Source organism: Phyllobates terribilis, unplaced genomic scaffold, assembly GCF_046119375.1.
Source record: "Phyllobates terribilis strain yellow unplaced genomic scaffold, ASM4611937v1 Scaffold_4__5_contigs__length_816908805, whole genome shotgun sequence".
Taxonomy (NCBI): domain Eukaryota; kingdom Metazoa; phylum Chordata; class Amphibia; order Anura; family Dendrobatidae; genus Phyllobates; species Phyllobates terribilis.
In genome coordinates, this window is record NW_027362764.1 from 683,024,941 (window position 1) to 683,147,082 (window position 122,142).

The window sequence follows — 122,142 nt, forward strand, 5'->3', positions numbered from 1 at the left end:
AGGAAAGACAGGAAGCAGAGGTACTAACAAGGAACAGAATCACACAGGAAAAGAATCAGACGAACTGAAGACAGGACGTGCTGATAAAGAGAAGCCAATGAATCTTAAGGTAAGCAAAATATGGATATAATTTCTTCTTTTGCTAAACAAAGTAATATTAATTTCAAAGTTAATGTAGGAGATGACATAGAAGTTTTGTGGCTCAGTTTATACAAAGAATGTGAATTGCAGAATTTACAGTTAATTTCTAAATTGGTAAATAGAGACAAACAGAAATTGAGAAATATTCTACATTTGGTAGATTTTTTTCATAGTCTTGTGTTAGAGATTTCTAAGCAGGAAAATAGTGTAGAAGTGTCAGACGGTGATACTGATTCTGACTGTAATGTGGAAAATGAACCAGAAGTAAGACACGTGTCTGTAACTGAAGGTGACCTTGGGTCTGACCAAGAGACGGACATACAGAAACCTGACATGGGAGGAGACATGACTGACATACGAGAAACCGACATACTAGGTGATGTGGGAGGAGACGTGAGTGATGTAGGAGGAACGGACGTACAAGAGCCACTAAAAATATCAGAGAATTCTGGAATTACCCAGGCTCAACTCCAAATTAAAATGAGGAAAAATTTGCTGAAATTATACAAAATCATGCCAAAATATGATGTCAAAATCCATGCCTGTAGAAATTCAGAGACATTTGAGAGCTTCTCTGATAAGTTTGATTTATCCAATGAGGAGAGGAATCAATTATTTAAAATATGGATTCCTGTGACATTGTCCAGACGTTTACATTTAATGCCCTGTGAAAATGACTCTCCTAATGGATGGGAAAATGATTCGGACAGATTAAGATATTTGATTTATTGTGTCACAAAGGATTTTCCCAACATAGAAGATCTGCAGAAACTAAGGATTGGTAGGAAGGAATGTACATATACATTCATGTCCATATTTGAACGGTTGTACAAAGCTCTCATCAAAAATGGAAAAGTACAACATATGATAACAACTTTTGTACAAAAATTAAAATTCCTAAATTCAGTTTCCCAAGTTATGGCATCACAAAAAAATTCATTATTTGAATGTGCGCAGATGCTGGATTTTTTTAGAAAACATGAGAATCGTGAAAAGAAAATAAATCAAGCTAAATTTATAAAACCAGGAAAGGTAAAATCTTACCAAAAGCCAATATCAAACTCTCCTAGACTGAGTCATCCCCATAGTGAACTCTATCAAATACGCAGAAGATTTCATATATGTTATAAGCCATATCAGCCTGTGCAAAGATCCATCTCTCCACAGAATGAGTTAATTCTCAGTCAGAACTGTGATTCTCTAAAAAGGAAAATGGCTGAAACTGATGGGCAGAGACAGGTGAGACGACCAACTCACAGTGACGTCATGGAATGTGGACAGAAGAACAGGCATTTCTCTGAGGTTTTGAAGGATAGAAAAATGTCTTTCCTAAATAGGGCGCTCCTGGAGATATTTGAGAGAGACAGAAGATTTGGTTTAGGGAGTGGCTAATGAAAAACTGTAATTACAATGTTGTATCAAAATGTAATACAATGTCTCAATATTTATTTATAATCTTATACAGTAAAATTGTAGTTACATAGTTTCTAATAGTTCATATATATATATATATATATATATATATATACACTTGTCTAAGTAGAGATTGCGTATAATTGTATTTATATATACGTTTATAAAATATATATATATATTAATTAATAAATTAGAACTTCATATATATAAATTTAAGTAGCAATATTTTGAATTACATTAGAACCAACCAATATATGTATAAGATATTTAAATAATTCTGTTTCTGTATGAATTTGATATTTAATTTTATTTTCTTATATTTCCTTAGAGTTTTCATTCCAAAGCAGGATTTGATCAAAGAACTCTAAAATGGATTTATTTCTTTATTCACACAGGAAGTGAAAAAATTGCATGATTTTATGTGTATAACATTTTAAAATAAAAACAATATATCTAGTTGAACTATAATATATATGTAATACTTATTAATTCTTTTGTGTTGCTAATATTTTCTGTGCATGAAGTGTTCGTGCAAATTAAAGTAGCTTTACAGCATGACGTGTGACAGCTGCGGCCTTTGAACTTTGAGCTAATAGTATAGGATCCCATTCATTCTATTTTCAACTGATGTAACTTAAGACCGGGCAGCCAGTGAAAAAAGAATCTAAGACAAGAGTTTTTTCAAGTGTCTGAAATTCCAGTGACTTACTCTCATATTACATAATATGTACTTGGGGAATATTCAAAGAAATATAAAGATATTCAATTGATATGGCAATGCGCATTAATAAATTGGGATACAACAATTTTGGTTTAAATATATATATATATAAAACTTCATATGTGGAATGTTTGAGTTGAACAGATCTGTGAATGTCAGAGTGAAGGTGACAGATGAGTAAATCAGCAGCTGCTAAGTGTGATTGATGTGACAGAGGCCTCGTATGTTTGTATGTTTGAAAAAAAAATGTTTCTTTATGTGAAGGTACAAAAATATATTTAATTCTGAGGAAATTATAATACATAATTAGGTATTACTGTATCTACTTATATATATTTCTATATTTCTTTAATAATTATTATTTCTTGATTTAACTAATAGTGGATAAGGGCAACCACACATCAAAATGGTTTACAAAGCAAATTTATATTTAGAATAATTTTCCACATGATAATATTCTTGAATAACTATAATATTATTTTTAATGGTTACCTAAATAGGTACACACCTCTCTTTAGTCAAATCTATGCTACTCATCGATATGAAATTTATGCACAATATTTCTAGAAGAATAATTATTTTTAATTTGGTTCTGATATATACATAAATTTTATAAAATAATATTTTTGGTATTAAGGGTTAAAATGTGTTTTTGATCCTGATTACATAATCACTTTTGATCAATACTTATTTTCCACACATTTTAATAAAGAAGAAATAATAATAAGGTACTATGGTATAATTAAGAAGGGTATTACATGCAAAGTTGCATAATTTAATATTTTTTGGTGGTACAAGGTTATGACAAATATGAAATCATCCAGATAATGGAGATATAAGGGTATTTTTTATGGAGAATATAATTACTCTGCATTTGTCATTAAAATTTAAAGGCCTTATTTTTATTTTTATTCTTATTTTTACTCTTAATTTTATTTTTCATTTTTAAAATTTTATTCTTACTTTATACTTCTTATTTTTCTATTTTTTCATTTTTTAATTCTCATTTGATTTTATTTGAGTTCAATATCTCAATTGAGAAAACACATTAATATTTAATAAAGTAATGTCTAATACAAGAGTATTGCTTCATTAAATATATATTGCTAAGGAAAAAAATGTTTACATTTTCTGAGTAAACACAACAATTCATTCATTCATTTATTCATTCATTCATTCATTCATACATTCATATATTTATTCATTTTGGTTCAGGAGTATACATTCTTTGATATTATTGGTTTAATAAAGATATAAAAACTTGTTTTTTAAAAATACACTGACACCTATGGGTTGGAAAAGGTAATTACACCTATGACATAAAAATGTTCTATCATATGGAGAACTTGATTGATAATGAATTATTATCTATTATTGTTTATTATTCCAAACATAATTTATTTTAATATTTTGATAATAATTAGATGGATATTACTGATTGCTATGGTACGCTGTGATATTATAGGTTAGGAAAAACTGCCAGATTTGGTATCAGATTAGGGAATGAAGACTTCAATCAAGACATCGCAATTATGAATTCTATCTTAATAAAGACTTTTAATTTTTATAAATCAAAGAGATTCTCAAAAGTTACAAGAAGAAGCAACTGATATCCGGACGTCTCAGAAGGTAACAGGTGTGAATGCTGAGTGTTATAATAGACTGTGTCCATTACATACAATACAATTCACACCACTGATCGCTAGGACGGCAGAGGACGATGATCCTATATGTACTGTGTTGTGTTTAAGTTTCATCACGTTCCAGTGGTTTCTTATCACCTGCAACGCTTCAATGAAAGCTGGTGCACAGGTAATACCTGGCATATGTGTCCTGTATATAAAGGACTGAGTACTGGTTATGGTGCTATATAAAGCAGGAAAGTGGCAAGTTAACCCTTGCTTTACTGACCAAAGACGTCACATCTGTTCCAAAAGTGACACGAGACCAGTGCGGACACACGGAAGTTTCCAAAGACGATCCAACGTAAGCCAGGTGACACTGCACAGATATTAAAGCTACATTTCATCCATGGACTTTGTTTTCTTATCAACTGACACACATGATCTTTCTAATAAAGAGTACAGTTTATGGACTGAACAATAATGAACACAATTATGGACTGTACAATATCTACATGCTGTAATTTATTTCAAAGGAGTTTTCATCTAAAGACTGTTATAAAAGAACCAAGAAGAAGACGAGACGACGACCCGATGACATCAGATGATGACGATTGAACCCGCGATTGCTTCAATTTAGATATAGGGAAGTATAATTATACATATTAAATGAATATTAGTCACGGCTTACCATAACATGAATTCACATCATTATATAGCAATAATCCGATATTGATACTATTATTACTATTATTATTATTATGGAAATTTAATGATATTGCCAAGGAAGAAGGAAAGAAAAAATGATTGATGAATGTATCTTCTTTTGAGATTTTTCAGTTAAAGTCCTTTTATTCTCAAAAAAGGGGGAAATGTTAAATGGTTAATTATGGAAATTCATTTGGAATGTTAATCGATAATCATTTTTCTGAGTTCTATGCCTCAGCCATCGTGTCTAGTTGACATGCGCTTTTTGTGTGTGTATTTTTGGTTCACTACCATATGTAGAACAGGTGTCCATACGACTGGCTATAAAAGCCCATGGTACAGAAAGGGGGGGCTCTCTTGCTCTGCCCACCCCACAAGACACAGAATCTTCATGCTGAGAAGCAGATGACATGTAGGCCTGGACACATGCTGGACAAAAACATGATTTACCAGCCAGGATCCAAGGAAAGATGGGTGAATCTCAACAATTAAGCAAATTATGGACAAATGGACAATTACTTTATAACTAATTATTGTATGTACCTGCTGCAATCTGAATCTTTTTAATGGACAATCCAAGAATAAACAGATACATTTTTTTATAAGAATATCGTGATATTGATACTTTGAGAAGTCCTCAGTAGAAAAAAATAATACAGGAAGAGTATTATTTTACAATGGTGAGCCAGCCAGTCCTGTTTTTTTGTTTTTTAAATTAAGTAAGTGAATTTCTTCCGTGAACAAGGGGGGAGTCCTGACGAGCTGAACAGCTGTTGTTCACGTGTCAGTAAATTCACTAGTTTGTCACGAGAAGCAGAAAGGACCTACAGACTGAGGAAAGACAGGAAGCAGAGGTACTAACAAGGAACAGAATCACACAGGAAAAGAATCAGACAAACTGAAGACAGGACGTGCTGATAAAGAGAAGCCAAGGAATGTTAAGGTAAGCAAAATATGGATATAAGAAAAAAATAATACAGGAAGAGTATTATTTTACAGTCTACCATCCAAGTACTAACCAGGCCCAACCCTGCTTAGCTTCCGAGATCAGATGAGATCAGGCGTGTTCAGGGTGGTGTGTCTGTAGACAGAGACACGCCTCTCACTTGCTGCTGAAGGCTAAACCCTTCATCGCGGTAATGTGACAGAAAGAGCAAGCTGGACCGTAACTTGGGGGCGGAGCGAGACGTCCAGGGGTGAATGAAGGAAGAGGGTGAGATGGTTGCCAGTGACTTTGAGCTGCTCTTCAGGGGGGAGGGTCATGTTGCCTGCAAAGGTCTTCTGCTTAGGGTTACCGGTGGTTGCCTCCAGCCACGCGGGAGACGCTGGACCTGGTGAAAAGGAGCCTAGTATTAAAAGTAAAGAAGCAACAATGCTGGAGGCCCACGGTGATCAGAAGGATGCTGGTATCTTGCAGAGGCGAGACTCACCGGTAGACCTGGGTAGGGTGAGTAGAGCGCGGTTAGTTGCTTTCTAATAGCCTGGAGCCGGGGATTAACTTTTAATGAAAGGGAACAATCACTTTGACTATCTGCAGCACGCCACACCTAGGAAGCGCACTCTCACACACAAGCCAGCATGCACACGTGCTCGCACGTGACAACACCCCCTATCTGCCCCTACAACCTCTCCGTCACCATGCGTCAGACTCTCCTGCCTGTTTTATGATTTCAGGGCCCTAGCAGGAATCACCCCCCCCTCCCCAATTCCTTCCGCACCTTCCTTGCCTTCCTTGCACTGAGGTTAGCTCTTTGTCAGCCGTCTGGCTTGGTTACACAATCTTCTTTGCAGAGAAACATGTTACTCTGCTGGCCCTCGCTAGGCGGCCGGCATCCAAAACCTTCCCTGGGCACCTGCTGAAAGCCTGGCCACTTCACGTCCCCGGGTGCTTTTAACGCCATCATTTCCACACGGCGAGCTGCGGAGTCAATAAGCACTCCTAGCCGTGGCAAGGAGCTCGGTGTCAGGCCTGCGTGAAGGCGGCGGGGTAGCGTACTTTGCTGCCAACTGGCTCAGAGGCCTTGGGGCTTCCATCATCTAAGTTACTTAAGGTCGGTGTCCGGCAAGGCGCCGTTCCATGCTAGCCGAGCTGGGCAGTAGGGCAAAACGTCATCAAAATGGTCTACAGCACCCGGTGTTCCCAGGAGGTATCCCATCAAAGTACTGTTCGAGCACAGCCCTGCTTTGCTTCCGAGATCAGACAAGATCAGGCATATCCAAGGTGGCATGGCCAGTAGACGCTGCTCGATCCATCGCCCGGCCAGCCTTTCTCAGGATCGCTTGGTGGTGAGCACTCTGGCCGTGACGGGGCGGGCTCCGAAGGGTCCATACAAAGGCTGTGCCGTCCCTACAGGTGTGGTTTGTTTAGCAGTGATTCACCCGCCGCATCAGATGTCTTCAAAAATTGCTCGGCGCAGGGTCTCCTGCAGGCTAAACCCTTCATCGCGGTAATGTGACAGAAAGAGCAAGTTGGACCTGAAACTTGGGGGCGGAGCGATACGTCCAGGGGTGAATGAAGGAAGAGGGTGAAATGGTTGCCAGTGACTTTGAGCTGCTCTTCAGGGGGGAGGGTCATGTTGCCTGCAAAGGTCTTCTGCTTGGGGTTACCGGTGGTTGCCTCCAGCCACACGGGAGACGCTGGTCCTGGTGAAAAGGAGCCTAGTATTAAAATTAAATAAGCAACAATGCTGGAGGCCCACGGTGATCAGAAGGATGCTGGTATTTTGCAGAGATGAAATAGCGCAATAGAGAAAGCAAATGAAAAAAAGAAAAGAGAATGAATGTGTGCACTTGTGAAAGGGAATGGAAAATAGGCATAGAAGAGAGTGCCCCCTGCTGGTGGAAGGAAGGAAAAAGCAAAAGCCTACAGCACCTGGTATTCCCAGGTGGTCTCCCATCCAAGTACTAACCAGGCCCAAACCTGCTTAGCTTCCAAGATGAGACAAGATCAGGCGTGTTTAGGGTGGTGTGGCCGTAGGCAGAGGTAAGCTTCTCACTTGCTGCTTTTCAACTTTGAAGTCTGGTTGCCGGATGCCCTTTCCAGTGTTCAGCAAGACCAGGTCCTTTTGTGCTTTCCCTTCTCTTCAATTTTTTTGCTGGCTTCCTTAAAAGGTCTTGTAGACACAATGCCCCACTCAGAGCCGCTGAGCTCACTGATCGGCTGCAGCGCTGTCGACGGAACGTCAGCTTCACGGCCAATGCCACAGGCAGGGAGCAGAGGCGAGACTCACCGGTAGACCCGGGTAGGGTGAGTAGAGCACGGCTAGTTGCTTTCTAATAGCCTGCAGCCGGGGATTAACTTTTAATGAAAGGGAACAATCCCTTTGACTGTCTGCAGCGCGCCACACCCAGGAAGCGCAATCTCACACACAAGCCAGCATGCACACGTGCTCGCACGTGACAACACCCCCTATCTGACCCTACAACCTCTCCGTCACCATGCGTCAGACTCTCCTGCCTGTTTTATGATTTCAGGGCCCTAGCAGGAATCACTCCCCCCCTCCCCAATTCCTTCCTTGCCTTCCTTGCACTGAGGTTAGCTCTTTGTCAAACGTCTGGCTTGGTTACACAAGCTTCTTTGTAGAGAAACATGTTACTTCTGCTGGCCCTCGCTAGGTGGCCGGCATCCAAAACCTTCCCTGGGCACCTGCTGAAAGCCTGGCCCCTTCACGGCCCCGGGTGCTTTTAACGCCATAATTTCCACACGGCGAGCTGCGGAGTCAATAAGCACTCCTAGCCGTGGCAAGGAGCTCGGTGTCAGGCCTGCGTGAAGGCGGCGGGGTAGCGTACTTAACTGCCAACTGGCTCAGAGGCCTTGGGGATTCCATCATCTAAGTTACTTAAGGTCGGTGTCCGGCAAGGCGGCGTTCCATGCTAGCCGAGCTGGGCAGTAGGGCAAAACTTCATCAAAATGGTCTACAGCACCCGGTGTTCCCAGGAGGTCTGCCATCCAAGTACTGTCTGAGCCCAGCCCTGCTTTGTTTTCGAAATCAGACGAGATCGGGCGTATCCAAGGTGGTACGGCCAGTAGACACTGCTCGATCCATCGCCCGGCCTGCCTTTCTCAGGATCGCTTGGTGGCGAGCAATCTGGCCGTGACGGGGCGGGCTCCGAAGGGTCCATGCAAAGGCTGTGCAATCCCTACAGGTGTGGTTTGTTTAGCAGTGATTCACCGGCCGCATCAGGTGTCTTCAAAAATGTCTCGGCGCAGGGTCTCCTGCAGGCTAAACCCTTCATCGCGGTAATGTGACAGAAAGAGCAAGCTGGACCCGTAACTTGGGGGCGGAGCGAGACGTCCAGGGGTGAATGAAGGAAGAGGGTGAGATGGTTGCCAGTGACTTTGAGCTGCTCTTCAGGGGGGAGGGTCGTGTTGCCTGCAAAAGTCTTCTGCTTGGGGTTACCGGTAGTGTTGAGCCACCCCCGTAGTGTTCGAGTTCGGTTCGGTTCGTCGAACACCCGTGTGTTCGCCGAACTGTTCGTCGAACTGTTCGTCGAACACCTTCAAACACCGTTAAAACCAATGGCAGGCAAACAAAAACACATAGAAACACATAGAAAACACCTTCAAAGGTGTCCAAAAGCTGACAAACTGCTCAAAAGACATAACTAACACATGGAAAAGTGACAAGTACATATAGTCATGCGAAAATAAAAGAGGTGGAGGAGTAAAAGGAGGGGGAGACACAGATATAGGCATGTCATGCCCTTCTAAAATCCAAAAAGTGAGAAGTAGACACGGCCAGTCCGCTCCTGCCCGTGCCACCTCCGTGTCGCCGGGTTTGTGCCAGAGCCGCGGTGAACCCTGACGGCCAGCCCCCCTCTCCCAATACTGGTGCCTGTCCGCTGGTGGGTCGAGCGAGCGCCCCTGTGGTGGAGGCAGCTCTAAGCTTTTTAATTTAAATTGTCTCTCTAATTTGAATGAATACACTTTAAATCCATTTACAAGGATCTATTGGAGGGCAAGTCTCATGCCAGCAGCCGCGGTAATTCCAGCTCCAGTAGCGTCCACTAAAGCTGCTGCAGTTAAAAAGCTTTTATAAGGATCGAGCTCGGCTGTCCACCGCAAGGCATCCTACTGCCAGTCCCAGCCCCTATGCCTTGGGGTGCCTCCTGATGCTCTTCACTAAGTATCCCATGGTCCCGAAGCATTTCCTTTGAAAAAATTAAGTGTCTAAACTACAGGTGGTGCAGCTTGCTTAACAGCCGGGATAATCCGCTGACTAGCAGACACTGCTACTAGGCACAAAGTATTTCCTGGGCTAGATGCAGTTAAAAATTTGTAATTAGATACTCTCGTTGGATGCTGAGAAAGCATTCCATAGAGTCTCCTGGCACGCCATATATGATTCTCTTAAAAAGCTTTGGGTAGGGGTCTAGGGGACCCTTTTATAGCCAAAATCACGGCCCTGTATCGCAATACGTCACCTAGGCTGAAGATAAATGGAACTGTAGCACCCTGAGGGCTCGGTTACTACAGATGTATTGCACCTCACCCAGAGGTGTGATATCTCACTCTCAGGTAAGGATGGAGTGTGGATCAGGACCCGACACCTGCATGCATTACACCACATTGCCGTGGGGCAGGGCGACCAATATGCCCCTGAGATGGGCACGACAGTCCCTGTCCCTGGCTGGAGTGGGGGGAGGGAACACTGAGGAAGGGGAACCCTGTAGTGCAGGAGCAGGGAGGAAGCAGTTCCTGGGTGCATTGAGAAGGGAGTATAAAAGGTGGGCACCATCTTAGTTCAGTGCAGAGAAGTCTGAGCAGAAGTGGCAGGGAGCAGGGGCTCTGCATGAGCTCTGCTCCGGAGGCGGGCCTAGTAACAGAGGCCCAGGCCTGGAAGAGGGAGAAGGAAGGAAGAGGAGCGGAGAAGGCTCCAGGAACGAGGAATGAAGGGATCCCAGGGGTGCGGACGGGCGAGTCGCCACCGCACGCCCGAATCCACCTGCGTGGAGGGGTCAGGCCAAAGGGGGAGACCGGTCCCCGAACTAGTGGAGGCAGGAAACGACCCTCAGCTAGAAACCGGAGGCTCTGACATTTTATGTGGCGCAGCCCCTCGCTACACCCGCTAGGAAGGCACCACATAGGGTCAGGGAAACTGGCGCCAAGTTTACCAAGAGGAGGCCCGAGGCAGCCGGACAGAAGTGTTGGTAAGAAAGGCCAGACAAAGGACACACAAAGGGGGTCCTGTGAAGTGCTCCAAAGTTATCTGGGAGTTGTCTGAGCCCCTCACCTGGTGAGCACAGTACGACATGGGCAGCCGTTACCTGCAGACGTGGTCTGGATAATAAGAAATGTGAGTAAAGGCCCTGAACTGCATCACTGACTCCGTGTCGTTACTGCTGCTGCCCTGCACCATCACCCCCATCCTCCGCATACACTGCCCTGAGGCTATACTCCTCCCGTGGGGAGTTATGCTACGCTCTGCTGCACCCACAACACCAGCCTCAGCGGTCTGCCCTGTAGCGGCGGTTCACTCTGACCGCAATCCACGGGTGGCGTAGTCGGATATTTAAACATCAAAACCACATAAATAGTTCCGCCACTGGTTTGACCGCCCTGAGCCACGGAACCGGGTCGCCGCCACGAAGACTACAACCACCAGCATCCACCAAAAAGGGTCCGGCTCCGGGTGTCCCAAGGCCCAGGGGGTGCGTCAGAACATTTTCATCACCTTTCACAATCACCAATGGGACAAGGCAGTGATGTCCTCTGTCCCCTCTCTTATACATCCTAGTGACGGAGCACCTGCTCTCATCAATTCGCCATAACCCCAATATTAGGTGGATTGAGGTGGGAGGCACCGAGTACAAGTGCTCTCTATTTGCTGATGATGTCCTAGTATATATCACTCAATCACATATATCCATCCATGCTGTTATGGCTGAAATAGATCACTTTGTTACATGGTAAAATTTTAAAATCAATGCAGCGAAGTCTGAGGCCCTCGATGTCTCCCTCCCCAAATCCATATAGGATTCCATCCAGTCCAACTTTCCCTTTGCCTGGCCCTCACAGGGTATCAAATACTTAGGAATTCCTATTCATAGAGACCTCTCCCATCTATGTTATCTTAATTTTGGGCCCTTTATTGAACAACTCCATACAGACCACGGTTGGCAAGTTAGAACTGTAAGATTCACTACGTGAACCACTGGTGTTTTGTGGAAAAGCACATGTACACTGCGTTCCAAATTATTATGCAAAAAGTGTTTAGGAGTGATAAGGGAAGAATTTGTTTGCTTGTCAGTTAAACTCATTGATGGTGATGTGTGTCAGGGCTCTTTATATCACTGTAAGCAATTGCAGACACCTGTGCTAATTAGTTTGGCAGGTGTGTCCAATGAAAGGCAAGACTACTTAAGAAGGCTCTCTCACATTATTAAGCAGCCTACATTTTCTGCCAAAATGGGAAAGAAAAAGGATGTGTCGGCTGCTGAGAAGCAACAAATTGTGGAGTGTTTAGGTCAAGGCATGACTGCAATCAACATTGTGCGATGATCAGGATGAAGTGTCTTGGCAATCAAGAAGTATGTAGCTGATTCACAGTACACACGTGTGCGTGCTGATAAGGGCAAATTGAGGACTCTTTCCTACAGGCAATTACGTCAGGTTGAAAGAGCAGCGGCAAAAAAGCCTTGTCATAGCAGCAGACAAGTTTTTGAAGCTGCTTGTGCCTCCAACGTCCCCCGAACAACAAGATGCAGGGTCCTTCAGAGGTTTGCAGCTGTGCATGCGCCATCCTGTCGACCTCCTCTATCCACTTCACACAAGCAGAAACGGCTCCAGTGGGCCAAACATTACATGAAGACTGATTTCAAAACTGTTTTGTTCACAGATGAGTGCCGTGCAGCGCTCGATGGTCCAGATGGATGGAGTGGAGGATGGCTGGTTGATGGACACCACACGCAAACACGGCTACAGCGCCAACAAGGAGGAGGTGGAGTAATGTTTTGGGCTGGAATCATGGGGAGAGAGATTGTCGGCCCCTTTAGGATCCCTGAAGGCGCTAAAGATGAACTCCATAATGTATGTGGATTTTCTCAAACAGCACTTCCTGCCATGGTTCAAGAAGAAGAACCGTGTATTTCACAGCAAGATCATTTTTCTGCATGATAATGCACCATCTCATGCTGCACATAAAACATCTGCATCTCTGGCTGATATGGGCATAAAAGGGGACAAACTTATGGTGTGACCCCCATGCTCCCCTGACCTCTACCCCATTCAGAACCTTTGGAGCATCATTAAAAGGAGTGTCTATGATGGCGGGAGGCAGTTCACATCTAAGCAACAGCTCTGGGAGGGTATTCTGTCCTCATGCAAAACAATTGAAGCAGAAACCATCCAAAACCTGACAAATTCAATGGACGAGAGAGTTCAGAAGCTCCTTTCGAACAAGGGGTCCTATGTGAAAATGTAACATCACCTAGAATAAAGTTTTGAGTTGAAAACTGTTTGATTTCAGTTTCTAACAACCTGCTAATGCTTATAATTTCAAAAATGACCATTTTTTTGGTCTTTATTAAAATGAAAAGGTTGATCGAAAAGTTTGGGGGATCTAAGAGTGTGGCAACCCAGTAGTCATGATTACTTCGAATTCTGACAATATGAGGGTCATGCTGCAGGTAGTGCAGCAAGAAGGCACTTATGTGCCTTGCGCATCTCGGAGCCCCAAAATTATTTTCCGGGCTAGATGCAGCTAAAAATTATTTTTAATTTTAAATCTGGTAAAGCTTTAGTATAGATGGCCTAATAGGATCAGTGCTGCACACTGCTACAAAGCCCAAATTATTTTCCAGTCAAGATACAGATAAACATGATTAGTAATTTGAAAGCTTAAAACGGTTAGTAGGGTGATTTTAACCAATCATCAAGCTTTTACTCTCCCCAGGATGACACAGGGGTAGAAAAGTCATTTCGGATCCATGATTTGTTCATCTTTATGAACGTGAGTCTGTCTACATTATCAGTGGAGAGCCGCGTGCGCTTATCTGTCAGCACACCACCAGCAGCGCTGAACACACGTTCAGACAGAACGCTGGCTGCGGGGCATGACAAGATCTCCAAGGCGTAAGTGGCTAGCTCCGGCCATTTATCCAGATTGGAAGCCCAAAAACAGCAAGGGTCCAGTGACACAGTCGTGGCTTCAATGTTTACTTGGAGATACTCCTGTACCATCGTCTCTAGGCGTTGACTATGTGTCAGACTTCTTGTCTCCTGTGGCCTTGCAAAGGATGGGCTAAAAAAGTGGTGAAATGATTCCGCAAAATTGATGTTACCAGCAGATACTGTGGTTCTGTTACGGTTTGAGTGCTGAACACTTGACGGTCCCACGGTTGGCAAGTTGGAACTGTGAGATTCACTACGTGCACCACTGGTATTTTGTGGAAAAGCACATGTAAGATTCTGCAACAGTCTCTGCTGATACTCCTGCATGCGTGCATCCCTTTCTATGGCAGGAATAATTTCTGCAAATTTACTTTTGTACCGGGGATCTAACAGTGTGGCAACCCAGTAGTCAGGATTATTTCTAATTCTCACAATTCGAGGGTCATGTTGCAGGTAGTGCAGCAAGAAGGCACTCATGTGTGTTGCGCATCCAGGAGCACCAAGTCCCTGTTGTGTTGGTTGCGAGGTAACAATCATGCTTCCTTCCTCTGTCCTCTCCCCCCAACCTCGCACAACAGAAATGTGATCAAGGTCTCCCTCATCTGATGAGTCTTCCATCAGTTCGTCCTCCACTTCTTCCTGGGCTCCTGCACCTTCCTCACTAGTTTGGCTGCTACCATGCGCCCTGGTAAAACCATCTCCCCCACCCTCACATGCCTGCCGCCTTGGTGCTGCCGACCGTCTGGACCTTGCAGATGTTAGCCCTTCCGCATACAACTCCTCCTCCTCTACTTCCTCCACCTCCTCTTGTGCCACCACCTGACTCCGAATTCTGTTTAACATGTGCTCCAGCATGTAAATCACCAGAATAGTCATGCTGATAATGGCATCGTCAGCACTAAAGATCTTCGTCGCCATTTCAAAACTGTGCAGAAGGGTGCATAGGTCCCTGATCTGAGACCACTCCTCCAGCGTGATTTGCCCCACCTCTGAATCTCGTTGGCCCAGGCTATACGTCAGAACGTATTGCACCAGGGCTTGTCGGTGCTGCCACACTCGCTGCAACATGTGCAGAGTTGAATTCCACCGGGTAGGCACATCGCATTTTAGCCGGTGAAGTGGCAGGCCCAACGACTTCTGTAGAGATGTAAGTCGCTGAGCTGAGGGATGCGAACGGCGGAAGTGAGCACACAGCGACCGTGCCCTCTGCAGAAGGCCATCTAGTCTGGGATAGTGGGCTAAAAATTGCTGGACAACCAGGTTCAACACGTGAGCCATACAAGGCACGTGTGTGACATTGCCCCGGCGAAGGGCCGCACCCAGGTTTGCAGCATTGTCGCACGCGGCCTTCCCTGGTTTCAGGTCCAGTGGAGACAACCATTCATGAAATTGGTTCTCCAGAGCTGACCACAACTCCTCAGCTGTGTGACTCACATTTCCCAGACATTTCAATGTAAAAACCTCCTGATGACGTTGAGCCCTACTGCCAGCATAGTAAGGAGGTGTGCAGGATCCCTTCTGCGCAGTTAGAAAGCTTGTGGCATGACCAGACAGGCTTTGGGTGCAGGTGGAAGACCGAGAGGAGGTTGAGGAGGCAGAAGCAGTGGAGGAACTTTGACATAAAGAGGATTGACGCACAACTCGTGGGGACGGCAAGACTTGGACAGCAGCCCCTTGTCCTGCTGTCACCATAGTTACCCAGTGCCCAGTCATGTAACGCCCCTGTCCATGCCTACTCGTCCAAGTGTCTGTGGTGAAATGCACCCTGTCACACACAGAGTTTCTCAAAGAAGCGGTGATGTTATGTGCGACATGCTGGTGGAGCGCAGGCACACCTTTCTTTGAGAAGTAGTGCCGACTGGGCATCTGGTACTCGGGCACTGCGACGGACATAAGGTCTCGAAAATCCTCTGTGTCCACCAGGCGGAAAGGCAGCATTTCTGTAGCCAAGAGCTTGCAGATGGTGAAATTCAACCTCTTAGCTTTCTCATGGCTAGGAGGAAATGGTCTTTTACTTGTCCACATCTGAGGGACCGAGGGCTGGCTATTGTGCTTAGACGGGGTTGATAAGGGTGTCCCCGGCAAACTGCCGGTCTGTGAGGAAAATGCAGGCGGACATGTTAGGTTGCCTTGATCCAAAGGTGGTGCTATCGATGTCGGACAGCGCTCAACACCAGCTGGTGTTACCACCTCCAAAGAAAATGATGACCTGCCAATCACGCTGGCTGTTGCGGGTAAAGAGGTGGCAGGTCTGCGCCCCAAAACAGGTGTGACTGCTGTCCCCCCAGTCACAGAGGATGAAGAGGCCGCGGATGCACAAGATATGGCAGACGGTGGTTGGCCCGGCCGCATTGTAGCACACTGAGCTTCCCACTGCAACTTATGCTTCATGTCCATGTGCCGGTTCATGCATGAAGTACTCAAACTATGTATTTTTTGGCCTCTACTTAGCTTTTGCTGACAAATGTTACAGATAACACGAGTTGGGTCATCTTTATCGATCTGAAAAAATGCCCAGGCTATGCAAGGCTTAGCACCCATGCGACCTCAAGAGCCACCACGACTTGTGGTGAGAGGCAGAGTTGTGTTTGAGGATGCAGTTGTTGACGTGCTTCCAGTACTACGTCTTTGTCCAGGAAGGCGCAACCTGACCTCGTCGTCACTAGCATCTTCCTCCACCTCCTCTGCTGACCTCATCTCTTGGCTGACTGTGGGTTGACAGTAAGTGGGATCTCCGACCTCATCATCATCACCCTGTGCGTTATCACACCCGTCGTCCTCAGAGCCAACCTGTTCCTGCCCTGACAAAAAACTAAAGTTGTCGCTCCAGTCATGTATTTGAGTCTTATCATCGTCTTCCTCATTGTCTCCACCAACAGGAGTTACAGTTTGGGAATGAGGGTCTACATTATGGTCAGAACCTTCTGCGTCTGGTCCTGGATCCGACTCATAAAGATTCTGGGCATCAGTGCAGATCATTTCCTCGTCTGGATTCACAGAAGCGCTGGAGTCGACCTCTGATTCCCAGGCTATAGTATGAGTAAACAGCTCTGCAGACTCAACCATCTGTTCTACCTCATACTCAGACGGGCAGCTGGAGATTTGGGAGCTGTGAGGAAGCAAGTGCGATTTGGGTGACACCTTTGAGGACTGGAGTATTTGTGATGTTGAAGTTGATGTGGAGGAGAGCCCACTTAAAGGAGCACTTGATATCCGTTGAAGCACCTGCTGTTTTTGTGCCTCATCTGGAATTTGTAGCGATTGGTGTGGCCGTAAGAAAGGGATCTTATCACATTGTCCGCTAAAAGAAGTAGACATTTTAGTTTGGCTGGAAGATGGTCTTTCTTCTGCAGATGTTACTGTTGCTTTAACACCTACCCCACGGACACAACCTTTTTTCCCCTTCCCAACACGCCTATTCCCCTTTCCACCAGCAGCAGGCCTTTTTCCACTCATTTTGGTGGTTAACTAATTCACAACTCTGGAGTTGTTTGCACAAAAAAACAATGGATGGTAACCGAGCAGAGCTGAGTGGCCAAACTGTGGTATTAGGCCAAAACTATTGGCTGGGTTAGATGCAGAAAAAAATTATTTTGAATTTGCAACCTGATGGAGATCAGTATAGATGGATTAATAGAACAAGACCCACACACAGCTAGAAGCCCAATATTTTTTCAGAGGTAGATGCAGAAAAAAATATATTCAGTTTGCAACCTGATGGAGGTCAGTATAGATGGACTAATACAACAAGTCCCACTCACAGCTAGAAGCCCAATATTTTTTCAGAGGTAGATGCAGAAAAAAATATATTCAGTTTGCAACCTGATGGAGGTCAGTATAGATGGACTAATACAACAAGTCCCACACACAGCTAGAAGCCCAAATATTTTTTCAGAGGTACTGTAGATGCAGATAAAAATTAGTTTTAATTTGCAACCTGATGGAGGTCAGTATAGATGGACTAATAGAGAAAGTCCGACAAACTACTAGAAAGCCAAATATTTTTTCAGAGCTAGATGCAGAAAAAAATTATATTCAGTTTGCAACCTGATGGAGGTCAGTATAGATGGACTAATAGAGAAAGTCCGACACACTACTAGAAGGCCAAATATTTTTTCAGAACTAGATGCAGAAAAAAATTATATTCAGTTTGCAACCTGATGGAGGTCAGTATAGATGGATTAATAGAACAAGACCCACACACAGCTAGAAGCCCAATATTTTTTCAGAGGTAGATGCAGGAAAAAAATATATTCAGTTTGCAACCTGATGGAGGTCAGTATAGATGGACTAATACAACAAGTCCCACACACAGGTAGAAGCCCAAATATTTTTTCAGAGGTACTGTAGATGCAGATAAAAATTAGTTTTAATTTGCAACCTGATGGAGGTCAGTATAGATGGACTAATAGAATGATGCTATGCCCAAAAGATTTTACTTCACTAGGTGCAGTAAAAAAATTGGTATTCTATACACAGGTGGTATATCTTGCAACACAGATAGGCTACTCCACTGACTAACACACTCTGCAATAGGCCAAAAAGGATTAGCTTTGCTAGAATCAGCCAAATGCTGTGAAAAAAACTTGCACAGCACTGGCACAGACCTGCCTGGCAAAAACTGATAGGAACTGATGTAACCTAGTCCTGAAAAGGACTCCAATTACAATTAGTCTTTACTCCCACAACCTATCTATTTAAGAGCACAGACCTCCCTGATAAAAGTCGTAGGAAATGCTGTAACCTAGTCCTTAAAAGGACTGCAATCACAACTATTCCCTACTCCCAAGCTATCTGTATATTTGTGCGAAAATTGGCTTGAAATTAACAAGGTATAGCGCACACAGCAACAGCGGTGCCGTCTAACACGCAGCTGCAGCAGTGAGAAAATGGTGGCGACGGGGAAAATGGCTTGGTCTTATAGGGCAAGGACATGTGACATACACTGCCAATGACACATGCCCTTGCTTGTGTGAAAAAAAGCACTTCGCTCCGTGTGTGCGCTGCTGATAGGCTGACAGATTGCACCTCCCCACTGCAAATGCGGGAAAGAGAAAAAAAAATGGAGATCTTCATTGTTCCTGCAGAGATCCATCCCTTGCCCCTCCCACCACCCCGCTGTACACTCAAACTGCGTATTTACATTAATTTTCATCATTACTGAGAAAAAATCCAGTTATGATTTTGGTGCATGAACAGTTATCGAACATAACCTCGAACAGCCGAATTTTTCTCAAATTGTTCGAGTTCGCCGAACGGCTCGAACACCGCCCAAAACAGCTAGAATTTGAGATTGGCGAACAGTTCGAGTAGAACAACGCTCATCTCTAATTTTGACATCATATTTTGGCATGATTTTGTATAATTTCAGCAAATTTTTCCTCATTTTAATTTGGAGTTGAGCCTGGGTAATTCCAGAATTCTCTGATATTTTTAGTGGCTCTTGTACGTCCGTTCCTCCTACGTCACTCAAGTCTCCTCCCACATCACCTAGTATGTCGGTTTCTCGTATGTCAGTCATGTCTCCTCCCATGTCAGGTTTCTGTATGTCTGTCTCTTGGTCAGACCCAAGGTCACCTTCAGTTACAGACACGTGTCTTACTTCTTGTTCATTTTCCACATTACAGTCAGAATCAGTATCACCGTCTGACACTTCTACACTATTTTCCTGCTTAGAAATCTCTAACACAAGACTATGAAAAAAATCTACCAAATGTAGAATATTTCTTAATTTCTGTTTGTCTCTATTTACCAATTTAGAAGTTAACTGTAAATTCTGCAATTCACATTCTTTGTATAAACTGAGCCACAAAACTTCTATGTCATCTCATACATTAACTTTGAAATTAATATTACTTTGTTTAGCAAAAGAAGAAATTATATCCATATTTTGCTTACCTTAACATTCCTTGGCTTCTCTTTATCAGCACGTCCTGTCTTCAGTTTGTCTGATTCTTTTCCTGTGTGATTCTGTTCCTTGTTAGTACCTCTGCTTCCTGTCTTTCCTCAGTCTGTAGGTCCTTTCTGCTTCTCGTGACAAACTAGTGAATTTACTGACACGTGAACAACAGCTGTTCAGCTCGTCAGGACTCCCCCCTTGTTCACGGAAGAAATTCACTTACTTAATTTAAAAAACAAAAAAACAGGACTGGCTGGCTCACCATTGTAAAATAATACTCTTCCTGTATTATTTTTTTCTACTGAGGACTTCTCAAAGTATCAATATCACGATATTCTTATAAAAAAATGTATCTATTTATTCTTGGATTGTCCATTAAAAAGAATCAGATTGCAGCAGGTACATACAATAATTAGTTATAAAGTAATTGTCCATTTGTCCATAATTAGCCTAATTGTTGAGATTCACCCATCTTTCCTTGGATCCTGGCTGGTAAATCATGTCTTTGTCCAGCATGTGTCCAGGCCTACATGTCATCTGCTTTTCAGCATGAAGATTCTGTGTCTTGTGGGGTGGGCAGAGCAAGAGAGCCCCCCCTTTCTGTACCATGGGCTTTTATAGCCAGTCGTATGGACACCTGTTCTACATATGGTAGTGAACCAAAAATACACACACAAATAGCGCATGTCAACTAGACACGATGGCTGAGGCATAGAACTCAGAAAAATGATTATCGATTAACATTCCAAATGAATTTCCATAATTAACCATTTAACAGAGACCGCCTGGAAATACCAGGTGCTGTAGGCTTTTGCTTTTTCCTTCCTTCCACCAGCAGGGGGCATTCTATTCTATGCCTTTTTTCCATTCCCTTTCGCAAGTGCACACATTCATTCTCTTTCTTTTTTTCATTTGCTTTCTCTCTTGCGCTATTTCATCTCTGCAAAATACCAGCATCCTTCTGATCACCGTGGGCCTCCAGCATTGTTGCTTCTTTACTTTTAATACTAGGACCAGCGTCTCCCGCGTGGCTCGAGGCAACCACTGGTAACCCCAAGCAGAAGACCTTTGCAGGCAACACGACCCTCCCCCCTGAAGAGCAGCTCAAAGTCACTGGCAACCATCTCACCCTCTTCCTTCATTCACCCCTGGACGTCTCGCTCCGCCCCCAAGTTACGGGTCCAGCTTGTTCTTTCTGTCACATTACCGCGATGAAGGGTTTAGCCTGCAGGAGACCCTGCGCCGAGCCATTTTTGAAGACACCTGATGCGGCGGGTGAATCACTGCTAAACAAACCACACCTGTAGGGACGGCACAGCCTTTGCATGGACCCTTCGTAGCCCGCCCCGTCACGGCCAGATTGCTCGCCACCAAGCGATCCTGAGAAAGGCTGGCCGGGCGATGGATCGAGCAGCGTCTACTGGCCATACCACCTTGGATACGCTCAATCTCGTCTGATCTTGGAAGCAAAGCAGGGCTAGGCTCGGACAGTACTTGGATGGGAGACCTCCTGGGAACACCGGGTGCTGTAGATCATTTTGATGACGTTTTGCCCTACTGCCCAGCTCGGCTAGCATGTAACGGCGCCTTGCCGGACACCGACCTTATGTAACTTAGATGATGGAAGCCCCAAGGCCTCTGAGCCAGTTGGCAGCTAAGTACGCTACCCCACCGCCTTCACGCAGGCCTGACACCGAGCTCCTTGCCACGGCTAGGAGTGCTTATTGACTCCGCAGCTCGCCGTGTGGAAATGATGGCGTTAAAAGCACCCGGGGCCGTGAAGGGGCCAGGCTTTCAGCAGGTGCCCAGGGAAGGATTTGGATGCCGGCCGCCAAGCGAGGGCCAGCAGAAGTAACATGTTTCTCTGCAAAGAAGCTTGTGAAACCAAGCCAGACGGCTGACAAAGAGCTAACCTCAGGGCAAGGAAGGAATTGGGGAGGGGGGGGTGATTCCTGATAGGGCCCTGAAATCATAAAACAGGCAGGAGAGTCTGACGCATGGTGTCGGAGAGGTTGTAGGGGCAGATAGGGGGTGTTGTCACGTGCTAGCACGTGTGCATGCTGGCTTGTGTGTGAGAGTGCGCTTCCTAGGTGTGGCGCGCTGCAGACAGTCAAAGGGATTGTTCCCTTTCATTAAAAGTTAATCCCCGGCTGCAGGCTATTAGAAAGCAACTAACCGCGCTCTACTCACCCTACCCGTGTCTACCAGTGAGTCTCGCCTCTGCTCCCGGCCTGTGGCATTGGCTGTGAAGCTGACGTTCCGTCGACAGCGCTGCAGCCGATCAGTGAGCTCAGCGGCTCTGAGTGGGGCATTGTGTCTACAAGACCTTTTAAGGAAGCCAGCAAAAAAATTGAAGAGAAGGGAAAGCACAAAAGGACCTGCTCTTGCTGAACACTGGAAAGGGCATCCGGCAGCCAGACTTCAAAGTAGAAAACAGCAAGTGAGAGGCTTGTCTCTGCCCAAGGCCACACCACCATAAACACGCCCAATCTCGTCTGATCTTGAAAGCTAAGCAGCGTCGGGCCTGGTGGGTACTTGGATGGGAGACCGCCTGGGAATACCAGGTGCTGTAGGCTTTTGCTTTTTCCTTCCTTCCACCAGCAGGGGGCACTCTCTTCTATGCCTTTTTTCCATTCCCTTTCACAAGTGCACACATTCTTTCTCTTTTCTTTAATTCATTTTCTTTCTCTCTTGTGCTATTTCATCTCTGCAAAATACCAGCATCCTTCTTATCACCGTAGTCCTCCAGCATTGTTGCTTCTTTACTTTTAATACTAGGCTCCTTTTCACCAGGACCAGCGTCTCCCGGGTGGCTGGAGGCAACAACTGGTAACCCCAAGCAGAAGACTTTTGCAAGCAACATGACTCTCCCCCCTGAAGAGCAGCTCAAAGTCACTGGCAACCATCTCACCCTCTTCCTTCATTCACCCCTGGATGTCTCGCTCCGCCCCCAAGTTACGGGTCCAGCTTGCTCTTTCTGTCACATTACCACGATGAAGTGTTTAGCCTGAAGGAGAACCTGCGCCGAGCCATTTTTGAAGACACCTGATGCGGCGGGTGAATCACTGCTAAACAAACCACACCTGTAGGGACGGCACAGACTTTGCATGGACCCTTCGGAGCCCGCCCCGTCACGGCCAGATGGCTCGCCACCAAGCGATCCTGAGAAAGGCTGGCCGGGCGATGGATTGATCAGCTTCTACTGGCCATACCACCTTGGATACGCCCGATCTCATCTGATCTCGGAAGCAAAGCAGGGCTGGGCACGGACACTACTTGGATGGGAGACCTCGTGGGAACTCCGGGTGCTGTAGACCATTTTGATGATGTTTTTACCTACTGCCCAGCTCGGCTAGCATGGAACGGCGCCTTGCCGGACACCGACCTTAAGTAACTTAGATGATAGAAGCCCCAAGGCCTCTGAGCCAGTTGGCAGCTAAGTACGCTACCCCGCCGCCTTCACGCAGGCCTGACACCGAGCTCCTTACCACTGCTAGGAGTGCTTATTGTCTCCGCAGCTCGTCGTGTGGAAATGATGGCGTTAAAAGCACTCGGGGCCGTGAAGGGGCCAGGCTTTCAGCAGGTGCCCAGGGAAGGTGTTGGATGCCGGCCGCCTAGCGAGGGCCAGCAGAAGTAACATGTTTCTCTGCAAAGAAGCTTGTGTAACCAAGCCAGACGGCTGACAAAGAGCTAACCTCAGTGCAAGGAAGGCAAGGAAGGTGCGGAAGGTGCGGAAGGAATTGGGGAGGGGGGGGTGATTCCTGCTAGGGCCCTGAAATCATAAAACAGGCAGGAGAGTCTGATGCATGGTGACGGAGAGGTTGTAGGGGCAGATAGGGGGTGTTGTCACGTGCGAGCACGTGTGCATGCTGGCTTGTGTGTGAGAGTGCGCTTCCTAGGTGTGGCGCGCTGCAGACAGTCAAAGGGATTGTTCCCTTTCATTAAAAGTTAATCCCCGGCTGCAGGCGATTAGAAAGCAACTAACCGCGCTCTACTCACCCTACCCGGGTCTACCGGTGAGTCTCGCCTCTGCTCCCGGCCTGTGGCATTGGCCGTGAAGCTGACGTTCCGTCGACAGCGCTGCAGCCGATCAGTGAGCTCAGCGGCTCTGAGTGGGGCGTTGTGTCTACAAGACCTTTTAAGGAAGCCAGCAAAAAAATTGAAGAGAAGGGAAAGCACATAAGGACCTGGTCTTGCTGAGCACTGGAAAGGGCAGCCGGCAGCCAGACGTCAAAGTAGAAAAGCAGCAAGTGAGAGGCTTGTCTTCGCCTATGGCCACACCACCCTGAACACGCCCGATCACAAATGATCTCAGAAGCTAAGCATGGTCAGGCCTGGTTAGTACTTGGATGGGAGACTGTGAAATAATACTCTTCCTGTATTATTTTTTTCTACTGAGGACTTCTCAAAGTATCAATATCACGATATTCTTATAAAAAAATGTATCTATTTATTCTTGGATTGTCCATTAAAAAGAATCAGATTGCAGCAGGTACATACAATAATTAGTTATAAAGTAATTGTCCATTTGTCCATAATTAGCTTAATTGTTGAGATTCACCCATCTTTCCTTGGATCCTGGCTGGTAAATCATGTCTTTGTCCAGCATGTGTCCAGGCCTACATGTCATCTGCTTCTCAGCATGAAGATTCTGTGTCTTGTGGGGTGGGCAGAGCAAGAGAGCCCCCCCTTTCTGTGGCTTTTATAGCCAGTCGTATGGACACCTGTTCTACATATGGTAGTGAACCAAAAATACACACACAAATAGCGCATGGCAACTAGACACGATGGCTGAGGCATAGAACTCAGAAAAATGATTATCGATTAACATTCCAAATGAATTTCCATAATTAACCATTTAACATTTCCCCCTTTTTTGAGAATAAAAGGACTTTAACTGAAATTTCTCAAAAGAAGATACATTCATCAATCATTTTTTCTTTCCTTCTTCCTTGGCAATATCATTAAATTTCCATAATAATAATAATAGTAATAATAGTATCAATATCGGATTATTGTTATATAATGATGTGAATTCATGTTATGGTAAGCCGCGACTAATATTCATTTAATATGTATAATTATACTTCCCTATATCTAAATTGAAGCAATCGCGGGTTCAATCGTCATCATCTGATGTCATCGGGTCGTCGTCTCGTCTTCTTCTTGGTTCTTTTATAACATAGTCTTTAGATGAAAACTCCTTTGAAATAAATTACAGCATGTAGATATTGTACAGTCCATAATTGTGCTCATTATTGTTCAGTTCATAAACTGTACTCTTTATTAGAAAGATCATGTGTGTCAGTTGATAAGAAAACAAAGTCCATGGATGAAATGTAGCTTTAATATCTGTGCAGTGTCACCTGGACTTACGTTGGATCGTCTTTGGAATCTTCCGTGTGTCCGCACTGGTCTCGTGTCACTTTTGGAACAGATGTGACGTCTTTGGTCAGTAAAGCAAGGGTTAACTTGACACTTTCCTGCTTTATATAGCACCATAAACAGTACTCAGTCCTTTATATACAGGACACATATGCCAGGTATTACCTGTTCACCAGCTTTCATTGAAGCGTTGCAGGTGATAAGAAACCACTGGAACGTGATGAAATTTGAACACAACACAGTACATATAGGATCATCGTCCTCTGCCGTCCTGGTGATCAGTGGTGTGAATTGTATTGTATGTAATGGACACAGTCTATTATAACACTCAGCATTCACACCTGTTACCTTCTGAGACGTCCGGATATCAGTTGCTTCTTCTTGTAACTTTTGAGAATCTCTTTGATTTATAAAAATTAAAAGTCTTTATTAAGATAGAATTCATAATTGCGATGTCTTGATTGAAGTCTTCATTCCCTAATCTGATACCAAATCTGGCAGTTTTTCCTAGCCTATAATATCACAGCGTACCATAGCAATCAGTAATATCCATCTAATTATTATCAAAATATTAAAATAAATTATGTTTGGAATAATAAACAATAATGGCTAATAATTCATTACCAATCAAGTTCTCCATATGATAGAACATTTTTATGTCATACATGTAATTACCTTTTCCAACCCATAGGTGTCAGTGTATTTTGAAAAAACAAGTTTTTATATCTTTATTAAACCAATAATATCAAAGAATGTATACTCCTGAACCAAAATGAAAAAATATATGAATGTATGAATGAATGCATAAATGAATGAATGAATTGTTGTGTTTACTCAGAAAATGTAAACATTTTTTTCCTTAGCAATATATATTTAATGAAGCAATACTCTTGTATTAGACATTACTTTATTAAATATTAATGTGTTTTCTCAATTGAGATATTGAACTGAAATAAAATCAAATGAGAATTAAAAAATGAAAAAATAGAAAAATAAGAAGTATAAAGTAAGAATAAAATTTTAAAAATGAAAAATAAAATTAAGAGTAAAAATAAGAATAAAAATAAAAATAAGGCCTTTAAATTTTAATGACAAATGCAGAGTAATTATATTCTCCATAAAAAATACCCTTATAGCTCCATTATCTGGATGATTTCATATTTGTCATAACCTTGTACCACCAAAAAATATTAAATTATGCAACTTTGCATGTAATACCCTTCTTAATTATACCATAGTACCTTATTATTATTTCTTCTTTATTAAAATGTGTGGAAAATAAGTATTGATCAAAAGTGATTATGTAATCAGGATCAAAAACACATTTTCCCCCTTAATACCAAAAATATTATTTTATAAAATTTATGTATATATCAGAACCCAATTACAAATAATTATTCTTCTAGAAATATTGTGCATAAATTTCATATCGATGAGTAGCATAGATTTGACTAAAGAGAGGAGTGTACCTATTTAGGTAACCATTAAAAATAATATTATAGTTATTCAAGAATATTATCATGTGGAAAATTATTCTAAATATAAATTTGCTTTGTAAACCATTTTGATGTGTGGTTGCCCTTATCCACTATTAGTTAAATCAAGAAATAATAATTATTAAAGAAATATAGAAATATATATATGTAGATAATACCTAATTATGTATTATAATTTCCTCAGAATTAAATATATTTTTGTACCTTCACATAAAGAAACATTTTTTTTTCAAACATACAAACATACGAGGCCTCTGTCACATCAATCACACTTAGCAGCTGCTGATTTACTCATCTGTCACCTTCACTCTGACATTCACAGATCTGTTCAACTCAAACATTCCACATATGAAGTTTTAGATATATATATATATTTAACCCAAAATTGTTGTATCCCAATTTATGAATGCGCATTGCCATATCAATTGAATATCTTTATATTTCTTTGAATATTCCCCAAGTACATATTATATAATATGAGAGTAAGTCACTGGAATTTCAGACACTTGAAAAAACTCTTGTCTTAGATTCTTTTTTTCACTGGCTGCCCGGTCTTAAGTTACATCAGTTGAAAATAGAATGAATGGGATCCTATACTATTAGCTCAAAGTTCAAAGGCCGCAGCTGTCACACGTCATGCTGTAAAGCTACTTTAATTTGCACGAACACTTCATGCACAGAAAATATTAGCAGCACAAAAGAATTAATAAGTATTACATATATATTATAGTTCAACTAGATATATTGTTATTATTTTAAAATGTTATACACATAAAATCATGCAATTTTTTCACTTTCTGTGTGAATAAAGAAATAAATCCATTTTAGAGTTCTTTGATCAAATCCTGCTTTGGAATGAAAACTCTAAGGAAATATAACAAAATAAAATTAAATATCAAATTCATACAGAAACAGAATTATTTAAATATCTTATACATATATTGGTTGGTTCTAATTTAATTCAAAATATTGCTACTTAAATTTATATATATGAAGTTCTAATTTATTAATTAATATATATATATATATGTTTTATAAACGTATATATAAATACAATTATACGCAATCTCTACTTAGACAAGTGTATATATATATATATATATATATATATGAACTATTAGAAACTATGTAACTACAATTTTACTGTATGAGATTATAAATAATTATTGAGACATTGTATTACATTTTGATACAACATTACAATTACAGTTTTTCCTTAGCCACTCCCTAAACCAAATCTTCTGTCTCTCTCAAATATCTCCAGGAACGCCCTATTTAGGAAAGACATTTTTCTATCCTTCAAAACCTCAGAGAACTGCCTGTTCTTCTGTCCACATTCCATGACGTCACAGTGAGTTGGTCGTCTCACCTGTCTCTGTCCATCAGTTTCAGCCATTTTTCTTTTTAGAGAATCACAGTTCTGACTGAGAATTAACTCATTCTGTGGAGAGATGGATCTTTGCACTGGCTGATATGGCTTATAACATATATGAAATCTTCTGCGTATTTGATAGAGTTCACTATGGGGATGACTCAGTCTAGGAGAGTTTGATATTGGCTTTTGGTAAGATTTTACCTTTCCTGGTTTTATAAATTTAGCTTGATTTATTTTCTTTTCACGATTCTCATGTTTTCTAACAAAATCCAGCATCTGCGCACATTCAAATAATGAATTTTTTGTGATGCCATAACTTGGGAAACTGAATTTAGGAATTTGAATTTTTGTACAAAAGTTGTTATCATATGTTGTACTTTTCCATTTTTGATGAGAGCTTTGTACAACCGTTCAAATATGGACATGAATGTATATGTACATTCCTTCCTACCAATCCTTAGTTTCTGCAGATCTTCTATGTTGGGAAAATCCTTTGTGACACAATAAATTAAATATCTTAATCTGTCCGAATCATTTTCCCATCCATTAGGAGAGTCATTTTCACAGGGCATTAAATGTAAACGTCTGGACAATGTCACAGGAATCCATATTTTAAATAGTTGATTCCTCTCCTCATTGGATAAATCAAACTTATCAGAGAAGCTCTCAAATGTCTCTGAATTTCTACAGGCATGGATTTTGACATCATATTTTGGCATGATTTTGTATAATTTCAGCAAATTTTTCCTCATTTTAATTTGGAGTTGAGCCTGGGTAATTCCAGAATTCTCTGATATTTTTAGTGGCTCTTGTACGTCCGTTCCTCCTACGTCACTCACGTCTCCTCCCACATCACCTAGTATGTCGGTTTCTCGTATGTCAGTCATGTCTCCTCCCATGTCAGGTTTCTGTATGTCCGTCTCTTGGTCAGACCCAAGGTCACCTTCAGTTACAGACACGTGTCTTACTTCTTGTTCATTTTCCACATTACAGTCAGAATCAGTATCACCGTCTGACACTTCTACACTATTTTCCTGCTTAGAAATCTCTAACACAAGACTATGAAAAAAATCTAACAAATGTAGAATATTTCTCAATTTCTGTTTGTCTCTATTTACCAATTTAGAAGTTAACTGTAAATTCTGCAATTCACATTCTTTGTATAAACTGAGCCACAAAACTTCTATGTCATCTCCTACATTACCTTTGAAATTAATATTACTTTGTTTAGCAAAAGAAGAAATTATATCCATATTTTGCTTACCTTAAGATTCCTTGGCTTCTCTTTATCAGCACGTCCTGTCTTCAGTTCGTCTGATTCTTTTCCTGTGTGATTCTGTTCCTTGTTAGTACCTCTGCTTCCTGTCTTTCCTCAGTCTGTAGGTCCTTTCTGCTTCTCGTGACAAACTAGTGAATTTACTGACACGTGAACAACAGCTGTTCAGATCGTAAGGACTCCCCCCTAGTTCACGGAAGAAATTCACTTACTTAATTTAAAAAACAAAAAAACAGGACTGGCTGGCTCACCATTGGAAAATAATACTCTTCCTGTATTATTTTTTTCTACTGAGGACTTCTCAAAGTATCAATATCACGATATTCTTATAAAAAAATGTATCTATTTATTCTTGGATTGTCCATTAAAAAGAATCAGATTTCAGCAGGTACATACAATAATTAGTTATAAAGTAATTGTCCATTTGTCCATAATTAGCTTAATTGTTGAGATTCACCCATCTTTCCTTGGATCCTGGCTGGTAAATCATGTCTTTGTCCAGCATGTGTCCAGGCCTACTTGTCATCTGCTTCTCAGCATGAAGATTCTGTGTCTTGTGGGGTGGGCAGAGCAAGAGAGCCCCCCCTTTCTGTACCATGGGCTTTTATAGCCAGTCGTATGGACACCTGTTCTACATATGGTAGTGAACCAAAAATACACACACAAATAGCGCATGTCAACTAGACACGATGGCTGAGGCATAGAACTCAGGAAAATGATTATCGATTAACATTCCAAATGAATTTCCATAACAAACAATTTAACAGAGACCGCCTGGGAATGCCAGGTGCTGTAGGCTTTTGCTTTTTCCTTCCTTTCACCAGCAGGGGGCACTCTCTTCTATGCCTTTTTTCCATTCCCTTTCACAAGTGCACACATTCATTCTCTTTTCTTTTTTTCATTTGCTTTCACTCTTGCGCTATTTCATCTCTGCAAATACCAGCATCCTTCTGATCACCGTGGGCCTCCAGCATTGTTGCTTCTTTACTTTTAATACTAGGCTCCTTTTCACCAGGACCAGCGTCTTCCGCGTGGCTGGAGACAAACACCGGTAACCCCAAGCAGAAGACCTTCGCAGGCAACACGACCCTCAACCCTGAAGATCAGCTCAAAGTCACTGGCAACCATCTCACCCTCTTCCTTCATTCACCCCTGGATGTCTCGCTCCGCCCCCAAGTTACGGGTCCAGCTTGATCTTTCTGTCACATTACCGCGATGAAGGGTTTAGATTGCAGGAGACCCTGCGCCGAGACATTTTTGAAGACACCTGATTCGGCGGGTGAATCACTGCTAAACAAACCACACCTGTAGGGACGGCACAGCCTTTGCATGGACCCTTCGGAGCCCGCCCCGTCACGGCCAGATTGCTCGCCACCAAGCGATCCTGAGAAAGGCTGGCCGGGCGATGAATCGAGCAGTGTCTACTGGCCATACCACCTTGGATACGCCTGATCTCGTCTGATCTCGGAAGCAAAGCAGGGCAGGGCTCCGACAGTACTTGGATGGGATACCTCCTGGGAACACCGGGTGCTGTAGACCATTTTGATGACGTTTTGCCCTACTGCCCAGCTCGGCTAGCATAGAAGGGCGCCTTGCCGGACACCGACCTTAAGTAACTTAGATGATGGAAGCCCCAAAGCCTCTGAGCCAGTTGGAAGCTAAGTACGCTACCCTGCCGCCTTCACGCAGGCCTGACACCGAGCTCCTTGACACGGCTAGGAGTGCTTATTGACTCCGCAGCTCGCCGTGTGGAAATGAAGGTGTTAAAAGCACCCGGGGCCGTGAAGGGGCCAGGCTTTCAGCAGGTGCCCAGGGAAGGTTTTGGATGCCGGCCGCCTAGCGAGGGCGAGCAGAAGTAACATGTTTCTCTGCAAAGAAGCTTGTGTAACCAAGCCAGACGGCTGACAAAGAGCTAACCTCAGTGCAAGGAAGGTGCGGAAGAAATTGGGGAGGGGGGGGGAGTGATTTCTGCTAGGGCCCTGAAATCATAAAACAGGCAGGAGAGTCTGACGCATGGTGACGGAGAGGTTGTAGGGGCAGATAGGGGGTGTTGTCACGTGCGAGCACGTGTGCATGCTGGCTTGTGTGTGAGAGTGCGCTTCCTAGGTGTGGCGCGCTGCAGACAGTCAAAGGGATTGTTCCCTTCATTAAAAGTTAATCCCTGGCTGCAGGCTATTAGAAAGCAACTAACTGCGCTCTACTCACCCTACCCGGGTCTACCGGTGAGTCTCGCCTCTGCTCCCAGCCTGTGGCATTGGCCGTGAAGCTGACGTTCCGTCGACAGCGCTGCAGCCGATCAGTGAGCTCAGCGGCTCTGAGTGGGGCGTTGTGTCTACAAGACCTTTTAAGGAAGCCAGCAAAAAAATTGAAGAGAAGGGAAAGCACAAAAGGACCTGGTCTTGCTGAGCACTGGAAAGGGCAGCCGGCAGCCAGACTTCAAAGTAGAAAAGCAGCAAGTGAGAGGCATGTCTCTGCCTACTGCCACACCACCCTGAACATGCCCGATCTCATCTGATCTTGGAAGCTAAGCAGAGTTGGGCCTGGTTAGTACTTAGATGGGAGACTGCCTGGGAATACCAGGAGCTGTAGGCTTTTGCTTTTTCCTTCCTTCCACCAGCAGGGGGCACTCTCTTCTATGCCTTTATTCCATTCCCTTTCACAAGTGCACACATTCATTCTCTTTTCTTTTTTTCATGTGCTTTCTCTCTTGCGCTATTTCATCTCTGCAAATACCAGCATCCTTCTGATCACCGTGGGCCTCCAGCATTGTTGCTTCTTTACTTTTAATACTAGGCTCCTTTTCACAAGGACCAGCGTCTCCCGCGTGGCTGGAGGCAACCACCGGTAACCCCAAGCAGAAGACCTTTGCAGGCAACACGACCCTCCCCCCTGAAGAGCAGCTCAAAGTCACTGGCAACCTTCTCACCCTCTTCCTTCATTCACCCCTGGACGTCTCGCTTAGCCCCCAAGTTACGGGTCCAGCTTGCTCTTTCTGTCACATTACCGCGATCAAGGGTTTAGCCTGCAGGAGACCCTGCGCCGAGCCATTTTTGAAGACACCTGATGCGGCGGGTGAATCACTGCTAAACAAACCACACCTGTAGGGACGGCACAGCCTTTGCATGGACCCTTCGGAGCCCGCCCCATCACGGCCAGATTGCTCGCCACCAAGCGATCCTGAGAAAGGCTGGCCGGGCGATGGATCGAGCAGCGTCTACTGGCCATACCACCTTGGATACGCCTGATCTCGTCTGATCTCGGAAGCAAAGCAGGGCTGGGCTCGGACAGTACTTGGATGGGATTCCTACTGGCAACACCGGGTGCTGTAGACCATTTTGATGACGTTTTGCCCTAGTGCCCAGCTCGGCTAGCATGGAACGGCGCCTTGCCGGACACCGACCTTAAGTAACTTAGATGATGGAAGCCCCAAGGCCTCTGAGCCAGTTGGCAGCTAAGTACTAGTGTTGAGCCACCCCCGTAGTGTTCGAGTTCGGTTCGGTTCGTCGAACACCCATGTGTTCGCCGAACTGTTCGTCGAACACCGTTAAAACCAATGGCAGGCAAACAAAAACACATAGAAACACATAGAAAACACCTTCAAAGGTGTCCAAAAGCTGACAAACTGCTCAGAAGACATAACTAACACATGGAAAAGTGACAAGTACATATAGTCATGCGAAAATAAAAGTGGTGGAGGAGTAAAAGGAGGGGGAGACACAGATATAGGCATGTCATGCCCTTCTAAAATCCAAAAAGTGAGAAGCCGACACGGCCAGTCCGCTCCTGCCCGTGCCACCTCCGTGTCGCCGGGTTTGTGCCAGAGCCGCGGTGAACCCTGACGGCCAGCCCCCCTCTCCCAATACTGGTGCCTGTCCGCTGGTGGGTCGAGCGAGCCCCCCTGTGGTGGAGGCAGCTCTAAGCTTTTTAATTTAAATTGTCTCTCTAATTTGAATGAATACACTTTAAATCCATTTACAAGGATCTATTGGAGGGCAAGTCTCATGCCAGCAGCCGCGGTAATTCCAGCTCCAGTAGCGTCCACTAAAGCTGCTGCAGTTAAAAAGCTTTTATAAGGATCGAGCTCGGCTGTCCACCGCAAGGCATCCTACTGCCAGTCCCAGCCCCTATGCCTTGGGGTGCCTCCTGATGCTCTTCACTAAGTATCCCATGGTCCCGAAGCATTTCCTTTGAAAAAATTAAGTGTCTAAACTACAGGTGGTGCAGCTTGCTTAACAGCCGGGATAATCCGCTCACTAGCAGACACTGCTACTAGGCACAAAGTATTTCCTGGGCTAGATGCAGTTAAAAATTTGTAATTAGATACTCTCGTTGGATGCTGAGAAAGCATTCCATAGAGTCTCCTGGCACGCCATATATGATTCTCTTAAAAAGCTTGGGGTAGGGGTCTAGGGGACCCTTTTATAGCCAAAATCACGGCCCTGTATCGCAATACGTCACCTAGGCTGAAGATAAATGGAACTGTAGCACCCTGAGGGCTCGGTTGCTACAGACGTATTGCACCTCACCCAGAGGTGTGATATCTCACTCTCAGGTAAGGATGGAGTGTGGATTAGGACCCGACACCTGCATGCATTACACCACATTGCCGTGGGGCAGGGCGACCAATATGCCCCTGAGATGGGCACGACAGTCCCTGTCCCTGGCTGGAGTGGGGGGAGGGAACACTGAGGAAGGGGAACCCTGTAGTGCAGGAGCAGGGAGGAAGCAGTTCCTGGGTGCATTGAGAATATAGGAGTATAAAAGGTGGGCACCATCTTAGTTCAGTGCAGAGAAGTCTGAGCAGAAGTGGCAGGGAGCAGGGGCTCTGCATGAGCTCTGCTCCGGAGGCGGGCCTAGTAACAGAGGCCCAGGCCTGGAAGAGGGAGAAGGAAGGAAGAGGAGCGGAGAAGGCTCCAGGAACGAGGAATGAAGGGATCCCAGGGGTGCGGACGGGCGAGTCGCCACCGCACGCCCGAATCCACCTGCGTGGAGGGGTCAGGCCAAAGGGGGAGACCGGTCCCCGAACTAGTGGAGGCAGGAAATGACCCTCAGCTAGAAACCGGAGGCTCTGACATTTTATGTGGCGCAGCCCCTCGCTACACCCGCTAGGAAGGCACCACATAGGGTCAGGGAAACTGGCGCCAAGTTTACCAAGAGGAGGCCCGAGGCAGCCGGACAGAAGTGTTGGTAAGAAAGGCCAGACAAAGGACACACAAAGGGGGTCCTGTGAAGTGCTCCAAAGTTATCTGGGAGTTGTCTGAGCCCCTCACCTGGTGAGCACAGTACGGCGTGGGCAGCCGTTACCTGCAGACGTGGTCTGGATAATAAGAACTGTGAGTAAAGGCCCTGAACTGCATCACTGACTCCGTGTCGTTACTGCTGCTGCCCTGCACCATCACCCCCATCCTCCGCATACACTGCCCTGAGGCTATACTCCTCCCGTGGGGAGTTATGCTACGCTCTGCTGCACCCACAACACCAGCCTCAGTGGTCTGCCCTGTAGCGGCGGTTCACTCTGACCGCAATCCACGGGTGGCGTAGTCGGACATTTAAACATGAAAACCACATAAATAGTTCTGCCACTGGTTTGACCGCCCTGAGCCACGGAACTGGGTCGCCGCCACGAAGACTACAACCACCAGCATCCACCAAAAAGGGTCCGGCTCCGGGGGTCCCAAGGCCCAGGGGGTGCGTCAGAACATTTTCATCACCTTTCACAATCACCAATGGGACAAGGCAGTGATGTCCTCTGTCCCCTCTCTTATACATCCTAGTGACGGAGCACCTGCTCTCATCAATTCGCCATAACCCCAATATTAGGTGGATTGAGGTGGGAGGCACCGAGTACAAGTGCTCTCTATTTGCTGTTGATGTCCTAGTATATATCACTCAATCACATATATCCATCCATGCTGTTATGGCTGAAATAGATCACTTTGTTACATGGTAAAATTTTAAAATCAATGCAGCGAAGTCTGAGGCCCTCGATGTCTCCCTCCCCAAATCCATATAGGATTCCATCCAGTCCAACTTTCCCTTTGCCTGGCCCTCACAGGGTATCAAATACTTAGGAATTCCTATTCATAGAGACCTCTCCCATCTATGTTATCTTAATTTTGGGCCCTTTATTGAACAACTCCATACAGACCACGGTTGGCAAGTTAGAACTGTAAGATTCACTACGTGAACCACTGGTGTTTTGTGGAAAAGCACATGTGCACTGCGTTCCAAATTATTATACAAAAAGTGTTTAGGAGTGATAAGGGAAGAATTTGTTTGTTTGTCAGTTAAACTCATTGATGGTGATGTGTGTCAGGGCTCTTTATATCACTGTAAGCAATTGCAGACACCTGTGCTAATTAGTTTGGCAGGTGTGTCCAATGAAAGGCAAGACTACTTAAGAAGGCTCTCTCACATTATTAAGCAGCCTACATTTTCTGCCAAAATGGGAAAGAAAAAGGATGTGTCGGCTGCTGAGAAGCAACAAATTGTGGAGTGTTTAGGTCAAGGCATGACTACAATCAACATTGTGCGATGATCAGGATGAAGTGTCTTGGCAATCAAGAAGTATGTAGCTGATTCACAGTACACACGTGTGCGTGCTGATAAGGGCAAATTGAGGACTCTTTCCTACAGGCAATTACGTCAGGTTGAAAGAGCAGCGTCAAAAAAGCCTTGTCATAGCAGCAGACAAGTTTTTGAAGCTGCTTGTGCCTCCAACGTCCCCCGAACAACAAGATGCAGGGTCCTTCAGAGGTTTGCAGCTGTGCATGCGCCATCCTGTCGACCTCCTCTATCCACTTCACACAAGCAGAAACGGCTCCAGTGGGCCAAACATTACATGAAGACTGATTTCAAAACTGTTTTGTTCACGGATGAGTGCCGTGCAGCGCTCGATGGTCCAGATGGATGGAGTGGAGGATGGCTGGTTGATGGACACCCCACGCAAACACGGCTACAGCGCCAACAAGGAGGAGGTGGAGTAATGTTTTGGGCTGGAATCATGGGGAGAGAGATTGTCGGCCCCTTTAGGATCCCTGAAGGCGCTAAAGATGAACTCCATAATGTATGTGGATATTCTCAAACAGCACTTCCTGCCATGGTTCAAGAAGAAGAACCGTGTATTTCACAGCAAGATCATTTTTCTGCATGATAATGCACCATCTCATGCTGCACATAAAACATCTGCATCTCTGGCTGATATGGGCATAAAAGGGGACAAACTTATGGTGTGACCCCCATGCTCCCCTGACCTCTACCCCATTCAGAACCTTTGGAGCATCATTAAAAGGAGTGTCAATGATGGCGGGAGGCAGTTCACATCTAATCAACAGCTCTGGGAGGGTATTCTGTCCTCATGCAAAACAATTGAAGCAGAAACCATCCAAAACCTGACAAATTCAATGGACGAGAGAGTTCAGAAGCTCCTTTCGAACAAGGGGTCCTATGTGAAAATGTAACATCACCTAGAATAAAGTTTTGAGTTGAAAACTGTTTGATTTCAGTTTCTAACAACCTGCTAATGCTTATAATTTCAAAAATGACCATTTTTTTGGTCTTTATTAAAATGAAAAGGTTGATCGAAAAGTTTGGGGGATCTAAGAGTGTGGCAACCCAGTAGTCATGATTACTTCGAATTCTGACAATATGAGGGTCATGCTGCAGGTAGTGCAGCAAGAAGGCACTTATGTGCCTTGCGCATCTCGGAGCCCCAAAATTATTTTCCGGGCTAGATGCAGCTAAAAATTATTTTTAATTTTAAATCTGGTGAAGCTTTAGTATAGATGGCCTAATAGGATCAGTGCTGCACACTGCTACAAAGCCCAAAATATTTTCCAGTCAAGATACAGATAAACATGATTAGTAATTTGAAAGCTTAAAACGGTTGGTAGGGTGATTTTAACCAATCATCAAGCTTTTACTCTCCCCAGGATGACACAGGGGTAGAAAAGTCGTTTCGGATCCATGATTTGTTCATCTTTATGAACGTGAGTCTGTCTACATTATCAGTGGAGAGCCGCGTGCGCTTATCTGTCAGCACACCACCAGCAGCGCTGAACACACGTTCAGACAGAACGCTGGCTGCGGGGCATGACAAGATCTGCAAGGCGTAATTGGCTAGCTCCGGCCATTTATCCAGATTGGAAGCCCAAAAAGAGCAAGGGTCCAGTGACACAGTCGTGGCTTCAATGTTTACTTGGAGATACTCCTGTACCATCGTCTCTAGGCGTTGACTATGTGTCAGACTTCTTGTCTCCTGTGGCCTTGCAAAGGATGGGCTAAAAAAGTGGTGAAATGATTCCGCAAAATTGATGTTACCAGCAGATACTGTGGTTCTGTTACGGTTTGAGTGCTGAACACTTGACGGTCCCACGGTTGGCAAGTTGGAACTGTGAGATTCACTACGTGCACCACTGGTATTTTGTGGAAAAGCACATGTAAGATTCTGCAACAGTCTCTGCTGATACTCCTGCATGCGTGCATCCCTTTCTATGGCAGGAATAATTTCTGCAAATTTACTTTTGTACCAGGGATCTAACAGTGTGGCAACCCAGTAGTCAGGATTATTTCTAATTCTCACAATTCGAGGGTCATGTTGCAGGTAGTGCAGCAAGAAGGCACTCATGTGTGTTGCGCATCCAGGAGCACCAAGTCCCTGTTGTGTTGGTGGCGAGGTAACAATCATGCTTCCTTCCTCTGTCCTCTCCCCCCAACCTCGCACAACAGAAATGTGATCAAGGTCTCCCTCATTTGATGAGTCTTCCATCAGTTCGTCCTCCACTTCTTCCTGGGCTCCTGCACCTTCCTCACTAGTTTGGCTGCTACCATGGGCCCTGGTAAAACCATCTCCCCCACCCTCACATGCCTGCCGCCTTGGTGCTGCCGACCGTCTGGACCTTGCAGATGTTAGCCCTTCCGCATACAACTCCTCCTCCTCTACTTCCTCCACCTCCTCTTGTGCCACCACCTGACTCCGAATTCTGTTTAACATGTGCTCCAGCATGTAAATCACCGGAATAGTCATGCTGATAATGGCATCGTCAGCACTAAACATCTTCGTCGCCATTTCAAAACTGTGCAGAAGGGTGCATAGGTCCCTGATCTGAGACCACTCCTCCAGCGTGATTTGCCCCACCTCTGAATCTCGTTGGCCCAGGCTATACGTCAGAACGTATTGCACCAGGGCTTGTCGGTGCTGCCACAGTCGCTGCAACATGTGCAGAGTTGAATTCCACCGGGTAGGCACATCGCATTTTAGCCGGTGAAGTGGCAGGCCCAACGACTTCTGTAGAGATGTAAGTCGCTGAGCTGCGGGATGCGAACGGCGGAAGTGAGCACACAGCGACCGTGCCCTCTGCAGAAGGCCATCTAGTCTGGGATAGTGGGCTAAAAATTGCTGGACAACCAGGTTCAACACGTGAGCCATACAAGGCACGTGTGTGACATTGCCCCGGCGAAGGGCCGCACCCAGGTTTGCAGCATTGTCGCACACGGCCTTCCCTGGTTTCAGGTCCAGTGGAGACAACCATTCATGAAATTGGTTCTCCAGAGCTGACCACAACTCCTCAGCTGTGTGACTCACATTTCCCAGACATTTCAATGTAAAAACCGCCTGATGACGTTGAGCCCTACTGCCAGCATAGTAAGGAGGTGTGCAGGATCCCTTCTGCGCAGTTAGAAAGCTTGTGGCATGACCAGACAGGCTTTGGGTGCAGGTGGAAGACCGAGAGGAGGTTGAGGAGGCAGAAGCAGTGGAGGAACTTTGACATAAAGAGGATTGACGCACAACTCGTGGGGACGGCAAGACTTGGACAGCAGCCCCTTGTCCTGCTGTCACCATAGTTACCCAGTGCCCAGTCATGTAACGCCCCTGTCCATGCCTACTCGTCCAAGTGTCTGTGGTGAAATGCACCCTGTCACACACAGAGTTTCTCAAAGAAGCGGTGAGGTTGTGTGCGACATGCTGGTGGAGCGCAGGCACACCTTTCTTTGAGAAGTAGTGCCGACTGGGCATCTGGTACTGGGGCACTGCGACGGACATAAGGTCTCGAAAATCCTCTGTGTCCACCAGGCGGAAAGGCAGCATTTCTGTAGCCAAGAGCTTGCAGATGGTGAAATTCAACCTCTTAGCTTTCTCATGGCTAGGAGGAAATGGTCTTTTACTTGTCCACATCTGAGGGACCGAGGGCTGGCTATTGTGCTTAGACGGGGTTGATAAGGGTGTCCCCGGCAAACTGCCGGTCTGTGAGGAAGATGCAGGCGGACATGTTAGGTTGCCTTGATCCAAAGGTGGTGCTATCGATGTCGGACAGCGCTCAACACCAGCTGGTGTTACCACCTCCAAAGAAAATGATGACCTGCCAATCACGCTGGCTGTTGCGGGTAAAGAGGTGGCAGGTCTGCGCCCCAAAACAGGTGTGACTGCTGTCCCCCCAGTCACAGAGGATGAAGAGGCCGCGGATGCACAAGATATGGCAGACGGTGATTGGCCCGGCCGGCTAGGCCGCATTGTAGCACACTGAGCTTCCCACTGCAACTTATGCTTCATGTCCATGTGCTGGTTCATGCATGAAGTACTCAAACTATGTACTTTTTGGCCTCTACTTAGCTTTTGCTGACAAATGTTACAGATAACACGAGTTGGGTCATCTTTATCGATCTGAAAAAATGCCCAGGCTATGCAAGGCTTAGCACCCATGCGACCTGAAGAGCCACCACGACTTGTGGTGAGAGGCAGAGTTGTGTTTGAGGATGCAGTTGTTGACGTGCTTCCAGTACTACGTCTCTGTCCAGGAAGGCGCAACCTGACCTCGTCGTCACTAGCATCTTCCTCCACCTCCTCTGCTGACCTCATCTCTTGGCTGACTGTGGGTTGACAGTAAGTGGGATCTCCGACCTCATCATCATCACCCTGTGCGTTATCACACCCGTCGTCCTCAGAGCCAACCTGTTCCTGCCCTCACAAAAAACTAAAGTTGTCGCTCCAATCAGGTATTTGAGTCTTATCATCGTCTTCCTCATTGTCTCCACCAACAGGAGTTACAGTTTGGGAATGAGGGTCTACATTATGGTCAGAACCTTCTGCGTCTGGTCCTGGATCCGACTCATAAAGATTCTGGGCATCAGTGCAGATCATTTCCTCGTCTGGATTCACAGAAGCGCTGGAGTCGACCTCTGATTCACAGGCTATAGTATGAGTAAACAGCTCTGCAGACTCAACCATCTGTTCTACCTCATACTCAGACGGGCAGCTGGAGATTTGGGAGCTGTGAGGAAGCAAGTGCGATTTGGGTGACACCTTTGAGGACTGGAGTATTTGTGATGTTGAAGTTGATGTGGAGGAGAGCCCACTTAAAGGAGCACTTGATATCCGCTGAAGCACCTGCTGTTTTTGTGCCTCATCTGGAATTTGTAGCGATTGGCGTGGCCGTAAGAAAGGGATCTTATCACATTGTCCGCTAAAAGAACTAGACATTTTAGTTTGGCTGGAAGATGGTCTTTCTTCTGCAGATGTTACTGTTGCTTTAACACCTACCCCACGGACACAACCTTTTTTCCCCTTCCCAACACGCCTATTCCCCTTTCCACCAGCAGCAGGCCTTTTTCCACTCATTTTGGTGGTTAACTAATTCACAACTCTGGAGTTGTTTGCACAAAAAAACAATGGATGGTAACCGAGCAGAGCTGAGTGGCCAAACTGTGGTATTAGGCCAAAACTATTGGCTGGGTTAGATGCAGAAAAAAATTATTTTGAATTTGCAACCTGATGGAGGTCAGTATAGATGGACTAATACAAATAGTCCCACACACTGCTAGAAGCCCAAATATTTTTTCAGAGGTACTGTAGATGCAGATAAAAATTATTTTTAATTTGCAACCTGATGGAGGTCAGTATAGATGGACTATTAGACCAAGTCCCACACACTGCTAGAAGCCCAAATATTTTTTCAGAGCTAGATGCAGAAAAAAATTATTTTTAATTTGCAACCTGATGGAGGTCAGTATAGATGGACTAATAGACCAAGTCCCACACACCGCTAGAAGCCCAACTATTTTTTCAGAGCTAGATGCAGAAAAAAATTATATTCAATTTGCAACCTGCTGGAGGTCAGTATAGAAGGAGTAATAGAACAAGTCCCACACACTGCTAGAAGCCCAAATATTTTTTCAGAGCTAAATGAAGAAAAAAATTATTTTTAATTTGCAACCTGATGGAGGTCAGTATAGATGGACTAATAGACCAAGTCCCACACACTGCTAGAAGCTCAAATATTTTTTCAGAGCTAGATGCAGAAAAAAATTATTTTTAATTTGCAACCTGATGGAGGTCAGTATAGATGGACTAATAGACCAAGTCCCACACACCACTAGAAGCCCAAATATTTTTTCAGAGCTAGATGCAGAAAAAAATTATATTCAGTTTGCAACCTGATGGAGGTCAGTATAGATGGACTAATAGAATGATGCTATGCCCAAAAGATTTTACTTCACTAGGTGCAGTAAAAAAATTGGTATTCTATACACAGGTGTTATATCTTGCAACACAGATAGGCTACTCCACTGACTAACACACTCTGCAATAGGCCAAAAAGGATTAGCTTTGCTAGATTCAGCCAAATGCTGTGAAAAAAACTTGCACAGCACTGGCACAGACCTGCCTGGCAAAAACTGATAGGAACTGATGTAACCTAGTCCTGAAAAGGACTCCAATTACAATTAGTCTTTACTCCCACAACCTATCTATTTAAGAGCACAGACCTCCCTGATAAAAGTCGTAGGAAATGCTGTAACCTAGTCCTTAAAAGGACTGCAATCACAACTATTCCCTACTCCCAAGCTATCTGTATATTTGTGCGAAAATTGGCTTGAAATTAACAAGGTATAGCGCACACAGCAACAGCGGTGCCGTCTAACACGCAGCTGCAGCAGTGAGAAAATGGTGGCGACGGGGAAAATGGCTTGGTCTTATAGGGCAAGGACATGTGACATACACTGCCAATGACACATGCTCTTGCTTGTGTGAAAAAAAGCACTTCGCTCCGTGTGTGCGCTGCTGATAGGCTGACAGATTGCACCTCCCCATTGCAAATGCGGGAAAGAGAAAAAAAAATGGAGATCTTCATTGTTCCTGCAGAGATCCATCCACTGCCCCTCCCCCCACCCCGCTGTACACTCAAACTGCGTATTAACATTAATTTTCATCATTACTGAGAAAAAATCCAGTTATGATTTTGGTGCACGAACAGTTATCGAACATAACCTCGAACAGCCAAATTTTTATCAAATTGTTCGTGTTCGCCGAACGGCTCGAACACCGCCCAAAACAGCTCGAATTTGAGATTGGCGAACAGTTCGAGTAGAACAACGCTCATCTCTACTAAGTACGCTACCACGCAGGCCTGACACCTAGCTCCTTGCCACGGCTAGGAGTGCCTATTGACTCCGCAGCTCGCCGTGTGGAAATTATGGCGTTAAAAGCACCCGGACCCGTGAAGGGGCCAGGTTTACAGCAGGTGCCCAGGGAAGGTTTTGGATGCCGGCCGCCTAGCGAGGGCCATCAGAAGTAACATGTTTCTCTGCAAAGAAGCTTGTGTAACCAAGCCAGACGGCTGACAAAGAGCTAACCTCAGTGCAAGGAAGGCAAGGAAGGAATTGGGGAGGGGGGGTGATTCCTGCTAGGGCCCTGAAATCCTAAAACAGGCAGGAGAGTCTGACGCATGGTGACGGAGAGGTTGTAGGGGCAGATAGGGGGTGTTGTCACGTGCGAGCACGTGTGCATGCTGGCTTGTGTGTGAGAGTGCGCTTCCTAGGTGTGGCGCGCTGCAGACAGTCAAAGGGATTGTTCCCTTTCATTAAAAGTTAATCCCCGGCTGCAGGCTATTAGAAAGCAACTAACCGCGCTCTACTCACCCTACCCGGGTCTACCGGTGAGTCTCGCCTCTGCTCCCGGACTGTGGCATTGGCCGTGAAGCCGACGTTCCGTCGACAGCGCTGCAGCTGATCAGTGAGCTCAGCGGCTCTGAGTGGGGCCTTCTGTCTTCAAGACCTTTTAAGGAAGCCAGCAAAAAAATTGAAGAGAAGGGAAAGCACAAAAGGACCTGGTCTTGCTGAGCACTGGAAAGGGCAGCCGGCAGCCAAACTTCAAAGTAGAAAAGCAGCAAGTGAGAGGCTCATCTCTGCCTACAGCCATACCACCCTAAACACGCCCAATCTCATCTGATCTCAGAAGCTAAGCAGGCTTGGGCCTGTTTAGTACTTGTATGAGAGACCACCTGGGAATACCAGGGGCTGTGGGCTTTTGCTTTTTCCTTCCTTCCACCAGCAGGGGGCACTCTCTTCTATGACTTTTTTCCATTCCCTTTCACAAGTGCACACATTCATTCTCTTTTCTTTTTTTCATTTGCTTTCTCTCTTGCGCTATTTCATTTCTGTAAAATACCAGCATCCTTCTGATCACCGTGGGCCTCCAGCATTGTTGCTCCTTTACTTTTAATACTAGGCTCCTTTTCACCAGGACCAGCGTCTCCCGCGTGACTGGAGGCAACCACCGGTAACTCCAAGCAGAAGCCCTTGCAGGCAACATGACCCTCCCCCCTGAAGAGCAGCTCAAAGTCACTGGCAACCATCTCACCCTCTTCCTTCATTCACCCCTGGACGTCTCGCTCCGCCCCCAAGTTACGGGTCCAGCTTGCTCTTTCTGTCACATTACCGCGATGAAGGGTTTAGCCTGCAGGAGACCCTGCGCCGAGACATTTTTGAAGACACCTGATGCGGCGGGTGAATCACTGCTAAACAAACCACACCTGTTGGGATGGCACAGCCTTTGCATGGACCCTTCGGAGCCCGCCCCGTCACGGCCAGATTGCTCGCCACCAAGCGATCCTGAGAAAGGCTGGCCGGGCGATGGATCGAGCAGCATCTTCTGGCCATACCACCTTGGATACGCCCGATCTCATCTGATCTCGGAAGCAAATCAGGGTTGGGCTCAGACAGTACTTGGATGGGAGACCTCCTGGGAACACCGGGTGCTGTAGACCATTTTGATGACGTTTTGCCCTACAGCCCAGCTCGGCTAGCATGGAATAGCGCCTTGCCGGACACCAACTTTAAGTAAATTAGATGTTGGAAGCCCCATGATCTCTGAGCCAGTTGGCAGCTAATTACGCTACCTCGCCGCCTTCACGCAGGCTTGACACCGAGCTCCTTGCCACGGCTAGGAGTGCTTATTGACTCCGCAGCTCGACGTGTGGAAATGATGGCGTTAAAAGCACCCGGGGCCGTGAAGGGGCCAGGCTTTCAGCAGGTGCCCAGGGAAGGTTTTGGATGCCGGCCGCCTTGCGAGGGCCAGCAGAAGTAACATGTTTCTCTGCAAAGAAGCTTGTGTAACCAAGCCAGACGGCTGACAAAGAGCTAACCTCAGTGCAAGGAAGGCAAGGAAGGTGCGGAAGGAATTGGGGAGGGGGGGGGTGATTCCTGCTAGGGCCCTGAAATCATAAAACATTCAGGAGAGTCTGACGCATGGTGACGGAGAGGATGTTGGAGCAGATAGGGAGTGTTGTCACGTGCGAGCACGTGTGCATGCTGGCTTGTGTGTGAGAGTGCGCTTCCTAGGTGTGGCGCGCTGCAGACAGTCAAAGGGATTGTTCCCTTTCATTAAAAGTTAATCCCCGGCTGCAGGCTATTAGAAAGCAACTAACCACGCTCTACTCACCCTACCCGGGTCTACCGGTGAGTCTCGCCTCTGCTCCCGGCCTGTGGCATTGGCCGTGAAGCTGACGTTCCGTCGACAGCGCTGCAGCCAATCAGTGAACTCAGCGGCTCTGAGTGGGGCGTTGTGTCTATAAGACCTTTTAAGGAAGCCAGCAAAAAAATTGAAGAGAAGGGAAAGCACAAAAGGACCTGGTCTTGCTGAGCACTGGAAAGGGCAGCCGGCAGCCAGACGTCAAAGTAGAAAAGCAGCAAGTGAGAGGCTTGTCTCTGCCTACGGCCGCACCACCCTGAACACGCCTGATCTCGGAAGCTAAGCAGGGTCGGGCCTGGTTAGTTCTTGGATAGGAGACCGCCTGGGAATACCAGGTGCTGTAGGCTTTTGCTTTTTCCTTCCTTCCACAAGCAGGGGGCACTCTCTTCTATGCCTTTTTTCCATTCCCTTTCACAAGTGCACACATTCATTCTCTTTTCTTTTTTTCATTTGCTTTCTCTCTTGCGCTATTTCATCTCTGCAAAATACCAGCATCCTTCTGATCACCGTGGGCCTCCAGCATTGTTGCTTCTTTAATTTTAATACTAGGACCAGCGTCTCCCGCGTGGCTGGAGGCAACCACCGGTAACCCCAAGCAGAAGACCTTTACAGGCAACACGACCCTGAAGAGCAGCTCAAAGTCACTGGCAACCATCTCACCCTCTTCCTTCATTCACCCCTGGACGTCTCGCTCCGCCCCCAAGTTACGGGTCCAGCTTGCTCTTTCTGTCACATTACCGCGATGAAGGGTTTAGCCTGCAGGAGACCCTGCGCCGAGCCATTTTTGAAGACACCTGATGCGGCGGGTGAATCACTGCTAAACAAACCACACCTGTAGGGACGGCACAGCCTTTGCATGGACCCTTCGGAGCCCGCCCCGTCACGGCCAGATTGCTCGCCACCAAGCGATCCTGAGAAAGGCTGGCCGGGCGATGGATCGAGCAACGTCTACTGGCCATACCACTTTGGATACGGCCGATCTCGTCTGATCTCGGAAGCAAAGCAGGGCTGGGCTCAGACAGTACTTGGATGGGAGACCTCCTGGGAACACCGGGTGCTGTAGACCATTTTGATGACGTTTTGCCCTACTGCCCAGCTCGGCTAGCATGGAACGGCGCCTTGCCGGACACCGACCTTAAATAACTTATATGATGGAAGCCCCAAGGCCTCTGAGCCAGTTGGCAGCTAAGTACGCTACCCCGCCGCCTTCACGCAGGCCTGACACCGAGCTCCTTGCCACGGCTAGGAGTGCTTATTGACTCCGCAGCTCGACGTATGGAAATGATGGCGTTAAAAGCACCCGGGGCCGTGAAGGGGCCAGGCTTTCAGCAGGTGCCCAGGGAAGGTTTTGGATGCCGGCCGACTAGTGAGGGCCAGCAGAAGTAACATGTTTCTCTGCAAAGAAGCTTGTGTAAGCAAGCCAGACGGCTGACAAAGAGCTAACCTCAGTGCAAGGAAGGTTATCCTTATCCTCTCTTGCTGACAACTTTATCTTCCAAAAGGTAGTGGAGAAAACAAGGGGATCTGCTACTTTGGATCTAATCCTTATAAACAGGGAGGAAATGGTTGAGGAGGTAAAGGTGGCTGGAACCCTAGGAGGCAGCGATCATGCTATTATAGAATTTTGGATAACTAGAGGAGGAAGACATGTGAATACTCAAACTTCAAGGTTAGATTTTAGAAAGGCAGATTTTAAGAGACTCAGAAAGAGAATAGGAAGGATCCAATGGCTGGATGTCCTTAAGGACAAAAATGTCCAGGAAGGATGGGAAATTTTTAAAAATGAGATTCTCAAAGCACAATCGTTAACAATCCCGAAAAGGAGGAAGAATGGGAAGCATTTAAGGAAACCAGGATGGATGAACACAGAACTTAAACACATGCTAAAAAGAAAGAAAGAAATGTTTATTAAATGGAAAGAGGGAGGCATATCTAAAGAAGATTATAATGCAGTCTGCAGATCCTGTAGGGCACGTATCAGGTTAGCTAAAGCTGACAATGAATTAAGGCTTGCAAGAGATGTCAAAAGCAATAAAAAAGGATTTTGGGGGTATGTCAAAAGTAAAAGAAAAGTCAAAGATGCTATAGGATTTTTACAGGATGAAAATGGAGAAATGGGAAGAGAGGATGTTGAGAAGGCCGAACTTTTTTATTCCTATTTTGCATCTGTTTTCTCTCAGAAAGAAAATGTAACATCAACTGATATTCACTGTCCTTTTAAAGGAATAGAGGAATCCAAGTTATCTGTAAACAGAAAGATTGTGAGGGAATATTTAGCTAACATAAATGAGTTCAAGTCTCCAGGTCCAGATGAATTACACCCCAGAGTACTAAAGGAGATCGTAGAAGAAATTTTAGAACCACTCTCCATAATCTTTGAAAATTCTTGGAGAACAGGAGAAGTCCCAGAAGACTGGAGAAGAGCAAATGTTGTTCCTATCTTCAAAAAGGGGAAGAAGGTGGACCCAGTGAACTATAGGCCGGTGAGTCTGACTTCTATACCAGGAAAGATCTTTGAACAAATTATTAAACAACATGTATGTAAGTACATGGATAAGAATGAAGTGATTAACCAGAGTCAGCATGGGTTTGTAACTAACAAGTCATGTCAGACTAACTTAATTTCCTTCTAGGACAGAATCACTGACTGGGTGGATCAGGGAAATGCTGTAGATATAGTATATCTTGACTTCAGCAAAGCATTTGACAAAGTATCTCACACCATCCTTATTGAAAAAATGACCAAGTATGCAATGGACCAGGCAACTGTTAGGTGGATTCATAACTGGCTTAGTGATCGGACTCAAAGGGTGGTTGTAAATGGCTTCACATCCAGCTGGATGAATGTCTCAAGTGGGGTACCACAGGGCTCCGTCCTGGGACCTGTATTGTTCAACATCTTTATCAATGATTTAGATGAAGGAATTGAGGGTAAACTGATTAAATTTGCTGATGACACAAAGCTAGGAGGGATAGCTAATACTAGAGAAGAGAGAGAGAGGATTCAAAAAGACCTAAATAAACTGGAGCAGTGGGCAGCAACCAACAGAATGGTTTTTAACAGGGAAAAATGCAAAGTACTACATCTGGGCAATAAAAATGAAAAAAGCATATACAGAATGGGAGGAATAGAGCTAAGCAACAGTACATGTGAAAAAGACTTAGGTATACTAATAGATCATAGACTGAACATGAGTCAACAGTGTGATGCAGCAGCAAAAAAGGCAAATACAATTCTGGGATGTATTAACAGAAGCATACAGTCTAGATCACGTGAAGTCATTATCGGTCTTTACTCCTCTTTGGTCAGACCTCATCTGGAATACTGTGTACAGTTTTGGGCACCACATTTTAAAAAAGACATAGACAAACTGGAGCAAGTTCAGAGAAGAGCGACCAGAATGGTGACTGGTCTGCAAACCATGTCCTATGAGGAACAGTTGCAGAATTTGGGAATGTTTAGCTTGCAAAAAAGAAGACTGAGAGGAGACTTAAAAGCTGTCTACAAATATGTCAAGGGCTGTCACATTGTAGAAGGATCATCTTTATTCTCATTTGCACAAGGAAAGACTAGAAGCAATGGGATGAAACTAAATGGGAGGAGACACAGATTAGATATTAGAAAAAACTTTTTGACAGTTAGGGTGATTAATGAGTGGAACAGGCTGCCACGAGAGGTGGTGAGTTCCCCTTCAATGGACGTCTTCAAACAGAGGCTGGACAGACATCTGTCTGAGATGATCTAGTGAATCCTGCTTTGAGCAGGGGGATGGAACAGATGACCAAGGAGGTCAATTCCAACTCTACCATTCTATGATTCTATGATTCTATGAAGGCAAGGAAGGAATTGGGGAGGGGGGGGGTGATTCCTGCTAGGGCCCTGAAATCATAAAACAGGCAGGAGAGTCTGACGCATGGTGACGGAGAGGTTGTAGGGGCAGATAGGGGGTGTTGTCACGTGCGAGCACGTGTGCATGCTGGCTTGTGTGTGAGAGTGCGCTTCCTAGGTGTGGCGCGCTGCAGACAGTCAAAGGGATTGTTCCCTTTCATTAAAAGTTAATCCCCGGCTGCAGGCGATTAGAAAGCAACTAACCGCGCTCTACTCACCCTACCCGGGTCTACCGGTGAGTCTCGCCTCTGCTTCCGGCCTGTGGCATTGGCCGTGAAGCTGACGTTCCGTCGACAGCGCTGCAGCCGATCAGTGAGCTCAGCGGCTCTGAGTGGGGCATTGTGTCTACAAGACCTTTTAAGGAAGCCAGCAAAAAAATTGAAGAGAAGGGAAAGCACAAAAGGACCTGGTCTTGCTGAGCCGTGGAAAGGGCAGCCGGCAGCCAGACTTCAAAGTAGAAAAGCAGCAAGTGAGAGGCTTGTTTGTGCCTAAGGCCACACCACCCTTAACACGCCTGATCTCATCTGATCTTCAAAGCTAAGCAGGGTTGGGCCTGGTTAGTACTTGGATGGGAGACTGCCTGGGAATACCAGGTGCTGTAGGCTTTTGCTTTTTCTTTCCTTCCACCAGCAGGGGGTACTGTCTTCTATCCCTTTTTTCCATTCCCTTTCACAAGTACACACATTCATTCTCTTTTCTTTTTTTCATTTGCTTTCTCTCTTGCGCTAATTCATCTCTGCAAAATACCAGCATCCTTCTGATCACCGTGGGCCTCCAGCATTGTTGCTTCTTTACTTTTAATACTAGGCTCCTTTTCACCAGGACTAGCGTCTCCCGCGTGGCTGGAGGCAAACACAGGTAACCCCAAGAAGTCCTTTGCAGGCAACACGACCCTCCCCCCTGAAGAGCAGCTCAAAGTCACTGGCAACCATCTCACCCTCTTCCTTCATTCACCCCTGGACGTCTTGCTCCGCCCCCAAGCTACGGGTCCAGCTTGCTCTTTCTGTCCCATTACCGCAATGAAGGGTTTAGCCTGCAGGAGACCCTGCGCTGAGACATTTTTGAAGTCACCTGATGCGGCGGGTGAATCACTGCTAAACAAACCACACCTGTAGGGATGGCACAGCCTTTGCATGGACCCTTCGTAGCTGCCCCGTCACGGCCAGATTGCTCGCCACCAAGCGATCCTGAGAAAGGCTGGCCGGGTGATGGATCGAGCAGCGTCTACTGGCCATGCCACCTTGGTTACGCCCGATCTCATCTGATCTCGGATGCAAAGCAGGGCTGGGCTCAGACAGTACTTGGATGGGAGAACTCCTGGGAGCACCGGGTGCTGTAGACCATTTTGATGACGTTTTGCCCTACTGCCCAGCTCGGCTAGCATGGAACGGCGCCTTGCCGGACACCGACATTAAGTAACTTAGATGATGGAAGCCCCAAGGCCTCTGAGCCAGTTGGCAGCTAAGTACGCTGCCCTGCCGCCTTCACGCAGGCCTGACACCGAGCTCCTTGCCACGGCTAGGAGTGCTTATTGACTCCGCAGCTCGCCGTGTGGAAATGATGGCGTTAAAAGCACCTGGGGCCGTGAATGGGCCAGGCTTTCAGCAGGTGCCCAGGGAAGGTTTTGGATGCTGGCCGCCTAGCGAGGGCCAGCAGAAGTAACATGTTTCTCTGCAAAGAAGCCTGTGTAACCAAGCCAGACGGCTGACAAAGAGCTAACCTCAGTGCAAGGAAGGTGTGGAAGGAATTGGGGAGGGGGGGGTGATTCCTGCTAGGGCCCTGAAATCATAAAACAGGCAGGAGAGTCTGACGCATGGTGACGGAGAGGATGTAGGGGCAGATAGGGGGTGTTGTCACGTGCGAGCACGTGTGCATGCTGGATTGTGTGTGAGATAGCGCTTCCTAGGTGTGGCGCGCTGCAGACAGTCAAAGGGATTGTTCCCTTTCATTAAAAGTTAATCCCCGGCTGCAGGCTATTAGAAAGCAACTAACCGCGCTCTACTCACCCTACCCGGGTCTACCGGTGAGTCTCGCCTCTGCTCCCGGCCTGTGGCATTGGCCGTGAAGCTGACGTTCCGTCGACAGCGCTGCAGCCGATCAGTGAGCTCAGCGGCTCTGAGTGGGGCGTTGTGTCTACAAGACCTTTTAAGGAAGATAGCAAAAAAATTGAAGAGAAGAGAAAGCACAAAAGGACCTGGTCTTGCTGAGCACTGGAAAGGGCAGCCGGCAACCAGACTTCAAAGTAGAAAAACAGCAAGTGAGAGGCTTGTCTCTGCCTACGGCCACACCACCCTGAACATGCCTGATCTCGTCTGATCTCGGAAGCTAAGCAGTGTTGGAGACTGGTTAGTACTTGGAAGGAAGACCACCTGGGACTACCAGGTGCTGTAGGCTTTTGCTTTTTCTTTCCTTCCACCAGCAGGGGGCACTCTTTCTGTGCCTTTTTTCTATTCCCTTTCACAAGTGCACACATTCATTCTCTTTTCTTTTTTTCATTTGCTTTCTCTCTTGCGCTATTTCATCTCTGCAAAATACCAGCATCCTTCTGATCACCGTGGGCCTCCAGCATTGTTGCTTCTTTACTTTTAATACTAGGCTCCTTTTCACCAGGATCAGCGTCTCCCGGGAGGCTAGAGGCAACCACCGGTAACCTCAAGCAGAAGACCTTTGCAGGCAACACGACCCTCCCCCCTGAAGAGCAGCTCAAAGTCCCTGGCAACCATCTCACCCTCTTCCTTCATTCACCCCTGGACGTCTCGCTCCGCCCCCAAGTTACGGGTCCAGCATGCTCTTTCTGTCACATTACCGCGATGAAGGGTTTAGCCTGCAGGAGACCCTGCGCCGAGACATTTTTGAAGACACCTGATGCGGCGGGTGAATCACTGCTAAACAAACCACACCTGTAGGGACGGCACAGCCTTTGCATGGACCCTTCGGAGCCCGCCCCGTCACAGCCAGATTGCTCGCCACCAAGCGATCCTGAGAAAGGCTGGCCGGGCGATGGATCGAGCAGCGTCTACTGGCCATACCACCTTGGATACGCCCGATCTCGTCTGATCTCGAAATCAAAGCAGTGCAGGATTCGGACAGTACTTGGATGGGAGACCTCCTGGGAACACCGGGTGCTGTAGACCATTTTGATGACGTTTTGCCCTACTGCCCAGCTCTGCTAGCATGGAACGGCGCCTTGCCGGACACCGACCTTAAGTAACTTAGATGATGGAAGCCCCAAGGCCTCTGAGCCAGTTGGCAGCTAAGTACGCTACCCTGCCGCCTTCACGCAGGCCTGACACCGAGCTCCTTGCCACGGCTAGGAGTGCTTATTGACTCCGCAGCTCGACGTGTGGAAATGATGGCGTTAAAAGCACCTGGGGCCGTGAAGGGGCCAGGCTTTCAGCAGGTGCCCAGGGAAGGTTTTGGATGCCGGCCGCCTAGCGAGGGCCAGCAGAAGTAACATGTTTCTCTGCAAAGAAGCTTGTGTAACCAAGCCAGACGGCTGACAAAGAGCTAACCTCAGTGCAAGGAAGGCAAGGAAGGTGTGGAAGGAATTGGGGAGGGGGGGGGGTGATTCCTGCTAGGGCCCTGAAATCATAAAACAGGCAGGAGAGTCTGACGCATGGTGACGGGGAGGATGTTGGGGCAGATAGGGGGTGTTGTCACGTGCGAGCACGTGTGCATGCTGGCTTGTGTGTGAGAGTGCGCTTCCTAGGTGTGGCGCGCTGCAGACAGTCAAAGGGATTGTTCCCTTTCATTAAAAGTTAATCCCCTGCTGCAGGCTATTAGAAAGCAACTAACCGCGCTCTACTCACCCTACCCGGGTCTACCGGTGAGTCTCGCCTCTGCTCCCGGCCTGAGGCATTGGCCGTGAAGCTGACGTTCCGTCGACAGCGCTGCAGCCAATCAGTGAACTCAGCGGCTCTGAGTGGGGCGTTGTGTCTACAAGACCTTTTAAGGAAGCCAGCAAAAAAATTGAAGAGAAGGGAAAGCACAAAAGGACCTGGTCTTGCTGAGCACTGGAAAGGGCAGCCGGCAGCCAGACGTCAAAGTAGAAAAGCAGCAAGTGAGAAGCATGTCTGTGCCTACGGCCACAGCACCCTGAATGTGCCTGATCTTGCCTGAACTTGGAAGCTAAGCAGGGTTGGGCCTGGTTAGTACTTGGATGGGAGACTGCCTGGGAATACCAGGTGCTGTAGGCTTTTGCTTTTTCCTTCCTTCCACCAGCAGGGGGCACTCTCTTCTATGCCTTTTTTCCATTCCCTTTCACAAGTGCACACATTCATTCTCTTTTCTTTTTTTCATTTGCTTTCTCTCTTGCGCTATTTCATCTCTGCAAAATACCAGCATCCTTCTGATCAACGTGGGCCTCCAGCATTGTTGCTTCTTTACTTTTAATACTAGGCTCCTTTTCACCAGGACCAGCGTCTCCCGCGTGGCTGGAGGCAATCACAGGTAACCCCAAGCAGAAGACCTTTGCAGGCAACATGACCCTCAACCCTGAAGAGCAGCTCAAAGTCACTGGCAACCATCTCACCCTCTTCCTTCATTCACCCCTTGACGTATCGCTCCACCCCCACGTTACGGGTCCAGCATGCTCTTTCTGTCACATTCCCGCGATGAAGGGTTTAGCCTGCAGGAGACCCTGCGCCGAGACATTTTTCAAGACACCTGATGCGGCGGGTGAATCACTGCTAAACAAACCACCCCTGTAGGGACGGCACAGCCTTTGCATGGACCCTTCGGAGCCCACCCCGTCACGGCCAGATTGCTCGCCACCAAGCGATCCTGAGAAAGGCTGGCCGGGCGATGGATCGAGCAGCGTCTACTGGCCATATCACCTTGGATACGCCCGATCTCGTCTGATCTTGGAAGCAAAGCAGGGCTGGGCTTGGACAGTACTTCATTGGGAGACCTCCTGGGAACACCGGGTGCTGTAGACCATTTTGATGATGTTTTGCCCTACTGCCCAGCTTGGCTAGCATGGAACGGCGCCTTGCCGGACACCGACCTTAAGTAACTTAGATGATGGAAGCCCCAAGGCCTCTGAGCCAGTTGGCAGCTAAGTATGCTACCCTGCCGCCTTCACGCAGGGCTGACACTGAGCTCGTTGCCACGGCTAGGAGTGCTTATTGACTCCGCAGCTCGCAGTGTGGAAATGATGGCATTAAAAGCGCCCGGGGCTGTGAAGGGGCCAGGCTTTCAGCAGGTGCCAAGGTTAGGTTTTCGATGCCGGCCGCCTAGCGAGGGCCTGCAGAAGTAACATGTTTCTCTGCAAGGAAGCTTGTGTAACCAAGTCAGACGGCTGACAAAGAGCTAACCTCAGTGCAAGGAAGGAAAGGAAGGTGCAGAAGGAATTGGGGAGGGGGGGTGATTCCTGCTAGGGCCCTGAAATCATAAAACAGGCAGGAGAGTCTGACGCATTGGTGACGGAGAGGTTGTAGGGGCAGATTGGGGGTGTTGTCACGTGCGAGCACGTGTGCATGCTGGCTTGTGTGTGAGAGTGCGCTTCCTAGGTGTGGCGCGCTGCAGACAGTCAAAGGGATTGTTCCCTTTCATTAAAAGTTAATCCCCGGCTGCAGGCTATTAGAAAGCAACTAACCGCGCTCTACTCAACCTACCCGGGTCTACCGGTGAGTCTCGCCTCTGCTACCGGCCTGTGGCATTGGCCGTGAAGCTGACGTTCCGTCGAGAGCGCTGCAGCCGATCAGTGAGCTCAGCGGCTCTGAGTGGGGCGTTCTATCTACAAGACCTTTTAAGGAAGCCAGCAAAAAAATTGGTTAGTACTTGGATGGGAGACCGCCTGGGAATACCAGGTGCTGTAGGCTTTTGCTTTTTCTTTCCTTCCACCAGCAGGGGGCACTCTCTTCTATGCCTTTTTTCCATTCCCTTTCACAAGTGCACACATTCATTCTCTTTTCTTTTTTTCATTTGCTTTCTCTCTTACGCTATTTCATCTCTGCAAAATACCAGCATCCTTCTGATCACCGTGGGCCTCCAGCATTGTTGCTTCTTTACTTTTAATACTAGGCTCCTTTTCACCAGGACCAGCATCTCCCGCGTGGCTGGAGGCAACCACCGGTAACCCCAAGCAGAAGGCCTTTGCAGGCAACACGACCCTCCCCCCTGAAGAGCAGCTCAAAGTCACTGGCAACCATTCACTCTCTTCCATCATTCACCCCTGGACGTCTCGCTCCGCCCCCACGTTACGGGTCCAGCTTGCTCTTTCTGTCACATTACCGCGATGAAGGGTTTAGCCTGCAGGAGACCCTGCGCCGAGACATTTTTGAAGACACCTGATGCAGCGGGTGAATCACTGCTAAACAAACCACACCTGTAGGGACGGCACAGCCTTTGCATGGACCCTTCGGAGCCCGCCCCGTCACGGCCAGATTGCTCGCCACCAAGCGATCCTGAGAAAGGCTGGCCGGGCGATGGATCGAGCAGCGTCTACTGGCCATACCACCATGGATACGCCCGATCTCATCTGATCTCGAAAGCAAAGCAGGGCTGGCTTGGACAGTACTTGGATTGGAGACTTCCTGGGAACACCGGGTGCTGTAGACCATTTTGATGACGTTTTGCCCTACAGCCCAGCTCGGCTAGCATGGAACGGCGCCTTGCCGGACACCAACCTTAAGTAACTTAGATGATGGAAGCCCCAAGGTCTCTGAGCCAGTTGGCAGCTAAGTACGCTACCCCGCCGCCTTCACGCAGGCTTGACACCGAGCTCCTTGCCACGGCTAGGAGTGCTTATTGACTCCGGTGCTCGCCGTGTGGAAATGATGGCGTTAAAAGCACCCGAGGCCGTGAAGGGGCCAGGCTTTCAGCAGGTGCCCAGGGAAGGTTTTGGATGCCGGCCGCCTAGCGAGGGCCAGCAGAAGTAACATGTTTCTCTGCAAAGAAGCTTGTGTAACCAAGCCAGACGGCTGACAAAGAGCTAACGTCAGTGCAAGGAAGGCAAGGAAGGTGCGGAAGGAATTGGGGAGGGGGGGGGTGATTATTGCTAGGGCCCTGAAATCATAAAACAGGCAGGAGAGTCTGACGCATGGTGATGGAGAGGATGTAGGGGCAGATAGGGGGTGTTGTCACGTGCGAGCACGTGTGCATGCTGGCTTGTGTGTGAGAGTGCGCTTCCTAGGTGTGGCGCACTGCAGACAGTCAAAGAAATTGTTCGCTTTCATTAAAAGTTAATCCCCGGCTGCAGGCTATTAGAAAGCAACTAACCGCGCTCTACTCACCCTACCCGGGTCTACTGGTGAGTCTCGCCTCTGCTCTCGGCCTGTGGCATTGGCCGTGAAGCAGAAGTTCCGTCGACAGCGCTGCAGCCGATCAGTGAGCTCAGCGGCTCTGAGTGGCGCGTTGTGTCTACAAGACCTTTTAAGGAAGCCAGCAAAAAAATTGGTTAGTACTTGGATGGGAGACCGCCTGGGAATACCAGGTGCTGTAGGCTTTTGCTTTTTCTTTCCTTCCACCAGCAGGGGGCACTCTCTTCTATGCCTTTTTTCCATTCCCTTTCACAAGTGCACACATTCATTCTCTTTATTTTATTTGCTTTCTCTCTTGCGCTATTTCATCTCTGCAAAATACCAGCATCCTTCTGATCACCGTGGGCCTCCAGCATTGTTGCTTCTTTACTTTTAATACTAGGCTCCTTTTCACCAGGACCAGTGTGTCCCGCGTGGCTGGAGGCAACCACCGGTAACCCGAAGCAGAAGACCTTTGCAGGCAACACGACCCTCCCCCCTGAAGAGCAGCTCAAAGTCACTGGCAACAATCTCACCCTCTTCCTTCATTCACCCCTGGACGTCTCGCTCCGCCCCCAAGTTACGGGTCCAGCTTGCTCTTTCTGTCACATTACCGCGATGAAGGGTTTAGCCTGCAGGAGACCCTGCGCCGAGACATTTTTGAAGACACCTGATGCGGCGGGTGAATCACTGCTAAACAAACCACACCTGTAGGGACGGCACAGCCTTTGCATGGACCCTTCGGAGCCCGCCCCGTCACGGCCAGATTGCTCGCCACCAAGCGATCCTGAGAAAGGCTGGCCGGGCGATGGATCAAGCAGCGTCTACTGGCCATACCACCTTGGATACGCCCGATCTCGTCTGATCTCGAAAGCAAAGCAGGGCTGGGCTCGGACAGTACTTGGATGGGAGACGTCCTGGGAACACCAGGTGCTGTAGACCATTTTGATGACGTTTTGCCCTACTGCACAGCTCGGCTAGCATGGAACGGCGCCTTGCCAGACACCGACCTTAAGTAACTTAGATGATGGAAGCCCCAAGGCCTCTGAGCCAGTTGGCAGCTAAGTACGTTACCCCGCCACCTTCACGCAGGACTGACACCGAGCTCCTTGCCACGGCTAGGAGTGCTTATTAACTCCGCAGTTCGCCGTGTGGAAATGATGGCGTTAAAAGCACCCGGGGCCGTGAAGGGGCCAGGCTTTCAGCACGTGCCCAGGGAAGGATTTGGATGCCGGCCGCCTAGCAAGGGCCAGCAGAAGTAACATGTTTCTCTGCAAAGAAGCTTGTGTAACCAAGCCAGACGGCTGACAAAGAGCTAACCTCAGTGCAAGGAAGGCAAGGAAGGAATTGGGGAGGGGGGGGTGATTCCTGCTAGGGCCCTGAAATCATAAAACAGGCAGGAGATTCTGACGCATGGTGACGAAGAGGTTGTAGGGGCAGATAGGGGGTGTTGTCACGTGCGAGCACGTGTGCATGCTGGCTTGTGTGTGAGAGTGCACTTCCTAGGTGTGGCGCGCTGCAGACAGTCAAAGGGAATGTTCCCTTTCATTAAAAGTTAATCCCCGGCTGGAGGCTATTAGAAAGCAACTAACCACGCTCTGCTCACCCTACCCGGGTCTACCGGTGAGTCTCGCCTCTGCTCCCGGCCTGTGGTATTGGCCGTGAAGCTGACGTTCCGTCGAGAGCGCTGCACCCGATCAGTGAGCTCAGCGGCTCTGAGTGGGGCGTTGTGTCTAGAGATGAGCGTTGTTCTACTCAAACTGTTCGCCAATCTCAAATTAGAGCTGTTTTGGGCGGTGTTCGAGCCGTTCGGCGAACACGAACAATTTGAGAAAAATTCGGCTGTTCGAGGTTATGTTCGATAACTGTTCGTGCACCAAAATCATAACTGGATTTTTTCTCAGTAATGATGAAAATTAATGTTAATACGCAGTTTGAGTGTAAAGCGGGGTGGGGGGAGGGGCAGGGGATGGATCTCTGCAGGAACAATGAAGATCTCCATTTTTTTTTCTCTTTCCCGCATTTGCAGTGGGGAGGTGCAATCTGTCAGCCTATCAGCAGCGCACACACGGAGCGAAGTGCTTTTTTTCACACAAGCAAGAGCATGTGTCATTGGCAGTGTATGTCACATGTCCTTGCCCTATAAGACCAAGCCATTTTCCCCGTCGCCACCATTTTCTCACTGCTGCAGCTGCGTGTTAGACGGCACCGCTGTTGCTGTGTGCGCTATACCTTGTTAATTTCAAGCCAATTTTCGCACAAATCTACAGATAGCTTGGGAGTAGGGAATAGTTGTGATTGCAGTCCTTTTAAGGACTAGGTTACAGCATTTCCTACGACTTTTATCAGGCAGGTCTGTGCTCTTAAATAGATAGATTGTGGGAGTAAAGACTAATTGTAATTGGAGTCCTTTTCAGGACTAGGTTACATCAGTTCCTATCAGTTTTTGCCAGGCAGGTCTGTGCCAGTGCTGTGCAAGTTTTTTTCACAGCATTTGGCTGAATCTAGCAAAGCTAATCCTTTTTGGACTATTGCAGAGTGTGTTAGTCAGTGGAGTAGCCTATCTGTGATGCAGATATACCACCTGTGTATAGAATACCAATTTTTTTACTGCACCTAGTGAAGTAAAATCTTTTGGGCATAGCATCATTCTATTAGTCCATCTATACTGACCTCCATCAGGTTGCAAATTGAATATAATTTTTTTCTGCATCTAGCTCTGAAAAAATATTGGGGTTCTAGCTGTGTGTGGGACTTGTTCTATTAATCCATCTATACAGACCTCCATCAGGTTGCAAACTGAATATATTTTTTTCTGCATCTACCTCTGAAAAAATATTGGGCTTCTAGCTGTGTGTGGGACTTGTTCTATTAATCCATCTATACAGACCTCCATCAGGTTGCAAACTGAATATATTTTTTTCTGCATTTACCTCTGAAAAAATATTGGGCTTCTAGCTGTGTGTGGGACTTGTTGTATTAGTCCATCTATACTGACCTCCAACGGGTTGCAAACTGAATATATTTTTTTCTGCATCTACCTCTGAAAAAATATTGGGCTTCTAGCTGTGTGTGGGACTTGTTCTATTAATCCATCTATACAGACCTCCATCAGGTTGCAAACTGAATATATTTTTTTCTGCATCTACCTCTGAAAAAATATTGGGCTTCTAGCTGTGTGTGGGACTTGTTCTATTAATCCATCTATACAGACCTCCATCAGGTTGCAAACTGAATATATTTTTTTCTGCATCTACCTCTGAAAAAATATTGGGCTTCTAGCTGTGTGTGGGACTTGTTCTATTAATCCATCTATACAGACCTCCATCAGGTTGCAAACTGAATATAATTTTTTTCTGCATCTACCTCTGAAAAAATATTTGGGCATCTAGCTGTGTGTGGGACTTGTTCTATTAGTCCATCTATACTGACCTCCATAAGGTTGCAAACTGAATATAATTTTTTTCTGCATCTACCTCTGAAAAAATATTTGGCCTTCTAGCTGTGTGTGGGACTTGATCTATTAGTCCATCTATACTGACCTCCATCAGGTTGCAAATTGAATATAATATTTTTCTGCATCTAGCTCTGAAAAAATGTTTGGGCTTCTAGCAGTGTGTGGGACTTGTTCTATTAGTCCATCTATACTGACCTCCATCAGGTTGCAAACTGAATATAATTTTTTTCTGCATATACCTCTGAAAAAATATTTGGGCTTCTAGCTGTGTGTGGGGCTTGTTCTATTAGTCCATCTATACTGACCTCCATAAGGTTGCAAACTGAATATAATTTTTTTCTGCATCTACCTCTGAAAAAATATTTGGCCTTCTAGCTGTGTGTGGGACTTGTTCTATTAGTCCATCTATACTGACCTCCATCAGGTTGCAAATTGAATATAATATTTTTCTGCATCTAGCTCTGAAAAACTGTTTGGCCTTCTAGCAGTGTGTGGGACTTGTTCTATTAGTCCATCTATACTGACCTCCATCAGGTTGCAAACTGAATATATTTTTTTCTGCATCTACCTCTGAAAAAATATTGGGCTTCTAGCTGTGTGTGGGACTTGTTCTATTAATCCGTCTATACAGACCTCCATCAGGTTGCAAATTGAATATAATATTTTTCTGCATCTAGCTCTGAAAAAATGTTTGGCCTTCTAGCAGTGTGTGGTACTTGTTCTATTAGTCCATCTATACCGACCTCCATCAGGTTGCAAACTGAATATAATTTTTTTCTGCATCTACCTCTGAAAAAATATTTGGGCTTCTAGCTGTGTGTGGGACTTGTTCTATTAGTCCATCTATACTGACCTCCATAAGGTTGCAAACTGAATATAATTTTTTTCTGCATCTACCTCTGAAAAAATATTTGGCCTTCTAGCTGTGTGTGGGACTTGTTCTATTAGTCCATCTATACTGACCTCCATCAGGTTGCAAATTGAATATAATATTTTTCTGCATCTAGGTCTGAAAAAATGTTTGGCCTTCTAGCAGTGTGTGGGACTTGTTCTATTAGTCCATCTATACTGACCTCCATCAGGTTGCAAACTGAATATATTTTTTTCTGCATCTACCTCTGAAAAAATATTGGGCTTCTAGCTGTGTGTGGGACTTGTTCTATTAATCCATCTATACAGACCTCCATCAGGTTGCAAACTGAATATATTTTTTTCTGCATCTACCTCTGAAAAAATATTGGGCTTCTAGCTGTGTGTGGGACTTGTTCTATTAATCCATCTATACAGACCTCCATCAGGTTGCAAACTGAATTTAATTTTTTTCTGCATCTACCTCTGAAAAAATATTTGGGCTTCTAGCTGTGTGTGGGACTTGTTCTATTAGTCCATCTATACTGACCTCCATAAGGTTGCAAACTGAATATAATTTTTTTCTGCATCTACCTCTGAAAAAATATTTGGCCTTCTAGCTGTGTGTGTGACTTGTTCTATTAGTCCATCTATACTGACCTCCATCAGGTTGCAAATTGAATATAATATATTTCTGCATCTAGCTCTGAAAAAATGTTTGGCCTTCTAGCAGTGTGTGGGACTTGTTCTATTAGTCCATCAATACTGACCTCCATCAGGTTGCAAACTGAATATATTTTTTTCTGCATCTACCTCTGAAAAAATATTGGGCTTCTAGCTGTGTGTGGGACTTGTTCTATTAATCCATCTATACAGACCTCCATCAGGTTGCAAACTGAATATATTTTCTTCTGCATCTACCTCTGAAAAAATATTGGGCTTCTAGCTGTGTGTGGGACTTGTTCTATTAATCCATCTATACAGACCTCCATCAGGTTGCAAACTGAATATATTTTTTTCTGCATCTACCTCTGAAAAAATATTGGGCTTCTAGCTGTGTGTGGGACTTGTTCTATTAATCCATCTATACAGACCTCCATCAGGTTGCAAACTGAATATAATTTTTTTCTGCATATACCTCTGAAAAAATATTTGGGCTTCTAGCTGTGTGTGGGACTTGTTCTATTAGTCCATCTATACTGACCTCCATAAGGTTGCAAACTGAATATAATTTTTTTCTGCATCTAGCACTGAAAAAATATTTGGCCTTCTAGCAGTGTGTGGGACTTGTTCTATTAGTCATCTATACTGACCTCCATCAGGTTGCAAATTCAAAATAATTTTTTGTCTGCATCTACCTCTGAAAAAATATTTGGCCTTCTAGCAGTGTGTGGGACTTGTTCTATTAGTCCATCTATACTGACCTCCATCAGGTTGCAAATTGAATATAATATTTTTCTGCATATAGCTCTGAAAAAATGTTTGGCTTTCTAGCAGTGTGTGGGACTTGTTATATTAATCCATCTATACTGACCTCCATCAGGTTGCAAACTGAATATAATTTTTTTCTGCATCTACCTCTGAAAAAATATTTGGGCTTCTAGCTGTGTGTGGGACTTGTTCTATTAGTCCATCTATACTGACCTCCATAAAGTTGCAAACTGAATATAATTTTTTTCTGCATCTACCTCTGAAAAAATATTTGGCCTTCTAGCTGTGTGTGGGACTTGTTCTATTAGTCCATCTATACTGACCTCCATCAGGTTGCAAATTGAATATGATATTTTTCTGCATCTAGCTCTGAAAAAATGTTTAGCCTTCTAGAAGTGTGTGGGACTTGTTCTATTAGTCCATCTATACTGACCTCCATCAGGTTGCAAACTGAATATAGTTTTTTCTGCATCTACCTCTGAAAAAATATTGGGCTTCTAGCTGTGTGTGGGACTTGTTCTATTAATCCATCTATACAGACCTCAATCAGGTTGCAAACTGAATATATTTTTTTCTGCATCTACCTCTGAAAAAATATTGGGCTTCTAGCTGTGTGTGGGACTTGTTCTATTAATCCATCTATACAGACCTCCATCAGGTTGCAAACTGAATATATTTTTTTCTGCATCTACCTCTGAAAAATTATTGGGCTTCTAGCTGTGTGTGGGACTTGTTCTATTAATCCATTTATACAGACCTCCATCAGGTTGCAAACTGAATATAATTTTTTTCTGCATCTACCTCTGAAAAAATATTGGGCTTCTAGCTGTGTGTGGGACTTGTTCTATTAGTCCATTTATACTGACCTCCATAAGGTTGCAAACTGAATATAATTTTTTTCTGCATCTAGCACTGAAAAAATATTTGGCCTTCTAGCAGTGTGTGGGACTTGTTCTATTCGTCATCTATACTGACCTCCATCAGGTTGCAAATTCAAAATAATTTTTTGTCTGCATCTACCTCTGAAAAAATATTTGGCCTTCTAGCAGTGTGTGGGACTTGTTCTATTAGTCCATCTATACTGTCCTCCATCAGGTTGCAAACTGAATATAATTTTTTTCTGCATCTAACTCTGAAAAAATATTTGGCCTTCTAGCAGTGTGTGGGTCTCATTGTATTAGGCCATCTATACCAAGCTCCACCAGCTTTTCAATTAATAATAATTTTTCGCTGCATCTAGCCCTGAAAATAATTTTTCTTCCCAATAGTGGTAGCAATAGAAATATGGGGCGCGCTCCTGGCTTACAAAAATATACGCTTCATAACAAAAAACACCAGCTTAGCGCACTGCATTAATAAGATGGCATCATTGTCTCTCCCAGTGCTAGGCCTACTACCCAGGCTAGCATTCCTGTGCCTAAAACACAATGTATGGGTCCGCGCTAGCCACTATGCTGAGTGGTCTAAAGCTGCTGCTAACGCTTTATAACAATTCAGTTGGCAGATTTTCACAGAGCTCTTCCACAATGCCCACCCATCGGGACAACAGTTGCCCACCTTCCCTATGGGATCTAGTGGCGAATAGTTGATGCCATTAATCAGAGCGTCAGTTGCCCCGTCGACGTGGCAAGCATACGGTAAGGCATGGGAAGAGTGGACACGACTAGTAGCAGGCAGACGGGTTGACCAATGTGAGGGGCATATCAGGGGCGTCAGCGCAGCGGTGTCTGACCGGAGTAGCATTTCACTTCCAACTACTGAATTGGGGAGATGTGACAAAGATTCATCATCAGACAATCCATAAAAGGGTGGAAAAGGGGTCAGCCAAGTCAGGAGTGTAGACGTCCCGTCCCGTGTCACTAAAACTGATTTCTCACATCATATCCCTAACACCATTAACATGACACTCACAATTTGAAGCAACACTACTGTCTACTGCATTTGTGATCGCCTTCTTCGGGGCGCTATGCATAAGCGAATTAGTCCCTCAATCCAAAATTAGCACCAGTGGAGGCTTATTACACCAGGACGTAGTCATAGGCAATAATGCAATACGTCTACGCATACACAAATCGAAAATGGTTCCAGCGGGCAGGGGCACTTGGGTACTTCTACAACCCACAAACGGTACACTGAGTCGGGTAACAATAGTAAAACCACATCTAACCATCAGATCACAAAGTAATTTGTTCCTATAACACATTGATGGGACGCCATTATCAAGATACCAGTTCCAAGCTATATTTAATAAATGCATAACATCGGCAGGGAACCACCCCAAAGATTACGGGACACACTCATTCCGCATAGGCGCGGCCACAGAAGCAGCAAGAGCAGGACTGTCAGAAACGGAAGTTCAGAGGATAGAGAGATGGTGATCCACGTGTTTGGCAAGATACATAAGACCGGACTTGTTATCCTAACGTGGTTTGTTTCTTTTACAGGTGACGCTAAGCCAACAGTGTGGGTGATAGGCCACTCGTATATATATTGGGCAGATTAAAGGGCGAAAGTCCGCCCAGGCGGGAGGAAATTAGAGTTTCATAACACATATTTCAACTGGAGAGGTATTAGAGGCCTGCTATGGCCACAGGTACTAATGGAGGTAATCAAGGTAGGGAGAGAGGCAAGATGTCTGGTCATCTTAGTTATACAGGCCGGGGGAAACAACCTAGGTCATCACAAGAGCGCATAACTAATGGCAATAATGAAACTAGACACTGAGCGCTTCAGAGAATTTTTCACAAAACTAGCTATAGTATGGTCAGAGATTGTGCCGATAGCGGTATGGCAAGGTGCGCGAGACATCACGGCCATCGAACGGACAAGGCGGGTAATAAATATTCGGATGGCAAAATTTAGAAGAGACAGAGGCGGTGTAGTGGTACGACACCGACAACTGGAAGGAGATAAAGCAGGCCTCATACGGCCCGACGGTGTTCACTTAATGGATATTGGACTGGACATATTCCTGTCAGGACTCCAGGACGGAGTGGAACAAGCGTTAAGAGTGATGGGTGGGGTTCAGAGTCCTGCATACGAGTACGCAGGATCCTCCGTGGCCTGGAAATAGAAAGGACATGTTGGAGAGTTACACTTGTTGGCCAAGTTGCCGGAGTGGAGACCCAGGGCATGCTGCAACAAGCTGAATTATTTTAGAAATAAAATGTCTTTCTAATGGAATGAGTATAAAGAGTTAATAAAGCTGTGACCGATCCTCACCCATCCAGTTGTAAGAGTTACATTATTGTATTGTCAAGGAAAGGGGGGCGGTAGGGGGGCTGAGCGTCAGGGTTTGGTTGGGGGTCCCCACAGTCTGCCTAGGCTAGATGCATTTAAAAATTCTTATTAGATACACAGGCGGTGCAGCTTGCTTCGCAGCTGGGCTACTACGCCCAAAGTATTGCCTAGGCTAGATGTAGTTAAAAATTCTACGCTGACTAGCAGACACTGAAGATTTGGAGCAGACCTCTGAGTAAACAGCTCTTCAGACTCAATCATCTGTGTTACCCCAAGCCATAGTGTATGTAGTTTCTTACAGTTAAAAGGGGGGGGGGAGCGACCCAACCCACCTGGAATTGACGATGCCAACGTCACGTAAGACACAGCAAGGGGACTCCAAAAAGAGTTTCCATTTTTTCCCAAAATTGTGGCACAGACACCACTTAACCCTAGAACGCATACCTGGGGCCTCGCAGTCCCGCCCTGTTAATTGTTTTCTATTTTCTGCAAGATTACTTTAGTTAGAATTTTGAAACTCTAGGTATTCTTCATGTATATAGTTGTTTGTCATTTGAGTTTGAGTTATTCAATGTTATTTGCACACGGGCCTAAAAGGCCCCAGGTATATGAAAGTGTAGATTTTTATGGTCATGCGTTCTAGGGTTAAGTGGCATCAATTGCCCCACAGTTGCTTAAAACGGTTGGTGAGGTGATATTACCAAATCCTCAAGCTTTTAGCCTCCCAAGGATAACACAGGATTAGAAAAGTCCTTGCGAATCCATGATTTGTTCATCTTTATGAACGTGAGTCTGTCTACATTCTCAGTGGACAGCCGCGTGCGCTTATCTGTCAGCACACCATCAGCAGCGCTGAACACACGTTCAGAGAGAACACTGGCTGCAGGGCATGACAAGATCTCCAAGGCGTGAGTGGCGAGCTCCAGCCATTTTTCCAGATTGGAATACCAAAATGAGCAAGGGTCAGTGACACAGTCATGGCTTCGATGTTCACTTGGAGATACTCCTGCACCATCCTCTCTAGGCATTGACTATGTGTCAGACTTCTTGTCTCCTGTGGCCTTGCAAAGGATGGTCTAAAAAAGTGGTGAAACGATTTCACAAAATTGCTGTTACCAGCAGATACTGTGTTACTGTTACGGTTTGAGTGATGAAGACTCGACAGTCCCGCGGTTGGCAAGTTAGAACTGTGAGATTCACTTCGTGCACCACTGGTGTTTTGTGGAAAAGCACATGTAAGATTCTGCAACAGCATCTGCAGATACTCCTGCATGCGTCAATCCCTTTTTATGGCAGGAATTATTTCGGCAAATTTACTTTTGTACCGGGGATCTAAGAGTGTGGCAACCCAGTAGTCGAGATTACTTCGAATTCTGCAATCTGAGGGTCATGTTGCAGGTAGTGCAGCAAGAAGGCACTCATGTGTCTTGCGCATCCAGGAGGACCAAGTCCTTGTTGTGTTGGTAGCGAGGTAAGAATCATGCTTCTTTCCTCTGCCCTCTCCCCCCAACCTCACACAACAGAAATGTGATCAAGGTCTCCCTCATCTGATGAGTCTTCCATGCCCATCGCCAGTTCATCCTCCACTTCTTCCTCGGCTGCTGCACCTTCCTCAACAGTTTGTCTGCTACCATGCGCCCTGTTTAATCCCTCTCCCCCACCCTCCCATGCCTGCCTCCTTGGTGCTGCCAACCGTCTGGACCTTGGAGATGTTATCCCTTCCACATACGACTCCTCCTCTACTTCCTCCACCTCCTCTTGTCCGACCACCTGACTCTGAATTCTGTTTAATGTGTGCTCCAGCATGTAAATCACCGGAATAGTTATGCTGATAATGGCATCGTCGTCAGCACTAAACATCTTCGTCGCCATTTCAAAACTGTGCAGAAAGGTGTGTGGCGCCCCTGAGGGTGCAGTCACCACAGAGTTACTGCATCTCACCCAGAGGTGTGGTATCTCACCCTCAGGTAAGGAAGGCGTATGGCTCGGGACCCTAACACCTGCATCCAACACATACCCGCAGTGGGGTTAGGGCGAGATTGCTCCTAAGGGAGAGCACAGTCCCAGGTCCCTAGCTGGTGGGAGGATCCTATGTAGTGGGTGCTTAGGGGAGCAGCTTAGGGGAGCACATGACAGGGAGAGTATAAATAGGAAGCCATCTTAGAAAGAGCAAGCCAGTCAGAGGAGGAAAAGTGACAGGAGCAGAGGCTCGGCATGAGCTCTGCTCCGGAGGCGGGCCTAGCCTGGGAGGCCCAGGACTGAAGGAGAGAAGAGAGGAGTGGGAGCAGGAAGGCTCCAGGAACCGAAGGGACCCTAGGGCTACGGGCCGTGCAGAAGGCCACCTGTACTCCCGCTGCTACCAGGAGGTAGAGGGGTCAGGCCAGATAAGGGGAACCGGTCCCTCAACTAGAGGAGAAACAGCAAGGCTCAACTAGAAACCGGAGGCTGCAGCATTTCATGTACTGCAGGCAAAAGTCCACACCAGTCTCACTAAGAAGGTAGCCACATAGGACCCAGGGGACGGAACACAAGTCGCCCGCCAAGGCCCGAGGATACCGGATAGAAGTGTCACTGGGTGTGAGGTGCAGGGAGAAGGCCAGAGAAAGGACACACAGAAGGGGGTCCTGCTAAGTACTCCGGAGCTATCTGGGGGTGGACTGAGCCCCTCACTGAGTACGCACAGCACGACGGGTGAGATAGCTCTGGTACCTGTAATCTGGACTGCAACAACTGTGAGTAAAGATCTTGGGACTGCATCACACGGACTCTGTGTTCATTACTGACTCCCTGCACTACAACCACCATCATCCACCCACACTGCCCTGAAGCTACACTCTTCCTGTGGTGAGTAATAATACCATTGCAGCAAAACCACCAGCTTCAGAGGACTGTTCCGCAGCGGCGGCCCCTTTGGCCGCACTCCACAGGTGGCGTAGTCGGACATTATAAAATCCATATATACAAATTACCGTTGGATTGACCGCCCTGGGTCACGGACCGGGTCACCGCCACAGTGACTACAACCCCCAGCGTCTACCGGCCCGGCTCCGGGTACCCCACGGCCCAGGGGGCGCGTCAACTTCATAGGTCCCTGATCTGAGACCACTCCTGCTGTGTGATTTGCCCCACCTCTGGATCTCGTTGGCCAAGGCTATACGTCAGAAACTATTGCATCAGTGCTTGTCGGTGCTGCCACAGTCGCTGCAACATGTGCAGAGTTGAATTCCACCGTGTCGGAACATCGCATATCAGCCGGTGAACTGGCAGGCCCAACGACTTCTGTAGAGATGTAAGTCGTTGAGCTGCGGGATGCGAACGGCGGAAGTGAGCACACAGCGACCGTGCCCTCTGCAGAAGGCCATCTAGTCCGGGATAGTGGGCTAAAAATTTATGGACAACCAGGTTCAACACGTGAGCCATACAAGGCACGTGTGTAACATTGCCCCGGCGAAGGGCCGCACCCAGGTTTGCAGCATTGTCGCACACGGCCTTCCCTGGTTGCAGGTCCAGTGGAGACAACCATTCATGAAACTGGGTCTCCAGAGCTGACCACAAGTCCTCAGCTGTGTGACTCACATTTCCCAGACATTTCAAAGTAAACACTGATGCCGTTGAGCCCTGCTGCCAGCATAGTAAGGAGGTGCGCAGTTAGAAAGCAGGTGGCATTACCAGACAGGCTTTGGGTGCAGGTGGAGGACCGAGAGGAGGTTGAGGAGGCAGAAGCAGTGGAGGAACTTCTAGATAAAGAGGATTGACGTACAACTCACGGGGACGGCAAGACTTGGACAGCAGCCCCTTGTCCTGCTGTCACCATAGTTACCCAGTGCCCTGTCAGCGACATGTAACGCCCCTGTCCATGCCTACTCGTCCAAGTGTCTGTGGTGAAATGCACCCTGTCACACACAGAGTTTCTCAAAGAAGCGGTGATGTTGTGTGCGACATGCTGGTGGAGCGCAGGCACACCTTTCTTTGAGAAGTAGTGCCGACTGGGCATCTGGTACTGGGTGTAACGGGTCTGGGAGGCGGAACCTCTGGGCTACTATACAAGGGGGCGGTCCTTGTAAGGGAGCGGGTGGCGACCAGGCAGGCAGTCACAGCAGGTGACCGGGACAGTCTCTAGAAGAACGGGCAGGAGGTCACGGCAAGTGACCGGGGCAGTCTCTGGATGAACGGGCAGATGGTCACGGCAAGTGACCGGGGCAGTCTCTGGGTGAACGGGCAGATGGTCACGGCAAGTGACCGGGGCAGTCTCTGGGTGAATGGGCAGATGGTCACGGCAAGTGACCGGGGCAGTCTCTGGGTAAAGGGTTGTTACGACCTGTGGCGGCTGATGGTAGACGTGAGCTCCCAGGTGAGCAGGCGAGAGTCTCTGGATAAACGGTTAGTCACAGCATGTGACGGCGGAGCCTCCAGGAAGACCAACAGACAGGCGGCAGATGAGCGCTCCCAGGTGAGCGGGCAGGAGTCACTGGACAGGCAGGTGGTCACAGCACGTGACGGCAGAGCCTCCAGGTAGGCTAGCAGACAGGTAGCAAATGTGCGCTCCCAGGTGAGCGGGCAAGCTGGTCCATAGACAGACTGACAAGAGTTGGAAGGCAGACCGTCGGACCTCAGGCAAGCAGGCAGGTAGTTGATGTGCGCTCCCAGGTGAGCGGGCAAGCTGGTCCTTAGACAGACTGACAGGAGTAGTAAGGCAGACCGTCGGACCTCAGGCTAGCAGGCAGGTAGCAGGATATCAGGCAGGAATTAGACAGCAGACTGGCAGGAATCTGGCAGGTATCTGGCAGGTAACTGGCAACGGGACCTGAGGGCTGAAGCAGAGTAGTGAACAGTGCTACAACATTGCTCGGGCACCTCCATTTTGGAGGAGGTGCCTTTTATATGGGAGGTCCTCCGGCAATTGGCCGGGGACTCCTTAGGACGGCGCGCGTGGTCCCTTTAAGAGAGGGGGAGCGCGCGCGCGCGCGCCCTAAGCACACTGCCGGGGAAGGAGCGCGTGCCGGAAGCAGCGGGGAGAGCAGCGCTGGAGGAAGCCGCGCCAGGAGCGGGGAGGTGAGAGGGACGGCGTCTCTGCCTAGAACGGGGCAGAGACGCCGATGCTACAGTACCCCCCCCTTTAGGCCCCCTCTTTTTTTGGCCAGAAAGAAATTTCTCAAGGAGAAGCGGGGCGTTGATGTTCTCCCTGGGTTCCCAAGTTCTCTCCTCAGGACCAAACCCCTTCCAATCTACCAGAAAAAAGGTTTTTCCTCTTACCCTCTTGGAGGCCAGAATACTCTCTACCTCAAAGATGTCATCAGCGGAAACCGGAGCAGGAGGGGCACCTGGATTTTTGGAAAAAAAGTTAAAGACAACGGGTTTGAGGAGAGATACGTGGAAGGAGTTGGGGATCCGTAGGGTGGCCGGGAGTTTTAATTTGTAGGCCGCAGGGTTAATTTGCCTGAGGACTTCGAAGGGGCCGATGAATCGAGGACCCAACTTGTAGGAGGGTACTTTGAGCCGCACATGTTTGGATGAGAGCCAAACCTTGTCTCCCGGACGGAATTGGGGCAGATCCAGACGTCTCTTATCAGCATATCTCTTCATCCGCTCAGAGGAGAGTAGAAGAGCGGACCTGGTGCTCTCCCAAATAGTAGAAAATTCGCTGACAAGAGACTCCGCAGCAGGGTTGTCCACAGAAACGGAGACAGGAAGTGGAATCCGGGGATGTTGGCCACCGACTATAAAGAACAGGGATTTGGAAGAGGACTCGCTCTCATGGTTGTTATAAGAGAACTCGGCCCATGGTAGGAGATCCACCCAGTCCGAGTGGTGAGCATCAACGAAGTGCCGGAGGTAGCTGGACTAGATCTGATTGATCCGCTCCACTTGACCATTGGACTGAGGGTGGTAAGCGGAGGAGAAATCCAGGGTAATGTCCAGCAGCTTACATGTGGCTCTCCAGAAGCGAGAGGTGAACTGAACCCCACGATCCGACACGATGTGGAGGGGCAGACCATGGAGACGGAAGATGTGGCGGATAAAGTCTTTAGCCAGCTCGGGTGCAGACGGAAGACCAGGCAGGGGAATGAAGTGGGCCATCTTAGAAAAACGGTCAGCGACAACCCAAATGACAGTGCAACCGGCAGAAACTGGAAGGTCGGTGATAAAGTCCATAGCGATGTGTTGCCAAGGAGCAGCAGGTACGGGAAGGGGCAGGAGATGGCCGGCAGGTAGATGTCGGGGAACTTTGTTACGGGCACAGGATGAACAGGCCGCGACGAAGTCTTCCACGTCCTTACGCAGGGTAGGCCACCAGTAATGCCGGGTAATAAGTTGGAAGGTCTTCTTTTGGCCAGCATGGCCAGCTAGTTTAGAAGAATGTCCCCAGCGAAGAACCCTCTCCCGATCTGGCACAGCTACGAACGTCTTACCGGGTGGAAGACGAGTCAGATCCAAGGGGGCCACATTCATCACCTTGGAGGAGTCGATGATGTGCGTAGGTTCCTCCTCTTGATAGGAGGACAGGAAGGACCGGGACAAGGCATCAGCTTTGACGTTCTTGTCCGCCGGACGGAAATGAAGAATGAAGTCGAAGCGGGCAAAAAACAACGACCACCGGGCCTGGCGAGGATTGAGTCTCTGGGCATTTTGGAGATATGCCAGGTTTTTGTGATCCGTGTAGATAATTACCGGGTAGAGAGCCCCTTCAAGCAGATAGCGCCACTCTCCCAGTGCCAATTTGATGGCTAGCAATTCCCAGTCTCCAATGGAGTAGTTGCACTCCGACGAGGAGAAGATTTTGGAGAAGAAGCCGCACGTTACCATTCTCCCAGTAGAAGACTTCTGGGTGAGCACCGCTCCGGCTCCGGAAGAGGAGGCATCAACCTCCAGGTAGAATTGTTTATTACAGTCCGGATGGTGCAGGACGGGAGCAGAGGCGAAGGCTTTCTTTAGGGAAAGGAAGGCCTTCTCGGCTTCAGGCGACCATGTTCTGGGGTTAGCCCCCTTACGGGTAAGTGCAGACATGGGAGCAGTCCGAGACGAGAAGTGTGGGATGAAAAGACGATAATAATTAGCGAAGCCCAGGAATCGCTGTATCGCCTTCAAACCTTCAGGACGAGGCCATTTTAGAACGGAAGAGAGCTTCTCGGGATCCATTTGCAGACCTGTTTGGGAGATGACATAGCCCAAGAACGGAAGGGAGGTCTGATCGAAGAGGCACTTCTCGTATTTGGCGTAAAGGTGGTTCTGCCGAAGCCTAAGCAGGACCTGACGAACATCCCTCCGGTGTGTGGGGAGATCCGGAGAGAAGACCAAGATATCGTCCAGGTATACCACTACGCAGGAGTACAGGAGGTCACGGAAGATGTCGTTGACTAGTTCCTGAAAGACCGCGGGAGCATTACAGAGACCGAAGGGCATCACAAGGTACTCGTAGTGACCGTCCCGGGTATTGAATGCCGTCTTCCACTCGTCTCCTTGACGGATACGGACCAGATTATACGCTCCTCGTAGATCCAGCTTGGAGAAGATCCTGGAGGCCTTGTGACGGTCAAACAATTCGGAGATGAGTGGCAGGGGATATTTGTTTTTTACCGTGATGAGATTGAGTCCTCTGTAGTCAATACACGGACGTAGCGAGCCGTCTTTCTTTTTGACAAAGAAGAATCCGACTCCAGCCGGGGAGGTAGATTTTCGGATAAATCCCCTAGCCAGATTCTCTTCAATGTACTCAGACATGGCTCGGGTCTCGGCTGCAGACAACGGGTAGATACGCCCACGGGGAGGAGTGGTGCCAGGTACCAGGTCGATCGGGCAATCGTATGGCCTATGGGGTGGCAACGTCTCAGCTTCCTTCTTACCGAAGACGTCCGCATAGGGCCAGTAGGGAGCCGGGAGACCAGGTAAGTTAGCTGGAGTAGGCTGAGGGCGAAGTGGACGGACCGGGACCAGGCAGGTCCTATGGCAATCAGGACCCCATCGGAGTACTTCACCGCACCGCCAGTTCAATACGGGTTCATGTGTCTGGAGCCAAGGTAGACCTAGCAACAGGAAGTGAGAAAGTCCGGACAGCACATGGAATGAGATCTCCTCAGAGTGCAGCATTCCCACCTGCAGGGTTATGGGTTCGGTGACGAGCAGGATGGTCTCCGAGAGAAGTCTTCCATCCACGGAGGCGGCTGACAATGGTTCAGCCAGGGACTTGGTGGGAATATGGTATCTCTCTACCAGAGACTGGGAGATGAGGTTTCCAGTAGCTCCAGAATCCAGATGGGCGAGTTCAAAGAGACGGTTTTCTCCCCAAGCAATAGAGACCGGTCAGGTCAGAGACGGAGAGGGCTTACTTTTGTCTAGGACGACCTCTCCGAGTGGTCCTAGACACTGGCGTTTCCCGGCTTTTCCGGGCAGGAACGGATGAAGTGCTTCATACTGCCACAATAGAAACAGCTTTTCTCGGCTCGGCGAGATTCTTGCCGAGAACCGACCATCTTGGTCTGGTCGACCTGCATAGGCTCAGGAGAGTGTAGCTGAGGAGAGACGGAGGGAGTGACGGGTTTCTGAAAAGTAGGAGCTAGACGTGGAAACCTCCTCTCACGGGTGACCTCTTTGGCACGCTCCTGGAACCGCAGGTCAATCCGGGTGGCAAGAGTTATTAGGTCATCGAGAGTGGTAGGAATATCCCGACCGGCAAGTTCATCTTTTATATGGCTGGACAGACCCTCCCAGAAGACGGAAACCAGAGCGTCATTATCCCAGGCCAGCTCCGAGGCAAGGGTACGGAACCGTATGGCATATTGGCCCACGGTGAGACTTCCCTGACGGAGGCGTAGCAGAGATGATGCGGATGAGGTCTTCCGTCCGGGTTCGTCGAAGACTTTCCGGAAAGCCGTGAGAAAGGCAGGCAAGTCGGACACCAGGGGGTCTCCTCTCTCCCATAGAGGATTTAGCCAGGCCAGGGCCTCTCCGGTGAGATGGGACATGATGAAGGCAATTTTGGCCCTGTCGGAGTTAAACTGGTGAGACAGGAGTTCAAAGTGCAGGGTGCACTGGTTTATGAAGCCCCGAGACTGGGCGGAGTCGCCTCCGAAACGAGGAGGTGCAGAAAGCCGGGGTCCGGGGTAGGATACCATGTTATTAGTGGGCAGTGGAGCTGCCGGATTGCGAGTCATGGCACTGGCGGTGGTTGCAGGCAGAGCAGTCAGAGTGTCCAGGCGAGAATTGACATTCCGCAGGTGACCCAGGATGGACTCCTGTTGGGACCTCTGACGGGACAGTTCATGACACAGGTCCGAGAGCGAGGGATCTTGGGGGCCACCGGGTTCCATGGCCCGAGCAAACTGTAACGGGTCTGGGAGGCGGAACCTCTGGGCTACTATACAAGGGGGCGGTCCCTGTAAGGGAGCGGGTGGCGACCAGGCAGGCAGTCACAGCAGGTGACCGGGACAGTCTCCAGGTAGGCTAGCAGACAGGTAGCAGATGTGCGCTCCCAGGTGAGCGGGCAAGCTGGTCCATAGACAGACTGACAAGAGTTGGAAGGCAGACCGTCGGACCTCAGGCAAGCAGGCAGGTTGTTGATGTGCGCTCCCAGGTGAGCGGGCAAGCTGGTCCTTTGACAGACTGACAGGAGTAGTAAGGCAGACCGTCGGACCTCAGGCTAGCAGGCAGGTAGCAGGATATCAGGCAGGAATTAGACAGCAGACTGGCAGGAATCTGGCAGGTATCTGGCAGGTAACTGGCAACGGGACCTGAGGGCTGAAGCAGAGTAGTGAACAGTGCTACAGCATTGCTCGGGCACCTCCATTTTGGAGGAGGTGCCTTTTATATGGGAGGTCCTCCGGCAATTGGCCGGGGACTCCTTAGGACGGCGCGCGCGGTCCCTTTAAGAGAGGGGGAGCGAGCGCGCGCGCGCCCTAAGCACACTGCCGGGGAAGGAGCGCGTGCCGGAAGCAGCGGGGAGAGCAGCGCTGGAGGACGCCGCGCCAGGAGCGGGGAGGTGAGAGGGACGGCATCTCTGCCTAGAACGGGGCAGAGACGCCGATGCTACACTGGGGCACTGCGACGGACATAAGGTCTCAAAAATCCACTGTGTCCTCCAGGCGGAAAGGCAGCATTTCTGTAGCCAACAGCTTGCAGATGGTGAAATTCAACCTCTTAGCTTTCTCATGGCTAGGAGGAAATGGTCTTTTACTTGTCCACATCTGAGGGACCGAGGGCTGGCTGTTGTGCTTTGACGGGGTTGAGTAGGGTGTCCCTGGCAAACTGCCGGTCTGTGAGGAAGATGCAGGCCGACATGTTAGGTTGCCTTGATCCAAAGGTGGTGCTCTCGATGTCAGAGAGCTCTCAACACCAGCAGGTGTTTCCACTTCCCAATGAACTGACGACCTGCCAATCACACTGGCTGTTGCAGGTAAAGAGGTGGCAGGTCTGCGTCCAAAAACATGTGTGTCCCCCCAGTCACAGAGGATGAAGAGGCCGCGAATGCACAAGATGGGGCAGACGGTGGTTGGCCCAGCCTGCTAGGCCGCATTGTAGCACAGTGAGCTTCCCACTGCAACTTATGCTTCATATCCATGTGACGGTACATGCATGAAGTACTCAAACTATGGATTTTTTGGCCTCTACTTAGCTTTTGGTGACAAATATTACAGATAACACGAGTTGGGTCATCCTTATCGATCTGAATAAATGCCCAGGCTATGCAAGGCTTAGAGCCCATGCGACCTGAAGAGCCACTATGACTTGTGGTCAGAGGCGGAGTTGTGGTTGAGGATGCAGTTGTTGACGTGCTTCCAGTACTCCGTCTCTGTCCAGGAAGGCGCAACCTAACCTAGTCGTCAATAGCATCTGTGACGCCCCGCTGCGTTTGGTATCACAGATCCTAGAAGAGTGTATTGATGGAATCCTCCACAAGAGGCCCCATAAACATTCACACATCTCCACCTTCCACCTCAGACCAGCAGAGGGAGCCCGTTAGGGATATAAATAGGGAAGGTGGAGCTAGGCAGTTCAGTTCCTCTGAAGAGTTCCTGCAGTAGAGAAGCCTAAAAGAGGTCAGTCTGCATTGGAGCTCAGTCTAGTCTAGAGAACTCAGTTAATAGTTCAGCAGTGGAGCACGAGGCTCCTGCTAGCTAGATTCAGGGAGCCCAGATAGAGCTTAAGGTGTGCCGGCGTCATAAGATCGGTGAAGCGCGGCAAGCTGCCGTTAGTGTGTATAGCCTATTGAGGGCCCGAGTAGGCCGAAGGCGAGTGGCGAGTTAGTACATAAGGGGCAGAGGAGCTTAACCAGCTCACCCCGAAGCATTTACCGGACACCGGATCCGAGCTTACCGGGATCTCTATGACCCAGTAAGGCATAACCGGAATCCCTGGATAACTACAAGTCCCAGGATCGCTAAGGTGTTGAGACGTAACAGAGCCAGGAGACGCTTAGGCCCCGCATACTGGGAGCGTGAACTTCAAGAGAAGGCCCTACCACAAGGTCAGCCAGCGCAGGACAGAGACAAAGTTAGGCCTAGCTCCAGGCAGGTCAGAAACTTACTGCGCAGAGGCAAGAAACAGGAGGCCCTACACCCGCTCATTGGGGATGATCCTGATATGCACCCTTCACCCTACAGTGCTCCAGGATGTGCCTGAATTTCCTCCAGTAAAAGGTACTGAAGTGACTACCGTGTCCGTTTCCGTTCTTGCTCTGACCCAGCTGGGTCTCGCCTGTCCTGCATTCCCCCTGCATACGCTGCCCTGAGACCTAGCTCCACCTGTGGGGAGCTATACCATCGAGCTGCCTTATCACGGGCCTCAGTGGACTGCTGCAGCGCTGGTGCTTCTCACCAGATACCACAGGTGGTGTCACAAACTCTTATAAAATTAACAATTATCCACCCTTTTAAAGAGTGACCCCAGGGTACGGGCCAGGGAGCCGACCACCGCGACATCCCAAAGGCCAGGCAAAGGCCCGGGTGACCTCATCGACTGGCTGACTGTGGGTTGACAGTAAGTGGGATCTCCAACCTTGTCATCATCACCCTGTGTGTTATCACACCCGTCGTCCTCAAAGCCAACCTCTTCCTGCCCTGACCGAAAAGTCAAGTTGTCGCTCCAATCAGGTATTTGAGTCTCATCATCGTCTTCATCATTGTCTCCACCAAGAGGAGTTACAGTTTGGGAACGAGGGTCTACATTATGCTCAGAACCTTCTTCATCTGGTCCTGGATCCGACTTATAAAGATTCTGGGCATCAGTGCAGATCATTTCCTCGTCTGGATTAACAGAAGCTCTGGAGCAGACCTCCGTTTCCCAGGCTATAGTATGAGTAAACAGCTGTGCAGACTCAACCATCTGTGTTACCCCATACCCAGACCGGCAGCTGGAGACTTGGGAGCTGTGAGGAAGCAAGTGCGATTGGGGTGACACCTCTGAGGACTGGAGTATTTGTGATGTTGAAGTTGAGGTGGAGGAGAGCCCACTTGAAGGAGCACTTGATATCCGCTGAAGCACCTGCTGTTTTTGTGCCTCATCTGGAATTTGTAGCGATGGGCGTGTCCGTAACAAAGGGATCGTATCACATTGTCCACGAAAAGAAGTCGACATGTTAGTTTGGCTGGAAGATGGTCTTTCTTCTGCAGATGTTACCCCCCCCCACCGCGGGGGGCTCCACCCACCAGCGGACAGGCACCAGTATTAGGAGAGGGGGGCTGGCCGTCAGGGTCCACCGCGGCTCTGGCACAAACCCGGCGACACGGAGGTGGCACAGGCAGGAGCGGACTGGCCGTGTCGGCTTCTCACTTTTTGGATTTTAGAAGGGCATGACATGCCTATATCTGTGTCTCCCCCTCCTTTTACTCCTCCACCTCTTTTATTTTCGCATGACTATATGTACTTGTCACTTTTCCATGTGTTAGTTATGTCTTCTGAGCAGTTTGTCAGCTTTTGGACACCTTTGAAGGTGTTTTCTATGTGTTTCTATGTGTTTTGGTTTGCCTGCCATTGGTTTTAACGGTGTTCGAAGGTGTTCGACGAACCGAACCGAACTCTAACACTACGGGGGTGGCTCAACACTAGTTGTGTCTACAAGACCTTTTAAGGAAGCCAGCAAAAAAATTGAAGAGAAGGGAAAGCACAAAAGGACCTGGTCTTGCTGAGCACTGGAAAGGGCAGCCGGCAACCAGACGTCAAAGTAGAAAAGCAGCAAGTGAGAGATTATCTCTGCCTACGGCCACACCACCCTGAACACGCCTGATCTCGTCTGATCTTGGAAGCTAAGCAGAGTTTGGCCTGGTTAGTACTTGGATGGGAGACCGCCTGGGAATACCAGGTGCTGTAGGCTTTTGCTTTTTCCTTCCTTCCACCAGCAGGGGGCACTCTCTTCTATGCCTTTTTTCCATTCCCTTTCACAAGTGCACACATTCATTCTCTTTTCTTTTTTTCATTTGCTTTCTCTCTTGCGCTATTACATCTCTGCAAAATACCAGCATCCTTCTGATCACCGTGGGCCTCCAGCATTGTTGCTTCTTTACTTTTAATACTAGGCTCCTTTTCACCAGGACCGGCGTCTCCCGCGTGGCTGGAGGCAACCAACGGTAACACCAAGCAGAAGACCTTTGCAGGAAACACGACCCTCCCCCCTGAAGAGCAGCTCAAAGTCACTGGCAACCATCTCACCCTCTTCCTTCATTCACCCCTGGATGTCTCGCTCCGCCCCCAGGTTACGGATCCAGCGTGCTCTTTCTGTCACATTACCGCGATGAAGGGTTTAGCCTGCAGGAGACCCTGCGCCGAGACATTTTTGAAGACACCTGATGCGGCGAGTGAATCACTGCTAAACAAACCACACCTGTAAGGACGGCACAGCCTTTGCATGGACCCTTCGGAGCCTGCCCCGTCACGGCCAGATTGCTCGCCACCAAGCGATCCTGAGAAAAGCTGGCCGGGCGATGGATCAAGCAGCGTCTACTGGCCATACCACCTTGGATACGCCTGATCTCTTCTGATCTCGGAAGCAAAGCAGTGCTGGGCTCGGACAGTACTTGGATGCGAGACCTCCTGGGAACACCGGGTGCTGTAGACCATTTTGATGACGTTTTGCCCTACTGCCCAGCTCGGCTAGCATGGATCGGCGCCTTGCCGGACACCGACCTTAAGTAACTTAGATGATGGAAGCCCCAAGGCCTCTGAGCCAGTTAGCAGCTGAGTACGCTACCCCGCCGCCTTCACGCAGGCCTGACACCGAGCTCCTTGCCACGGCTAGGAGTGCTTATTGACTCCGCAGCTTGCTGTGTGGAAATGATGGCGTTAAAAGCACCCGGGGCCGTGAAGGGGCCAGGCTTTCAGCAGGTGCCCAGGGAAGGTTTTGGATGCCGGCCGCCTAGCGAGGGCCAGCAGAAGTAACATGTTTCTCTGCAAAGAAGCTTGTGTAACCAATCAGGGGTGATTCCTGCTAGTTACCTGAAATCATAAAACAGGCAGGAGAGTCTGATGCATGGTGACGGAGAGGTTGTAGGGGCAGATAGGGGGTGTTGTCACGTGCGAGCACGTGTGCATGCTGGCTTGTGTGTGAGAGTGCGCTTCCTAGGTGTGGCGCGCTGCAGACAGTCAAAGGGATTGTTCCCTTTCATTAAAAGTGAATCCCCGGCTGCAGGCTATTAGAAAGCAACTAACCGCGCTGTACTCACCCTACCCGGGTCTACCGGTGAGTCTCGCCTCTGCTCCCTGCCTGTGGCATTGGCCGTGAAGCTGACGCTCCGTCGACAGCGCTGCAGCCGATCAGTGAGCTCAGCGGCTCTGAGTGGGGCGTTGTGTCTACAAGACCTTTTAAGGAAGCCAGCAAAAAAATTGAAGAGAAGGGAAAGCACAAAAGGACCTGGTCTTGCTGAGCACTGGAAAGGGTAGCCGGCAGCCAGACGTCAAAGTAGAAAAGCAGCAAGTGAGAGGTTTGTCTCTGCCTACGGCCACACCACCCTGAACACTCTTGCTCTTATCTGATTTTGGAAGCTAAGCAGGGTTGGGCCTGGTTAGTATGTGGATGGGAGACCGCTTGGGAATACCAGGTGCTGTAGGCTTCTGCTTTTTCCTTCCTTCCACCAGCAGGGGGCACTCTCTTCTATGCCTTTTTTCCATTCTCTTTCACAAGTGCACACATTCATTCTCTTTTCTTTTTTTCATTTGCTTTCTCTCTTGCACTATTTCATCTCTGCAAAATACCATCATCCTTCTGATCACCGTGGGCCTCCAGCATTGTTGCTTCTTTACTTTTAATACTAGGCTCCTTTTCACCAGGACCAGCGTCTCCCGCATGGCTGGAGGCAACCACCGGTAACCCCAAGCAGAAGACCTTTGCAGGCAACACGACCCTCCCCCCTGAAGAGCAGCTCAAAGTCACTGGCAACCATCTCACCCTCTTCCTTCATTCACCCCTGGACGTCTCGCTCCGCCCCCAAGTTACGGGTCCAGCTTGCTCTTTCTGTCACATTACCGCGATGAAGGGTTTAGCCTGCAGGAGACCCTGCGCCGAGACATTTTTGAAGACACCTGATGTGGCGGGTGAATCACTGCTAAACAAACCACACCTGTAGGGACGGCACAGACTTTGCATGGACCCTTCGGAGCCCGCCCCGTCACGGCCAGATTGCTCGCTTTTATGCACACGCCCGGACTGACTGGCGTGTGCGGGAGTAGTGGTTCCACTGGACCATGAACCGGAGAGTGCCTGGAGGGGCGTGACTAAGTATCTGGCCGATCCGACCAAGGTGGCACGACGGCATACGACGCCAGTGCACCAAGGAGAAACCGGGCAGAGCGACCAGGTGCTACTCCAGGTCAAACTCTGGACACGGGGGTTGACCCACACAGGGATTACTGGAACAGGCAGGTTAGGTTGGCACAGACTGGTGGATATAAGCGAACACGGCAGGTATGCAGACGGGTGGATACAGGCGAGTATGCAGGCGGGGAGGTACTGGCCGAAAGGACGGGCTGGAGCACAGAGAGGACAAGACCCAGTACAGACTGGGTGACAGAAACAGAACCGCAGATGCGGTAGCCAAACACAGCAGAGAGGGAATACCCGAAGCGGTGGGCAAGAGCAGAGCAGGACGGGACTGCCGGAGCAGCGAGCGCAAGCAGAGCAGGACAGGACTGCCGGAGCAGCGAGCAGATGCAGAGCAGGACGGGACTGCCGGAGCAGCGAGCAGAAGCAGAGCAGGACAGGACTGCCGGAGCAGCGAGCAGATGCAGAGCAGAAACCGCAGGAGCGGCAAGCAAGGCAAGAGCAGAGTGGAAACCGCAAGAGCGGCAAGCTAAGCAGGAGCAGAGCGGAAACCGCAGAGCGGTAAACAAGGCATGAGCAGAGCGGAAACCGCAGAGCGGTAAACAAGGCAGGAGCAGAGCGGAAACCACAGAGCGGTAAACAAGGCAGGAGCAGAGCGGAAACCGCAGAGCGGCTAAGTAGGCAGGAGCAGAGCGGAAACCGCAGAGCGGCAAACAAGGCAGGAGCAGAGCAGAAATCGCAGAGCGGCAAACAAGGCAGGAGCAGAGCAGAAACCGCAGGAGCGGCAAGCAAGGTAGGAGCAGGGCAGAAACCGCAAGAGAGGCAATCTAAGCAGGAGCAGAGCGGAAACCGCAGAGCGGTAAACAAGGCAGGAGCAGAGCGGAAACCGCAGAGTGGTAAACAAGGCAGGAGCAGAGCGGAAACCGCAGAGCGGTAAACAAGGCAGGAGCAGAGCGGAAACCGCAGAGCGGTAAACAAGGCAGGAGCAGAGCGGAAACCGCAGAGCGGCAAACAAAGCAGAGCAGGGGGGACAGGGCTCTGTTCCCACGGAACAGACAGGAAGAGAAAGGCAGAGCCAGATACCCACAGGGTACTTGCAGTGAAGTAGCGAGTGGACCACAAACTCACAAACGTGAGTACAGAGACAACAAGCATGAGTTAGGTACAAGTTCAGACTCTGCAGAAAAAGGAAGGGGACGGACATAGAGGCAAAACAGGTAAAGGATAGGAGAGAGTTCAGACTGGAACTGAGTGTACGGAGGAGACCGACACTGCAGCGGGATACAGGAGCGGGTCTGGGAATACGGCCCCCAGAGAGGCGGGACGAACAGGCAAGGAGCGTGTTCAGACAGGACAGACAAGATACAGGAGCGGGTCTAGGTAATCGGCCCCTAGAAGGCGGGAGGAACAGGCTAGGAGCGTGTTCAGACAGGACTGGAAATACAGCCTCCAGGAGAGGCAGCAGGCAAGAGTACACAGACAGGACTCAGTTCAGACACGGGAACTGATACCGCAAGGCAGGAGACATAGACAGGACTCAGTTCAGACACGGGAACTGATACCGCAAGGCAGGAGACATAGACAGGACTCAGTTCAGACACGGGAACTGATACCGCAAGGCAGGAGACAAAGAACGGGACCTGGCACCTTCAGAGTGCAAGCACACACTGAATGAAACACTATGCTCAGGCAGGGATAGATGGGAGCAGCTGAGCTATATACCAGGTGACAGACAGCAATAGGCTGAGGACGCACAAGGGGTGTGACCCACAGCAGGTACAAAAAGCAGGAAGTGATCGGGCGCCGCCCTTAAGCAGCAGAAACAGACACAAACAGACAGCATGGAGGGAAGCCAGAGAGACATTCTGGACAGGAGATCAAGTGCGCGCTCTTGCACAGTGGGAGATGGACCACTATGCAAGGACTCCGCCAGGTATGTTACAGTACCCCCCCCTTACGCCCCCTCTTCTTCAGGCCTGCCAGAATCTCCTGCAGGGAATTTGAGGGCCAATTCTTCCCTTTGAAGAGATCACTTCCACTGTCCACCGGAAAAACTGGTCTCCTCTGGGTAGCTAGGATGCTACCTCCCATCCAGCCACCCTTAGCAACAGACGAAATGGGTGGAGTACCAGGAACAGCACACAAGGAAGTCTCACTCCACATACTTTCAGGTGGCATCCCAGAGGGTACAGGAGACAACTGGAAGTCCTCCACCGGGTTGGAGGGGGACAGAGACTTGGGGGTAATCTCTGCTTCGAGGTACATCTTGTCAAGCTCACAGGAAGAAATAGACGGGTTATCAGGTACAGGATGAGGAAAAGTCACTGCCTCTTTGTTATCTGGTGGTACCCCGGAGGATTCAGGAAACAACTGGAGGTCCTCCGCCGGGTCAGAAGAGTGCAGAGGCTCAGAGAAAACATCTGCTTCAGAGTACACAAGGTCGGACTCACTGGACGAAGCAGGCGAGGTATCGGGTACCGAGTATAGGAAAGTCTCTGTCCATTCACCACCAGGTGGCACCCCGAAGGGTTCTGGAGACAACTGGCCGTCCTCCGCCTGGTCAGAGGGGTGTAGAGACTCACGGGTAACCTCTGCTTCAGTGTACACTAGGTCGGACTCACTGGACGAAGCAAGCGAGGTATCAGATCCAGGATATAGGAAAGTCTCTGTCCATTCACCACCAGGTGGCACCCCGAAGGGTTCTGGAGACAACTGGAGGTCCTCCGCCTGGTCAGAGGGGTGTAGATACTCATGGTTAACCTCTGCTTCGGAGTACACTAGGTTGGACTCACTGGACGAAGCGAGCGAGGTATCAGGTACAGAGTATAGGAGAGTCTCTGTCCTTTCGCTACCAGGTAGCACCCCGAAGGGTTCAGGAGACAACTGGAGGTCCTCCGCCTGGTCGGAGGGGTGTAGAGACTCGGGGGTAACTACCACTTTGGGGTACCCATTGTCAGGCTCACAGGACGAAGCGGACAAAGTATCGAGTACCGGGTGTAGAGAAGTCTCTCTCCATTTGTCATCGAGTGGTATCCCGGAGGATTCAGGAGGCAACAGGGGGTCCTCCACCAGGTAGTAGAGGTGCACAGACTCTGAGGTAACGACAGCTTTGGAGCATCCTTGGACATGCACACCGGTTAAAGTGGGTGAAGCATCTGATGCCGGGTGCAGGAAGTTCTCCTGTGTGGAGTCTGGATGGGCAGAAGTCTCTTCGGGCAGGAGAACTGGTGCACTACCCACGCACATTACCCATTGGGGCTTCTCCGGGATACAGGGAGATGAAGCTTCAGTAGGGACTTCAAGGTTGGGGTCAGGAGGTCTCAGGGAGGACAGACCCTGGCGTGACGGCTTGCCTCTACGTCTAGCACGTCTTGACTGCCTCTTGAGGTTGGGAGAAGTATTCCGGAAAGCGTAGTCACCCTGTGAGGATTCTGGGTGGGCAGTAGTCTCATTGGGCTGGAGGACTATTGCGCTACCCACACACATTACCCGTCGGGGCTGCTCCGGGATATTGGGAAGTGAAGCTTCAGCAGGGGCTTCAGGGTTAGGGTCCTCGAAGACCACACGAAAGGCCACCAGGAAGGCCTGCAGGTCAAGGACGACAGGATTCCATGCTTCCCATAGGGGGTGACCCATTTCAAGGCATCACCCGCTAGGTAGTCAATCATAAAGGCCACTTTAGCCCAATCGGAAGGAAAATAGAGAGGGTAGGCCTTAAAGTGTAGCATGCATTGCTCCACAAATGCACGACACTGTCTTGGATCCCCATAGTAACGTGGCGGATCCGCAGGAACGAGAGCTGATAGATCCATCTGGACGGTGCGTAATTCGCCTGGAACTCAGCTAAGGGAAAAAAAAATGTATCTATTTATTTTTAATGCATGTATTCACTAGAAAACGTCTGAGAGAGCGAAGGCCGTGGGGCTCAACGGGAACCATGGCCTGAGCATGCTGTTATGCACACGCCCGGACTGACTGGCGTGTGCGGGAGTAGTGGTTCGACTGGACCATGAACCAGAGAGTGCCTGGAGGGGCGTGACTAAGTATCTGGCCGATCCGACCAAGGTGGCACGACGGCATACGACGCCAGTGCACCAAGGAGAAACCGGGCAGAGGGACCAGGTGCTACTCCAGGTCAAACTCCGGACACGGGGGTTGACCCACACAGGGATTACTGGTACAGGCAGGTTAGGCTGGCACAGACTGGTGGATATAAGCGAACACGGCAGGTATGCAGACGGGTGGATACAGGCGAGTATGCAGGCGGGGAGGTACTGGCCGAAAGGACGGGCTGGAGCACAGAGAGGACAAGACCCAGTACAGACTGGGTCACAGAAACAGAACCGCAGATGCGGTAGCCAAACACAGCAGAGAGGGAATGCCCGAAGCGGTGGGCAAGAGCAGAGCAGGACGGGACTGCCGGAGCAGTGAGTGCAAGCAGAGCAGGACAGGACTGCCGGAGCAGCGAGCAGATGCAGAGCAGGACGGGACTGCCGGAGCAGCGAGCAGAAGCAGAGCAGGACAGGACTGCCGGAGCAGCGAGCAGATGCAGAGCAGAAACCGCAGGAGCGGCAAGCAAGGCAAGAGCAGAGTGGAAACCGTAAGAGCGGCAAGCTAAGCAGGAGCAGAGCGGAAACCGCAGAGCGGTAAACAAGGCAGGAGCAGAGCGGAAACCGCAGAGCGGTAAACAAGGCAGGAGCAGAGCGGAAACTGCAGAGCGGTAAACAAGGCAGGAGCAGAGCGGAAACCGCAGAGCGGCTAAGTAGGCAGGAGCAGAGCGGAAACCGCAGAGCGGCAAACAAGGCAGGAGCAGAGCGGAAACCGCAGAGCGGCAAACAAGGCAGGAGCAGAGCAGAAACCGCAGGAGCGGCAAGCAAGGCAAGAGCAGGGCAGAAACCGCAATAGCGGCAAGCTAAGCAGGAGCAGAGCGGAAACCGCAGAGCGGTAAACAAGGCAGGAGCAGAGCGGAAACCGCAGAGCGGTAAACAAGGAAGGAGCAGAGTGGAAACCGCAGAGCGGTAAACAAGGCAGGAGCAGAGCGGAAACCGCAGAGCGGCAAACAAAGCAAAGCAGGGGGGACAGGGCTCTGTTCACACGGAACAGACTGGAAGAGAAAGGCAGAGCCAGATACCCACAGGGTACTTGCAGTGAAGTAGCGAGTGGACCACAAACTCACAAACGTGAGTACAGAGACAACAAGCAGGAGTTAGGTACGAGTTCAGACTCTGCAGAAAAAGGAAGGGAACGGACATAGAGGCAAAACAGGTAAAGGATAGGAGAGAGTTCAGACTGGAACTGAGTGTACGGAGGAGACCGACACTGCAGCGGGATACAGGAGCGGGTCTGGGAATACGGCCCCCAGAGAGGCGGGACGAACAGGCAAGGAGCGTGTTCAGACAGGACAGACAAGATACAGGAGCGGGTCTAGGTAATCGGCCCCTAGAAGGCGGGAGGAACAGGCTAGGAGCGTGTTCAGACAGGACTGGAAATACAGCCTCCAGGAGAGGCAGCAGGCAAGAGTACACAGACAGGACTCAGTTCAGACACGGGAACTGATACCGCAAGGCAGGAGACATAGACAGGACTCAGTTCAGACACGGGAACTGATACCGCAAGGCAGGAGACAAAGACAGGACTCAGTTCAGACCCGGGAACTGATACCGCAAGGCAGGAGACATAGACAGGACTCAGTTCAGACACGGGAACTGATACCGCAAGGCAGGAGACAAAGAACGGGACCTGGCACCTTCAGAGTGCAAGCACACACTGAATGAAACACTATGCTCAGGCAGGGATAGATGGGAGCAGCTGAGCTATATGCCAGGTGACAGACAGCAATAGGCTGAGGACGCACAAGGGGTGTGACCCACAGCAGGTACAAAAAGCAGGAAGTGATCGGGCGCCGCCCTTAAGCAGCAGAAACAGACACAAACAGACAGCATGGAGGGAAGCCAGAGAGACATTCTGGACAGGAGATCAAGTGCGCGCTCTTGCACAGTGGGAGATGGACCACTATGCAAGGACGCCGCCAGGTATGTTACACTCGCAACCAAGCGATCCTAAGAAAGGCTGGCCAGGCGATGGATCAAGCAGCGTCTACTGGCAATACCACCTTGGATACACCCATTCTCGTCTGATCTCGGAAGCAAAGCAGGGCTGGGCTCAGACAGTACTTGGATGGGAGACCTCCTGGGAACACCGGGTGCTGTAGACCATTTTGATGACGTTTTGCCCTACTGCCCAGCTCGGCTAGCATGGAACGGCGCCTTGCCAGACACCGACCTTAAGTAACTTAGATGATGGAAGCCCCAAGGCCTCTGAGCCAGTTGGCAGCTAAGTACGCTACCCCGCCGCCTTCACGCAGGCCTGACACCGAGCTCCTTGTCACGGCTAGGAGTGCTTATTGACTCCGCAGCTTGCCGTGTGGAAATGATGGCATTAAAAGCACCCGGGGCCATGAAGGGGCCAGGCTTTCAGCAGGTGCCCAGGGAAGGTTTTGGATGCCGGCCGCCTAGCGAGGGCCAGCAGAAGTAACAAGTATCTCTGCAAAGAAGCTTGTGTAACCAAGCCAGACGGCTGACAAAGAGCTAACCTCAGTACAAGGAAGGCAAGGAAGGCATTGGGGAGGGGGGGGTGATTCCTGCTAGGTTCTTGAAACCATAAAACAGGCAGGAGAGTCTGACGCATAGTGACGGAGAGGTTGTAGGGGCAGATAGGGGGTGTTGTCACGTGCGAGCACGTGTGTATGCTGGCTTGTGTGTGAGAGTGCGCTTCCTAGGTGTGGCGCGCTGCAGACAGTCAAAGGGATTGTTCCCTTTCATTAAAAGTTAATCCCCGGCTGCAGGCTATTAGAAAGCAACTAACCGTGCTCTACTCACCCTACCCGGGTCCACCGGTGAGTCTCGCCTCTGCTCCCAGCCTGTGGCATTGGCCGTGAAGCTGACGTTCCGTCGACAGCGCTGCAGCCGATCAGTGAGCTCAGCGGCTCTGAGTGGGGCGTTGTGTCTACAAGACCTTTTAAGGAAGCCAGCAAAAAAATTGAAGACAAGGGAAAGCACAAAAGGACCTGGTCTTGCTGAGCACTGGAAAGGGCAGCCGGCAGCCAGACGTCAAAGTAGAAAAGCAGCAAGTGAGAGGCTTGTCTCTGCCTATGGCCCCACCACCCTGGACACGCCCAATCTCGTCTGATCTCAGAAGCTAAGCAGGGTTGGGCCTGGTTAGTACTTGGTTGGGAGACCGCCTGGGAATACCAGGTGCAGTAGGCTTTTGCTTTTTCCTTCTTTCCACCAGCAGGGGGCACTCTCTTCTATGCCTTTTTTCCATTCCCTTTCACAAGTGCACACATTCATTCTCTTTTCTTTTTTTCATTTGCTTTCTCTCTTGCGCTATTTCATCTCTGCAAAATACCAGCATCCTTGTGATCACCGTGGGCCTCCAGCATTGTTGCTTATTTACTTTTAATACTAGGCTCCCTTTCACCAGGACCAGCGTCTCCCGCGTGGCTGGAGGCAACCACCTGTAACCCCAAGCAGAAGACCTTTGCAGGCAACACGACCCTCCCCCCTGAAGAGCAGCTCAAAGTCACTGGCAACCATCTCACCCTCTTCCTTCATTCACCCCTGGACATCTCGCTCCACCCCTAAGTTACGGGTCCAGCTTGCTCTTTCTGTCACATTACCGCGATGAAGGGTTTAGCCTGCAGGAGACCCTGCGCCGAGCCATTTTTGAAGACACCTGATGCGGCGGGTGAATCACTGCTAAACAAACCACACCTGTAGGGACGGCACAGCCTTTGCATGGACCCTTCGGAGCCCGCCCCGCCACGGCCAGATTGCTCGCCACCAAGCGATCCTGAGAAAGGCTGGCCGGGCGATGGAGCAAACAGCGTCTACTGGCCATACCACCTTGGATACGCCTGATCTCGTCTGATCTCGGAAACAAAGCAGGGCTGGGCTCGGACAGTACTTAGATGGGAGACCTCCTGGGAACACCGGGTGCTGTAGACCATTTTGATGACGTTTTGCCCTACTGCCCAGCTCGGCTAGCATGGAACGGCGCCTTGCCGGACACCGACCTTAAGTAACTTAGATGATGGTAGCCCCAAGGCCTCTGAGCCAGTTAGCAGCTAAGTACGCTACCCCGCCGCCTTCACGCAGGCCTGACACCGAGCTCCTTGCCATGGCTAGGAGTGCTTATTGACTCCGCAGCTCGCCGTGTGGAAATGATGGCGTTAAAAGCACCCGGGACCGTGAAGAGGCCAGGCTTTCAGCAGGTGCCCAGGGAATGTTTTGGATGCCGGCCGCCTAGCGAGGGCCAGCAGAAGTAACATGTTTCTCTGCAAAGAAGCTTGTGTAACCAAGCCAGACGGCTGACAAAGAGCTAACCTCAGAGCAAGGAAGGCAAGGAAGGCAAGGAAGGAATTGGGGAGGGGGGGGGGTGATTCCTGCTAGGGCCCTGAAATCATAAAACAGGCAGTAGAGTCTGACGCATGGTGACGGAGAGGTTGTAGGGGAAGATAGGGGGTGTTGTCACGTGCGAGCACGTGTGCATGCTGTCTTGTGTGTGAGAGTGTGCTTCCTAGGTGTGGCGCGCTGCAGACAGTCAAAGGGATTGTTCCCTTTCATTAAAAGCTAATCCCCAGCTGCAGGCTATTAGAAAGCAACTAACCGTGCTCTACTCACCCTACCCGGGTCTACCGGTGAGTCTCGCCTCTGCTTTCGGCCTGTGGCATTGGCCGTGAAGCTGACGTTCCGTCGACAGCGCTGCAGCCGATCAGTGAGCTCAGCGGCTCTGAGTGGGGCGTTTTGTCTACAAGACCTTTTAAGGAAGCAGGCAAAAAAATTGAAGAGAAGGGAAAGCACAAAAGGACCTGGTCTTGCTGAGCACTGGAAAGGGCAGCCGGCAGCCAGACGTCAAAGTAGAAAAGCAGCAAGTGAGAGGCTTGTCTCTGCCTACGGCCACACCACCCTGAACACGCCCGATCTCGTCTGAACTTGGAAGCTATGCAGGGTCAGGACTGGTTAGTACTTGGATGCGAGACCTCCTGGGAACACCGGGTGCTGTAGACCATTTTGATGACGTTTTGCCCTACTGCCCAGCTCGGCTAGCATGGAATGGCGCCTTGCCGGACACCGACCTTAAGTAACTTAGATGATGGAAGCCCCAAGGCCTCTGAGCCAGTTGGCAGCTAAGTACGCTACCACGCAGGACTGACACCGAGCTCCTTGCCACGGCTAGGAGTGCTTATTGACTCCGCAGCTCGCCGTGTGGAAATGATGGCGTTAAAAGCACCCGGGGCCGTGAAGGGGCCAGGCTTTCAGCAGGTGCCCAGGGAAGGTTTTGGATGCTGGCCGCCTAGCGAGGGCCAGCAGAAGTAACATGTTTCTCTGCAAAGAAGCTTGTGTAACCAAGCCAGACGGCTGACAAAGAGCTAACCTCAGTGCAAGGAAGTTGCGGAAGGAATTGGGGAGGGGGGGGTGATTCCTGCTAGAGCTCTGAAATCATAAAACAGGCAGGAGAGTCTGACGCATGGTGACGGAGAGGTTGTAGGGGCAGATTGGGGGTGTTGTCACGTGCGAGCACGTGTGCATGCTGGCTTGTGTGTGAGAGTGCGCTTCCTTGGTGTGGCGCGCTGCAGACAGTCAAAGGGATTGTTCCCTTTCATTAAAAGTTAATCCCCGGCTGCAGGCTATTAGAAAGCAACTAACCGCGCTCTACTCACCCTACCCGGGTCTACCGGTGAGTCTCGCCTCTGCTCCCGGCCTGCGGCATTGGCCGTGAAGCTGACGTTCCGTCGACATCGCTGCAGCCGATCAGTGAGCTCAGCGGCTCTGAGTGGGGCATTCTGTCTACAAGAACTTTTAAGGAAGCCAGCAAAAAAACTGAAGAGAAGGGAAAGCACAAAAGGACCTGGTCTTGCTGAGCACTGGAAAGGGCAGCCGGCAGCCAGACGTCAAAGTAGAAAAGCAGCAAGTGAGAGGCATGTCTCTGCCTACGGCCACACCACCCTGAACACGCCCATTCTCATCTGATCTCAGAAGCTAAGCAGGGTTGGGCCTGGTTAGTACTTGGATGGGAGACCACCTGGGAATGCCAGGTGCTGTAGGCTTTTGCTTTTTCATTCCTTCCACCAGCAGGGTGTATTCTCTTCTATGCCTTTTTTCCATTCCCTTTCACAAGTGCACACATTCATTCTCGTTTCTTTTTTTCATTTGCTTTCTCTCTTGCGCTATTTCATCTCTGCAAAATACCAGCATCCTTCTGATCACCGTGGGCCTCTAGCATTGTTGCTTCTTTACTTTTAATACTAGGCTCCTTTTCACCAGGACCAGCGTCTCCCGCGTGGCTGAAGGCAACCACCGGTAACCCCAAGCAGAAGACCTTTGCAGGTAACACGACCCTCCCCCCTGAAAAGCAGCTCAAAGTCACTGGCAACCATCTCACCCTCTTCCTTCATTCACCCCTGGACGTCTCGCTCCTCCCCCAAGTTACGGGTCCAGCTTGCTCTTTCTGTCACATTACCGCGATGAAGGGTTTAGCCTGCAGGAGACCCTGCGCCGAGACATTTTTGAAGACACCTGATGCGGCGGGTGAGTCACTGCTAAACAAACCACACCTGTAGGGATGGCACAGCCTTTGCATGGACCCTTCGGAGTCCGCCCCGTCACGGCCAGATTGCTCGCCATCAAGCGATCCTGAGAAAGGCTGGCCGGGCGATGGATCGAGCAGCGTCTACTGGCCATACCACCTTGGATACGCCCGATCTCATCTGATAATATCACAGCGTACCATAGCAATCAGTAATATCCATCTAATTATTATCAAAATATTAAAATAAATTATGTTTGGAATAATAAACAATAATAGATAATAATTCATTATCAATCAAGTTCTCCATATGATAGAACATTTTTATGTCATAGGTGTAATTACCTTTTCCAACCCATAGGTGTCAGTGTATTTTGAAAAAACAAGTTTTTATATCTTTATTAAACCAATAATATCAAAGAATGTATACTCCTGAACCAAAATGAATAAATATATGAATGTATGAATGAATGAATGAATAAATGAATGAATGAATTGTTGTGTTTACTCAGAAAATGTAAACATTTTTTTCCTTAGCAATATATATTTAATGAAGCAATACTCTTGTATTAGACATTACTTTATTAAATATTAATGTGTTTTCTCAATTGAGAAATTGAACTCAAATAAAATCAAATGAGAATTAAAAAATTAAAAAATAGAAAAATAAGAAGTATAAAGTAAGAAATAAAAGAAATCTACATATATATATTTCTATATTTCTTTAATAATTATTATTTCTTGATTTAACTAATAGTGAATAAGGGCAACCACACATCAAAATGGTTTACAAAGCAAATTTATATTTAGAATAATTTTCCACATGATAATATTCTTGAATAACTATAATATTATTTTTAATGGTTACCTAAATAGGTACACACCTCTCTTTAGTCAAATCTATGCTACTCATCGATATGAAATTTATGCACAATATTTCTAGAATAATAATTATTTTTAATTTGGTTCTGATATATACATAAATTTTATAAAATAATATTTTTGGTATTAAGGGGGAAAATGTGTTTTTGATCCTGATTACATAATCAATTTTTGATCAATACTTATTTTCCACACATTTTAATAAAGAAGAAATAATAATAAGGTACTATGGTATAATTAAGAAGGGTATTACATGCAAAGTTGCATAATTTAATATTTTTTGGTGGTACAAGGTTATGACAAATATGAAATCATCCAGATAATGGAGATATAAGGGTGTTTTTTATGGAGAATATAATTACTCTGCATTTGTCATTAAAATTTAAAGGCCTTATTTTTATTTTTATTCTTATTTTTACTCTTAATTTTATTTTTCATTTTTAAAATTTTATTCTTACTTTATACTTCTTATTTTTCTATTTTTTAATTTTTTAATTCTCATTTGATTTTATTTGAGTTCAATTTCTCAATTGAGAAAACACATTAATATTTAATAAAGTAATGTCTAATACAAGAGTATTGCTTCATTAAATATATATTGCTAAGGAAAAAAATGTTTACATTTTCTGAGTAAACACAACAATTCATTCATTCATTTATTCATTCATTCATTCATTCATTCATTCATACATTCATATATTTATTCATTTTGGTTCAGGAGTATACATTCTTTGATATTATTGGTTTAATAAAGATATAAAAACTTGTTTTTTCAAAATACACTGACACCTATGGGTTGGAAAAGGTAATTACACCTATGACATAAAAATGTTCTATCATATGGAGAACTTGATTGATAATGAATTATTATCTATTATTGTTTATTATTCCAAACATAATTTATTTTAATATTTTAATAATAATTAGATGGATATTACTGATTGCTATGGTGCGCTGTGATATTATCAGATGAGATCGGGCGTATCCAAGGTGGTATGGCCAGTAGAAGCTGCTGGATCCATCGCCCGGCCAGCCTTTCTCAGGATCGCTTGGTGGCGAGCAATCTGGCCGTGACGGGGTGGGCTCCGAAGGGTCCATGCAAAGTCTGTGCCGTCCCTACAGGTGTGGTTTGTTTAGCAGTGATTCACCCGCCGCATCAGGTGTCTTCAAAAATGGCTCGGCGCAGGGTCTCCTGCAGGCTAAACCCTTCATCGCGGTAATGTGACAGAAAGAGCAAGCTGGACCCGTAACTTGGGGGCGGAGCGAGACGTCCAGGGGTGAATGAAGGAAGAGGGTGAGATGGTTGTCAGTGACTTTGAGCTGCTCTTCAGGGGAGAGGGTCGTGCTGCCTGCAAAGGTCTTCTGCTTGGGGTTACCGGTGGTTGCCTCCAGCCACGCGGGAGACGCTGGTCCTGGTGAAAAGGAGCCTAGTATTAAAAGTAAAGAAGCAACAATGCTGGAGGCCCACGGTGATCAGAAGGATGCTGGTATTTTGCAGAGATGAAATAGCGCAAGAGAGAAAGCAAATGAAAAAAATAAAAGAGAATGAATGTGTGCACTTGTGAAAAGGAATGGAAAAAAGGCATAGAAGAGAGTGCCCCCTGCTGGTGGAAGGAAGGAAAAAGCAAAAGCCTACAGCATCTGGTATTCCCAGGTGGTCTCCCATCCAAGTACTAACCAGGCCCAACCCTGCTTAACTTTTGAGATCAGACGAGATTGGGCGTGTTCAGGGTGGTGTGGCCGTAGGCAGAGATTAGTCTCTCACTTGCTGCTTTTCTACTTTGACGTCTGGCTGCCGGCTGCCCTTTCCAGTGCTCAGCAAGACCAGGTCATTTTGTGCTTTCCCTTCTCTTCAATTTTCTTGCTGGCTTCCTTAAAAGGTCTTGTAGACACAACGCCCCACTCAGAGCCACTGAGCTCACTGATCGGCTGCAGCGCTGTCGACGGAACGTCAGCTTCACGGCCAATGCCACAGGCCGGGAGCAGAGGCGAGACTCACCGGTAGACCCGGGTAGGGTGAGCAGAGCGCGGTTAGTTGCTTTCTAATAGGCTGCAGCCGGGGATTAACTTTTAATGAAAGGGAACAATCCCTTTGACTGTCTGCAGCGCGTCACACCTAGGAAGCGCACTCTCACACACAAGCCAGCATGCACACGTGCTCGCACGTGACAACACCCCCTATCTACCCCTACAACCTCTCCGTCACCATGCATCAGACTCTCCTGCCTGTTTTATGATTTCAGGACCCTATCAGGAATCACCCCCCCCTCCCCAATTCCTTCCGCACCTTCCCTGCCTTCCTTGCACTGAGGTTAGCTCTTTGTCAGCCGTCTGGCTTGGTTACACAAGCTTCTTTGCAGAGAAACATGTTACTTCTGCTGGCCCTCGCTAGGCGGCCGGCATCCAAAACCTTCCCTGGGCACCTGCTGAAAGCCTGGCCCCTTCACGGCCCCAAGTGCTTTTAACGCCATCATTTCCACACGGCGAGCTGCGGAGTCAATAAGCACTCCTAGCCGTGGCAAGGAGCTCGGTGTCAAGCCTGCGTGGTAGCGTACTTAGCTGCCAACTGGCTCAGAGGCCTTGGGGCTTCCATCATCTAAGTTACTTAAGGTCGGTGTCCGGCAAGGCGCCGTTCCATGCTAGCCGAGCTGGGCAGTAAGGCAAAACGTCATCAAAATGGTCTATAGCACCCGGTGTTCCCAGGAGGTCTCCCATCCAAATACTGTCCGAGCCCAGCCCTGGTTTGCTTCCGAGATCAGACGAGATCAGGCGTATCCAAGGTGGTATGGCCAGTAGACGCTGCTTGATCCATCGCCCGGCCAGCCTTTCTCAGGATCGCTTGATGGCGAGCAATCTGGCCGTGACGGGGCGGGCTCCGAAGGGTCCATGCAAAGGCTGTGCCGTCCCTACAGGTGTGGTTTGTTTAGCAGTGATTCACCCGCCGCATCAGGTGTCTTCAAAAATGGCTCGGCGCAGGGTCTCCTGCAGGCTAAACCCTTCATCGCGGTAATGTGACAGAAAGAGCAAGCTGGACCCGTAACTTGGAGGTGAAGCGAGACGTCCAGGGGTGAATGAAGGAAGAGGGTGAGATGGTTACCAGTGACTTTGAGCTGCTCTTCAGGGGGGAGGGTCGTGTTGCCTGCAAAGGTCTTCTGCTTGGGGTTACCGGTTGTTGCCTCCAGCCACACGGGAGACGCTGGTCCTGGTGAAAAGAAGCCTAGTATTAAAAGTAAAGAAGCAACAATGCTGGAGGCCCACGGTGATCAGAAGGATGTTGGTATTTTACAGAGATGAAATAGCGCAAGAGAGAAAGCAAATGAAAAAAAGAAAAGAGAATGAATGTGTGCACTTGTGAAAGGGAATGGAAAAAAGGCATAGAAGAGAGTGCCCCCTGCTGGTGGAAGGAAGGAAAAAGCAAAAGCCTACAGCACCTGGCATTCCCAGGCTGTCTCTGTTAAATGGTTAATTATGGAAATTTATTTGGAATGTTAATCGATAATCATTTTTCTGAGTTCTATGCCTCAGCCATCGTGTCTAGTTGACATGCGCTATTTGTGTGTATATTTTTGGTTCACCACCATATGTAGAACAGGTGTGCATACGACTGGCTATAAAAGCCCATGGTACAGAAAGGGGGGGCTCTCTTGCTCTGCCCACCCCACAAGACACAGAATCTTCATGCTGAGAAGCAGATGACATGTAGGCCTGGACACATGCTGGACAAAGACATGATTTATCAGCCAGGATCCAAGGAAAGATGGGTGAATCTCAACAATTAAGCTAATTATGGACAAATGGACAATTACTTTATAACTAATTATTGTATGTACCTGCTGCAATCTGATTCTTTTTAATGGACAATCCAAGAATAAATAGATACATTTTTTATAAGAGTATCGTGATATTGATACTTTGAGAAGTCCTCAGTAGAAAAAAATAATACAGGAAGAGTATTATTTTACAATGGTGAGCCAGCCAGTCCTGTTTTTTTGTTTTTTTAAATTAAGTAAGTGAATTTCTTCCGTGAACAAGGGGGGAGTCCTGACGAGCTGAACAGCTGTTGTTCACGTGTCAGTAAATTCACTAGTTTGTCACGAGAAGCAGAAAGGACCTACAGACTGAGGAAAGACAGGAAGCAGAGGTACTAACAAGGAACAGAATCACACAGGAAAAGAATCAGACGAACTGAAGACAGGACTTGCTGATAAAGAGAAGCCAAGGAATCTTAAGGTAAGCAAAATATGGATATAATTTCTTCTTTTGCTAAACAAAGTAATATTAATTTCAAAGTTAATGTAGGAGATGACATAGAAGTTTTGTGGCTCAGTTTATACAAAGAATGTGAATTGCAGAATTTACAGATAACTTCTAAATTGGTAAATAGAGACAAACAGAAATTGAGAAATATTCTACATTTGGTAGATTTTTTTCATAGTCTTGTGTTAGAGATTTCTAAGCAGGAAAATAGTGTAGAAGTGTCAGACGGTGATACTGATTCTGACTGTAATGTGGAAAATGAACAAAAAGTAAGACACGTGTCTGTAACTGAAGGTGACCTTGGGTCTGACCAAGAGACGGACATACAGAAACCTGACATGGGAGGAGACATGACTGACATACGAGAAACCGATATACTAGGTGATGTGGGAGGAGACGTGAGTGACGTAGGAGGAACGGACGTACAAGAGCCACTAAAAATATCAGAGAATTCTGGAATTACCCAGGCTCAACTCCAAATTAAAATGAGGAAAAATTTGCTGAAATTATACAAAATCATGCCAAAATATGATGTCAAAATCCATGCCTGTAGAAATTCAGAGACATTTGAGAGCTTCTCTGATACGTTTGATTTATCCAATGAGGAGAGGAATCAATTATTTAAAATATTGATTCCTGTGACATTGTCCAGACGTTTACATTTAATGCCATGTGAAAATGACTCTCCTAATGGATGGGAAAATGATTCGGACAGATTAAGATATTTGATTTATTGTGTCACAAAGGATTTTCCCAACATAGAAGATCTACCGAAACTATGGATTGGTAGGAAGGAATGTACATATACATTCATGTCCATATTTGAACGGTTGTACAAAGCTCTCATCAAAAATGGAAAAGTACAACATATGATAACAACTTTTGTACAAAAATTCAAATTTCTAAATTCAGTTTCCCAAGTTATGGCATCACAAAAAAATTCATTATTTGAATGTGCGCAGATGCTGGATTTTGTTAGAAAACATGAGAATCGTGAAAAGAAAATAAATCAAGCTAAATTTATAAAACCAGGAAAGGTAAAATCTTACCAAAAGCCAATATCAAACTCTCCTAGACTGAGTCATCCCCATAGTGAACTCTATCAAATACGCAGAAGATTTCATATATGTTATAAGCCATATCAGCCAGTGCAAAGATCCATCTCTCCACAGAATGAGTTAATTCTCAGTCAGAACTGTGATTCTCTAAAAAGGAAAATGGCTGAAACTGATGGACAGAGACAGGTGAGACGACCAACTCACAGTGACGTCATGGAATGTGGACAGAAGAACAGGCAGTTCTCTGAGGTTTTGAAGGATAGAAAAATGTCTTTCCTAAATAGGGCGTTCCTGGAGATATTTGAGAGAGACAGAAGATTTGGTTTAGGGAGTGGCTAAGGAAAAACTGTAATTATAATGTTGTATCAAAATGTAATACAATGTCTCAATATTTATTTATAATCTTATTCAGTAAAATTGTAGTTACATAGTTTCTAATAGTTCATATATATATATATATATATATATATATATATATATATATACACTTGTCTAAGTAGAGATTGCGTATAATTGTATTTATATATACGTTTATAAAATATATATATATATATTAATAAATAAATTAGAACTTCATATATATAAATTTAAGTAGCAATATTTTGAATTACATTAGAACCAACCAATATATGTATAAGATATTTAAATAATTCTGTTTCTGTATGAATTTGATATTTAATTTTATTTTCTTATATTTCCTTAGAGTTTTCATTCCAAAGCAGGATTTGATCAAAGAACTCTAAAATGGATTTATTTCTTTATTCACACAGGAAGTGAAAAAATTGCATGATTTTATGTGTATAACATTTTAAAATAATAACAATATATCTAGTTGAGCTATAATATATATGTAATACTTATTAATTCTTTTGTGTTGCTAATATTTTCTGTGCATGAAGTGTTCGTGCAAATTAAAGTAGCTTTACAGCATGACGTGTGACAGCTGCGGCCTTTGAACTTTGAGCTAATAGTATAGGATCCCATTCATTCTATTTTCAACTGATGTAACTTAAGACCGGGCAGCCAGTGAAAAAAGAATCTAAGACAAGAGTTTTTTCAAGTGTCTGAAATTCCAGTGACTTACTCTCATATTATATAATATGTACTTGGGGAATATTCAAAGAAATATAAAGATATTCAAATGATGTGGCAATGCGCATTAATAAATTGGGATACAACAATTTTGGGTTAAATATATATATATATACAGTACAGACCAAAAGTTTGGACACACCTTCTTATTTAAAGATTTTACTGTATTTTCATGACTATGAAAATTGTACATTCACACTGAAGGCATCAAAACTATGAATTAACACATGTGGAATAATATACTTAACAAAAAAGTGTGAAACAACTGAAAATATGTCTTAAATTCTAGGTTCTTCAAAGTAGCCACCTTTTCCTTTGATGACTGCTTTGCACATTCTTGGCATTCTCTTGATGAGCTTCAAGAGGTAGTCACTGGAAATGGTCTTCCAACAATCTTGAAGGAGTTCCCAGAGATGCTTAGCACTTGTTGGCCCTTTTGCCTTCACTCTGCGGTCCAGCTCACCCCAAACCATCTCGATTTGGTTCAGGTCTGGTGACTGTGGAGGCCAGGTCATCTGGCGTAGCACCCCATCACTCTCCTTCTTGGTCAAATAGCCCTTTCACAGCCTGGAGGTGTGTTTGGGGTCATTGTCCTGTTGAAAAATAAATGATGGTCCAACTAAACGCAAACCGGATGGAATAGCTTGCCGCTGCAAGATGCTGTGGTAGCCATGCTGGTTTAGTATGCCTTCAATTTTGAATAAATCCCCAAAAGTGTCACCAGCAAAGCACCCCCACACCATCACACTTCCTCCATCATGCTTCACGGTGGGAACTAGGCATGTAGAGTCCATCCGTTCACCTTTTCTGCGTCGCACAAAGACACGGTGGTTGGAACCAAAGATCTCAAATTTGGACTCATCAGACCAAAGCACAGATTTCCACTGGTCTAATGTCCATTCCTTGTGTTCTTTAGCCCAAACAAGTCTCTTCTGCTTGTTCCCTGTCCTTAGCAGTGGTTTCCTAGCAGCTATTTTACCATGAAGGCCTGCTGCACAAAGTCTCCTCTTAACAGTTGTTGCAGAGATGTGTCTGCTGCTAGAACTCTGTGCGGCATTGACCTGGTCTCTAATCTGAGCTGCTGTTAACCTGCGATTTCTGAAGCTGGTGACTCGGATAAACTTATCCTCAGAAGCAGAGGTGACTCTTGGTCTTCCTTTCCTGGGGCGGTCCTCATGTGAGCCAGCTTCTTTGTAGCGCTTGATGGTTTTTGCAACTGCACTTGGGGACACTTTCAAAGTTTTCAAAATTTTTCGTACTGACTGACCTTCATTTCTTAAAGTAATGATGGCCACTCGTTTTTCTTTACTTAGCTGCTTTTTTCTTGCCATAATACAAATTCTAACAGTCTATTCAGTAGGATTATCAGCTGTGTATCCACCAGACTTCTGCACAACACAACTGATGGTCCCAGCCCCATTTATAAGGCAAGAAATCCCACTTATTAAACCTGACAGGGCACACCTGTGAAGTGACAACCATTTCCGATGACTACCTCTTGAAGCTCATCAAGAGAATGCCAAGAGTGTGCAAAGCAGTCATCAAAGCAAAAGGTGGCTACTTTGAAAACTTTGAATATAAGACATATTTTCAGTTGTTTCACACTTTTTTGTTAAGTATATAATTCCACATGTGTTAATTCATAGTTTTGATGCCTTCAGTGTGAATGTACAATTTTCATAGTCATGAACATACAGAAAAATCTTTAAATGAGAAGGTGTATCCAAACTTTTGGTCTGTACTGTATATCTAAAACTTCATATGTGGAATGTTTGAGTTGAACAGATCTGTGAATGTCAGAGTGAAGGTGACAGATGAGTAAATCAGCAGCTGCTAAGTGTGATTGATGTGACAGAGGCCTCGTATGTTTGTATGTTTGAAAAAAAAAATGTTTCTTTATGTGAAGGTACAAAAATATATTTAATTCTGAGGAAATTATAATACATAATTAGGTATTATCTACATATATATTTCTATATTTCTTTAATAATTATTATTTCTTGATTTAACTAATAGTGGATAAGGGCAACCACACATCAAAATGGTTTACAAAGCAAATTTATATTTAGAATAATTTTCCACATGATAATATTCTTGAATAACTATAATATTATTTTTAATGGTTACCTAAATAGGTACACACCTCTCTTTAGTCAAATCTATGCTACTCATCGATATGAAATTTATGCACAATATTTCTAGAAGAATAATTATTTTTAATTTGGTTCTGATATATACATAAATTTTATAAAATAATATTTTTTGGTATTAAGGGGGAAAATGTGTTTTTGATCCTGATTACATAATCACTTTTGATCAATACTTATTTTCCACACATTTTAATAAAGAAGAAATAATAATAAGGTACTATGGTATAATTAAGAAGGGTATTACATGCAAAGTTGCATAATTTAATATTTTTTGGTGGTACAAGGTTATGACAAATATGAAATCATCCAGATAATGGAGATATAAGGGTATTTTTTATGGAGAATATAATTACTCTGCATTTGTCATTAAAATTTAAAGGCCTTATTTTTATTTTTATTCTTATTTTTACTCTTAATTTTATTTTTCATTTTTAAAATTTTATTCTTACTTTATACTTCTTATTTTTCTATTTTTTCATTTTTTAATTCTCATTTGATTTTATTTGAGTTCAATATCTCAATTGAGAAAACACATTAATATTTAATAAAGTAATGTCTAATACAAGAGTATTGCTTCATTAAATATATATTGCTAAGGAAAAAAATGTTTACATTTTCTGAGTAAACACAACAATTCATTCATTCATTTATTCATTCATTCATTCATTCATACATTCATATATTTATTCATTTTGGTTCAGGAGTATACATTCTTTGATATTATTGGTTTAATAAAGATATAAAAATTTGTTGTTTCAAAATACACTGACACCTATGGGTTGGAAAAGGTAATTACACCTATGACATAAAAATGTTCTATCATATGGAGAACTTGATTGATAATGAATTATTATCTATTATTGTTTATTATTCCAAACATAATTTATTTTAATATTTTGATAATAATTAGATGGATATTACTGATTGCTATGGTACGCTGTGATATTATAGGTTAGGAAAAACTGCCAGATTTGGTATCAGATTAGGGAATGAAGACTTCAATCAAGACATCGCAATTATGAATTCTATCTTAATAAAGACTTTTAATTTTTATAAATCAAAGAGATTCTCAAAAGTTACAAGAAGAAGCAACTGATATCCGGACGTCTCAGAAGGTAACAGGTGTGAATGCTGAGTGTTATAATAGACTGTGTCCATTACATACAATACAATTCACACCACTGATCACCAGGACGGCAGAGGACGATGATCCTATATGTACTGTGTTGTGTTCAAGTTTCATCACGTTCCAGTGGTTTCTTATCACCTGCAACGCTTCAATGAAAGCTGGTGAACAGGTAATACCTGGCATATGTGTCCTGTATATAAAGGACTGAGTACTGGTTATGGTGCTATATAAAGCAGGAAAGTGTCAAGTTAACCCTTGCTTTACTGACCAAAGACGTCACATCTGTTCCAAAAGTGACACGAGACCAGTGCGGACACACGGAAGATTCCAAAGACGATCCAACGTAAGTCCAGGTGACACTGCACAGATATTAAAGCTCCATTTCATCCATGGACTTTGTTTTCTTATCAACTGACACACATGATCTTTCTAATAAAGAGTACAGTTTATGGACTGAACAATAATGAGCACAATTATGGACTGTACAATATCTACATGCTGTAATTTATTTCAAAGGAGTTTTCATCTAAAGACTGTGTTATAAAAGAACCAAGAAGAAGACGAGACGACGACCCGATGACATCAGATGATGATGATTGAACCCGCGATTGCTTCAATTTAGATATAGGGAAGTATAATTATACATATTAAATGAATATTAGTCACGGCTTACCATAACAAGAATTCACATCATTATATAACAATAATCCGATATTGATACTATTATTACTATTATTATTATTATGGAAATTTAATGATATTGCCAAGGAAGAAGGAAAGAAAAAATGATTGATGAATGTATCTTCTTTTGAGAATTTTCAGTTAAAGTCCTTTTATTCTCAAAAAGGGGGAAATGTTAAATGGTTAATTATGGAAATTCATTTGGAATGTTAATCGATAATCATTTTTCTGAGTTCTATGCCTCAGCCATCGTGTCTAGTTGACATGCGCTATTTGTGTGTGTATTTTTGGTTCACTACCATATGTAGAACAGGTGTCCATATGACTGGCTATAAAAGCCCATGGTACAGAAAGGGGGGGCTCTCTTGCTCTGCCCACCCCAAAAGACACAGAATCTTCATGCTGAGAAGCAGATGACATGTAGGCCTGGACACATGCTGGACAAAGACATGATTTACCAGCCAGGATCCAAGGAAAGATGGGTGAATCTCAACAATTAAACAATTAAGCTAATTATGGACAAATGGACAATTACTTTATAACTAATTATTGTATGTACCTACTGCAATCTGATTCTTTTTAAAGGACAATCCAAGAATAAATAGATACATTTTTTTATAAGAATATCGTGATATTGATACTTTGAGAAGTCCTCAGTAGAATAAAATAACACAGGAAGAGTATTATTTTACAGTCTCCCATCCAAGTACTAACCAGGCCCAACCCTGCTTAGCTTCTGAGATCAGATGAGATCAGGCGTGTTCAGGGTGGTGTGGCCGTAGGCAGAGACATGCCTCTCACTTGCTGCTTTTCTACTTTGACGTCTGGCTTCCGGCTGCCCTTTCCAGTGCTCAGCAAGACCAGGTCCTTTTGTGCTTTCCCTTCTCTTCAATTTTTTTGCTGGCTTCCTTAAAAGGTCTTGTAGACACAACGCCTTACTCAGAGCCGCTGAGCTCACTGATCGGCTGTAGCGCTGTAGACGGAACGTCAGCTTCACGGCCAATGCCACAGGCCGGGAGCAGAGGCGAGACTCACCGGTAGACCCGGGTAGGGTGAGTAGAGCGCGGTTAGTTGCTTTCTAATAGCCTGCAGCCGGGGATTAACTTTTAATGAAAGGGAACAATCCCTTTGACTGTCTGCAGCGCGCCACACCTAGGAAGCGCACTCTCACACACAAGCCAGCATGCACACGTGCTCGCACGTGACAACACCCCCTATCTGCCCCTACAACCTCTCCGTCACCATGCGTCAGACTCTCCTGCCTGTTTTATGATTTCAGGGCCCTAGCAGGAATCACCCCCCCCCCCCCCCAATTCCTTCCGCACCTTCCTTGCCTTCCTTGCACTGAGGTTAGCTCTTTGTCAGCCGTCTGGCTTGGTTACACAAGCTTCTTTGCAGAGAAACATGTTACTTCTGCTGGCCCTCGCTAGGCAGCCGGCATCCAAAACCTTCCCTGGGCACCTGCTGAAAGCCTCACCCCTTCACGGCCCCGGGTGCTTTTAACACCAACATTTCCACACGGCGAGCTGCAGAGTCAATAAGCACTCCTAACAGTAGCAAAGAGCTCGGTGTCAGGCGTGCGTGAAGGCGGCGGGGTAGCGTACTTAGCTGCCAACTGGCTCAGAGGCCTTGGGGCTTCCATCATCTAAGTTACTTAAGGTCGGTGTCCGGCAAGGTGCCGTTCCATGCTAGCCGAGCTGGGCAGTAGGGCAAAAGGTCATCAAAATGGTCTACAGCACCCGGTGTTCCCAGGAGGTCTCCCATCCAAGTACTGTCCGAGCCCAGCCCTGCTTTGCTTTTGAGATCAGACGAGATCGGGCGTATCCAAGGTGGTATGGCCAGTAGACGCTGCTTGATTCATTGCCCGGCCAGCCTTTCTCAGGATCGCTTTGTTATGATCTGCTACAGAGAGTATGGAAAGAAAGGAGATCTATCCCTACAATAGAACTAAACTAGATCCCTACGATGTAACGGGGAACCTGATCCTGCGATCAGACCCGCTAAAGTCCTCGGCTAGTCTGAACGCAGACCTATAGATGTGAGGGAGGGATCCCTACAAGATCTAGGGACTGGGAGAAGTTGGACACCTCCTAGCAGAAATAGTAGCAGTCAAAGACAAACACACAACAAAAAGGCATAGGGGTCAGAAGACCTAGCAAAACTAACAGAGAACGGCAACAGAGCAACAAGCTAGCTCAACAGTAGTAAATACAAATGAAGTCCAGCAAAGCCAGGAGGGCGGAGCTGGATTAAATAGGCAAAATGGTCATGTGACCAGCAAACTAAAAAAAACCTAACAGGAGAGTTGTAACAGTACCCCCTCTTCTAAGAGGATCCTCCGGATCCCCTAGGCCCAGGCTTACCAGGAAACCTCCTGTGAAACGCTCAGACAAGTCTGGGGGCAGAAACATAATCCGCTCTCACCCATGAGTTATCCTCAGGTCCGAAACCCTTCCAAGCGACGAGATACTGCAAACTCCCTCTATACCGTCTAGAATTTAGAATGCGGGAAATTTCATATTCCCCGTCCTCCACCACCGGAGGAACAGTGGCAGAGGCGTCACCATCCGACACATCAGCTTTTTTCAACAGAGAAACATGAAACACCGGATTAATCCTACAGGACGTAGGAACCTCCAGCCTAACAGCAGATTGGTTAACTATCTGAAGTACCTTAAAGGGCCCTACGAACTTGGGACCCAATTTTTTAGAAGGAATCCTCAATCGCAGATTCTTAGAGGACAACCAAACCATGTCACCAACCGCAAACAAAACCTCTTGCCGTTTCCTATCAAAGTACCTCTTAGATTTTTTGTTAGCCTCCTGAAGATTACCACGCACATCCGTCCAAACTCTCTCCAAATCACCGGAAAAACTCTCCTCCTCAGGCACAGCCGAAACCAATTTGGAAAATGACCCAAAAGACGGATGTCTCCCAGAACAACAAAAAAAAGGCGAACAACCAGCAGAAGAGGATGTATGGTTGTTAAGAGCAAATTCAGCAAGTGGCAGAAACTCAGACCACCCCTCTTGATTGTCTGCCACAAAACAACGCAAGAAATGCTCAACATCCTGATTCTTCCTTTCTGTCTGGCCATTAGACTCAGGATGATATCCGGATGAAAACGACAAATGAACTCCCAACCTGTCACAAAAGGCACGCCAAAAACGAGCCACGAACTGAGGTCCCCTATCAGAAATAATGTCAGTAGGAACACCATGTAGTCTAACAATCTCCTTGACAAAGGCCTTAGCGAGTGTCTTAGCGCAAGGCAGTTTGATGAAGGGAACCAAGTGACACATCTTGCTAAAACGGTCCACGACCACCCAGATGACCGTGAAACCTTCAGAGGGAGGAAGGTCAGTAATAAAGTCCATAGCCAGATGTGTCCAAGGTGCACTAGGAACCTCCAGAGGGCAAAGCAACCCCGCAGCAGGAGCATGCGAAGACTTGGATCTTGCACACACAGTACATTGGCGCACCCACTTAATGACTTCCTTCTGCCATCCAGGCCACCAAAAACTGCGACCCACAAGTCTCTTGGTCTCAGAAATTCCTGGATGACCTGCCAACCGAGACTCATGACACTCAACAAACAAATCTCTCCTAAAGGTCCTAGGCACAAACAACCTCCCATGGGGAGTGTTAGATGGGGCATTCTCCTGTGCTTTAAGAATCTCATCCTCCAAAACGGAGTCCAAAGCAGCAATCACAACACCTTCTTGTAAAATGGTCTCTTCTTCCTCCTCAACACCGACCATGGGAGAAAAGCTGCGAGACAAAGCATCCGCTTTAACATTTTTGGTACCCGGGATGTAAGTAACGGAAAAATTAAACCGCGAGAAAAAAAGTGCCCACCTAGCCTGACGTGCATTCAAGCGCTTGGCAGCATCAAGATAGATCAGATTTTTATGATCAGTGAAAACCTGAAAGGGAAATTCAGCACCTTCCAAGAGATGACGCCAGTGTTCAAATGCGAGTTTAATCGCCAGCAATTCCCGATTATCAATATCGTAATTAAGTTCAGTCTCGGAAAATTTTTTTGAAAAAAAGGCACAGGGATGTACTCCATCCTTGTTTTCCTGAGACAACACCGCACCAACCCCCACCGAAGAAGCATCAACCTCAACCAAAAACGGCTTAGTCACATCAGGCTGCATAAGGATGGGAGCAGAGGTGAACCTCTCCTTTAGAAACACAAAAGCTTCAATGGCCTCAGAAGTCCACTGAACCGCATTAGCACCTTTCCTGGTGAGATCGGTCAGCGGTTTGACAATAATAGAAATTTTTTTTATGAATTTTCTGTAATAATTGGCGAAACCCAAAAACCTCTGTATCGATTTCAAACCAATAGGCCTAGGCCATTCCTGCACAGCTTGAACTTTAACCGGGTCCATCTCAAAACCTTCACTGGAGATAATGTAGCCCAAAAAACTAATTCTCTGTACAGCGAACTCACATTTCTCCAGGTTAGCAAAAAGCGAATTGTCCATTAATAACTGTAATACCTCACGTACGCTCCGCCAATGAGACTCCAGATCCGGCGAATAAATCAAAATGTCATCCAAATACACAACCACATTTTTGCCGATTAAAGGTCTAAGGATATCATTAATAAGATTCTGAAAAAATGCTGGAGCATTGGTGAGACCAAAAGGCATAACCAGATTCTCAAAATGACCCACAGGAGTGTTAAAAGCAGTCTTCCATTCATCACCCTCCTTCATGCGCAACAAATTGTATGCCCCCCGGAGATCAATTTTAGAGAAACACTTGGCCCCCACTAACTGGTTAAATAAATCAGGAATCAATGGCAGTGGGTAAGGATTGCGTACAGTAATTTTATTAAACTCACGAAAGTCCAGACAAGGACGTAAACCGCCATCTTTTTTTTTTACAAAAAAAATCCAACAGCCACAGGAGACTTGGAAGGCCTAATGTGACCGGCGGCCAAGCTTGTCTGTATGTATTCTTCCAAAGCCTTTCTTTCAGGAATAGTAAGATTAAATAAACGACTCTTAGGAAGAGTCGCGCCAGGGACAAATTCAATGGTACAATCATAGTCTCTATGGGGAGGCAAAACCTGCGACTCCTCCTCAGAAAAAACTCTCCAAAAATCCTGAATAGGTACAGGCAATTCCCCTCTATCCACAGCAGCAATGCGCCCGTTACAACATTTGTCATAACACTTAGGGCTCCAGGACTTAATTTCATTGGTAGACCAATCCAGTACAGGATTGTGCAATTTTAACCAGGGTAACCCCAATATTACTGGAGAAGGCAAATTGTCCAATACCACCAAATCCAAATTCTCTTGATGAATACCATTAATAGTGAGGGGAAATTCACAGACCTTGTGAGTAACACTCTTCAAGGGAGAGCCATCGACAGAAACCACAGCAATAGGGGATGACAAAGTTTTAGGTTCTAATCTAAGTTTTTCCAAGAATCCCCCATCAATCACATTCAGAGTAGATTCACAATCCACAAATACCCGAAATTCAATTAATTCATCCTGAGCAGCAGAAGTGGCAGATAGGAATACTCCCTTAGAATTTAAACAGGCAATACGAGCATGACTGACCATTTTTTTTTCTTTCTTCTTACGAAGCACACAGCTCTTAATAAAATGACCAGAATTTCCGCAATAGAAACACAAGCCTTCAGAAAGTCGGCGGTCTTTTTCCTGAGAGCGGGGTGCCATCGCCCCAATTTCCATCGGCTCTCCATTGTCAGCACAGAACCTCTCAGGACTCGAAGCTGACATAGCAGAGGATTTGCTCTCATTAACCCTTTCACGCAGTCTCCTGTCCACCCGTATAGCTTATTGCATTGCCTCCTGCAAGTTTCCAGGTATGGGATAAGCAATCAGTAAATCCTTTACCCTTTCACATAGCCCTGCAAGAAACAAGCTTTCAAAGCAGAATCGTTCCACCCCACCTGGGCAGACCACCGACGGAAGTGAGAACAATATTTTTCCACATTACCTGATCCCTGCCTCAAACGTCTTAATTCAGACTCAGCAGATGAGACACGATCAGGATCATCGTACAACAAACCCAAAGCAGAAAAAAAACTATCCACTGATCTAAAGCACGGATCACTAGGTTGGAGAGAGAAGGCCCATCCCTGAGGATCTTTGCGCAAAAGTGACATTATGATCCCTATGCGCTGTGATTCATCACCAGAGGATCCGAGTCTCAAACGAAAATATAATAAACAAGCATTTTTAAAAGAAAAAAAATCTTGTTGTTTGCCAAAAAATAGATCAGGCAGACGTACCTTAGGTTCCACAAAATGCGCTCCAGAACAGTTACTCACATGTTGTTGGAGCTTGGTCACCTCCAGAGAGAGTCCCTGCAAGCGTTGAGCCAAATCTTGCACCGAGACCATGATGGAAAACTGGAGGTCTTTCCTTAGAGAATTTTTTTTTTTTTTTTTTTATGGCTGGAATTACTGTTATGATCTGCTACAGAGACTAAGGAAAGAAAGGAGATCTATCCCTACAATAGAACTAAACTAGATCCCTACGATGTAACGGGGAACCTGATCCTGCGATCAGACCCGCTAAAGTCCTCGGCTAGTCTGAACGCAGACCTATAGATGTGAGGGAGGGATCCCTACAAGATCTAGGGACTGGGAAAAGTTGGACACCTCCTAGCAGAAATAGTAGCAGTCAAAGACAAACACACAACAAAAAGGCATAGGGGTCAGAAGACCTAGCAAAACTAACAGAGAACGGCAACAGAGCAATAAGCTAGCTCAACAGTAGTAAATACAAATGAAGTCCAGCAAAGCCAGGGGCACTGAGCCGGATTAAATAGGTAAAATGGTCATTTGACCAGCAAACTAAAAAAAAACTAACAGGAGAGTTGTAACACGCTTGGTGGCGAGCAATCTGGCCGTGACGGGGCGGGCTCCGAAGGGTCCATGCAAAGGCTGTGCCGTCCCTACAGGTGTGGTTTGTTTAGCAGTGATTCACCCGCCGCATCAGGTGTCTTCAAAAATGTCTCGGCGCAGGGTCTCCTGCAGGCTAAACCCTTCATTGCGGTAATGTGACAGAAAGAGCAAGCTGGACCCGTAACTTGGGGGCGGAGCGAGATGTCCAGGGGTGAATGAAGGAAGAGGGTGAGATGGTTGCCAGTGACTTTGAGCTGCTCTTCAGGGGGGAGGGTCGTGTTGCCTGCAAAGGTCTTCTGCTTGGGGTTACCGGTGGTTGCCTCCAGCCACGCGGGAGACGCTGGTCCTGGTGAAAAGGAGCCTAGTATTAAAAGTAAAGAAGCAACAATGCTGGAGGCCCACGGTGATCAGAAGGATGCTGGTATTTTGCAGAAATGAAATAGCGCAAGAGAGAAAGCAAATGAAAAAAAGAAAAGAGAATGAATGTGTGCACTTGTGAAAGGGAATGGAAAAAAGGCATAGAAGAGAGTACCCCCTGCTGGTGGAAGGAAAGAAAAAGCAAAAGCCTACAGCACCTGGTATTCCCAGGCAGTCTCCCATCCAAGTGCTAACCAGGCCCAACCCTGCTTAGCTTCCAAGATCAGATGAGATCAGGCGTGTTCAGGGTGGTGTGGCCGTAGGCAGAGACAAGCCTCTCACTTGCTGCTTTTCTACTTTGAAGTCTGGCTGCCGGATGCCCTTTCCAGTGTTCAGCAAGACCAGGTCCTTTTGTGCTTTCCCTTCTCTTCAATTTTTTTGCTGGCTTCCTTAAAAGGTCTTGTAGACACAACGCACCACTCAGAACCGCTGAGCTCACTAATCGGCTGCAGCGCTGTCGACGGAACATCAGCTTCACGGCCAATGCCACAGGCCGGAAGCAGAGGCGAGACTCACCGGTAGACCCGGGTAGGGTGAGTAGAGCGCGGTTAGTTGCTTTCTAATCGCCTGCAGCCGGGGATTAACTTTTAATGAAAGGGAACAATCCCTTTGACTGTCTGCAGCGCGCCACACCTAGGAAGCGCACTCTCACACACAAGCCAGCATGCACACGTGCTCGCACGTGACAACACCCCCTATCTGCCCCTACAACCTCTCCGTCACCATGCGTCAGACTCTCCTGCCTGTTTTATGATTTCAGGGCCCTAGCAGGAATCACCCCCCCCCTCCCCAATTCCTTCCTTGCCTTCATAGAATCATAGAATCATTGAATCATAGAATGGTAGAGTTGGAAGGGACCTCCTGGGTCATCTGGTCCAACCCCCTGCTCAAAGCAGGATTCACTAGATCATCTCAGACAGATGTCTGTCCAGCCTCTGTTTGAAGACGTCCATTGAAGGGGAACTCACCACCTCTCGTGGCAGCCTGTTCCACTCATTAATCACCCTAACTGTCAAAAAGTTTTTTCTAATATCTAATCTGTGTCTCCTCCCATTTAGTTTCATCCCATTGCTTCAAGTCTTTCCTTGTGCAAATGAGAATAAAGATCATCCTTCTACAATGTGACAGCCCTTGACATATTTGTAGACAGCTATTAAGTCTCCTCTCAGTCTTCTTTTTTGCAAGCTAAACATTCCTAAATCCTGCAACCGTTCCTCATAGGACATGGTTTGCAGACCAATCACCATTCTGGTCGCTCTTCTCTGAACTTGCTCCAGTTTGTCTATGTCTTTTTTAAAATGTGGTGCCCAAAACTGTACACAGTATTCCAGATGAGGTCTGACCAAAGAGGAGTAAAGACCGATAATGACTTCACGTGATCTAGACTGTATGCTTCTGTTAATACATCCCAGAATTGTATTTGCCTTTTTTGCTGCTGCATCACACTGTTGACTCATGTTCAGTCTATGATCTATTAGTATACCTAAGTCTTTTTCACATGTACTGTTGCTTAGCTCTATTCCTCCCATTCTGTATATGCTTTTTTCATTTTTATTGCCCAGATGTAGTACTTTGCATTTTTCCCTGTTAAAAACCATTCTGTTGGTTGCTGCCCACTGCTCCAGTTTATTTAGGTCTTTTTGAATCCTCTCTCTCTCTTCTCTAGTATTAGCTATCCCTCCTAGCTTTGTGTCATCAGCAAATTTAATCAGTTTACCCTCAATTCCTTCATCTAAATCATTGATAAAGATGTTGAACAATACAGGTCCCAGGACGGAGCCCTGTGGTACCCCACTTGAGACATTCATCCAGCTGGATGTGAAGCCATTTACAACCACCCTTTGAGTCCGATCACTAAGCCAGTTATGAATCCACCTAACAGTTGCCTGGTCCATTGCATACTTGGTCATTTTTTCAATAAGGATGGTGTGAGATACTTTGTCAAATGCTTTGCTGAAGTCAAGATATACTATATCTACAGCATTTCCCTGATCCACCCAGTCAGTGATTCTGTCATAGAAGGAAATTAAGTTAGTCTGACATGACTTGTTAGTTACAAACCCATGCTGACTCTGGTTAATCACTTCATTCTTATCCATGTACTTACATACATGTTGTTTAATAATTTGTTCAAAGATCTTTCCTGGTATAGAAGTCAGACTCACCGACCTATAGTTCCCTGGGTCCACCTTCTTCCCCTTTTTGAAGATAGGAACAACATTTCCTCTTCTCCAGTCTTCTGGGACTTCTCCTGTTCTCCAAGAATTTTCAAAGATTATGGAGAGTGGTTCTAAAATTTCTTCTACGATCTCCTTCAGTACTCTGGGGTGTAATTCATCTGGACCTGGAGACTTGAACTCATTTATGTTAGCTAAATATTCCCTCACAATCTTTCTGTTTACAGATAACTTGTGTTAGAACCTTGCTGTTAGGTTTTTTTTCCTTTGCTGGTCACATGACCTTGTTGGCCTATTTAATCCTGCTCCGCCCTTCTGGCTTTGCTGGACTTCATTGTATATCTACTTTCTAGCTAGCCTGTGCTCTGTGTCTTGCTCTGTTAGTTTGCTTGGTTTACTGACCTCTATGTTCTTTATATTTTGTTTGTTCGTCTGTCTGCTACTATTTCTGTTAGGAGGTGTCCCATATTCCTCCCAGTCCTTAGTACTTGTAGGGATTCCTCCCCCACATCTATAGGTCTTCGTACAGACTAGCTTAGGACTTTAGCAGGTCTGATCGCAGGATCAGGTTCCCTGTTACATCGTAGGGATTCAGCTGAGTTCTATCGTAGGGACAGATCTCCTCTCTTTCCTTAGCTCTGGTAGCAGAACATAACAGTAAGTCCAGCCAGCAAATTCTCTAAGGAAAGATTTTTCTGTTCCATCATGGTGTCGGTTCAGGATTTGGCTCATCGCCTGCAGGGACTCTCTCTGGAAGTGGCCGAGCTCCGTCAGCACGTGAGTAACTGTTCTGGAGCACATTTCTTGGAGCCTAAGGTATGTTTGCCGGATTTATTTTTTGGTGAACATCGAGAATTTTTTTCATTTAAAAATGCTTGCTTATTGTATTTTCGTTTGAGACCCAAGTCCTCTGGGGATGAATCCCAGCGCGTAGGGTTCATAATGTCACTTTTGCGCAAAGAGCCTCAGGAGTGGGCCTTTTCTTTGCAACCTAGTGATACATGCTTCAGATCAGTGGATAGTTTTTTTTCTGCTTTAGGACTATTATATGATGATCCTGACCGTGTCGCATCAGCTGAGACTGAGTTGAGACGTTTAAAACAAGGATCAGGTAATGTCGAAAAATATTGTTCACATTTTCGTCGTTGGTCCACTCAAACAGGGTGGAACGATTCTGCTCTGAAAAGTCTATTTCTTGCTGGGCTCAGTGAAAGGGTTAAAGACCTGCTAATTGCTTATCCTACACCTGAGGATTTGCAACAGGCTATGCAATTAGCTATACGGGTGGATAGAAGACTGCGTGCTAGGGTTAATGAGAGCAAATCCTCTGCTATGTCAGTTTCTGGTTATGATAATGTGTGTACTAACAGTGGTGAACCGATGGAGATTGGATCGGTGGCACCTCGCTCTCAAGAAAAAGACCGTCGTTTTTCGAAAGGCTTGTGTTTCTATTGCGGAAAATCTGGTCATTTGATTAAAGGCTGTGAGCTTCGTATGAAGAAAGAAAAAAAAATGGTCAGTCATGCCCGTATTGCCTGTTTAAATTCCAAGGGTGTATTTTTAGCTGCTTCCACGATTGCTCAGGAAAAATTAATGGAATTTCGGGTGTTTGTTGATTGCGGGTCTACACTAAATGTTATTGATGGGGGATTCGTGGAAAAACTCAATTTAAAACCTGAACCTTTATCATCCCCCATTGCTGTGGTTTCTGTGGATGGCTCCCCTTTGAAGAATATTACTCTCAAGGTCTGTGAATTTCCTCTCACTATTAATGGTGTTCACCATGAGAAATTGGATTTGGTAGTGTTGAATAACTTGCCTTCTCCAGTAATATTGGGATTGCCCTGGTTAAAATGTCACAATCCTGTACTGGATTGGTCTACCAGTGAAATTAAATCCTGGAGCCATAAATGTTATGACAAGTGTTGTAACGGGCGTATTGCAGATTTGGATAGGGGAGAATTGCCTGTTCCTATTCAGGATTTTTGGAGAGTTTTTTCTGAGAAGGAATCGCAGGTTTTGCCTCCCCATAGAGACTATGATTGTTCTATTGAATTTGTCCCTGGAGCGACTCTTCCTAAAAGTCGTTTATTTAACCTTACTATTCCTGAGAGGAAGGCTTTGGAGGAATACATACAGACAAGTTTGGCCGCCGGTCACATTAGGCCCTCTAAGTCTCCTGTGGCGGTTGGATTTTTTTTTGTAAAAAAAAAGGACGGCGGTTTACGTCCTTGTCTGGATTTTCGTGAGATTAACAAAATTACGGTACGCAATCCTTACCCACTGCCATTGATTCCTGATCTGTTTAACCAGTTATTGGGGGCCAAGTGGTTCTCTAAAATTGACCTTAAGGGGGCATACAATCTGTTGCGCATGAAGGAGGGTGATGAATGGAAGACTGCTTTTAACACTCCTGTGGGTCATTTTGAGAATCTGGTTATGCCTTTTGGTCTTACTAATGCTCCTGCATTTTTTCAGAATCTGATTAATGACATCCTTAGACCTTTGATCGGTAAAAATGTGGTTGTGTATTTGGATGACATTTTGATTTATTCGCCAGATCTGGAGTCTCATTGGCGGAGCGTGCGTGAGGTATTACAGTTATTAATGGACAATTCGCTTTTTGCTAAGCTGGAGAAATGTGAGTTCGCTGTACAGAGAATTAGTTTTTTGGGCTACATTATCTCCAGCATAGGTTTTGAGATGGATCCGGTTAAGGTTCAGGCTGTGCAGGAATGGCCTAGGCCTATTGGTTTGAAATCGATACAGAGGTTTTTGGGTTTCGCCAATTACTATAGAAAATTCATAAAAAATTTTTCTAGTATTGTCAAACCTCTGACTGATCTCACCAGGAAAGGTGCTGATGCGGTTCAGTGGTCTTCTGAGGCCATTGAAGCTTTTGTGTATCTCAAGGAGAGGTTCACCTCTGCTCCCATCCTTATGCAGCCTGATGTTACTAGGCCGTTTTTGGTTGAGGTTGATGCTTCCTCTGTGGGGGTTGGCGCAGTATTGTCTCAGGATAACGGGGATGGATTACATCCCTGTGCCTTTTTTTCAAAAAAATTTTCGGAGACTGAATTGAATTACGATATTGGTAATCGGGAATTATTGGCTATTAAACTCGCATTTGAACATGGCGCCACTTCTTGGAAGGTGCGGAATTTCCCGTTCAGGTTCTTACGGATCATAAAAATCTGATATATCTTGACGCTGCCAAGCGCCTGAATGCCCGTCAGGCTAGGTGGGCACTGTTTTTCTCGCGGTTTAATTTCTCCGTTACTTACATCCCTGGTACTAAGAATGTTAAGGCGGATGCCTTGTCTCACAGTTTTTCTCCCATAGTCGGTGCTGAGAAAGAGGAAAACATTTTACAAGAAGGTGTTGTGATAGCTGCTTTAGACTCCGTTTTGGAAGATGAGATTCTTAAAGCTCAGGAGAATGCCCCATCTAACACTCCTCATGGGAGGTTGTTTGTGCCTGGGACCTTTAGGAGAGATTTGTTTGTTAAGTGTCACGAATCTCGGTTGGCAGGTCATCCCGGAATCTCTGAGACCAAGGGACTGGTGGGTCGCAGTTTTTGGTGGCCTGGATGGCAGAAGGAAGTCATTAAGTGGGTACGCCAATGTACTGTATGTGCTAGATCTAAGTCCTCACATACTCCTGCTGCGGGGTTGCTTTGTCCTTTGGAGGTCCCCAGTGCTCCTTGGACACATTTGGCTATGGACTTTATAACTGACCTTCCCCCCTCTGAGGGTTTTACTGTCATCTGGGTGGTCGTGGACCGTTTTAGTAAGATGTGTCACTTGGTTCCCTTCATCAAACTGCCCTGCGCTAAAACTCTCGCTAAGGCCTTTGTCAAGGAAATTGTCAGACTTCATGGCGTTCCTACTGACATTGTTTCTGATAGGGGTCCTCAGTTCGTGGCTCGTTTTTGGCGTGCCTTTTGTGACAGGTTGGGAATTCATTTGTCGTTTTCGTCCGGATATCATCCTGAATCTAATGGCCAGACAGAAAGGAAAAACCAGGATGTTGAGCAGTTCTTGCGTTGTTTTGTGGCAGACAATCAAGAGGGGTGGTCTGAGTTTCTGCCACTTGCCGAATTTGCTCTGAACAATCATACATCTTCTTCTGCTGGTTGTTCGCCTTTTTTTTGTTGTTCTGGGAGACATCCGTCGTTTGGGTCGTTCTCCAAGTTGGGATCTGCCGTGCCTGAGGAGGAGAATTTTTCCGGTGATTTGGAAAGAGTTTGGACGGATGTGCGTGGTAATCTTCAGGAGGCCAACAGAAAATCTAAAGACTACTTTGATAGGAAACGACAGGAGGTTTTGTTCGCTGTTGGTGACATGGTTTGGTTGTCCTCTAGGAATCTGCGGTTGAGGATTCCTTCTAAGAAATTGGGTCCCAAGTTTGTAGGGCCCTTTAAGGTGCTTCAGGTTGTCAACCAATCTGCTGTTAGGTTGGAGGTTCCTACCTCCTGGAGAATTAATCCGGTCTTTCATGTCTCTCTGTTAAAAAAAGCTGTTGTGTCGGATGGTGACGCCTCTGCCTCTGTTCCTCCGGTGATGGAGGACGGGGAATATGAAATTTCTCGCATCCTTGACTCTAGACGGTATAGAGGTAGTTTGCAGTATCTTGTGGCCTGGAAAGGTTTCGGACCCGAGGATAACTCTTGGGTGAGGTCAGATGATGTTTCCGCGTCCAGACTTATCAGAGCGTTTCACAGGAGATTTCCTGATAAGCCTGGTCCTAGGGGATCCGGAGGATCCTCTTAGAAGGGGGGGTACTGTTAGAACCTTGCTGTTAGGTTTTTTTTCCTTTGCTGGTCACATGACCTTGTTGGCCTATTTAATCCTGCTCCGCCCTTCTGGCTTTGCTGGACTTCATTGTATATCTACTTTCTAGCTAGCCTGTGCTCTGTGTCTTGCTCTGTTAGTTTGCTTGGTTTACTGACCTCTATGTTCTTTATATTTTGTTTGTTCGTCTGTCTGCTACTATTTCTGTTAGGAGGTCTCCCATATTCCTCCCAGTCCTTAGTACTTGTAGGGATTCCTCCCCCACATCTATAGGTCTTCGTACAGACTAGCTTAGGACTTTAGCAGGTCTGATCGCAGGATCAGGTTCCCTGTTACATCGTAGGGATTCAGCTGAGTTCTATCGTAGGGACAGATCTCCTCTCTTTCCTTAGCTCTGGTAGCAGAACATAACAACTTGGATTCCTCTATTCCTTTAAAAGGACAGTGAAGATCAGCTGATGTTACATTTTCTTTCTGAGAGAAAACAGATGCAAAATAGGAATTAAAAAGTTCGGCCTTCTCAACATCCTCTCTTACCATTTCTCCATTTTCATCCTGTAAAAATCCTATAGCATCTTTGACTTTTCTTTTACTTTTGACATACCCCCAAAATCCTTTTTTATTGCTTTTGACATCTCTTGCAAGCCTTAATTCATTGTCAGCTTTAGCTAACCTGATACGTGCCCTACAGGATCTGCAGACTGCATTATAATCTTCTTTAGATATGCCTCCCTCTTTCCATTTAATAAACATTTCTTTCTTTCTTTTTAGCATGTGTTTAAGTTCTGTGTTCATCCATCCTGGTTTCCTTAAATGCTTCCCATTCTTCCTACTTTTCGGGATTGTTAACGATTGTGCTTTGAGACTCTCATTTTTAAAAATTTCCCATCCTTCCTGGACATTTTTGTCCTTAAGGACATTCAGCCATTGGATCCTTCCTATTCTCTTTCTGAGTCTCTTAAAATCTGTCTTTCTAAAATCTAACCTTGAAGTTTGAGTCTTCACATGTCTTCCTCCTCTAGTTATCCAAAATTCTATAATAGCATGATCGCTGCCTCCTAGGGTCCCAGCCACCTTTACCTCCTCAACCATTTCCTCCCTGTTTATAAGGATTAGATCCAAAGTAGCAGATCCCCTTGTTTTCTCCCCTACCTTTTGGAAGATAAAGTTGTCAGCAAGAGAGGATAAGAATTTGCTTGACCTGTTAGTTTTACTTGAGAGAGATTCCCAACAAATGTCTGGATAGTTGAAATCTCCCATGACCACTACGTCATATTTTTGGAGAACTTGGTCATTTGATACATAAAGAGTTCATCCATATCTTCAGCTTGCCCAGGTGGCCTGTAGTAAATGCCTACAATGGTGTCCTTTCCGTTGTTCTCTCCTTGTATTCTTACCCAAACAGTTTCCACAGAACTCCCATTCTCTGAAGCTTCAATCTTTGTGCAGATATACACTTTTCTAACATACAATGCAACACCTCCTCCTCGTTTATCAAGTCTGTTTCTTGCAAATAAGTTGTATCCTTTTAGCCTTTTATTCCAATCATGTGTATCGTCCCACCAAGTTTCAGTGATTCCAATGACATCATATTCCTTTTCCTGCATTAGTAGTTCCAATTCTCCTTGTTTGTTGCCCATGCTTTGTGCATTTGTATAAAAACATTTTAGTTTGTGATTGGTTTCTCTTCCTCCCATATTTTTATTATTTAAATTGTTTTGTCTTTGTTCTTCCTTTCCACTTCCAGTAGCAGAGATCTCAATAGTATTTGTCAGCTGTATGGCTTTTTCTGGCCTTTTGCTTCCCTTCCCACATTGTTCTAGTTTAAAGCTCTTCTGATGAGTGTAGCAAGGCGACTTCCAAATACATGTTTTCCAGTCTTCGTAAGGTGCACCCCATCTCTAGCAAGTAGTCCATCGTATAGGTAATTCATTCCGTGATCCAGAAATCCAAATCCTTGTTGACGGCACCATCGACGTAGCCAGTTGTTCACCTGTAGAATCTTATTCCACCTCATTGTTCCATGGCCATCCACTGGGAGGATGGATGAGAAGACCACCTGCGCTCCCAATTCTTTCACTTTCTTGCCTAAGTCTTCAAAGTCACTGCAGATGGTTTCCAGGTCCTTTCTTGCGGTGTCATTTGTCGCCACATGTATTAGCAGGAATGGGTAGTGATCTGTAGGTCTGAAGAGTCTTGATATCCTGTCAGACACATCTTTAATTTTTGCTCCTGGAAGACAGCACATTTCTCTTGAGGTTATGTCTGGTCTGCAGATAGCGGCCTCTGTTCCTCTTAACAGGGAATCCCCCATGACCACCACTCTCCGTTTTTTCTTCACAACATTCTTCTTTCTCCATCCAGGAGGATTCTGAGGGCTTACAAGTTTATTCATTGCTGGCAAAGTCTTATTTTGCTGTATTTCTTCATGGTTCTCCTGCGTGAGAGCCTGGTACTGGTTCCTGAGCAGTATGGGTGCTGACTGCCTCTCGATCCTCCTGCTTCTGTGGTTCACATGCTTCCATTCCTCTGTTTTGTCAGGTGCAGTTCGAATTTCTTCAATTTCTGAATCATGAAGAGATAATTCTGCTCTGTCTAAGAACTCTTCACCTTCCTTAATGATTTTCAAGGTAGTTAACCTCTCTTCTAGATTTCGCAACTTTTCCTACAACAGGGACACAAGCTTGCATTTCTGGCATGTGAAGTTTGGCTTTTCCACTGGCAAGTCTGTGAACATGTAGCAGGATATGCAGCTCACCAAATGGCTCCTGGACTCTTCCATGTTCTTATTGTTAATGTTCTGAAAACAGTGAAAAAAGCTTAAAAAAAAAGCTTCAAAATGCGCACCCCTACCGACGCGCAGTTTACCTATGTCCTCTTTTCAGCTCCAACAGCCAAAATCCAGTGTTCTTTGAGCTCGCGGAGACTCTTCGCTTACCCCAAAATGCAGTGGGAATATGCAAATTATCTCCTCAGGACTCCTCCCCTGGTTTACCGATGTCCTCTTTTCAGCTCCAACAGCCAAAATCCAGTGTTCTTTGAGCTCACGGAGACTCTTCACTTACCCCAAAATGCAGTGGGAATATGCAAATTATCTCCTCAGGACTCCTCCCCTGGTTTACCGATGTCCTCTTTTTAGCTCCAACAGCCAAAATCCAGTGTTCTTTGAGCTCGCGGAGACTCTTCACTTACCCCAAAATGCAGTGGGAATATGCAAATTATCTCCTCAGGACTCCTCCCCTGGTTTACCGATGTCCTCTTTTCAGCTCCAACAGCCAAAATCCAGTGTTCTTTGAGCTCGCGGAGACTCTTCACTTACCCCAAAATGCAGTGGGAATATGCAAATTATCTCCTCAGGACTCCTCCCCTGGTTTACCGATGTCCTCTTTTCAGCTCCAACAGCTAAAATCCAGTGTTCTTTGAGCTCGCGGAGACTTTTCACTTACCCCAAAATGCAGTGGGAATATGCAAATTATCTCTTCAGGACTCCTCCCCTGGTTTACCGATGTCCTCTTTTCAGCTCCAACAGCCAAAATCCAGTGATCTTTGAGCTCACGGAGACTCTTCACTTACCCCAAAATGCAGTGGGAATATGCAAATTATCTCCTCAGGACTCCTCCCCTGGTTTACCGATGTCCTCTTTTCAGCTCCAACAGCCAAAATCGAGTGTTCTTTGAGCTCGCGGAGACTCTTCACTTACCCCAAAATGCAGTGGGAATATGCAAATTATCCCCTCAGGACTCCTCCCCTGGTTTACCGATGTCCTCTTTTCAGCTCCAACAGCCAAAATCCAGTGTTCTTTGAGCTCGCGGACACTCTTCACTTACCCCAAAATGCAGTGGGAATATGCAAATTATCTCCTCAGGACTCCTCCCCTGGTTTTGTGCTTTCCCTTCTCTTCAATTTTTTTTCTGGCTTCCTTAAAAGGTCTTGTAGACAGAAGGCCCCACTCAGAGCCGCTGAGCTCACTGATCGGCTGCAGCGCTGTCGACGGAACGTCAGCTTCACGGCCAATGCCACAGGCCGGGAGCAGAGGCGAGACTCACCGGTAGACCCGGGTAGGGTGAGTAGAGCGCGTTAAGTTGCTTTCTAATAGCCTGCAGCCGGGGATTAACTTTTAATGAAAGGGAACAATCCCTTTGACTGTCTGCAGCGCGCCACACCTAGGAAGCGCACTCTCACACACAAGCCAGCATGCACACGTGCTCGCACGTGACAACACCCCCTATCTGCCTATACAACCTCTCCGTCACCATGCGTCGGACTCTCCTGCCTGTTTTATGATTTCAGGGCCCTAGCAGGAATCACCCCCCCCTCCCCAATTCCTTCCGCACCTTCCTTGCCTTCCTTGCACTGAGGTTAGCTCTTTGTCAGCCGTCTGGCTTGGTTACACAAGCTTCTTTACAGAGAAACATGTTACTTCTGCTGGCCCTTGCTAGGCGGCCGGCATCCAAAACCTTCCCTGGGCACCTGCTGAAAGCCTGGCCCCTTCACGGCCCCGGGTGCTTTTAACGCCATCATTTCCACACGGCGAGCTGCGGAGTCAATAAGCACTCCTAGCCGTGGCAAGGAGCTCGGTGTCAGGCCTGTGTGAAGGCGGCGGGGTAGCGTACTTAGCTGCCAACTGGCTCAGAGGCCTTCTGGCTTCCATCATCTAAGTTACTTAAGGTCGGTGTACGGCAAGGCGCCGTTCCATGCTAGCCGAGCTGGGCAGTAGGGCAAAACTTCATCAAAATGATCTACAGCACCCGGTGTTCCCAAGAGGTCTCCCATCCAAGTACTGTCTGAGCCCAGCCCTGCTTTGCTTCCGGGATCAGACGAGATCAGGCGTATCCAAGGTGGTATGGCCAGTAGCCGCTGCTCGATCCATCGTCCGGCCAGCCTTTCTCAGGATCGCTTGGTGGCGAGCAATCTGGCCCTGACGGGGCGGACTCCGAAGGGTCCATGCAAAGGCTGTGCCGTCCCTACAGGTGTGGTTTGTTTAGCAGTGATTCACCCGCAGCATCAGGTGTCTTCAAAAATGTCTCGGCGCATGGTCTCCTGCAGGCTAAACCCTTCGTCGCGGTAATGTGACAGAAAGAGCAAGCTGGACCCGTAACTTGGGGGCGGAGCGAGACGTTCAGGGGTGAATGAAGGAAGAGGGTGAGATGGTTGCCAGTGACTTTGAGCTGTTCTTCAGGGGGGAGGGTCGTGTTGCCTGCAAAGGTCTTCTGCTTGGGGTTACCGGTGGTTGCCTCCAGCCACGCGGGAGACGCTGTTCCTGGTGAAAAGGAGCC

At 46.9% G+C, this 122,142-nt stretch overlaps 4 non-coding genes and 30 pseudogenes across 4 annotated transcripts; 26 read left to right on the forward strand and 8 right to left on the reverse strand.

Annotated features, from left to right (window-relative positions):
• Nucleotides 1-6,727: 6,727 nt before the first annotated feature.
• LOC141269979 (5S ribosomal RNA) lies at nucleotides 6,728-6,847 on the reverse strand (annotated as a pseudogene).
• A 621-nt stretch (nucleotides 6,848-7,468) lies between these two features.
• LOC141268619 (5S ribosomal RNA) lies at nucleotides 7,469-7,587 on the reverse strand (annotated as a pseudogene).
• A 933-nt stretch (nucleotides 7,588-8,520) lies between these two features.
• LOC141270107 (5S ribosomal RNA) lies at nucleotides 8,521-8,640 on the reverse strand (annotated as a pseudogene).
• Nucleotides 8,641-21,034: 12,394 nt separating this feature from the next.
• On the forward strand, nucleotides 21,035-21,154 carry LOC141268466 (5S ribosomal RNA; annotated as a pseudogene).
• Nucleotides 21,155-22,076: 922 nt separating this feature from the next.
• LOC141269752 (5S ribosomal RNA) lies at nucleotides 22,077-22,195 on the forward strand (annotated as a pseudogene).
• Nucleotides 22,196-22,816: 621 nt separating this feature from the next.
• On the forward strand, nucleotides 22,817-22,936 carry LOC141268162 (5S ribosomal RNA; annotated as a pseudogene).
• Nucleotides 22,937-30,570: 7,634 nt separating this feature from the next.
• LOC141268571 (5S ribosomal RNA) lies at nucleotides 30,571-30,690 on the forward strand (annotated as a pseudogene).
• A 934-nt stretch (nucleotides 30,691-31,624) lies between these two features.
• LOC141267373 (5S ribosomal RNA) lies at nucleotides 31,625-31,743 on the forward strand (annotated as a pseudogene).
• Nucleotides 31,744-32,363: 620 nt separating this feature from the next.
• LOC141269353 (5S ribosomal RNA) lies at nucleotides 32,364-32,483 on the forward strand (annotated as a pseudogene).
• Nucleotides 32,484-43,330: 10,847 nt separating this feature from the next.
• LOC141269224 (5S ribosomal RNA) lies at nucleotides 43,331-43,449 on the forward strand (annotated as a pseudogene).
• Nucleotides 43,450-44,070: 621 nt separating this feature from the next.
• On the forward strand, nucleotides 44,071-44,188 carry LOC141268740 (5S ribosomal RNA; annotated as a pseudogene).
• A 943-nt stretch (nucleotides 44,189-45,131) lies between these two features.
• LOC141269466 (5S ribosomal RNA) lies at nucleotides 45,132-45,240 on the forward strand (annotated as a pseudogene).
• A 599-nt stretch (nucleotides 45,241-45,839) lies between these two features.
• On the forward strand, nucleotides 45,840-45,959 carry LOC141268377 (5S ribosomal RNA; annotated as a pseudogene).
• A 3,309-nt stretch (nucleotides 45,960-49,268) lies between these two features.
• On the forward strand, nucleotides 49,269-49,387 carry LOC141267646 (5S ribosomal RNA; annotated as a pseudogene).
• Nucleotides 49,388-50,004: 617 nt separating this feature from the next.
• On the forward strand, nucleotides 50,005-50,124 carry LOC141269612 (5S ribosomal RNA; annotated as a pseudogene).
• Nucleotides 50,125-51,056: 932 nt separating this feature from the next.
• Nucleotides 51,057-51,176, forward strand: LOC141269713 (5S ribosomal RNA; annotated as a pseudogene).
• Nucleotides 51,177-51,796: 620 nt separating this feature from the next.
• On the forward strand, nucleotides 51,797-51,916 carry LOC141269744 (5S ribosomal RNA; annotated as a pseudogene).
• Nucleotides 51,917-52,859: 943 nt separating this feature from the next.
• LOC141267885 (5S ribosomal RNA) lies at nucleotides 52,860-52,978 on the forward strand (annotated as a pseudogene).
• Nucleotides 52,979-53,599: 621 nt separating this feature from the next.
• On the forward strand, nucleotides 53,600-53,719 carry LOC141268305 (5S ribosomal RNA; annotated as a pseudogene).
• A 1,505-nt stretch (nucleotides 53,720-55,224) lies between these two features.
• Nucleotides 55,225-55,343, forward strand: LOC141269635 (5S ribosomal RNA; annotated as a pseudogene).
• Nucleotides 55,344-56,845: 1,502 nt separating this feature from the next.
• Nucleotides 56,846-56,965, forward strand: LOC141267937 (5S ribosomal RNA; annotated as a pseudogene).
• A 21,219-nt stretch (nucleotides 56,966-78,184) lies between these two features.
• On the forward strand, nucleotides 78,185-78,303 carry LOC141266909 (5S ribosomal RNA). Its single transcript, XR_012320928.1, has one exon. It is a non-coding gene; the product is annotated as a 5S ribosomal RNA (ribosomal RNA).
• A 621-nt stretch (nucleotides 78,304-78,924) lies between these two features.
• On the forward strand, nucleotides 78,925-79,044 carry LOC141269233 (5S ribosomal RNA; annotated as a pseudogene).
• Nucleotides 79,045-79,916: 872 nt separating this feature from the next.
• On the forward strand, nucleotides 79,917-80,035 carry LOC141269003 (5S ribosomal RNA; annotated as a pseudogene).
• A 6,801-nt stretch (nucleotides 80,036-86,836) lies between these two features.
• LOC141269148 (5S ribosomal RNA) lies at nucleotides 86,837-86,956 on the forward strand (annotated as a pseudogene).
• A 932-nt stretch (nucleotides 86,957-87,888) lies between these two features.
• Nucleotides 87,889-88,007, forward strand: LOC141267628 (5S ribosomal RNA; annotated as a pseudogene).
• Nucleotides 88,008-88,628: 621 nt separating this feature from the next.
• LOC141267978 (5S ribosomal RNA) lies at nucleotides 88,629-88,748 on the forward strand (annotated as a pseudogene).
• A 943-nt stretch (nucleotides 88,749-89,691) lies between these two features.
• LOC141269147 (5S ribosomal RNA) lies at nucleotides 89,692-89,810 on the forward strand (annotated as a pseudogene).
• Nucleotides 89,811-90,731: 921 nt separating this feature from the next.
• On the forward strand, nucleotides 90,732-90,850 carry LOC141266839 (5S ribosomal RNA). The gene has a single exon (XR_012320860.1). It is a non-coding gene; the product is annotated as a 5S ribosomal RNA (ribosomal RNA).
• A 2,990-nt stretch (nucleotides 90,851-93,840) lies between these two features.
• On the reverse strand, nucleotides 93,841-93,959 carry LOC141267003 (5S ribosomal RNA). The gene has a single exon (XR_012321022.1). It is a non-coding gene; the product is annotated as a 5S ribosomal RNA (ribosomal RNA).
• A 930-nt stretch (nucleotides 93,960-94,889) lies between these two features.
• Nucleotides 94,890-95,009, reverse strand: LOC141268769 (5S ribosomal RNA; annotated as a pseudogene).
• Nucleotides 95,010-104,305: 9,296 nt separating this feature from the next.
• On the reverse strand, nucleotides 104,306-104,425 carry LOC141267879 (5S ribosomal RNA; annotated as a pseudogene).
• Nucleotides 104,426-110,042: 5,617 nt separating this feature from the next.
• Nucleotides 110,043-110,161, reverse strand: LOC141266763 (5S ribosomal RNA). Its single transcript, XR_012320789.1, has one exon. It is a non-coding gene; the product is annotated as a 5S ribosomal RNA (ribosomal RNA).
• An 11,441-nt stretch (nucleotides 110,162-121,602) lies between these two features.
• LOC141269637 (5S ribosomal RNA) lies at nucleotides 121,603-121,722 on the reverse strand (annotated as a pseudogene).
• Nucleotides 121,723-122,142: the final 420 nt, after the last annotated feature.